The sequence below is a fragment of the Phascolarctos cinereus genome, unplaced genomic scaffold, assembly GCF_003287225.1.
Source record: "Phascolarctos cinereus isolate Bilbo 61053 unplaced genomic scaffold, phaCin_HiC Scaffold_2;HRSCAF=192, whole genome shotgun sequence".
Taxonomy (NCBI): domain Eukaryota; kingdom Metazoa; phylum Chordata; class Mammalia; order Diprotodontia; family Phascolarctidae; genus Phascolarctos; species Phascolarctos cinereus.
Window position 1 is genome coordinate 152,986,103 of NW_027555625.1, and position 125,440 is coordinate 153,111,542.

The window sequence follows — 125,440 nt, forward strand, 5'->3', positions numbered from 1 at the left end:
AGGAAACATTTGTATGGCACTTTGAGATTTCCAAAGCACTTTGCATACATTATCTCATTCAAACACATTTATGGTACTTTAAGGTTTATAGAATCACAGCATCTTAGAGATGGAAGGGACAAAAGAAGTGGCCTAGTCTTTTTAAAGTTTTTTTAAAAATCCCTCTTCTCAAGGAGCTCATGGTCAAATGGAGGAAACAGTATGAAACGACTATGAACAAACAAGTTTTATACTGGATAGATGGGAGATAATCAGAAGGGAAGAATGCTCAGACTAAGGATTACTATGAAAGCCTTCTTGTAGAAAGTTGGAGTTTCACTGAGAATTGAAGGAGGCCAGAAGGAGTAAATGATGAGAGTGTGAAGGTCAGTCCCAGGCATGGCAGCCAGAGAAAATGCCCAGAATTAGCAGATGATGTGTTTTGTGTGAGGAATACCAAGGACGCCAGGGTCATTGGATCGAGGCACATTATGGGGGATTTGGGGGAGCCATCAGGTATAAGAAAACTGGGAAGTTAAGAAGGGACCAGGTTATAAAGAGTCTTAAAAGCCAGAAGATTTATTTTTGGTCCTAGTTGATTAGCAGTAGGGAGCTTTTGAAGTTCAGTTCTGGTGGGGCTGGCAAGATCTGATCTGTGCTTAAGATCAGTTTTTCAGCTGAACTGAGGAGGGGAAGGTAACCTGGAGTGGAGAGAGCTTTGAGTCAAGAGGACCAACCCATAGGTTATTACAAAGTACTTTAGTCACTACAGTCTTGTAAATTAGAAAGTATATCTATTAACCCAATTTAAAGATTAGGGAATGGGCTCTTAGAGATTACGTAATTTGTGCCAGGCCACACAGCTATTAAGTGTTAATCTTGGAATTTAAAGCCAGGCCTCTTGGCCAAGGCCAAAGATTACAGCAATATTTGTAGTGGAAAATCTGTTAGAAGTCGGAGTAGGGATCCCAGCTTTAGATGCTTACCAGCACCGTGACCCTGGGTGAGTCACTTTTCCTTCATGGGCCTTAGTGTTCTCATTGGTATAATGTGGAAATTGAGCCAGGTGATAGTTTCTTCAAACTCTAAATCCTGTGACCCTATAAAACAAAATCTCTAGAAGCTGTGGAGGTTTAGAATAGATTGAGGAACTTGGGGTTCATCTAGCTAAAATTGAGAAATTTCCCACACTTTGGTAATTCATTTTTGTTGGTAGAGGTACTGCTGTGTGTGATTTTAACCACACTTTTAAAGCCCTAGCTATGGAAGGAACTTAGTGATTAGATTTAGTGATTAGATTAGGAACTTTATCTGGGTCTCAGAGTAGAGAATTTAGAAAGAGCCTATACAAACATATATGTCCAGGGCCTCTCCCCCTTAATTATTTCCTATTTATCCTGTATATGGCTTGCTTTATGTATATATTTATTTGCAAGTTGTCTTTCCCCCATTAGATTGTGAGCTACTTAAGGGCAGGGACTTCATTTTGCTTCTTTTTGTATCCCCAGCACTTAGCACAATGCCTGGCACATAGCTGGCCCTTAATAATAGCAAAGTCAAGATCTGAGCCAAGAAAGCCAAAGAAAAACTTTGGTCATCTGGTATTTATCCATTTGAAGTCCAGGACTCCTAAGCTCTTCAAAATAATAACATAGCATATTTTGAAAGTTTTACAAAGTAATATACTTGTATTTTCCCATTTTTGTATACCCCGTGAAGTTAAGAGCCAAAGGTTCCTATCCTCAAACTTTATGTACTTATTTTCATAGGCAAAACCCTCACTTGGAGCCCTGAATTCAAATCTAGCCTTGGACACTTACTAGCAGTGTGACCCTGGGCAAGTTACTTAACCTGTTTGCCTATGTTTCCACTTATGTAAAATGGGGATAATAATAGCACTTCCTCCCAGGGCTGTTGTGGTGATCAAACAAGATAATAATTGTAAAGTGCTTAGCATGATGCCAGGCACTATATGAATATTAGCATTCCATAATTTAAAAGAGCCTTGTCTATTTCCCCATCTCCAATCAGTCAGCAAACATTTATTAAGTGCTTACTGTGTGTCAGGCACCATGCTAAGAGCTGATAACAAGCTGCAGATTCTAAGTTATAAATAAGAGAAAAGTAAGAAATAAGTCTTACAAGTCCGATGAGGGAATAGAAAGGAGAACTTATGAGAAAACAAACACAAAAATTCAAAGCACAGGAGTCCTTGTCCATTAGCTAAATATGGACATAGAACCTGCATATCACAGAACTGTACAAAAATTGATCTTCACCATGATAACCTGATTATCAAAAGTCATCAAAAAAAGGCCAAATTCTATTTTAGCTATGAAATATGTCTGTGACTTAGAAAAATTTGCATAAACAATGATTGAAGTAGTTTAGGCATTGAAAAGGTAAGTTTCAGTTACTTGAAAAATGCCCTGGTCTAGAACGAATTGTTCTCTAATGATACTTGAAAAGATCCATGAGTTCTTCCACTTGGTGGAAGATAGCAACCCCCTCCTTTGCCTTAGTAGACTTTTTTGAGTTGCTGTGGCCAAAATATTTATTACTTGCTGGCCAACTTTCCGCTGATGAGTTCCCTAATAATGTGATATATACATATACATACATACATACACACACACACACACACACACACACACACACACACACACACACACATATATGTATGTACATATGTACATTTAAATACATAAATACATTTAAGCATACAGAACACATGCATGTGTATGTATATGTGAATTGAAAATACTGTGTGTATGCATATATACAGACACACATATATGTATGTGTGTATGTATGCACATACATTTGTATATGTATGTATAAGTTCATATACACACACATGTACATGTGTGTGTGGTTCTGTGTGCTTAACTATATTTTGGTTTACCTCTTTTAGAAAGGCACCATAATTTAGTGGATAGAAGAACAGCCTTAGAACCAGGAAGACCTGGGCTCAAGTCCTGCCTTTGACACATGCTCTGTGACCATGAAGAAGTCATTCAACCACTTAATTTCCCTAAGCCCCCATGCAAGTTTTTAAGTCTAAGAAACGGTTAGTGGCCATTCTGCATTAGTGGAAGGAATTTTCATAGCAGTAACTCTCCATGTTAATCAAATTTCACACTGAAAACAAAACCTGCTTAATTTCTTTAGTATCATTAGGAAGTGAAATGTTCCATAAAAATGAATGTTTTTGGGAATGGAATCTTCTTCCAGGAGAAGGTAAGCTCCTTGACTCGGGGACCGTTTTTGTTCTTCCCTTTGTGCTTTCCCCGGCACCTATCCTAGTTATTGCAGTGCCTTACACATACTTGGGAAGTGTTAAATAAAAGTTGAATTCTTCACAGAAATGATGTTGGTATGAATGTAAAATACGCAAAAATGGCAGAGGACTTTATTTAGTCTACTGGTTCCATTTCCTTGCTAACAGGTTGTGTCTGGTCTAAAATACTATATTGATGCTGAGATTCGTCGAACCACCTGCGACAAGTCTGTGGCTGACCTTTCAAGCTGCCCCTATCACAAGGACCCAGCTCTGAAAAAGGTATGTAACTAAAAGTAACTAATGGGTCCTTCATTTTGGGGGTGAATTTTTTTTTGGGGGGGGCAGGGATTCTTTGAATCCAAAGAGGTTTCATATTTTGCTATCAGATGCTCGGAGTGTGTTTACATGGCATGTCAGAAAAGCCAGGGAGAAACCTCAGTAAAGGATGAGCCTTGGGGTCAGGCAGATCCAAATTCAAACCCTACCTTTGATACATACTGATTGTGTGACCATGGGCAAGTCATCCTCTCATTTCCCAAGGTAACTAACTCTCAGATTAAGTTGTAGGCAAGTCACTGATCTGTATTGCTGAAGAGATTTTCATGAAATTAGAGATTTAGAGCTGATAGAGACCTCCTAGGTAATCTCATCCAACCCATTTATTTTACCCTTGAGGAAACTATGGCCTAGAAAGTTTAAGTAACATGCGCAAGATCACACAAATGTGGTGGGAACTGGTGCCTGAGTTGATGTTTGATGGAAGCTAGAGATCCCAGAAATACTAGGTAAGACAAAAATACAGAAGAAACTAAGGCAATGAACATCAGCAAAGAGGAAGCAAAATTATCCTTCTACAGATGGCTAGGATGGTTTACTTAGAAGATCCTAGAGAATCAGTGAAGAAACTAATCTGGACAAGTAACAGCTTCAGTAAAATAGCTGAATACAAAAGAAATCCGTAAAAGTCATCAGCCTTTTTTTCTCTGTATGACTAGCAAAAATCAAAGAGGAAAAGACAAATTCCATTTAAAATAACTGCATACAGTAGCTGAGAGTTAACCAAGACACCCATAGTACTTATACCCTGCTACAAATCAGTCTTTAAAGAAAGCAAGACCTAAATAAATGGAGAGAGATTCAGCATTCATGCCTGGGGTGTGGCAGTGTAATAAAAAATGATGAAACAGTCTAAGGTGGGGTGACTGGGGCTCTGTCTGGGGGAACAAAAGAATGCTGACAGCGCCTCTAGAGAACCAACTTGGTTCTTTCCTTAGCCACTGCCTATACTCCCCAGGCAAGAATGAGTTGTCCTCTCAGGACAGAACAAATTTTGAACTAGCTCATGTGAACTCTCTTGATCAAGTACATGATTTCAGTCTCAGGCTTATTCTTGGCTAATCAGGAGGCCAACCTCCTGAATTGCTGGTGATTAACCCCTAGTGTTGCTTTATTCTTAACTATTTCAACCTTCACTTCTCCTCCAAAGGAGAAACGTGGGGGAGGCACTTTAGGGTGGTTCTCATCACTTTACAATCTGACCCATCATTTACCGCCTGAGGTCCCAAAAGACACCATTTTCCTTACAGAAATAGAATTTGGTTAAGTTAGTGAGGCTTCCCCTGCAGCTAGTCATGTCTAAGTGCCCACTATGTGCCAGGCGCTGGGCTAAGCCCTAGAGATGCAAAAAAATTTTTTTTATAAAGTCACTTCTCTGAAAGAGCCCACAATCTAACAGGAGAGACAACATATCCAAAAAACTGCATACATGCAAGATAAAGGAAGTAATAAATGGAGGGAACACACCAAGATTAAGGAGGATCTGGAAAGGCTTCCTGCAGAAGGTCACATTTTAGATGAGACTTGAAAGCAGCCAGAAAGTGGAGATGAGGAGAGAGACCTCTCCAGGCTTAGAGGACAGCCAGAGGAAATGTCCAGAATCAGGAGGTAGGATGATCCCCTTCTTGGCCTTCCCTTTTACTTGAGCCTTGAGGTCCTTAGTTTTCTTCTGCTTCGTCAGGGCTCTGGTGAGAGATTTACTTTCTTGTCTTTACATCTTTCCTCTTCCCCACTCATTTTTTTCAGAGGAAGAGTCCTTGGTTAATCAAGTCTGGCATTTAAATGGCACTTTAAAGATTGCAAAGCATTTTATACACATTAACTCTTAAGTCTAACAACTATTCTGGGAATTATAATTATCCACATTTTACAGATGAGGAAGCTAAGGTTTTGAGAGAAGACTTCCTAATAACTTCCACGTCGTTATACAATCAGTCTCATAGTTTTGGAAGAAGGATTTGAACCCAGGTCTTCCCAGCTCTGAACCCAGTACCTCCCCTGAACTAGTGCAACTCTGGCCAGAACAATTTTGTCCTCCCATTACCCTTCCCCAAAAGGATATCCAAAGCCTTTCAGCCCAGAGACTGTGGGAAAGCAGGCTAGAAACAAAGGTTCCTATACTGAGCGTGATACCCTACTATGTAGTAATGTCTTGTTCTAGACATGCAGTTTTGGAAAGGGATCGGGGTGGTGTAGGCTGTGGGTAACACTAGTAAAAACCTCAGTCCGTAGCCATCCCCATCCTCATATCGGCCTTACTAGAGTGTCCTTGTGTACCACACACCTAATTCCTATTGATATGTATACCTGTTTTCTTTCTTTTGACTAAAGAAAAGGAAAATTCTAATGTATGCGTGATTGATTGGAGTAGATAGGAGGTTGGAAAGGATTTCCATAAACTACTAGTCCAAACTCAGTTTCAGTGTCCTTATCTGTAAGATGGAGGTAATTCCTGGAGCAGTTAGCTCATAGGGGAACTATGAGGCTCAATTTAGTTGGTATATGTAAAGCTAAGTCTGGAAACACATTCTGAAATTTAGGTAGTAACGAATTTGGATCATCATCCTATTTCCTGAAAGGGCCGACTTGTGTACCTATTGGAAAAGATAATTCTGGGTCCATTTTTAAAATGTTTTTTCTTCATGCTCATTGTTGGTCTTTCTCTTTCTTCCCCCTCCCAGCACTCCATCTGCGAGTTTCAGGTGTACTCTGTTCCCTGGATGGGCAAAACCTCCCTCTTGAAGAGTGAATGCAAAGATGCATAGGTATATCCTCACACATCTGCGACCAGTCTGAGCTGCAGCTGTTTTCTCTGTTTTGAAAAAAGAGCAATAACACAACCCATTTGATTCATTATTGCTTAACTGTTAGTGCTGTGCAAGGTAATGATGCAATCTCCTCCCTAAGCTGGCAGGAGGAGGAAATAAAGGCTTGTCAAAGTACCTTTTTCATTACTAATTGGTTTCATACTCAGACTTTTTCCTGTGTGTTTTCCAAATACTACAGATTCTTAGAGATTAGAGGTTTTGCAGCTTTTAAATTGTTTTAATAAAAAGCAACTACATTTATTCAGAGGGTGCCAGTTCACTTTTAAAAGGCAGCAGTTAGAACTAGAATAGCTTTGTAGTGTGTCCAGAGTAGTTTCCAGTGGGTAAGGGGCAAGAGAGTGGAGACTTAACTTCGCACATTCGCCCTAATAAGCACTAGGAATCACAAGGATATTTAGGTTTGGGGGCCAGGGAGTTCCTTTTCTGTTTTTGTTAATCCATATTGCCATCCCTGGTTCTTGGCTTGACTCAAGTTTGCAATATTTCAAAATCCTGGTATGAGGGAGATTCAGAAGTCTTCTAATCCAACTCCTTACCTGTGGTAGGAATCCCCTCTACAATATCTCAGATGAGGATTTAAACACATCCCATTACTGAGTGGACTGTCTTGTGTCTTGTCCTAATGTGTGCAATGCTCTGTTATAGTATCATAACTTCCACTGGATCCCTCTGTATTGAGCTTAGTTTTTGCCCTCTACAAAACAAATCTGTCTTTGAGATGACCGCCATTTTCTAATATCTGAAGTGTCATGTCTATTACCCTTTCTACCCTCCCCCTCTTATCCACACTAAACATCTATCCTCCAACCATTACGAATATGACATGATGTCAAAAGTCATCCTAATTATCCTCTTGTGAATGTATGTACTCCATGTTGTCAACATCCCTTATAAGATAATGGTGCCTAAATTGAACAGAATGCCACCTGGATGTGGTCTGAAAGAGGTAATGGAAATATCTCCCTTATATGCTGTGTCCAGCTTAATAACACCCTAGCTTTGACTAATATGTCACTTTCATCCTATACTTTCATCCTGTAAACTGATAAAACTGGAACAGGATAACCCTGTGGCAATTCCCTGGACTCTTTCCGTAGAGTACCTACAGGTACTCATCTAGGGACAGAGGACATCTTTTCAAATCCTATACTGTTCTAAGTTTGTTGGCCTAATTCCAAGGGTTGGAGAAGTGATCAGTCTCCCTCCTCCATTCCCCAACACTTAGCAGCTAATGCTCTCTAAATTAATGGTTCTTTGGTAAATGTTAAAAAATTTTGTCCCCTCTCTGCGATTAACTATCAAAAAAAAATTTCATGCATTTTACACATATCTGTATATACATATAGTTTTGCTTTCACCTTTTAATATGTTAATATACACTATATGTTATATATATATATATATCTACATGTACATGTACATATACACATATATTCCAGTGAAATTCATTGAAGGAGTTAAATTGATATGAATTATAGCTGACCAGATCTCAGAAGGATGATGATTGCAGAGTGTGAAAACTGCTGAGACACTTCAGCTACTTCCAGTTGAAAGTCACACTTCTGGGAATATAGAGTTTCTGGTCCCTTACAGGAATACTCTGCCCTGACACATATACCCAAATCTTCATGAGGGTTACATGATGAGGCTTTGCCATTTGCATTTGAGGCTAGATTGTTTCTGCTTATATAGAGAAAGAGGCTCCACTTCTGACTTCCCATCCTTATTGATAAGGGCCTGTGATCTTCTGTTTTTGAAAAAGTAAGAGTGCTAATTGCCCAGTATGCACGTTCCTGGGCTCATGGATAACCCTTTCTGTGTGTTAATTACCCAGTTGCCAACCTCATGGATAGTCTTTTTCTACACCCATGCTGTCTTTGAGGAAACTTGGCCATGACATACATTCAAGACATATTCAAGCAACTTAATAGATGTAGGTACCTATTGTCTGAATCAAAACCAATAATGAGCCACTTCTAATTAACTTGAAGATGATATAATATTGGGAGGCAGCCATTATCTGAGAATTGGCAGTATGCTTAGTTTGGATACTAATAAATATCCTTAGAATTAGTTTGATAGAATCTACTATTCTAATAGTTGAGGGGAGGTTTGGAGTTTGCAAAACTTTTTGCAAAAGTTAAGAGAAAAGAGAGCAAAAAAAACTTTTACTTTTGACAATCCATAATGAATAATAATAATGATGATAATATTCAACAACAATAATAATAATAATGGTTTGATCCATCGCTTAGCATCACTTCCCACAGGTATAAATTCATTCCTCAGCACCTAGGATCATGAAGTAGGTCAAGTCAACAAACATTAGGAGCCTACTATGTGCTAGGAACTGTGCTAAGTGTATTAAGGATACAAAGAAAGGCAAAAATCAGTCCCTGCCCTTACAAGGACTTCACTTCATAGCAGTTGAGATAAAGCATTAATTGAAGAAAAGTCAGCTAAGAAAAACAGGGCCTTCCTCTTTCAGTCTGGAGCTTTAGTTAGAAAAAGAATTAGTCTTTATGTTGCCTTCTACAGCTTCATGGTCTCTAGATACTTCCAATCATTCATTCTCACACAAATCAGTAGAACTGGATGACTTTTCCAAAAAAAATTACTCATTTTAAATATTTTTAATTTTGAGTCTCAAATTCTTTCCATCACCTCTCACCCATCAGGAAGGCAAGCAGTACCACATCACTTATAGATGTGAAGTCACGCAAAACATACTTCCATATTAGCCATGTTGCCAAAAAAAGAAGAAAATTAAATCACACTTCAATTTATTCTCAAGAGATCATCCGTTCTCTATCTGAAGATAACATTTTTCATCATGAGTCCTTCAGAATTGTTTTGCATCATTGTATTGCTCAGAATTTCTGATTCTTTTCTAATTGATCATTGTTATAATGTTGCTATTACTGTGTACAATGTTCTGGTTCTGTTCACTGTGCATCAAGTCTTCCCAGGTTTTGTTCTGAAACCATCTGCTCATCATTTCTTAAAGCACATTATTCCACCACAATCATATACCATAACTTGTTTAGCCATTCCCCATTTGATAGACATCCCCTCAATTTCCAATTCTTTGCCACCGGAAGTGAATGACTTCAAAAGATGAATAAGTCTTAGTAGGTACTGTCATGCCTTAAATAACATGATGCAGGAAGTCAGATCACCATGGTACAGTCACACCCTTCAGTAAGCAGTCATTAGCCTCCATAATGTGTCTCCCAGTGTTCCCTTGTACTTTTTACTACCTGTACTATTTTAGGGTGTGGGATGAAGCTGCTTTTCCCTCAAGTTCAGTTCTACCCATTATAGGAAGGGATTCAAACTGATTGTGTAACTGGGCATTCAGAATTTCTTCTGCATTCCCTCCCAATGTGTTTTTTGCTATTTACCCACCTCCGCCCTCATTTTGATTTCCCTCTACCTATTTGGAATCTTGCCACAATGGATAGAGCACTGGACCTGGAGTCAGGAAGATCTGAGTTCAAATCTGGTCTCAGAAACGTTGCATGACCTTGGGCAAGTCACTTAATCTCTGTTTACCTTGGCTTTCTCAGTGGTAAAATAGGCATGATAATAGCACCTACCTACCAGAGTTGTTGTGAGGCTCAAATGAGATATTTGTAAAAAGAGTTTAGCACAATGCCTAATTGTAGCAGGCACTACATAAATACTTATTCCCTTCCCCTTCCCCTTATTCATATTGGCTTTCTTGTTTTTAAATCAAATACATTTTATTGATGCCTTTTGTTTTAACATCAAAGTCATTCCCCATGCTCCTCAACTTTGAGACAAAGAAAACAATTAAGCAAAAATATCCAACAAAAAACCTTGTCCAGCAATGTATACAATATTCTATCAAAGTAGTCCCCCACCTCTTCATGGAGTTCCTATTGTTCAGAGCTCAACTTTTTAGTGATTTACTTTATTTACATTTCATGAATTATGTATATTTTTCTCTAGCTGCATATTTTGTACTATATCAGTTTATATCAGTCTTCCTGTGTTGCTCTGAATTCCTTATATTCATCATTTCTTAGGCACAGTAATATAACTTTACATTCATGTATCACAGTTTTTTCCCAGCCATTTTCCAATCAATGAACATTCACTTTGAATCAAAGGATATGGATAGATCAGTCAATTTTCTTTCATCAGTCAATCAAATATTATTATTGTGCACCATACTCTATGCTAGGTGCTAGGCATATAAATACAAAAAATGGAGCAATCTCAACTCTCACTGATCTTACATTCTAAAGTGAAAAATAAGTACATGTAAAATATACGCACACAGACACACACATATGTATTTATATGTGTATATATATATAAAATAAACATATGGTTAGTTATTACAAATATATACAGAGTAGTTAATTATCAGGTAGTTTGGGAAAGAAGGCGCTAGCAGCTGGGGCAGGGGAACAAGAAAGATTTCATACAGAAGATAGTGCATGAGCTGGGGTGTTGCAGGAGGACTAGCCTGTCTGGTGTGAGGGTTGCCAAGCCTTTTCAGGGCTGCTCATTCACCTTTAGTGTCCACCTTCACCCAGCTCTCACCTGTAGCTCCAATAAGCTGTAGCACGCACAGTGGCCGCACCCTGGTAAAACTATCTTGACAAAAGATAGCTAAACCTGGCTAAACCAGGTTAAGGGTAACTGACAGGCCTCAAACCCACTGATGAGTTAGGAGGATGTCGACTCCAAGCATGTGAAGATTGTCTCTGGCAGAATGGATGGATGAGAACAGTTTATTCCAACAGCCATGAAGGTGACTGAAGCAGGTGCTGTGGAGCACTTAGAGCTTAATCAGACAAGGAAGATGCCAAGATCCTCCACTGCATCCTGGGACATCATCAGTCATCCTGACTTTTGTTTTGCCACTGGACTTCAAGAGGGAGTGAGGCTGATGATTTTGCACAACTCTGCCTCACTTAAATCCAATTCACACATGAGTCAAGATGTCACCAGTGTTGTCATTGGTCCTCTTTGGAAATGAAGGATGAATAAAGTCAAAATGGATACACTATTTAGGTATAAAGGCTGATACTACAAGCAAACTGGGAGAGCAAGGAATAGTTTACCTGTCAGATTTGTGGAGAGCAGAAGAATTTATGACCAAAAAAAAAAAGACAGAGAACATTATGAAATGCAAAATGGATAATTTTAATTACATTAAATTGAAAAGTTTTTGCACAAACAAAGCTAATGCAACCAAGATTAGGAGGGAAGCAGAAAACTGGGAAAGAATTTTTACAACCAGTATCTCTGATAAAGGCCTCATTTCTAAAATATATAGAGAACTAATTCAAATGTGTATGAATACAAGTCATTCCCCAATTGATAAATGGTCAAAGCGTATGAACAGGCAGTTTTCACATAAGAAATTAAAGCTATCTATGGTCATATGAAAAAATGCTCTAAATCACTATTGATTAGAGAATGCAAATCAAAACAACTCTGAGGTACCACATCACACTTATCAGATTGGCTAACATGACAAAACAGGACAATAATAAATGTTGGAGAAGATGTGGGAAAATTGGAACACTAATGCATTGTTGGTGGAGTTGTGAATGATCCAACCATTCTGGAGGGCAATTTGGAACTATGCCCAAAGGGTTATAAAAATGTGCATACCCTTTGACCCAGCAATACCACTTCTAGTGCTATCCCAAAAAGATCACAAAAATGGGAAAAGGACCCACATGTACAAAAATATTTATAGCAGCTCTTTCTGTGGTGGCCAAGAATTGGAAACTGAGGGGATGTCCATCAACTGGGGAATGGCTGAACAAGTTGTGGTATATGAATGTAATGGAAAAACTATTGTGCTATAAGAAACGATGAGCAGGACTTCTTCAGAAAAACCTGGAAAGACTTGTATGAACTGATACTGAGTGGAGTGAGCAGACCCAGGAGAACATTGTACATTTTAACAACCACATTATGTGATGACTAACTTTGATAAACTTAGCTCTTCTCAGCAATGCAAGGATCTAAAACATCTCCAAAAAACTCATGATGGAAAATGCTATCCACATCCAGAGAAAGAACTATGGAATCTGACTGCAGATCAAAGCATACTATTTGCTCTTTTCTTTCTTCTGTTTTGTTTCTTCTTTCTATGGTTCTTCCTATTGGTTCTAATTCTTCTTTATAACATTACTAATGTGAAAATATGTTTAATAGGAATGCATATGTAGAGCCTATATCAGATTGCATGCTGTCTTGAAAAGGGAGAAGAGGAGGGAGTGAGCGAAAATTTAAAACTCAAAAGTTTATAGAAGTGAATGTTGAAAATTAAAAATAAATTAATTAGGGGAAAAAAAAGAAAATGAAAGATGAACAACAAAGGAAGAGAAGAATTTCCTATGTGCCCAATATTAGTTTCACTTAGGCAAGGAATGAGAAGCTTTCCTGATTATAATCAGTTTACAAAACTTCATTCAATCCATGAAATGTGAGGTTAACAAATGCTTCTCATCCTTGTCCTTGTGGTGGATAAGGACAGTCAAAGTCTGGACCATCTGCTGATTAACTGCCTGTGATTGACTCCCTCTCCCCCTCAGGCCCATGAATCTGCCAGAGACCCATAGATCTGGGCTCTTGATCAGGATACTCACCCCATTGCATGCCAGAGCCACGGTTCCTTTGTGTTCCCATGGGCCTAAGGAGTGAGGAGGGAATAGGGTAGGGAATAGGGTAGGGCAAGGGAAGAGGAGTTGCTGTTCCCTTGCATGTCTATGCCTGACTTGTGATCCTGTGAGCACATATTTCCTTCTTGGTACCTCCTCTTCCAATATCTCCTCCCAGTTCCACCATCATTGTTTCTGTTTGCTGCCCTGGTTTCTTTTTCTTTCTTTCTTTCTTTCTTTCTTTCTTTCTTTCTTTCTTTCTTTCTTTCTTTCTTTCTTTCTTTCTTTCTTTCTTTCTTTCTTTCTTTCTTTCTTTCTTTCTTTCTTTCTTTCTTTCCACTTCACCATGTAGCTACCCCCCTTGTTTCTTTCTTCTTGGTCTGTTTCTTCTTTTCTGTTTAGGAACTCTTCATCCTCTCTAACAAGCCAGCATCTCCTGCATCCTTTCACAATGAGGGAGGGGGGAGAGGGGGAAGTAAGGGGAGAAACTTATATTGAATATAATAATAATTACCTCAAGCAGAATGACACACAGCATCAGTCTCTATTGATTACTGAAATTAGACCTCCTATGGTGGAATTTTTAGGGTTCTTCAGTGCAACCGTAGTCCCTTACCTCGCCTTGAAAACTCAAGTGGGTAACTGCATGTTTGCTGTGCTGCTGAGTTCCTGTTACATCTTTTTTTTCTTTTTTAAATAAAGCTATAAGGGCCTGGCCAGTCCTGACACCTGCTACCATCCCTTAGGATTGTCCAGGCCTTTCAGGCTTACTTTTAGAAGCAATTAGTATTCAGCCCTAGGCATCTGCCCAGGCTTCTTAATCAATCTGCAAACATAATCAGCAAACACAGAGACTCCTCCCCCAAAAAGCGTAAGTCTGTCATACATTGCCTCTACCCATTGTTTTGTCTCTGGGCTCTGAACCATTCTGGTATTTGTCTTTAATTAGACTTCTTTGGGCTTGTTTGAAATGTTATTTTATTTAAGAGAAACTTAAGGTATGCCAGCTCCTCTCGCACACCCCTCCTATCAGTTTCAAGTGTACCATTTTCAAGGTAAGGATTTCATGTGATCTTCACATCAAGCCTTGAAAAAGAAAAGGCAGAATCAGGAAACTTAGGCTGCTTATTCAAGGTCACACTGCTAGTCCGAGATCCAACTAACCCTAGAGAAGCAGTATTTCAGAGACATAACTAGGGTAGGACCATCATGCCTTTACTACAGAGTACCCACATTTGGAGGTCATTTATAGAACTTACAGTCATTCAGTGGCCTAGAAATAATTGAACTTAGTATCTAGTTAGTACAAATAATTAGTAAAGACTGAAAACTGCCAGATGGTTGGTACTTCTATATCCCAGCTGATCGTTTCCTGACCTCTACCTTATTCCTTTCTTCTTACCTCCAAGTCAATGCTAGAAGAAAGAAACAACTTGGAGCTATCCCTGGGTCTTCACTGCCACCCCTTCCCCTTTAACTGAATTGGGGGAACATTTCCTGCCCTAGACATAACACAAGTTATTTATAGCAGCATGACATCTTGGAAAGACAGCTAGAAGTATAGTTATCTTTTCCATATCATGGGGGTTAGGGAAACAGTGCCCCTCAATCTGGAAAATCCTCATAACATTTTTGGCCCTCCCTTTATATCAGAGAAGTCTGAATTATTATAGTATCAAAAGATAAAATGTGTTGATATTATACAACATTATACATATGTTTTATGCATTTCTGAGTTTCTAAACTTTTTCCATGTCCTCTGCTAGCCTTCATATATCATCTGCAGCTTCTGCAAAACTCCCCCAAAATTCCCATTTAATTTCTTATGCTGACCCACAATATGTCAAACCTTGATGGAGTCTATGAGGGATGACTGCAGAGCCAAGAGAGACCCGAGTTGGAATCCTAATACTGATACTCACAAGCTGTTGAACCATTGTCAATTCATTTAGTACCTCGAGTCTCTGCTTCTTCATCTATAAAGTAGAAATTAGAATACCTGTAATATTATGGGGCACACACATATCATTTTGGATTACATGAGGTTGTTGTGAGGATCAAATGAGATAATACACATGGAGTGCTTTGTATACCTTGAACTGCTTCATAAATATCAGCAATTATTATCATTATTAGAATTCAGAGCCTCTAATGCCTCACCCTGTGCTCTGTCCATCAGACCATGTTGTCTCTTGAGCAATGATACTGCCTTCTCTGGGGACTTGACTCAGATCACTATGGTAGGACATTACCCCTCTAACCTGCCAAGCTGAGTCATACAGTAGCATTTCCAACAGAATTGGAGTTGTAGTCTCAGTGGGATAGGATGGGGCATGGAAAGGTTTGGTTGTCCTTCTCAAAGGGCTTAAAAGAGAAACCAACAATACCTGCTTTAGCTTGGGATGTTACACAATCAGAAGGAGGGCTCTTTCTTCTATGGCCTGTAAGGCTTTCCTCCCTTTATAACACCTAACTTTGACATATTTCTCTTCCTTCTCCCTATAACAGAAAAGGAAAGTGATAACATTGTAAAACCCTACCCCCTCTGTGGATTGCCTCTGCAGCTCACTCCCCCTTACCTCTGAGCACCCAGCAAGCCTGATATACACAGATCATTAAAAATAAAAAGAATCTTGAACTCATATTAGACTCAGTCTGAAGTCTAAACCACACCTTGGTCTCTTTCTTCTACTTCCCCATTTTAGGAGTGGCATGCTAATTCTTACCTCCTCCTCTTTTAATCCTAATGATTCAGTTCCCAGCTGTTCCAGTTCTGAAATCCCAATCCACCTAAACCCTACCCCTCCCAAATCCCTATACTGCTGTGCCTTCATTCTATTAGCAAACTTCACTTTATTACCAAGTGGTCTTCTCCTCTCACTTTTTCCTACTTCTTGTGCTCACAGAAAGCTGGCTTCCCATAGCAGGTACTGCATCCCTGGACACTCTTTCTAGTTTTAAATGACTCTTCTCTCATTCCTCCCCTTACCTCCTAAACACATTGGGCCAAAAGGAAAAGTAGGTACACTTTTTGTTCATCACTGACACTTTCAGATTCTCCTGCCGCTTGTGTCACTCAGCAACTTCTCTTCCTTTGAGTTTTGCTTTATGCATCTTTATCATCCAATCTGGCTTTTTATTTCACATTGACCATCTCCATGTCATTATGTAACCTTTCTCAAGGAATGTAGGTCCCAGCTTACTGTCTTTGGCTCCTCTCCAACCCCTATTCTCATATTTAAATACTGTAATGTATATTGATATTATTTCAAATACACCTGCTTCCCAGTATATCAACCCCCTCAACTCCCATGACCTTTACACCTTCATTCCACTTCATTCCACACATGAATAGTCATAACTTTGATCTCAGTGTCAAACAAAGGAATCAAAAGGAACATAAAAAAAGGTAAATATGAGCAAACAATCACAAAGGACTAAACAAGGATAAAACATTTATATTCTAATATGGGGAGATGATCCATATATCCTTTCAGAACTCAACCACCATCAGGAGTCATAGAGAGAATCTCATAAGACAGAGGGCCTGTGAGTGGTTGTTAATGACATTAAAAGATGAATGGGAAGGGAGAGGAAAAGGAATATGTTGGGGCAGGGGAAAGAGGGAAGGAAGAAGATTAATGAGAAAAATTATCTTACATAATGGAGTAGAAGACTAAGAAAGCAGTGAGGAAAATGGACAACATTTGAACCTCATTCTCATCTGAACTATTTAAAGGAGGGAATATACATGTGAGTGCATATACACACCGTTGGGTTCAGAAATACATTTCATTCAAAAGAAAAATAAGAGGAAAAGGGAGAAAAAAGAGAAGGGAAGAATAAGAAGGTGGATTAAGGAAAGGATTAGTCATAAGCAAAACAAACTCTAACAAAGGAAAATGAATCTTGAAACAGAGTTTAAAAGAAAGGATGAGGACCTGTGACTGGGCTCTGGGTGAGGGAAAGAGAAGAGTGGCAGGGGAGCAGCATATTGCAGAAAAACTAGAGAACTACACTCCTCTTTTAAGACAGAGTGGGAAATAAAGAAAATTAGAATAGGATGGAGGAAAATTTTTTTTAAAAAAAGAATAGGATGGAGGGATATACACAATTAATAATTATAATTGTGAATGCACCAACAAAACCATTACAGCAAAAATTAGAAGAAAATCAGGTAAAGGAAAAAAGATCTTTGCAGCAATTTTCTCTGATAAAAATCTCATTTCTAAGATCTATCTATATATCTATATATCCATGGAATGTATCCAAATTTGTAAAAATAAGAGCCACTCCTTAATTTTTGATAATTGATAAATGATATTTGATATCAACAGTAATTGATAAATGGTCAAAAGATAGAATTAGGTAGTTTCAGAGGGAAAAAAAATCCAATTTATCAATAGCCATATTTTTAAATGCTCTAAATGACTAATCACTAGTAAAACCTGGGAAGACATGTGTGAATTGATTCAAAGTGAAGTGAACACAACCAGAAAAACTTTTTTTTTCAAGGCAGTTGGGGTTAAGTGACTTGCCCAGGGTCACACACCTAGTAATTATCAAGTGTCTGAGGTCACATTTGAACTCAGGTCCTCCTGATTCCAGAGCCAGTGTTCTATTCACTGCACCACCTAGCTGCCCCCAGGAAAACAATTTTTACAACAACAAAAATATTGTAAAGACAAACAGTTTTGAAAGACTTAAAAACTCTGATCAACACAATGACCAGCCGAGCTTCCAGAAGACATGATGAAAAATGTTATCCACCTTCTGATGGAGAGATGATAGATTTAAAATATAAATTCAGATTTTTAAAAAAACATGGCCAATGGAGAAATTTATTTTGCTTGACTTAGGTGTTTACAACAGAGGTTTTGTTTTTCTTTCTCAATGGGATGGGATTGGAGGAAGGAAGAAGAGAAGGCAGATTTTTATTGGTTGAAAAAGTTTATTTTAAACATCCTTTACCAGTCATGTCTTTGAGGAAATTATAATAAACCATATAGACTGATTATACTATGTAGAAATAAAAAGATTTGCAATACACACACACACACACAAAAAAAAACGATGCGCCCAAACAAGAAGGAAAGAAACAGACTGATTTTTCTTGCATTAATATTCCCAAAAGAAGTCTAACCCAAAAGGTATTAATGCGAATTTGTAAGTCTAAGAGCCATACTCCAAGAGATAAGTGGTCAAAGGAAAAGAACGTGCAATTTTCGAAAGAACAAAAATTATCAACAATTACTTACAACACACATCCCACTCGATTCTGTAACCTTATTAGTACTTTGGTTCAACGTGGGAGCTACTATTAGGCTTGTGCTCCGGTCCAAGGAATTCTCCACCAACAGAGCAGGCCTTAAGTCAAACAGCAAAGTATTTCACTGGGCCAGGAATACAATTTAAATAACAGGGGAAAATCAAGCGGTAGAATTGTTCCCCGACCTTCATGTAGAAATGAGCAGAGCCCTAACCAGGGCAGAGGTACTTGGGCACCAAATTTAGGAGGCACTTACATTTGCAGTCCTTCAGATGTATGGAAGTAAATGAGATTAGCAAGTTAGCAAGTTATAGTTAGCAAGAATAATTCATTAAAATAGAAAGCTCCCAGATAAAGGCTTGGGTGTTGAATCCCTCCCTAGTCCTTCTTTGTTCTGCTTCGCAATTCCTCTGCTCCATCTCTGGCAGCTTCAGTATCTGTAGTCTAATACGGGTGACTCTGGGGACACCATAGAAAGCGATTCTTACCCTACTTTTCAATTGATGACGTATTTCACGTGGACCCAGGCAAGTGGCCTCCATAGTCTAGAACTGTGAAATTCCTCCATTTGTTTGCCTTCCTATCCTTTTATCTATCCCTTTGCCTCAAACCTAGAACAATCTGTCATTCTTTTCATGACCTCAAGTTCCTTTACCCCTCCTTGTTCTGCCAGTCCATTCCCCTTGCACTGGTCTCACTTTGATCCTTTTTAGTCTTGACTCCTTATTTAACCGGTTCAACAATCCACAATCCTCCACTCTTGAATCATTTGCCTCTCATGTCTTGCTAGGCCCCAAATCTGGGTACTCCCATCATCTGCCTTTTCCACTCCTACTTAAATGGCTGAGTCCACTACAGATTTATGTGATGAGCTCTTTGACCACAGAGACTGTCTTACTTTTCTATTTGTATCCCCAGAAGTTAGCATGGTACTTTGCACATAGTAAACGTATTATTCATTTGTTTACAAGAATGTAATAAAATACTATCGGTGTAAGAAATGAGGAAATAGATGGTTTCAAAAAGACAACTTTGAAAGCTCTGAGAACTATAATCAATACAATGGCCATCCATGACTCCAAATTGGAAAAAAAAAAATTGATATTAGACACAAAAAAATTCTAAACAATGCATACCCTTTGACTCAGCTGTACTCATGCTAGGTCTAAATCCAAAAGAGATGAAAAATGGGAAAAGTTTTTATTTTGTTGTTTTGTTTTTGTGGTAGAGGAAAACTTAAAACTAAAGGGATGCCCATAAATTAAGGAATGGCTGAATAAGTTGTGATACATTCATTTGATGGAATTTTGTGCTGTAAGAAATGAGGAAATAGATGATTTTTAAAGTATAGAGAGACTTTTATGAATTGATACAGAATAAAGTAAGCAGAACTGGAAGAACAATTTATAGTACAACATTAACATTACAAAAATGAGTAATTTTAAGACTTTCATAAACTTATTAAGAATGAAATGAGCAGAACCAAGAGAACAACTTACAAAATTATATCAGCATTGTAAAGACAAACAATTGTGAAAGCTGTTTAAAAAAAAAACTATGATCAACATAATAACCATCTATGATTTATTTTTCATGACCCAGAGACTTTTCTAGGATTTGATGGGTGTTGTGGAAAATTCATATAAAACCATGTATCATTCCTAAGCTCCTCAGCCTTCATATTCATAGGAAAATGGTTAGAAAAAAAGCAAAAACAAATGGTGAAAAAAGCAACCTGGCTTGACTCTTTCCATACCATTTGGACATTTTGGGACAAGACATATGAGCAGGCTTTTACAAATTTGACCAAACATTTCATGCACGCACCTGTGATGTTTTATGTAGATCCAATTAAACCGTTTGTTCTTTACATTGAGACTACCCTATAAAGTTTGGGAGCAGTAATATCAAAATATTCGTGATCACCAGGTACCTATTACATTTGCCTATAAAAATATTCATTATTCTACACACAAATTGGAGCTCTTGACTTTGAAGTTGACCGAGATTATGTAAGGAAGTTTCAAGTCCGGACTGATAATAATTCACTGACTTGTGTTTTGAGCAGTCTTACTTGCATTTTGTCCCTGTCCTTAGACTGTGAGCTCTTTGAGAGCAGGGGCTGTCTTTTGCCTTTCTTTGTATCCCCAATCCACAGTGCCAAGCAATAGAAGGCTCTTATTAAATGCTATTTAACTGACTGGTAAAGAAGATAACGGCAATCTCTCCACACCTGGCCAAGTCTTCAATTATATTCTACTCCTCTACTAGTTCTGAACAAGCCACAAGGAGCAATCCAAGTCAGTGCAGTCTATAGGTGTCATACCAGAAGACTATTGGAGAGGTAGAAAGAGGCAGAATCCATAATTCTTTTGGCAACCCATGAAGAGGAACAACATGTAATAGCTTGAGTCATCCAAAATCATGAGTTTCCTTGATTAGGCATAGTTTTTCCTAGAAGCCATGAGTAGAACAGATTTGATGGACATTTTCTCACTTCTAATTGGAAGTGACTGGAGGATGATTGAGGCACTTAAACTATGTCTTATCTTCTAGGTTTGGAGATGATTTACATAAGGATCAAGGACTGTCTGCACCTGGGAGGAGCTGCACAGATAACATCAAGGTAATTATTTTAACATATCTGGAATGGAATGAAACAAGCATTTATTAGGTGCTTGCTATGTGTCAACCCACAGGGGTAAGCCTTCATTTGATCTTTGCAACAATCCTGAGAGGTAGGTGCTATTATTAGTCCCATTTTGCAGTTGAGAAAAAAGGCAGATAAATGACTTGCTAAATGACTTGCCCAGGGTTATGCACCTATGAAGTGTGTGAGGCTGGATTTCAACTCAGGTTTTCTTGAATGCAGGCTGCTTCTGATTTTATTCCTTTGGTTGAATCTATGGTTTTTAGTAAAGAAACTACAGCTTCCCAGTGTGTGGGGGCTTGATTTGGTTTCTGATTGGATAGACCTATACTAACCACTTCCTTAGACTAATGAGGCTTTTTGGCACTGGGAAATAGTGAAAGTGGCTCTATTGTGAAGAGATGTGTAAAGAGATGAATAGCCTCCCTGAAACACCCTCTAGAGTTGGGTGGAAAGCATGAATATAATATAAGGATGAGTAGGGAACTATCCAGTGTCTTGTTCTAATTAGGCACAGGACCAAGCTAATGTCTATTAGTGCTCCTCAGAAATGAAGTGGGAGTATATTCCAGATAGGGAGAATGACCTGGACTAAGGCAGGGAAGCAGGAGATGAAATATCTTATATAGAGAGTAGCTAATAGGCAGGTTTGTCTGGAGTTGAGAATGTATAAAAAGGAATAATATGAAATAAGATTAAAAATGTAGGTGGCTACCACCACCCAGATGTGAAAGGCTTTAAAGATCTGACTAAGGATTTTGTATTTTATTGTAGAGGTAATTAGCAAGCATTGAAAATTTGTGAGTGGGGAAAAAGTATTTGAGACATGGCCACATCTATTGGCATATATACATACATATACATACATATGTATTATATATATGTGCAAGTATAGAGAGATGGAGATTTGAGCCAAATCTATGATTTCATTAGTATAAGGAACTCCCAGTGGTTTGCTACCTATACTATAACTTAGTCTCAGAGAATTGCCTGGGGCACTACAAAGTTAAGTGAGTTGTCCAGAGTCTCACAGCCAGTATGTGTCAGAAGTAGGATTTGAATATAATTCTGTTTTATTCCATTTCTGGTTCTCTGTCTAATATAACAAGGTTACCTCTCATACTTCTCATATATACAATTAAATAACATTTAAAAGGTTTGGAAATCACTTATTTATATTAACTCATTTGGCCTCCATAACCCTATAACATAGGTATTAGAAATATTATTAACCCATTTTACAGATAAAGAAGCTAAGCTCAGAGAGAGAGAGAGAGAGAGAAGAGAGAGAGAGTCAATTTGCTCGTGGTCATAAAGCTAATACATAACAAAAGTAGGTTTTGAAGCCAGGTTCTTCCTGACCCCAAGTTCAGTTATGTTTCTACTATACAATATGAGCATTTTAGAAAGATATACTTAATGTGAACATTATCTACTACGGATATGTTTTAAAGAGATCCTTACTGTAAACTTTATACATATATAATGTTACATACATAACTTTCGCAATGATGGTCTTATTGAAAATGGCAACATGGTATAAGAGAAAGTACGGACCTGGAATTAGGGAAGACTTAGATTTATATCCTGTTCATGATACTTCTTAGCTTTGTTTCCATGGGCAAACACCTTCCTCTCTGAGAGTTCATTACCTCATACGTAAAATAGGGCTGGTAATCATAGGCCAGGACGCTATGACATAAGACCTAGCAGACCTTGAGTTAATTTCCCAACAGTAGACAGACCGGAAGGTATGGAATCTTTGGGGCCAGGGTGACCTAACCTTGGTGGTTGGTGTGGGTTTCTCAGTTGTAACAGAGCTTCCTGACAGGCTGCTTTTACCTAGGAGTCACTAAGCACTTCTTTGTGGAAGCAGAGAAACTGTCTTTACTTGTATCTTTGCTTAGTAAAAGCAATTGTTTACCGGTTGGTTTCCTGTCCAGCTCTTCATACCAAATAAGGAATCTCTCCCAGGATGGATAATAATATTTAAAATACTTAACTCCTGGGGTTGTTGTGAAGATCAAATGAGATAATGTATATAAAAGTGCTTTGCAAACCTCAGAGTGTTATGTAGATGTCAGTTATTGTTGCTTTCCTTGTTAAAAAGACATGAAATAGTCAAGCCCTATGAGGAAACATTTGGGGGGCAGGGGAGAAAGAGAAGATCTAAGTGGTTCCTCAAAGTCTCCATTGCTGAAAGCCTGGTAAGGTCATATTCTCCCATAGCTTGCTTCCCTAAAACAAGGTTCCACCTGGAATCATCATAGTTTCTAGAAAATATGCCTTGTACAAAGACCTAACGAAGGCCACTTGGTGTGATGAACTCCTTGGACCTAGAGTCAAAACACTGCTGTTCAGTCATGTCAACTCTTTGCAACCCCACTTGGGATTTTCTTGGCAAAGATATTGGAGTGGTTTACCATTTCCTTCTCGAGCTCATTTTACAGGTGAGGAAACTGAGGCAAACAGGGTTAAGTGACTTGCCCACCACAGCTAGTAAGTGTCTGAGGCTGGATTTGAATTGAAGAAGATGAGTCTTCCTGACTCCAGGCCCAGTATTCTATCCACTTTGCCACCCAGCTTCCCAAAGTCAAGACACCTGGGTTTAAATCCTGGTTCTTACATAAACTGGCTATGTGATCTTGGGCTAGCTATTTAGCTTCTGTATTCCTTGGTTTCTTATTTTGTAAAATAGGAAGAGTAATACTTGCATTAACTTCCTCACAGGGTGGCTATGGAGAACACATTTTGTGAGCTATAATTACCAGCCATCTATTATTTATTGAGTCAGCCTCATATGGGTGTGATACAGAGGAAAGCTAAGGTGTCATCTCATAAATAGCTTAGTTTTGGAGAGAAGATGAAAATAGTTAATGAACAATACAAACTAAGTGCTACATTGGATAACACAGACTGTTCCCTTCATCCCAGTAAGTCAAAAATCTGAGCTCTTTGGAGGAGACTTGGCATAAATAAGTAAAAGTCACTTCTCAACTATCCTTAATAATAAAAAATAAATACTGTGGGAAATCAAAAATAATAAATGAATAATTATCTACTTTTGCAATGGATTATTATTTCTAGCAGAAGATTTGCCCAGATAATAATGCTCTGCTTTGGACAGTTTTTTTTTGTTACAATCCCTTTACATTTCTTCAGCCTACATCAGCTGGTTTCTAAGGGGATGATCTGTCCAGAAAAGCATAGCACAAAAAGGGAAATCCAAACTGAAAGGGATCATGGACATCACCTAGTAAAGGAGCAAACAGAATGAAACCCAAGGCGGTTAAATGACTTACCTAACCTCACACAATGAATTCATTGAGGGGCCAAGGTACAAACCCAGTTCTTTCAACTCTTAAGCCAGTGCTCCTTCTATTTAAAAAACAAATGCATAATCCACCGTATAGAACCATATCTGGAAGAAAGGTGCCAAGGAAGGAAGGAAGAATAGAGGCTAATAAGGGAAGTAGGAAGTGAGCAAAGACACACTGCAATTATTCAGAGTGCTGTACTTTGAGTCAGAGGACCTGGATTTGAATCTTGTGTTTATCATTTAGTATTTGTGTGATCTTGGGTATTCTCAGCCTCTCTAAGCCTCAGTATCTCTAATAGTATGTAGCACCCAGGGCCCCCTTCATGCAGAGATCCTCAGACAGCTAACCAAGTTTAAGGGACATTATGGGTCAACAACCGCTCAAAACCATAGCTCATAAATCCAAATGAATGTGTTTGTTTTTAATGAGTCAACCAAAGGACTCATTTAAAAGATGCGTAACCCAATAATATAGCAAATAAATGACAAGGGAGATTTCCTTCTCAACCCTCTCCCATCCCTACCCCCACCTCACCCGCCCGTCTACCAACAAGCAGAGTTCCCTTGCGGTGAGACAGGAGGCAGCATGTGCTGGTCAATCCACCAGTGACAATCTGACTGCCATCTCCTGTCAGAACCTGGTGGACCTAGCCCAGGACTCCAAACCGAAAAGCCACTGGAAGATCAATGCCTCCATCCCAGAGTCTGCATCATCATCCCGGGAGGCAACCTCTGCAGAGATGTAGCCTGGCAGCTGCTCATGCATCTGCCGCAACCATCTCTACTGAAGACCCGGAAAAGAAAGTTCTTATCACCAAAGTTCTTAGCATTGTCAAATGATTCCACATCAGAACCAGCAACTGAAATCACTCTTCAAAATAAAATCAGATCACTCTTCTCTATATATGTAAAAGGAGGCTTTGGGACGGAATGATATCAGTAGTCCCTTTTAACATGAAATCCATTGATTCTCAATTTTACATAGGGACCTATTATAGCCAAAGAAATAAAAATCAGGTGGCTGTTGTCTCTGTCATGAGTTTCATAGGATGCCAATGTCTTGGTCTATACCATAATACAAGGCAGAGCAAAGCTGACTAAGAGATGCTGAGGATAATTCAGAATTGACTGTAAAGTATATATAAATGCCATGTCTCTAAATTTTCAGTATAGTTTTAAGCTTTCATAACTTAAAACCTTTATTATATTATTAAAGTTCTACTAAAGATTTAATACCTTAAGACTTCACTACAATATTTGGGACATCCTGTATGCACAGGGCCATAGAGTCGTGGGCATTCTCCCAGCACCTAGTTCATTGCTTTGCTTTATCTTCCACCTCCCTTCCCAACCCCCAAATAATCCTAGAAAGGGAGTGTAATTACAGACAGTCAGCTGTCAGATACCTGACACCTGAGAGAGAAGCCAGCAGCTTTTTCTTCTTTAAACTAAGTTGGTGTTTCAGAATACTTTAGTAAGATACATCTGCATTGATGTAGGAGAGATATGGGGATAGTTTTAAAGCATTCCATCTGAAGTATGTTTAGTGGCGAAGGATAACCCTTCTACCAAAAAAAAAAAAATTCTTCCTAATCCCCAGGTCTCCTGATTGACTAATATCCTACCCATAATGAACTATAACAAACATTTCTATCCTAAGGTGGCTAGATTGGTTAAGTGAAAAAACACCCATAAAAAAGCCATTTTCAGGATTATAATTTGTTGGGGAAAAGGCTATAAGAAGTTGTACCACTATTCCTTCTTCAAGTAATACATGTTTAAACCAGATCTACAGCATTTTTTCAGAGAGTCATGGGAAGGAAATTCTACCCCATGTAGACATACCCAAGCCTAATCAAAATTTGATACAATTATGAAACTGCTTGGCTCTCATCACCGAGTTCAGAAAACAGACAATAAACCTTCTACCACCTTTCTCACCCTGGTTTCAATGAAATAGGAAGTGGAGGATGGAGAAGACAGTCTTTTTTCTTGTATAAATCACTTGCAGCTGCCACAGGATCCTAATGTGCCTTTCAGATCCCACTGCCAAGATCTTGTGGCTCTTAGGAAGGCAATGAGGACATTTGTTTATATATAAACTTACTGGAGCTGTTTCGGTGCCTGTCCCTTAGATCCCCAATAGAGTAATAATTTATCTAGGAGGACAGAGCTGGGAGCAGCCTCTGCCACCTGACCAGCGTCTGCTGAAGTGGCCATTGCAAACCAAAAACCCTGAACACCTTCTCTTCATTCACTTAATGATTACTCCCAATTCAGGGCTTTTATCACATTGTACTGGGACCATGTCACAATAGTCTCCTAATGGAACCCTCCCCCTCCCCTCCCCTCCTCCCTCCCCACTGCATCCAGCTACTTCATAGCTGCCAAATTGCACAATTCTGACCATTTCACTCCCCTGCTCAAGAAATTCCTCTACAGAATGTGATATCTAAAGCTTTCCACAGTCCTGCTCTAACCTCTTTCCAGGCTAATTGCATGTAGGTGAAATTCCATTTCCTATCTCTGTGTATTTGCACAGCCATGCCTAAAGGGCCTCTCTTCTATCCTCCATCTCTTAGAAGCTGTAGCTCCTTTCAAGGCTTAGCTCAGGTGCCACTTCCTACAGGAAACCTTTCCTAGTTTGCCTCTTCTAGTTTCCCTTTGCTAGTTCCCCTCCACAACCTTCACCCAGACATTGTTGTATATCTTTTGTATTATTTTTTGACGTTATTTTCCCCTGGCAGAATATCGTTCCTTAAAGGAAGAGATGCTTCCTTGGTATTCCTTTGCCTTCTCATTCCCAGCCACTTAGTACAGCGCCTAGCACATAGTAGGAACTTATTAAACTGGTTTGGAAGCACAACCAAGATGAAGTAAAGATTCACAAAGTTGTGGTTCTCTAGGAGGGCTAGGAGACTGGAGAAATAGTAAACACAGGCAGCTTCTCAGCTAGTCCCTCTCTCTTGAATGCACTAAACAGAGGCCAATGATGCCTAGACGAAAGGGAAAAAGCAGTGCAATGAATAAAATAGGAGGAAAGATGAGCAAAAGAGAGGAGAAGATCAGGGAACTAGGATGGAAGTGGGCAGACTATCCAGCCAGTGAGTATCCCAGGTGGGGAACCTGCAGCTTTGAGGCCACATGTGTGGCCTCACAGGTCCTGGGGTGTGGCCTTTTGACTAAGTCCAAGTTTTACAGAACAAATCCTTTTATTAAGGAGATTTGTTCTGTGAAGTTTGGATTCAGTCAAAGGGCCTCACTTGAGGACCTAAAGGGCCACAAGTGGCCTAGAGGCTGCAGGGTCCCCACCCCTGCTCTAGAATATGACTCTTTCCAACTCAAGTCGGTATAATTATCTCATTTTACCCTTTCCAGGAGAGCATTTTGGTCCTGTCATTCACAACTTTGGAAACATCTTGAGGGAGAATTTGAGAGAGATTTCCACAGCCCTATTCATAGTTTTTATATTTTGATTCAAGTACCTTATATTGCTAGCCTGGGAATTACAAAGGCCTTAGCTTTATCAAGAATAGCCTCAGTGTTCAGGAAATTAAAAGGGGGTAAGAGAAAGTGAAGAAAAACATGCTAAGCCAACTCATTAGAATTCCCAGAGGGGAATGTTACCTTGGTAATGGATTTTCCAGCCTGAGATTTTCAAAATATCTGACAGCATTGCACATTTGAAGTTAATCTCAAAATAACACTCAGTGAAGAAGTGGACATTTGGCTGAGCTCGTGAAACTTGGCTCCCAGGTTGCCACCAAGAAACTTGCCATAAATGAAGCCCTTTCAAGAGGAAGATAGTTGTTGTCCAGACCCAAGACAACCACAGAGTGACTTACTAATTAATATTCAGGGATGTAACTTGATTGGTGGCATGAAAGACGCAGTTACCGAGGCAGCCAAGCCTGCATATCTTAATTTAATAAGGAAAAAAAATATAAACATTTTGTCCAATTTTTAAAAAAAATAATTCTACTTCACATTTACCTAGCAACTAGAAGCTTGCAAAGTGCTTTGAGTTCTCTTATTTGATCCTCAGACAACTCTGTGCTACCTTTGAAGTATGTTAGACGAGGAACCCATCACACATCTGCCAGCCTAAGAGAAGAAAAATCCAGGGCTATGTTGTTTCTAGACAGTTTAAAAAACTGTGATCTATTGTTTTTAAATCCTTATGCAATACACCAGAAGTTCTCAAACCTTTTGGTTTCGAGATCTCTTTACATTCTCAAAATTATTGAGTGTCCTAAAGAGGTCTTGTTTATGTGAGGCATAGCTCTCTATATTTATCGTATTAGAAATTCAAATGGACAAATTGTTAAAATGTGCATTTACTAATTCATTTTAAAATAGCAACAATAAATCCATTATGTGTTGCATAAATAACATTTTTTTTGAAAAATAACTATATTTTTCTAAAACAAAAAAAGTTAATGAGGATGATGTAGTTTTACATATTTTTGCAAATCTCCTTAATTTCTGTCTTAATAAAAAACAGCTGGATCCTCATATCTGCTTCTGTGTTTAATCTGTGGTGATATGTTCTTTTCTTTGAAGTATATGAAGAAAATCCAGCCTCACACAGTTATGTAGTTAGAAAAAGGAGTATTTTAACAGGCAAACAACATCTTAGTATTATTATGAAAATAATTTTGACCGCACTGTCAAATGTCCTTGAGCCATACTTTGAGAACTGCTTCAATAAACTAAAAGCAGAAACCTGTTGGGCCTAGAGTAATCTTTCAAAATCAGTTAGAGGGGAAAACATCACCTGAAATTGATAGTCAAATATGTATTTGGAATTTTTCTTTCTTTTGCAGCCAGTTCATTTATTGTGTGGTGAATGAATAAATGTTTACTGGATGGCAAACACTATGCTAAATGCTGAAGATACCAAAATTTTAAAAAAGCAAAGGCTCAGAAAATTGTAAGAAGGATAATTGGGTCTTATGAGAGAGTAAATTGGCATACCTGTCCAGGAACAATAGTGCCCTTTAAATGGTCTAAATAATGAAATGTCAAACTTCTAGAGCACATCTAAAAGCAGTCTCGTGACATTTCTGGAGTCTATGAACTTCTACGGGAGGCAGCTAGGTGACTCAGTGGATAGAGCGCTGGACCCAGAGTCAGGAAGATCTGAGTTCAAATCCAGCCTCAGACACTTACTAGCTATGTGACCCTGTGCAAGTCACTTAATCTCTGTTTGCCTTGTTATTGTTTTTTCCTTCATTCTTGGGAGAGGACCATGACTTCAGGGAGGTGATACCATGACATGCAAGTGAATTGGATTTAAGTAAGGGAGGGCTGTGCAAAGTTACCAGCCTCACTTTCTCCTCTGGAGCCATCTGGCTCTGATGGCAAGATCTAGATCAGCACAACTGAAGATGGCCTTCAGCTTGAGTGCTAGAAGGAATCTCAAGTGATCTTTTTACAAATTCAGAATTTTACTGATAAGGAAACTGAGGCCAAGAAAGGTTAAGTCACCTAGCCAAGGTCATACAGGCATTAAATGGTAGAGCCAAGATTCAAACCAAATTCAGCACTCTTTGGGAGGTGGTCAGGGTGGGGAGCAAGGAACAGTACAATGTGATTTTGAGAATATTGTTGTAACGAGGACATGTGTTCAGAATATCTCTGATGTGTCTCACCCTGTGGGAGAGGCTGTGATGACATGTAATCAAAAGGTTTTGGAGAGATTTTGGCAGGTGCAGACATTCTGCAACTCATTCTGGTCTGCTAACCATGCTGTTAGGAGAAGCCTTTTCCATTGATTGGGAACTAAGTGTATTCAAAATGGACTAGTGGCCAGAGCCATACAGATTGGCTCCTCACTCTTTTGATACCTTTATTGATGACATCCAGTGAAAAATCAGGCCTTCTTCCCTCTGAGACTGAAATATGGCCCCATAAAAAATGGGACTCAGTCTTTCTGCCTTGACATTTGTTCTTTTTCATTTTAGGGGAAGAAATTAGAGATTCTGACCCTGTGAGTTTCAAAAGGTCATGAGGGCCCATCTCTGCCATCCTGGCATCCTGGCATGTCCTGAAGACCTGGAATTGGGGCCTCATAGATAACTCATCATTGATGCCCCAAGAAACAAGAAGTGCTTTTTGGAACCCAGGTTAGTGGCAGGAGAGTTGAGGACCTAAAGGGTAGTCACGCTGCATCTGAACGTGAAATTGGTGGAACCAATGTTATGTAGAAACTGTACCATGTGGGAAGCCACTCTCCTCAGAAACCAAGTTGATATAGGAAAGATTATCCCTTCAAGATTTTGGGAGAAAATATTTGTATAGTTGTCCTCTTTATACCTTCAAGATAAATGCCACTTTGTAAAAGCTAATTGTTTAAATAGAACTGAGGTGCTAGTTGCTGGTACCGAAGGTAGGGGTTGGGCACAACCGGTCAGAGCTCAGGCTAATAACATTAGAAAGGAAACTCTCTCAAACTCCTCTGGATACTCCAAGCAAATAAAAAATTCAATGAGAATGACTTGAGCATGAATATGTAACATTTTGGTGTGAATTTCATCAAAGGAGTTATTAGGAACTGCCACATTTCCATTCCATTTGCCACAGTCTCCTGACACCCTATATGATTAAACTTTTCCCTCCCCATCAGATTCTGAGACTCAGCCCTGTCTAAGGTTTATAGTCCCCTTTAATCTACTATACTTCACATTTTTATAGTTTGTTCTCTTTTTTTCAGAAGGAAACAGAATCCAAATTCTTTATTCTTTCCTTCTACCTCCTTTCAGTTCAATGGCAGCAGTGGTTAGACTTCAGAATGCAGTAACTTAGGTGTCAGTGTATATCAGATCTCTTCAGTGTATAATCAGAGTGAATTTATTTACTTAGATTTCTTACAATGACCAAAGACCTGAGTTCAAATCTAGCCTCACATACTTACTGGCTGTGTGACCCTGGGCAAGTCACTTAGCCTCTGTTTGACTCAGTTTGCTTAACAGTAAAATGGAAATAATAATAGCATCTACTATTAGACTCTAGATTGAGAAACAAACAAAAACAAAATAAGAGGAGTTTATGCTCTACTTGGAAGACAGAGCATGAACACAGGTAATTATACACAAGGTTATTTAGAGAGGAAGAGAGACCAAACATTAGTTTGAAGCAGGGAAAGCTTCCAATCAAAGCTGGCACAGGAGCTAAGCTTTGAAGGAAGTGAATGAGCCTATAAGTTACAGAAAAGTTGCAGAGGTGAAAAAGGAGTCCATTCTAGGAATGGAGGTAAGAAATGGAATGTGGATTTTAGCTAGTAGCACAGTTGAGCTGGGCAGTGTAATAGATAAAGGGAGTAACATGAAATGAAGCTGGGAAGCTAGGTTGGAGCCAGATTGTAGAGGGTTTTTACTAACAGACGTGGAGTTTATATTTTATCCTAAAGGCCATAGATAATCTCTGCTCAGGCTCACCATGTGGCATCTCCTGCTCTGCTTTCCCAGATCCTAGCCCTGTAGAAGGGGCACTAGTTAAAACTGATGCTTTAATAAGCTTTTTCTGTTTGTCTTTTGCTGATTTCATCAGTTTGAGGAACTCTGTGTGTATGTGTGATCTCTCTGCAGGGATGCAAATACAACTCTTCTGGAACTTAAAGGCTTAGCATTGCCTGGAATATAAAAAGTAAGACTTACCTTGTCATTGCCATGTGGGCAGCTGGGTAGTGAAGTACAAAGAGTGCCAGGCCTGGGGTCAGGAAGACTCTTCTTAGTGAATTCAAATCTGGCCTCAGATAATTCCTAGCTGTGTGATCCTGAGAAAGTCACTTAAACTTTTTTGTTTTACCTCAGTTTCCTCATCTGTAAAATGAGCTGGAGAAGGAAATGTCAAAACACTCCAGGATCTCTGCCAAGAAAGCCCCAAATGGGGTCACAAAGAGTTGAATATGACTAAACTATTGAACAACAACTTCCTTATGGAGGCCCTATATCCTCAAGGACTCTATCAGTATAGCTGTTGGCCCAGAAATGTAGGTAGCTACTTCCCAGACTCCCTGGCCCCCACCGCTGCAACTCCCTTGCCCTGATACACACACCACTAGACACATCTGACAGATCCCCAAAGGCAGCACAATGCTGAGAGCCAGGAAAACTGGATTTCAGTCCTAGGACTGCCACTAACTAACTTTTAGATAATGAGTTAATATAGCTGAGCCTCAGTTACAGAGGCATGCTTGTTAGCTTTTCAGTATGACCATTTACATCTCTGAAGTTAGTTAGCAGATGCTAGAAATCCGGCTTGATTTCTTGTTTTCTTGATTGTCTAGACTTTTAAAAGTGAAGGAGAAAATGTTAATTATTCAGATTAAACTTAAAATGGCGGCATGATACATTTCTTTTTTTGGAGAGTTAATTGTAAAAATAATTTACCAGCCCATCACTGCTCACTTGCCTATCAAATGATAGGAAATGTCAAATACAAATTTGACCTGCCTTACCCACTGCATATGGTTGTAAAATGAGGTCAGAAGAGAGAATAGAACAGATTCTTTAATTAGCTTTTTTCTGTTTGCTTTTTGGTGATTTAATTAGTGTGATAATCTATGTATGTGTGAGCACTCTTCATGGATGCAAACGCAACTCTTCTGTAACTTATAGGCTTAGCATTATTGGTGTATTGAAAGGTTAAATGACTTAACTAGGGTCATGTAAGCAGGTAGCTGGTGCAGTGGATAGAGCCAGGAAGACATCTTCATGAGTTCAAATCTGGCCTCAGACACTTACTAGCTGTGCAACTCTGGGCAAGTCACTTAACTGTGTTTGCCTCAGTTTCCTCATCTGTAAAATGAGCTGCAGAAGGAAGTGGCAAACCACTCCAATATCTTTGCCAAGAAAACCCCAAATGGGGTCACAAAGAGTCAGACATGACTAGAAATGACTGAAAAACAACAGAGCCACACATGTAGTATGTGTTGGAGCCAGGATGGATGCCATGTCTTTCTGACTTCAAGGCAGACCCTCTCCGCTGCAGCTGAATTTTTAAAACACGAACCACAAATGACCTGTGAGGCAGAAAGGAGAAAAGTTTGCCTTGTGGGCTCTCTTCCTACAAAAAGCAGCCTAACAACTTTCGCTCCCGGCAGCATCCTATCACACTGACCTCACCCCCATCCCTCACATTGGCATAATGTATTTTCACTCCTGGATTCAGGGAAGCCATGTTTGGTGCCCTCTCAGTTCAAAACCTAAATTTTCTTATGCAAAAGTGTTTTTTTAAATTTACACTCAAGTCCCTCCACAGGGAACCATTCCTCATTACTAAAAAAAAAAAGTACTTCAACAACAACAACAGTCAGACTAGTCAGTGCTGGCTTTACAATCTCAAACCTTTGAAACAGCAATAAGGGCCCCCAGGGCTCAGGTCCAGGTGGAGAGTGGGGGAGCCCAGTGGGAGGAGGAGAGAAAAGACCTGGAATCACAGTGTGGGAAAATCCTAAAAAAATACTGTAAAACTACAACTCAGAATGAGATGGGGGATAAGGAAAGCCAAGGACTGCAAAATGGCAGGGCAGGAGATTGTTTGTTTGTTTTAGTAATAATAGGAAACAGAGGAGGACAAAAAAAGGGATAGGACTCACTGCTCCTGGGTGGACAGGACAATGATAACACAAGAAAGAGAGAGAAGGCAGGGCTTCTCAATTTATATTTTGCTTCTGTTTTCCCAGCAAAGGAGAATGACCTTTGGACTAGGAAATAAGCACCCCAAATTGGCTAATAGGAAGTTGAAGCCCAAGGAAGGGAAGGGGGAGCCAGTGAGTGGGAACATATCTGCCTTTGATGTACTCAGGTCACCTTGCTCAGATAAACTGTGCTCCAGGGATTTCAACACTTGCCAGATGTGGTTAAACAATCTCTGAAAGATCATAGAGAACAGGAGAGGTACCACTAAAATGGAGAGTGGCATAATCTTCAAAAAAAAAGAAAAGGACAGAAGCTTCAGTCTTTAGATCAGTGATTTGAACTGAGTTTTAAAGAGAGCCAGGGAAGCCAGTAGGTAGAAATGAGGAAGGACAGCATTCCAGGCAGACAAGATAGCAAGTGAAAAGGCAGAGAGTCCGGAGATGCTGAGAGACAACCAAAAAAACAATATTGATGGATCATAGTGTACACTGGGTGGGGGGTAAAGTGTTAGAAGGTTGGAAAGGTAGGAAGGAGCCAGGTTGTCAGGGTCTTTAAATGGCAAACAGGGCATTTTCTATTTGATCCTGGAGGTAATAGGGAGCTATTGGAGTTTATTGAGTAGTGGGATTACATGGTAAAATCTGCTTTAGGGAAATCACTCTGGCAGTGGCATGGAGGACGAATTGTAGTAGTGAGAGATTTGAGGCTGGAAGACCAACAAAATAAAGTTATTTTAACTTTTTAAAACTTTTTTTATTACTTATTTTAATGGGAATGAGTCACTGAGGGTCTGCACCAGGGTAATGAGTGGAAAGAAGACATATACAAGAGATATGAAAGAAGAAAGGATAAGACTTGGTTAACAGATTGGCTATGGATGTTCAGTATGACAGAGGAGTCAAAGGTGACACTGAGGTTGAGATTCTAGGTAACTGGTAGGATGGAGCTGCCCTTGACAGTAATAGAAAAGTCTAGAAGAAGGGAGAGTTTAGGGACATGGTTTTATCAAGGATAGGTCTTGTTAGACCAGCTTTTTTTTTTCCTTTTTTAAATGAGATTACTAAATTGACATCATAGTTTACTTGGGTTTTAGGGAAGTTTTACAAAATATCTCTTGTCCAAAAGTTGAATAGATGGCGGCTAGATAATAGGATAATTACAGGGATTGGAACTGGTTGAATGGCTAGCAGGGGGTTGAGAACTTGTGGCCTCGAGGCTACATGTGGCCTTCTAGTCCTTGGGTGTGGCCTTAACTGAGTCTGTTTTACAGAACAAATCCTTTTATTAAGGAGATTTATTCTGTAATGTTTGGATTCAGTCAAAGGGCCACACTTGAGGACCTGGAGGGTCACAGTTTTCCTACCCCTGGGCTAGACTCAAAGTGTAGTCATTAATAGTTCCATGTAAACTTGAAAGGTGGGCCCCAGTGGAGTGCTGTTGAGGATCTGTATTTGTCTTCATGCTGTTCAACATTATCAATGACTTGGATAAAGACATAGAGGACGCCCATATCTAATTTGAAGTTGAAATGAAATTTGGAGGGATGAGAGTAAGGATTCAAAAAGAACTTCATAGGCCAGAAGAGTGGGATGAATTCAATAAGAGGAAATCTAATAGGGAAAATGTGAAGTTTTATACATGAGCACCATAAGTCAACTTCACAAATACAAAATGGAGAATTATGGTGAGACAGCAGTTTATCTGAAAAAGATCTAAGGGTTTTAGCATCCTGCAAATTCAGTTTTAGCCAAAAGTATGATATGGCTACCAAAAATCTAATGTGATTTTGGGCTATATTATGAAAGAAATATAGCTTCCTAGAACAGGAAGGAAATAGTCCTACTATAATGTGCCTTGGTCAAACCACATCTAAGTATTCTGTTCAGCTTTGGGCACCACAGTTTATGAAAGGCATTTTGGGTAGCAGCCAGAGGGAGGGCCATCAAAATAGTCAAGGGCCTTGAGTCTATGCCATATGAGGATCAGTTAAGGAACTGGAGGTGCTTACCTTGCAGAAGAGAAGGCTAAAGGGGAATTTTATGAGTATGTTCAGGTACCCAAAAGGCTGTTATTCAAAAGAGGGATTAGATCTGTTTTCTTTGGCCATGAGAAGTCAGAATGAGGCATTTATATTTGAACTCAATGTAAACTTCCTAAAAGACCTAACCAAAAGTGAAATGGTATGCCTCTGGTGATGGTGGGTTCTCTCTCATGGGAAGTCATCAAGCAGAGGCTGAATAACTAGTTTGGGTGCATATTTTAATTAGAATTCTTTTTTGAGTATCAGTTGGGTTAGGCCAGCCACAAAAGTCCTTTCCAATTATGAGATTTTACGAATCTTTAAACATGCCTATCTGAGATGTTACAGGAGGGTCAAGAATTTTAACTAGGTAGTTGAGTAAACAAAAATGTCCTTCCAGTTCTCTGTCATGACTAGGTCTTACCTTTGTAAAATTTTACCTCCCCTCTACTATCTTCTCTTTCAAAAGCTGAAAGGCTAGGTGATATAGTGTATAGAGCACTGGACCTGGAGTTGGGAGACACCCGAATTGAAATCTTGCCTTGCAAAATTACTAGCTGTGCAGCCCTGGGCAAGTCACTTAATCTTTGTCTGACTCAGTTTTTTCATCTGTAAAGTGACAGCACCTACCTCCCAGGGTTGTTTGAAAGATCAAAGATTTTCCAAGAACTTTGTAACTCTTGAAGTATTGTATAAACTCTATTATCAATTTATATGAGTTTCTTACAACCGGGAATTTATAAGCTCTGATCAAGTATGTGGTCAGTTATTATTGCTTTTATTATGATTTGTTTAAAGATTGTAAATTCTTATCACCATGAACTGAGATGATAGGCAGCTCACAAAGAAAAGGCAGAGTCAATTGGTGTTCTCAAAAGTGTATTGAGAAGATTTTTTTTTTCCTCTTATGCTTGCTTAACAATGAATTTCTGCTCTCCTTCCTTTTTAAGGAGATAGTAGAAGCTGGGAAGAAAACTTGTAACTGCAGCGCCCCATAGGAACCCAGCTAAATGTTAGTACAGTTACTGCTCCTCAGCTCGTATTGTCTATCCCAAGGCACAGCAAAAATAAAAAAAGTACAGTTGATTACCTGGGGAAGAAAAAAAAAGAAGAGAAAACTTAGAAGCAGGAAAAAAAAGCTAATATAAAGACACCTGCCTTAGCAGATGTAATGGCTCAGGGAGGATTTGAATAATGCCCCTCATTCAGATAGTTTAACTTAGGTACCATTACCCATTATCACAGTAAGTACCACATCTGGGGAATTGGTTTGGAACCATCAGTTGCTTCAGAAACTTTGTCAAATAATGCCCCCATCGCAAGCAGTTTCTGATCTTGAGATTTTCCTTTAATTGAGTCAAAAGAAGAGCATTAGATTTGGAGTTAGGAGACCTCTGTTCAAATCCTGACTGTCTCAATATTGGACAAGCCATTTAACTTTTCTGGGCCTCAGTTTCCTCATCTGTAAAATGAGAGGGTTAGACTAAATGACCTCTAAGATCCCTTCTAGCTCTATACCGGTGATCCTATGCCCTCTTCTAAGCCGCAAGCTAAAAATATTCTCCTTCAAAAACATTTTTGCATAATGCCTAGCACCTACTAGGTGCTTAATAAATGCTGGTTGACTGACTAAGAATTTTTAATTATTCAAAGTAGATTTTAGTCTCTTACCTTATACAATTCTGGATCCTTTTGAAGGCCACAGTCATCAGGATCAAATCCTACATCTTTTGTACACATGGTCCGGCTGAGTTCCATGTTTACGAGGTACTCAAATCCCCTTGACAGCTGTTAGTGAACAATTGCACAGAGTTATTATCATTATTATTATTTCTTATATATGTAAATCTCATGCACCAAACTCTGGGCTTTTATAGATTAGATTGGAGGATTCTCCAAAAATTGCATTTTTTTCTCCATTTTTGCCACAATTAAGGGTTTTCTTTGGGAACCTCAGAATATAGCTGTGTTTGCATCTGCTAGGGAGTAGCTAAATGGTACCGTGGATAGAGCACCAGGCCTGGAGTCAAGAAGACCTGAGTTCAAAACCTCAGATACTCACTAGGTGTATGACCCTGGGCAAGTCACTTAACTCTGTCTGCCTCAGTTTCCTCATTTGTAAAATGATCTGGAGAAGGAAATGGCAAACTACTCTAGTATCTTTGCCAAGAAAGCTCCAAATGGGGTCACAAAGAGATGGACATGAATGAAAAGACTGAACAACAACAGAACAATAGGGTCTGCATGGTTGTAAAAGAGTCACCAGGTCCTGTGTAAGCACTCAAAAAAGTAATACATATCGGAAATAAGACAGACTTTATTTTACTCCACAGACAAAAAGCAAAAAAAATACAAAAGATTCACAGTAAACTATACTCAACATAATCTCCTTTTCCCTAGTGAGTCTCACCAATTGTAAACATGTAGTTTTAAAGACACCAAGGCCACAAAATACCTAAGATCTCTTGGTAAAAGGCTAGGTTGGAGTGGTAGAGGAGATGATTATTAGGAGCTTGGAGGCTCCCTTCTTCCCATGACCTACTCTTCTGGAACAGATTTCCACACATCTCTATTACCCATTGGAAGTCATTTATTGGGCTCAGCCAAGGTCTTTCATAGGTCAGCCAACCAATAATTATTAATACCTAGCATATAATAGTGCTTTTAGGTGTTTTGGCCAAGACCATATCTTGTAGATGGGAAATTGAGATGACTGGACCCTTCACCTTGAGAGACCACAAACTACATCCAAAACAGTCCTGGAGCTAATACTCATAGAAGCAGTAGGCAGGCAGAAGAAAAGGACTCCATACTCTTACCTGTTACTATTGTAAAGGGAGTGATTGGTAAAGTGACCAAGTGATCAGAAGAATTCCTCAATCAACCTGATATTACAGGGTGTGAACCATTGCCTGAAAACAACTAAGAGGTACCTTTTCATGACATGTGAACATACCCAATAGTACCATACTGGTTAGGTTTGAGAGACTAGGACCATATCCTAATGACTAAGGCTGACGAAAAATCAGTCATGCCTCCCAGTGACCTAGGAAATGTAGATGATGTCTTATTTAACTCTTCCCCTGGCACAGTAGCTAGAGCTCTGGGCTTGGAGGCAGCATTTAAATTTAAATTCTGCTTCAGACACTTAATCTTTTGTAAAAATTATATGTATTATTCAATGATCCAAGACAATTCTAAAGGACTCATGATGGAAAATGCTATCCACATCCAGAGTCTGAATGCAGATGGAAACATACTATTTTTCACTTCCTTTATTTTTTTGTGTTTTTTTTCCCTGTTTTCTTTCACAACGTGACTAATAGGGAAATGTTTTTCATGATTACACATATATAACCTGTATCAAATTGCTTACCATCTCAGGGACAGGAGAAGGGAAGGAAAGAATTTGGAACTCAAAATTTTTAAAAATGAATGTTCAAAATTGTTTTTACATGCAATTGGGCCAAATAATTATTAAAAAATTAAAATACATAGAAAAAAATGTGTCTTTTCCAATCAGTAAAAATCCATCTTTTTATCTTCCCACTCCAAACCCCTCTCCTCAAATGAGAACAAGAGAAGAAAAATACTGATTACATACATGCAACTATGTATAGTCAAGCAAAACAAGTTTCTACTTTGGGCATATCCAAAAAAAAGAAAGAAAGAAAGAAAGAAAGAAAGAAAGAAGAAAGAAAGAAAGAAAGAAAGAAAGAAAGAAAGAAAGAAAGAAAGAAAGAAAGAAAGAAAGAAAGAAAGAAAGAAAGAAAGAAAGAAAGAAAGAAAGGAAAGATTCATTTCTGCACTCCGAGTCCTTCACCTATCAGGAAGTAGTTAGTGTATTTCATTAGTCCTCTAGAATCTTAGTTGATCATTATGCTGATCAGAGTTCTTAATTCTTTCAAAGTTGTTTTTACCATATTTGAGATTTCTGGGAAAAGGGACTTCCTGCTCCAGAGAGTGAAGTCAGTGAGTTACTCAGATACCCACCAAGCCAGTGAGAAGGCGATTGCTTACTCAGCAGCCTCCAAAATATGTTTACTTTCTGAGAATAGCCTAAACTATGGAGTGGGACTATAAATGGATGTCTATTGGGAGAGATGTATTGCTCTGTGAGAAAGAGGGACTCAAAGTATTGCCCTAATAAAGTGGAGAGAGTAGTGGTCCTGGCATCAGTGAGACCAGTGACCTTGGGCAAGCCATTTAACCTCTATTTTAATCTGCTAGAGAAAGAAATGGCAGACCACTCCAGTAACCTTTTCAAGAAAAACTCATGAACAGGATGGTCCATGAGGTCATAAAGAGTAGGACATGACTGAACAACTGAACAACAATAAAAATCTTGTTCTTCTGTGGGGAACTAATGATACTTGAGAGCTTCATATATTTCAGGTTCTATTCATGGACTCCTATGATTCTTTTGTATCTTAGGCATTTTCTGATGGGATTTTTTTTAAAAAGGCTGATCCATATCCAATAAGCATTTAATACCTTAAGTGTGATGTGGTATTTAAGGGATCCCTTTCTCCACATTTGGGGAAACCTAAACATGAGTCATATCATGAGTACATTAAATATTTTCCTGTAGTGGTCTGTGTGGGACCATAAACCAAAGAGATACTGATCCTCTTGGGGTCATCTCACAGTATCAGACCTTCTCCTAGGGAGTGAGCCCAGAAGTCACTGGGGAGCCTTGTGTTATGGGTTACCCCAAAAATAAAATAGGCTTATATAGAATTGACATAAAATACCTTTTCTCTCTTCCAGTACTGTCATCATGGCAACAAGCATGAAACTGGGACTAGATTTCTGGTAACAACTGATAATCATTCAAGATCATTCAGCCCCAATAAGGGCCAAAGTTTGAACTAATCAACCAGAAGAATTATACTGGCCTAACAAACATGCTTTTCTTTGTTCTCTGAGTAAACTTAAAAAGCCCTTTCCTGTGTAAACAACACAAGGCCAGATGAAGCTGACCAAGAACATTTTTCTGTTTAAGGCCACTAAGGCTGGATGCCTAGGACCAGACATTGTCTTGAATAATGGGATTTTTCTTAGCTTAATATTTTATGGACATATACTATGTTATATTATGTTAGTGATAGAAGAAACACAGATGTCCTAGATTGTAATTTCAACTGATACTTTGTCAATTCTCTTAACCTGTTGTATTTACAAGCTATTCAACTAAGAAAATTCCTTTCTCGTGCTATGGTTAACCATATATCAAGACCATAAATTTGAGTGACATAGACATCCTGAATTGGAATTGCTCTAAGAATATAAATTGCTGAAGTAAGAATTAAAGCTTGACTCCATGTACATGTATATGTTCACTAGCTTAAGGGAATAAACAATATAATTATATATCACCTAGATTGTTGCCTCTTTAACCAAGCTTCCAGGTTGACATAACTCTAATCACCACCCCACCTTCACCTGCTCCTGCTTTTCCTTCCATGACTGCTTTGTTTCTCTGGCAACACTGCTACCACTTTTTCTAATGGCTATGACATATTTTTTGTTGATAGAATTGCCTTTAATATTCATCTTCACTAGAGTTCACTTATATGGAAATGTTACCGGGAGCTCAAAGGGTGCCCGCATAATTGGATCAGCTTCAGATATGAATTTCCAATGGGCACTCTAAGGAATACAAAAGAAATATTAGATATTGAGATTTACCCTTGATAGATTTAGAGTCTAACTGGTTAAATAAGACTAGTCCACCTGAAGTAATTCAACAAACATTTACTGATTTCCTGCTGAATGCAAAGAAATGTGCTAGATACTAGGAGAAATTCAAAAAGGAAACAGAACAGATTGCTTCAAGAAGCCATCTCTAGGGAGTAGGGAAAAAAGGGAAAAAAAGAAAGTTACACGATAACTTTATTATAGTTATATATTATATATTATAGATGATATATCAAAAGGAAGAGCAAGTTGTACATAATAGAGCTGCAGTTTTATATGCAATCATCTTTTTTTTCTATTCTACTATGTTGTGGAAAATGCTTGTTTTACTTCTTAAGTTCAGAATAAAATAAATACAATTTTTAAAAAAGAAGCTTGGTCTTTAATAGCATAATTATATGTCATATATGATGTACCAATATAACATAATATATTAATATGTCATATATTCATATAATGCTATTAATATTACATTAATGTCATCTATCCTATACATAACATATACGTATATATGCATCAGTATGCTGGTGAATGTTTAACAACTCACTTTCTTTAAAAAAAAAAGTCCCCACAAAAACACTTTTAAGTTTAATCTGCATTATTAACATTTTCTCCATAATTTTCTTAAGTCTACCGGGGTAGGGCACCTGTGGCCTTAAGGCCATGTATAGCATTAGAAACAATAATTTTAGAGGATTTGGCAGGGGATTCAGTCAAAGTTTTGTTTAAATTGGAGGGTTGTATCACTATAGAAAAGTTTGAGAACCATTGGTACAGTGACTACATCATTGTTTGTGAATTCAGGAAGACTTGGGTTCACAACTTTCCTCTAACATTTTATAACCCCAGTAAGTCACTTTGTATTTCTGTGTCTCAATTTCCTGGACTTGATGATTGCTAAGGTCCCTTCTAGTCCTCAAATCCTAGGATTTTCTTCCTTGAGATACCTTACAGTCTAATGGTTAGTCCTAACTTGGTTTCCCCCTTCCATCCAGTGTCCTTCTGGTTCATTTATCTCAGGCATTAGTTGGTGAGGATTTAAAAAATTCAAAGAGATCTTATTGTGGAAATTGTTCAGAACAAGCCATAATTAGCAGGATAAGTCTGCTGCTAAAAAAACAATGCTGCTGCAAAATCCAACAGACATTTTTTAAAAAAAAATTTGGACCACATACAACATTGCTCTTCATTAGAGTGGGTGACTGACAGTGTACTTAGATTTATTTGTTTTCATGGAGAGGTCCAAACCTTTGAATTACTTCTCAATTGAAGATAAGTTTCAACTTAGTACTTAATACTTAATTATATTATCTCTTTTCTCTCTCATCTTAAGTTGTACTGTTTTGACTGGGCCTTTCTCTATTGCCTATGAACGTGTTGAGATCTTCCCTAATCTTAAAAATTTGAATTTTCTATAACTACCACAGACCATATGCCCCCAAATTGTATAGTAGTGGGACCTGCTGAACAATTAGAGGGTTTTTTGTTTTTTATTTTTGTTTTACTATGGAACAAAATAATAGTGATAATGAGCATTTATATAGTTTTAAGATTTTGCTTTAAGGTTTACAAAGCTCTTGACACATATCTTATTTTGTCTTCACAACCTTAGGAGGTAAGGGATGTTATTATCCCCATTTTATAGATGGGGAAACAGGCAGACGGGTTAAGTCTTCCCAGGATCACCTAGCTAGTAAGTGTCTGAAGCTGGATATGAATTTAGGTCTTCGTATCTTCAGGCCCAGCATTCTATCCATTAGGCCACCTACCTATTCCTTAAATAAATCTTCAAACATCCTTCACTTGATCTTAGAAAACGGGATTTTTATTCTAAAAGTCCCTTTTCTATTAACTTTGAGAAATGATTTTCTTCAAATGGATTCTGGACATATCACCTAATCCTGCTTCTATCATTTTCAGCTATTATTCTATAATTCTCCTTCCCCTTTTTGCTGAACTTATTAAAATACTTCATTTTCCTCCACCCACTTATTTTTCACTTCCCAGAATCTGGTGTCCATCCCCATCACTCTTCAGAAACTGCTACTTCAAAGTCACCAATGACCTATTTTAAAAAATACATATTTTAAGTTCCAAATTCTCTCCCTCCCTCCACCCCCTCCCCTCCCACCAATCTGGTGTCCATCCCCATCACTCTACTGAAACTGTTACTTCAAAGTCACTAATGACCTCTTTTAAAAAATATTTTCTGTTCTAAATTCTTTCCTTCCCTCCCCTTCCTCCCCACCCACCATTCTTTCCACAAACATTGGAATCATCCTACTTGAGTTCATCATGAACCTTTTGTCTGTAATATTTTAATAGTTTTATGACTGGTCTCCCTTTTGTCAGTCTGATTCCTTCTCCAATCCATTTTTCACATAGTTGCCAAAATAATCTTGTTAATGTCTGAAAATATTTAAGCTGGAGATGAGAAAATTTAGAGGGGAAATTATAGCTGTCTTCATTTATTTGAAGGGCTGTCATAGTCTGTTTGACCCTAGAGAGCAGAACCAGAAACAAAAAGGGTGGAAATGGCCAAAAAGAAAAAAAAATAATACTTGATGTCAGGAAAAACCTTCCTAACAATAATAGCTGTCCCAAAGTAGAATGCAGAGGTGTTAAGTGTTCCCTCCTTGGAGGTCTTCAAGCAGAGACTGATAATCACTTGTTGAGTATGTCATGGGGAAGCTTCCTGATATGAATGAGTTATTATTCTCTATGCTGATGTAGCCCCTCCTAACTCTCAAATCCTGTGATTCTATGAAATAAATGGCTATTTAATTTGGTGTTTAAGATCTTCCACAATCTTGCTTCAGTATTTCTCTCCCACATTCCTTCACCCAACTCCTCCTTCAGGCACCCAACATTCCAAGGAAATGACTACTGGTTTTTCTTGAACTTATCCTGAACTCTCTTGCCCTCATGCTGCCTCACAGACTGACCCTTAAGCATGGAATATATATACTTATTATCCATATCTTTCAGCATCTTTCTTTTCTTTCAAAGTTCAGATCCAGCATCATTTCTTCCATGAAGTCTTCTCTGATCTCCTGCCTCCAACTTTTCCTGACTCAAAGCCTGGCACTCATAACTGCTGCACCACATAGGTGACCTATAATATATAAATTATGTGTGTGTGTATATATACACACACACACACACACACACACACACACACACACATATGTATATGATTACACCAATTCCATAGAAATATTTTTATCAAAATTTTTAAAATGAATTCATGGACCCCACGTTAAGAACTCCTCCTTGAAGACATTAGTAAGCAGTAAAGTTTTCATATACACCAAAATATTTATGGCAGCACTTTTTGTGACAGCAAAAAAATTAGTAACATAGTAGATGCCCATCAACTGGGGCTAAGAAAATTGTGATGTATGAATGTAATGGAATATTACTGTGCTATAAGAAATGATATATGTGATGAATACAGAGGAGTATGGGGGAAATCCAAATGAACTGAGGCAAAGTGAAGTATGTAGAGCCAAGGAAACAATATACACAATACTTACAACAATGAAAATGGAAAGAACTCCACACAAATAAAACAAAAGTAATTATAGCAACATTATAAAAATCAAGATGACTCAAATGAAAAGATATGAGGACAACCCTCTCTCCTATGCCCACCCCTTCATGGAAATAGGATCTCCATAGATGTTGTACATTGTGCATATTTTCAGACTTTTTTGATGTATTGATCAGTTGTGATGATTTTTTTTCCTCTTATTTTTTCTTTCTAACATTTTTTTGTCTTTAAAAATACTATTTGTTATATGGCATGGCTCCCTGGGAGCAGGAAGAGAAAGGGGTATTGAGGAAAATGATGATATGAAAAACAAAAGACATCAATAAAAATTTATTTTTAGAAAGCCCACCTAGTAGGAGGTCCCACACATAGCAAAGTGGTAGAGCCAAGCTTCTAGAGGCTTCAAGTTCCAGAACTGAGCATGGGAATTGCGATAGCAAATGCAATCTACCTTTAAGTTAACCTCTCACCACAGGAGAGGCAGCAACCCTGCAGTAAAGGCCGATATGGGGAGATGGGGTTAAAGGAAGGAGGAAAGACAAAAGGGAGGGAGGATAATGATGGTGGTGGTAGTGGTGGTGGTGGTGCAACAGAACAAAGAGGACCAGGAAGCTGATTCAGGATTTTTCTCCAACCTCCTACATTCTCTTCTAGTGCTTCTGATTGGAAATGCATCCAGCCTGGCCCACAACTTTGCCCTTCGTGGGCAATATTGCTGTGGTTACTGATTACATCCTGCAGAACAATTCTTCCTGCCTCTTGTCTCTTTCCCCCCCGCCCCTTCAAAACCTCACCATTAGCCTTGCTATCCCATTTCAAGAAGACCTCTAAAAGATTAAGAATTAAGAGAAATAGAAGCACTGAAAACAGGGACTATTTTCTGAAAAAAATTCTGAAAATAACCTGAAAACAGAGAAAGCTCAAAGTGGTGAGGAGAGGGAGAGGGAAGGCCACTGACTGAGGAGGCTACGTTCCACTCTGCCATTTACCAGCTGTATGACTTGAGGCAAATCACTTTACCTTTCTGGATCTCAGTTTCCTTATCTGTAAAATGAAAAGGTTGGATTAAGTGGCATCTGAAGTCCCTTCTGGCTCTTACAGTATGATCCCAGGATTCTACAAGAAAAAGCTTAAGTGAACATCTGGGTGTGAAATGAGTGATCTGTGTCACTAAAGCTCACCTCATGAACACCACTGAACACTTCTTGGAGCAATTCTTTTCCTTTACCCTCTGTCTGGTTTTCTGCCTCCACCTTACTCATCCTTTCTAGATTTCTCCCTTTTCTCTTCTCTGTTTAATATTGTCTCTCCCAGTGCTATAATGTGCAATTGTAATATATTTTTTTAAGAAAACACTTATTGGTTGTTTTTCTTTGATAACATCCTCCGTTCCTGAATAAACATCTGATAAAATAAAAACTTTTCTTTTCTCAAAAAGGTTTAACAATTTCTTTTTACTTGAAGAAGACTGGAAAATGACCCTTTCTGAGTGGGTCACCTTCAATATCAGGGAAGGCTTCTCACCCTAACTTCGTAGAAGCAGTGGGGGTACTGGGACACAGAGAGTGACTGACCTGCTCCTGGGCTCGAATCAGCTGGGTCATCTGGTAGAGGTACTCGTCATTGCTGTCCTTGTTGTACTGCTGTATGGCAAATTGAAGGGTCTCTGGGAAAAACGCATGGTCCTGCTCAATATCAATGAATTTTCTCCATACCTCCTGATTTTCCTGGGCCTGTGTCACCAAGGACAGGGTAGTTAGCAGGAGCAGGGGAATCTGCAAGAGCCTGGCCATTGGTTCTTGCCTTGGAGGATAACGGTATTGGCTTGGTAGGTGAAGTCAGTCCTCTTTGACACTCTCTCAAATACTAGTTTCCACTAATTCCTGGCAAGTTGTATCAAAATGTTTATCTCTTGTGTGGGCTCCTCCCCCTTCCTTCTCCTCCTCTGTACCTTTTTTGCCTCTTTCCCAAAACAAAATAAAACCAAAAAAAAAAAAACAACAGAAGCAGATAAGGATTGAAGATACACTGTAAAGAAAGAACCAATCCCTGATGTCAAGAAATTTAAATTCTTTCCTTCCAATAAACTTAAGCAAGTAAGAAAGCCCTGCTTTTTTTTTTCTGGTGGATCCAACCTATCTTTCAACCTTATACTTTTTTTCCCCTGAAAAGAGCTACAGAGTCTCCAGAGTTGGAAGCGTCATCCTTGAACAAGAGTCTCCTCTACATCTCAAAAAAAAGGATCATCCAATTGCCTTAAAGACCACTATCCACCCTGGGGAAGCCCATGCTGTTTTGGGATAGCTCTAATTCTTAGATTTCTTATATGATGCTCGAATCTGCTTAGAGCTGGAAGGGACCTTAAGGGTCATCTGTCCCAACCTCCTCATTTAGCAGACAAGGCAACTGAGGTTTATAAAGGTTGAATAATTTGTGATATGGGCAGTTAGGTGGCAAAATGGATAGGGTACTGGGCCTAGAGTCAGAAAGACCAGAGTTCAAATCTGGCCTCAGACGCTTACTAGCTGTGTGATCCTGGGCAAATCACTTAAGCCTGTTTGCCTCAGTTTTCTTCATCTGTAAAATGAGAAGGAAATGGCAAACCACTCCAGTATCTTTGCCAAGAAAACCCCAAATGGGATCACAAAGAGTAGGATATGACTGAACAACAACAACAAACCTGTGATAGTCATAGATCTAGCATCTGAGGCAGAATGTAAACCCAGGACATCCTAAGTCAAAGTTCAGTGTTCTCTATCCACAACACCATGTGGCATGAGGACTCCAATCTCTTTTTCAGGATTGGTCCCTGTTTCAACAGTCCCACCTTCTACCTTAATAGGGCCTAGGATCATGAGAGAAGGAAAAGAAGAAACATTAACTTAGAAGCACTAAAACAACAAAGACCATACTCAACCAGGTGCTTCCATTGTAAAATATATCCAGTCCTGCAGAAGATGGGGGGGTAGTAAGACAATTGCTTTACCAACTGTTAATCAGTCAGTCAATAATGTGCCAGGCACCGTGCTAAGCACATTTACAAATATCCGAAGTAGGTGCTATTATTATCTCCATTTTACAGTTGAGGAAACTTAAAGCAGACAGAGGTAAAGTGACTTGTCCAGGATCACCCAAATAAATAGTATCTGAGGAAATATTTGAACTTAGGTCTTTCTGTTTCTATGGCTAGTGCTCAAGCCACTGAGCTACCAGTTCATCCTTGTTAGTACTTGTAAGGGCAGAATAGTAGCTTTAAAGAGCACAGAGTAGCACAGTGGGAAAAACATTGAACTTATAATTAGGAAGACCCAGGTCTGAACACCACTTTAGAAATTTATGAGCAGTGTGATATTGGGCACCTTGGGCACGCTAGGACTCTGTTTCCGCATCTATAAAATAAGGAAGCTGAATTCAATGACCTTTGAGGTCCCCCTCTAGGTTCTGATCATAAAACTATAAGACTGTGCATCAGAGGAGATGAAACAAACACGGAAACTGTATGTGTCTTTTACTCTAACCTATCCTGTTCCCTAAAACCCCTCCCCCCAAGACCCCAGGACTACCGTGTTCAGATGTTGTCTGTCAAGGAATGATTTGGATGGTGTTCCAGTGAAGAAAATTGTCTTTCCTCACCAGCCCTTCCCTAATTCTCTCTGGTTCATAGCGGCCACTTTCAAGTGACCAAAGTGGCTTTCAAATCACCCCCATCCAAAGGCCTAGTTCTGTTTAGCAGTTTGAGAAGTCGAGTAACTTTGCCTAGGACTGAGTTGAGACTACATGGACAAAACTAGCAATAATGACAACATACATTTATATAGCCTTCAGGGTTCACAAAGCACTTTACAAACATTATCTCATCTGTGCCTTTCAACAAAGCGATGAAGTAGGTATTATGATTCCATTTTATAGTGAGGAAACTGAGCTCAGAAAGGTGAAGTTACTTGCCAAGTTAGCAAGTATCTGAGGTAAAATTCAAACCTAGGTTTTCCTGACTCCATGTCCAGTGTTCTGCCCACAACATCCTGCTGGCTCTGAGGCCAAGGCCAGATGCCAAGCACCAGGGAAGAATAAGGGACCAAGGCAGGAAACCAGATAGGGAATTGGGCATCTGGGAACCACAAGTATGCTGGCAACACCCAACAAAGGCTGCTTCCTTATCTCTGGCATGTGTACTTTTAGAAACAAGGATGAATAATAAATGACCTTAACATTCGGATAGCATGGAAAATTTTAAATTTTTTGACCTGAAAATGTTTCACAATTCTTAAAAGACTTTTATTTTCCTGTCTACTGACATTTTCTACTTAAAAAAAAAAAATTTTGCCCATGAGGGAAAAATAATACCTATCACCCTTTAAGCCCCTGCTACACTGGCCAATTGCATGTATATTCTTTCTTAGAAGTTGTAAGGTATTCTCAGACCCCACAAATAGGTCTCTACAGCTTTGAAGAGTACTAAATGTTGTATCTTATATCCTTAATGATAATGTTGGGGTTATCAGCCTTTGACTGGACCGTAAAATACATTGTCACAAGGGAAACCTTATGCAGGGTGTGGTAATCCAACTCATAGCATCAATAGATTTAGAACTGAAAAGGATCTTAGAGAATATATAGTCTAATGGCACAGGAGTGAGGAACCTGAGGCCTCAAGGCCACATGTGGCCCTCTAGGTCCTCAAGTGCGGCCCTTTGACTGAATCCAAACTTCACAGAACAAATCCCCTTAATAAAAGGATTTGTTCTGTAAAACATATGGCCTTGAGGCCTCAGGTTCCCCACCCCTGGGACTCTAACCCCTCACTTTATCCGTGATGAAACTAGTGCCCAAAGATGGTAAACGAATTGCTCGCAATCATATAGGTCATAAGAAGCAGAGTTAGTGTTCGACCCCAGGCCCTATGTTTCCCAAAAACAAATGGCCCTTGATGCCTTTATTGTCATAAGTGGGTCTTAGGTTGTAATAAGAAAGGCCCAGCCAAAATCAATACTTTAAAGACAGACAAATTCTGAAGGTCAGAACATGAAAACAAAGCCAGGCATTGATTTTTTGAGAGATTAACACATAGGGACTTGAGTCTAAAGGTAGATTTGAGGCTAGGAAATCAATTATTAAAGGGGGAAGGGTAGGGTTGAGGAAGCAGGTTCCATTATTAGCCCAAGTTCAGACTGATTCCAAGATTCAGAGTATCAGTTAACTTTTTTCTGCCTAAAATTGTCCACATTAGGATTTCAAAATTCACTGGTGTTTGAAGCACTAGGTTGAAGAGAATAGAGGCCCTGTCTGGTAAGGAACATATACATGATTCTCTGGGGCCAACACTTATTTGGTCCCTGGCCAAGTCCCACACTTAGTCTCATCCTGACCCCAGGGGCCTGACCTGGAGAGACAATGGCATTAATAAGCATTATACCTGAAGAGTTGGCAAATCACCTTTCTATTGGTAGAAATGGAGCCCAATATTATTGTTTTCTACTTCTGCTCATCTGTCTGACTTTGTAAATATCCTAAGGTCTCCTCCAATTATTTTTCCCGTGCTTTCTCTACCACCCCACCTTGTTTTTCCTCCCTCTTGTCTCTCCTCTATAAATTCTCCTTTTTTTCTTCTCCTGATCGCTGGTGTGCATTATCTTTACCTTTATTCATCTGTCTTTTCAAGCACAGTTTGGGTGCCATTTTCTAAATGAGGTCTCAGGTGTTGCTACTCTCTCTTGAAGTTACTTTGCATTACTTTGTACTTTGCATGTACTTATCTGCATACATGTTGTTTCCTTTAGCAGAAGAGTGTATGTCCCGTGAGGACAGAGACTATTTCATTTTTGTCTGTTGTACCTGGGAAACCTAGCACAGTGCTTTGCATAGAGAAGATGCTTGAAAAATGCTTGTTGAATTTAATTGAATTAAATTGAATTTCTCTCCAGGTTAGAGCTAGGTAATTTGTAAGGAGCCTTCTAGCTTTAAGATCCTATGAATCAAGGGCAGTTAGGTGGTGCAATGGATAGCATTTTGACACTGGAGTCAGGAGGACCTGTGTTCAAATCTGGCCTCAGACACTAACTAGCTGTGTGACCCTGAGCAAGTCACTTGACCCTGACTGCATCAAAAAAAAAAGATCCTATGAGTCTATGTGATCAAATTAAGACTTATGATTTTAAGTGTCACCTCTGTATCAATGACATCCAAATATACTGTGTCCATTAGCCTTAATTTCTGTGAAGTTTGCTATCACCACTTAGAAAATTCACAAATTTTGATTAGTTTCAGGTCCCAGTTTCTTAGTCCATGTAATGAGAATGATGATTAATTTGTTCCTGTAGAGTGGCTAAATTTGGTGGATATTTTAGAGGGGTTTTTTAATATTTCAGTTCAAAGATATGGATCTAGTGAGGGTAAGGGGTTCAGGTATGGGAGCTACTCTCCCCATAAGTGATGGTGTTGCCCATATGAGAACAATCCTGAAAATTTCCCCTGTGTAAGAAAGGAGGATGAAGATTCCCCAGGAAGCCCCATCTATGAAGAAGCACATGAAATTTGGGGGATGAAAACAGGTTTAAGCCTTAGGTAAGCCCTAGACACAAGGTCAGGCTCGCTCTTGGAGTGACCTGAGAGGGGCTGTTCTTAAAAGACAACTGCAATATCTAAGAGCATTAAGCAATATGATTAGCAAAACATCTTTCTCTTGGCAGAAATGTTAGTGTATCATTGGTGAATTCTTATTTTGCATATCAGCCTGACCTTTTAAATATAGATATACACATATATGTATGCATATAAAAATACATGTATGTTATATAAATGAATATATAAAATCTCCAATAAGAAGGCACCGCTCTCCACATTCTCTCAGAATGCCTTAGATAAGACCTATCCTATCTTTAGTTCCTCCTTCACCTTAAACAAGCATAAGAAAAGGCCTATTAAGTAACTTGGTATGCTTAATAAACTTAGTCTTTTGGTGCAGTTCCTTTCCTTCCTCAACAATAGCAACAAAGAAATATTTTTCTTGGCTAAGAAACCAGGCTAGTGTCCTACTGTGACAAGAAAGGGTGGAGGTAACAGGTGGTTGGATATAAACAATAACCAAATATGCTGATCCCTAGCCTGATGAAGATAGTCTTCATACCATCACAAAGTTTTTAGAGATGGAAGGACCTCAGCAGCTATTAAGTCCAACCCGTATTCCCCAAATGAAACCTCACTATAACACAAATGATAGCCTTTGCTAAAAGACCTCCAGTGGGGAGTAATCCATTACCTTCTCAACCATACCATCCTATTTTTGGACAACTTGAGTTTATTATGAAGCTTTTCCTTACATCAAACCTAAATTTTTCTCCTTGTAATTTCTACTCACTGCTCTTTATTCTGCTCTTTGGAGTCAACCTGAACAATTCTAATCTCTTTTCCGTATGCCAAGCTTTCAGATACTTAACAGCTAATATGCTTCCCTCTGCTATCCCTAGGCTAAACATACCAAGTTCCTTGAACCAATCCTTTTATGGAAATTTTTTAATGCTTACCTCTTTCCATGGCCCTACGTGGCAATCTCTTTACTATTCAAGCTTTACCTCTGCATGAGGTCCCCAAATGGAGAGAAGGATTTCCAGAGCAGGTGTGGTGAATTAAATCTTTGTCACACATATTTCTTATACATGTGCCTCCTTACTATTATGTTCAAAGTTTAAGCTTACTCCTCCCATGGATGCTGTATCTGTGGGAAGGAGTGAACCAGGTTTTAGGAGAACGTTTTTTATTAAATGTCTTTAACATGTTATCTGAGAGTAGTAGTAGCTATCCTCTGGGGACCCAACCTACCAATTGCATTAGAAGTTTGGGAATGCTACTATTACTCCTTCCTCTCCTCCTCCTCCTCCTCCTCCTCCTCTTCCTTCTCTTCATCTTCCTTCTCCTCCTCCTCCTTCATCATCATCATCATCATCATCATCTCTTCTTCTTCTTCTTCTTCTTCTTCTTCTTCTTCTTCTTCTTCTTCTTCTTCTTCTTCTTCTTCTTCTTCCCTCACCACATATGGTCCAACTCTCCACTTGGGGCACCTTACCCTTGCATGTGGGTGCTCTGTCCACAGGAATATAATTTTTGGTCACTTATATTTTCTAAGATATTTTGGGGATTGAGGATTATAGTTTTCATTTACTGTTGTTATTATTATTATTGTTGTTTTCAAAAAGCTGGGACAATTTACTTTTTGTCCTGCACAGTTTTCATTTATGATTCTTGAAATATAACTCTGGGAAAAGAGGCTTTTAGAAACAAAGCTCATTTTCTTTCAGATAGAACTACTTGACCACCCTTTAAACCCAAATCACTTTGGCTTTCATTGAATGGCCAATAATAGCCCTCTGCCCAAGCCTCTGTGCCTCATTGTTTAGGTTTTGATGGCTTAGAACGAATGTAAATAACATCTGTTCTCTGTTCTGGCCAGAAACTCTGAGGGTCTTTCCTTTCCAGACTGATATTTTTGTGATGGTAAGCTAAGCCATCTTTTGTCTGAATTTTCACATAGGTCTTAGTCATTGAATGGGTATTGCCTCAGACAATCTAAGAACTTGGAAAAATCTAATTTATTAAGGCAAGGTCACCCAGTGCAAACTGTGCCATTGCCAGTTATCTTGATATTTGTCTTGCTACTGGACTTTGATGAATCTGAAGGAGAGAATGAGGCTGATGACTTTGCTCAGCTCTACCTCACTTAAATCTAATTCACCCAGAAGTCAAGACATCATCTTCATGGTGCCATTGGTCCCCTTCAAGAATGAAAGATGAACAGCAACCCAAGTCTTATCTATACAAGCAGTGAGATCAGGGATTTCTCCTGTACCACTAGTCCTAGGATCTGCAATTTCAAATCATTCTAGACTAAAACTCTAGTGAAAGTTCTGAAATATGACTTCTAAGTCAGATTCCTGTTCCTCAAGGATACTTTGTACCATCTTTACCTTCACCTTTCCAGAGATCAAAAATAAAGGAGCTCAAAAGTAAGGGCACTTTAGCTGGGAACTTCACTCTGTGTCCCAGCTCTCTCCTCCCAACAGGGATTCTTACTCCAGGCCAACATTCTGGAAAGACTTCAGCTCTGGACTCAGTAACAGATTGTATGTCTGTCATCCGATAATCAGTTTAGCTAAGAGTGAAGAAGCTCATCTCATCACCAGAACGTTGATCATCAGGTGGCAGATTTTTTCAGCCATTGTATTTTGGCCGCATGAGTACTCACAGTTGTGCAATCATAGATGATTCTTAGAATCAAAGGAAGTGACATGAATGAATGAATTTTCATCATGTGTGTATTATGTATTTCATATGGGCCAAGCAATGGGATAGAAAAACAAAATCAAAGGAAGATCTTGTCCTCAAAGAGTTTACATTCTAATAGGGGGAGACAACACATATAGAGGAGTGGTGGCTAAAGAAAGGGATTTTGGTTTGGTATGTTAGTTATGGTATGGTAGTATGGTAGTTAGAGCTAGTGGGGACTTGAATGACAGACCCTTTCCAGGAGATTTGATTATGGTTCCAAAACTAGAGGGGAAGGAGTAACATACATGTAGGGCAAGGGCAGCTGATGGGTAGGGACTACAATAAAGTATTGATGGAGTCTGCCTAAAATAGTGGACCCTGGTAAGATCTCACCAATCAGAATAAAAGAGAAGTTCTGGAAATAAAAGAATTAAGATTCTGGGCACAGGTTCTTGTCCCTTCCACATGGCAGCCAGGAATATGAGTGGGGAACAGAGCATATACATGTGTATATACATACACAAAGAATTATTTTACTAATATTATATGATGGAGCTCAGTGCCAAGGACTTGAAGAAGAAATGCAAAATAGAGGAGGAGGCTAGCTGGCAAGAAGAAAAAAAAAATAGGGGACGAATGAGTACAGAGCTTAGGAAGAAAAGTCCAAAAGGATGGATAGGTAAAAGATAAGAACAAGGAGGAGATGAATGAGAAAACTTAGTCGACAAGTGGTTTTTTTAAAAAAGTATTTACTATGTGCCAGGCACTAAGCACTGCAGATATACAGAAAAGTAAAAATGTCATCCCTGTCCTCAAGGAACTTACATTCTTATGGGAAGACAACATGCAAAAAAAAAAATTGCACATGCAAGATATATGCACTGTAAATAAGGAGTTCTTAATCTGGAGTTCATGGATTGATTACCAAATAGATCATATCATATTTGAAAGTGGAGTTAATAGGTAGCCAATGGAGTTTTTTTTTTCTTTAATTTTGTTTTTTTGGTTTTTTGTTTGTTTGTTTTAGGCAGTTGGGGTTAAGTGACTTGCCCAGGGTCACACAGCTAGTAAGTGTCAAGTGTTTGGTCTGAGGCCAGATTTGAACTCAGGTCCTCCTGACTTCAGGGCCAGTGCTCTATCCACTGAGCCACCTAGCTGCCCCCTGCCAATGGAGTTTATTGAGTGACATGGTCAAGTCTACACTTTAGAAAGATCACTTTGACAGTACTGGAGTAGAGGAGAACTGAGCCAGGGAGACCACCTTGCAGACTCCCACTGCAATAGTCCAGATGTGAGATAATGAGGACTTGTACCTGGGTGGCAGTGTGTGAACAGAGTGAAAGGAGTACATAGGAAAGATGTCATGAAGGTAGAAACAACAAGACTTAGCAACAGATTGTACCTGCTCAAAACAAAGATGGAAGTAGATTCCAAAGAAACAAAAGAGAAAAACAGAGCATGTCATGGAATCCAGTCTTCTGAGCTGGTAGGTTGGGGCTCCAGTGAGGCCTGAGGGGTTAAGGGGATGAATACTGGCAACTACTTTTGCCCTGGCTCCCTGCTCTGGTCTCTGCAAACCACTGCACTCTCCTGTTCTCCCCAAGTCCCTCACTGTCCCCTCCTGGCAATCTCCCACACCCTCTTCCCTCCTTATCCATTTCCACTCCTAATTTTCTCCCATCTCACCCCCAGTCCTGAGTTTCTCCATCATTCCTCTCTCCATGGCTGAACATGTAGCCTTGCTTGGTGATAAGCCTGGTCATTTGAAATTTGAGGTCAAGGTTGTTCCAGGACTTCCAGTTCCCACAGGATGTGGGTTGGTTTTTTTTTGTTGTTGTTGTTTTCTTTTTGGGTTTTTTTTTTTGTCAAATGCTTGGAAGAAAAACCATACCATTTCCTAGCTAAAGAAAATAGCCCTGAGATTTTATTCTGGTTCTGACAATTATGCCTAACTAGGGGTAAGATAATTTCCTTTAGCATCGGTTCCCATAACCAGTGGTTGCCACACACTCCTGCTCTTAGAAAGAACCATCTGTTAAAAATGCCAAATGATCTTGGGCACTATTCTGCTGTCTTAACTATTCCATGGTAATAAATGGCCCTTAATGGAGAGGCAGTGTGGTGTGGTGAGAGGCAATGGATTTGAAGTCAGGAAGACCTGTATTTGAATCCGCTTTTTGATATTCATTGCTGTGTAATCATGAATAGATCACTCAGTTTCTTCATCTATAAAATGGGGGTGAAAATGCCTTCAGTATATTTCTCACAGAATTATTGTAAAAACAAATTAGAAATATTATGTATGCAAAATGCTTTACAAAAGCTAACATTGTCAATGTCAACTACTATTTAACAGTTGCAATAGCTTTCTTTTCAAGTAAATATCAGGATGGTACAAAGTGAGATCTGTATCAGTCCCTCCAGCCTTGATTTGGGGAAAGACTGCCTCCCAGTTGCTAGACAAATCACTCACATTGTTGCTCTTTCAGGATCCAACGAAAATCACATGCCCCTTTCATCTGATTCCAGGTTTATCATAGTAACTTTTGATAACTTGTTCCACATTCTGCCTTCTCTTTCAGTATTTTTAAATGAAAATGCTCCTGCATAGGCATTAATTCCTAGCTCCCTTGGGAGAAATTAATTTATTAGAAGCTCTTCTCCCTGCCAATCAGTCAACGAGCATCTACTGTGTGCTAGGCTGAGGGCAGCTAGGTGGCCCAGTGGCTAGAGTGTCAGGCCTGGAGGTAGGAAAACTCATCTGCAAGAGTTCAAATCCAGCCTCAGTCACTTACTATCTGTGTGACTCTGAGCAAGTCACTTCACGCTGTTTGCCTCAGTTCCTCATCTGTAAAATGAACTGGAGAGGGAAAGGGCAAACCACTCTAGTATCTTTGCCAAGAAAACCCGAAATGGAATCATGAAGAGTTGATCACTACTGAAAATGACTTAACAGCAAAATCACAAACATACTAGACACCATGATAAGTGTTGAGATTACAAAGAATGGCAGAAGACAATCCCTGCTCTCAAGTAGCTCCCAGGAGTTAAGGAGGCATCTCAAGAGCTCGTACACCAGGAGTAACATCAGGGATATGGGTATGGGGGAGGGTTGCAGAAAGGACAGTTTGGACCATTTCATCATAGATGGAGAATTAGAAAGGACTTCAGAGGATATCTAGTCCAACCCACTCATTTTACAGAAACAGAAACTGCAACCCATGGATGTTAAATAAGTTTGCTAAGGTCATTTAGGTAATAAGCATTAGAGCAGAATTTGAATTTAATTTCTCTGATTCCAAAGTCAATGCTGTTTCCATTATGCCATATTTTTTTTCCTATATAAGGGTGTAATGAAAATTAAAAACTGTTGCTTGAATAATGTTCAAAAGCAGAAAATGCTCAATTTCCTTTAAAAGCCTGTGTCGGCAAGAAATTTAAAAGAAAAGAAAACATAAATAGGTTGGCCTGAGGCAAAGACAATTTTTTTAAGTGCTAGAGGATCTACTTCAGGAAAAAAAATATTTCATTATTTATGAATCATCTGTTAGAAATTAGTGGGTCTTAAGATCACATGAGTCCTAGGCACAGAGGTTGCCTATGGTAACTAAGACACTATGTAGGTCTATTTGGTGAAAAATAGTAACAGGGACAGTTCTAATCCAGGTCTCTCTCAAAGTCAGTGGTGCCAAAATCAAATAAAAATGGGCACCACCAAACTATATATAAGGATCTCTGTGAGACACATATAGACTTAGAAAACACATGTTAATATTATCTATGTTTTATTGAGTTTTTATTTATTTTCTTAAATATTTCCCAGGTATTTTTTAATCTGATTCAAGATGCACCATGTGGCGTGTTTGACACCTCTGTTCTAAGCCATCTGGTTCCTTCATGGGAAATCAGAAAGGCTGGGTGACTTGTCCTGTGTTATATGGGTAGTGAAAATAAAAGATAGAGAGTTCAACCCAAATCTTTTAATTCCATATCTAGCATACTCTCCACTATAACATATTTGATTTCCTTTGTTTCTTTGGGATTTCCTCCAATAAATCATAAAGAGAAGGGGCAGGGAGCAGAGAAGGAAGAATATGAGACAGAATGGTCCATGATCAAATATTACGTTGGAAGGCAGGAAATGGGGAGGTTGATGTTTTCCATACTTATGAGACCAGGAGCTAAATAAAAAAACAACTAACAAAGTAGTTCTTCTTTTCTTTCTTTGTAAAGAAAGATCCTCACAACAATCCTGGGAGGTAAGTGCTCTTATTCCCATTTGACAGATGAGAAATCTGAGGCAAACAGAGGTAAAATGACTTGCCCAGGATCACACAACTAGTAAGTGTCAGAGGCTGGATCAGAATTCAGGTCTTCCTGACTCTAGGCCAGGTGTTCTATCCGCTATGCCACCTAACTGCCTGTACTGTTATACAAATTCAATTCACCAAATATTTATTAACCACCTAAAGGTTCAAAGCACTGATGTATTTGATTAATGCTAGCATTACATTAATGCTAGGAGACACAAAGATAAACACTAATGTAATCCCTGCCCTCAAGGAGCTTACATTTTACTGGAGAGAAAGGCTTCATGTGGGTTTTTTGTTTTGTTTTGTTCTTTTGTCAAATGCTTGGAAGAAAAACCATACCATTCCCTAGCTAAAGAAAATAGCCCTGAGATTTTATTCTGGTTCTGACAGTTATGCTTTCTAGGGATAATTTTCTTACATTCTACCAACCTATCCATCAGAGTTGCCTATTACATAGCTTAGAGAATTTTTAGCCTGAAGTGCATATTATGTAGAGAGAGAGACTCTGAATTAACTTCAGGACACTCATTTTACATAATTTTACAACACACAGAGAGGACTGAAGATACTTTGAAAAGACCTCTGACTTCATGTGTTGATGTAACTGAATATTTTTGAGGTTATGCTGCCCTCTAGAAGTCACCGTGTGCAACTGAAGATTACAGGCCCCAAAGAAGGAGGTTACTTACCTCCACAGGTGGTGTGTTATGCCTCATATTAGAAGGTGGCATTGCTGACCGCTGCCCTCAGCAGGACATGTACCGTTGTGTTATTTTCCTAGTCGTGATTAATGACAAATCATTGTTTTGTCAGCTTTCCACATTTTTTTCTGTTGCTATTTTTAAAAATTGCTATGTATCCACAATTTTTGCTGTCTTCTTTTAGACAGCTGGCTGGTCAGAAGACAACTGGGAGATAGGAGGCATGTTCAGCACTACCCCACTCCAGGACAGAAAATTGATACAGCTCATCAAAAATCTGTGCCCCAAGACAAGGAGCCAGAAACTGGAGAGCTGCCTTGGGAGAGGAGGATGCAGCAAAAGGAAAAAAAGGCTTGACAGGATAGGAGTTGGGAAGACTGTGGCATATGCCTAGGAAGTGGTCTTGAATGATCAGGAGAAAGCCTTGAAAGTACACTGTGAAATGGAAAGGTATTTCCAAATAAGCATTACAGTCTTCCCTAGGTCTGGCAGAGAGCTGGGCTGACATAAGGATCAGAATTAGTTGATGATTTTTCAATTTATATTATTACTCACCTAGTCACTGAAGCTTGAAATCTTGGAATCATCCTTAATTTCAACCTCATATTTTTCTTGAAAAATATTATTTAAAATATCACTAAGCAAATTTGAACGAATAGAGAAAAATTATTAATAATAATCAACCTATTGCATGCCCAATAAAACAGAAGGGAGAAGCAAAGAGTGGAGAGCTGTGTTTCCAAGTTAGCATGATTCAATTACTCCCTTCTATATTCTCTTCATCACCTGAGACAAAGAATGCAAAAGGCTTCAAGCACTCCACAGCTTAGAGTCAGTTCTCGTGGTGAGCATCCTCTATCTGTGGCTGTGGTAGTGGTCACTGTCTGTCCCCTTCTCTTCCTCAACCCTCTCTGCAGAGCCATTTTATATCAAAGTCATGCATCACCATTATTAAAACCTTTCCTTTAAAGAAAGAAGTCATAACAGACAAAATAAATATCAGGGAGAGGAGAAGGGGGGAGAAGTGAGTAATTCTACCAATACTGGCCCTGACTTTGTGAGCTGAAGTCCTGATTGAGCACATATGATGATATATCTAGATTGTCCATAACTTAGACTTTTAGAGACCTTGTGACTCTTTACCTGTCCAATCTTTGAAAGTAACAGCCGCAGAAGGAGTATGTATGGGAACCTAGTTATTTGTGTATATATAATCTCTCCAACTGGACTATAGTATCTTTGAGGAGAAGGAACATATTCAACTTACATTTCCATCTCCCCCAGCACCTAACGTAGGGCCTTGCCCATAATAGGCAATTAATAAATGTTTGTTAAATGAATGAATTGATGAACAAGACCTCCAATCCCACGCAGTTAGTATTTGTTCCCTGCCTTGTTTAATATACTCTCTTGGGCTCATGCAGCTGTGGATCTATAAGTGTTATTTATAGTCTGAAGGAGGTCAGTGTCAGAGGTAGGGATATCCCTGTCCTGGATGGAGGCAAGGACACAAATGGCTGAGATTACTTCACAAAGGTACTCTTAATGGGGATGGGGCGGGGGGGGGGGATGTAGTAACCAGACAACCAGTAGTAGTCACAGACACACTACCAGTCAAGGCAATCAAAGTCCTATGAGACCAAGTGGAAAAGTGGACTAAAGCAATCAATACTTCACAAAAAGAACAGAAAATCAAGAGCACAGGTAGGCAATCCAAAAAAAAGGAGAATATTATTACGAAAGATCAGAATGAATCGGTAGTTCAAAATTCCATTAAAAAACCATAAAAAGAAACCAGAAGACTGAAGGGACCCTGTTACCAAGGCCAGGTTCTGACCATGTTTAAATATGCTTCCTGTTAGAGTAGATAAGTGTTGAATTTTGTCAAGGATTTTTCTGCTTCTACTGATATAATTATGTGATTTTTATTGATTTTATCATTAATATGGTCTATTTATGTTTAAAGTTTCCTAATATTGAACCATTACTGCTTATATATATATATATATATATATATATATATATGGAGAGAGAGAGAGAGAGAGAGAGAGGCTAACAAAGCAAAGATGAATCAGAGGTAGTAGACAGAAAATTAATATAGTTGGACAACTGGGTAACATTACTGCTCAGGGCATTTCAAATCGGTTATTTGAGAGGTCCATTCATTATGAATTGTAATTAATCCCAAGACATTTCGACCTCCCTTCCCAGATGCTGTGAATATGTATACTATATTCTATGACTCCATCCTGATGACCACACATATTTAGGAATAGAACTATACAATACCCTGTTCTGACATCAGAATTCTAAGCACAAAATATTCTAGACACCCTCCACCCTCCACCCCCCACCCCCCCCACACACAAAATGCCAGTAACTCTAGTACCTGGTTGACCAGAAGGAAATCTATTATGGACCTACAACTACTCTTGGAAACCCATTGGCTTCTTATATGTGTCCTGACTATTCCACCTCAAGCACTCTGCTAATATGAACTTTGGGTGGAGAGAAATGGTATCACAAGGGTACCTGTGACATGACTCAAAGCTAAAACAATGGCAACAGCAGTAAGGGGGAAAAGGAAAAGGGGAGCCTGGGTTTCATGACCCCTGATCCCTAATACCTAGCACTAACAAACCCTCCTTGGAGGTCATCTCCTATCTTAGTTGCCTCTGATATATGATGTTAATAAAGGCGAACTGGCCAGACTCACAAAGGAAAAACCTGAATGTGTACTAGCATTTCTTTGAGGACTTGCCACATTTTGTTGTAATCAACATAGTCAGTGGCTTTAGTGTAGTCAATGAAGTAGAAGTAGATTTTTTTTTTCCTTGAGCTTCCTTGCTTTCTCTATAATCCAGAGAATGCTGGCAATTTGGGTGGTAGTTCCTCTTCTTAGAAAACTTCTGGTAATGCTCAATTCACATGTTACTGAAGCCTAGCTTGCAGAATCTTAAGAATAACCTTAAACATTCTTTGTCATTGCCCTTCTTCAGGACTGGGACATAAATTGATCTTTTCCAATCCAATGACCACTGTTGAATTTTCTAAATTTGCTGGCATATTGAGTACAGCATTTTAGCAGCAGCATCTTTTTGGGATTTTAAATAGCTCAGCTATAATTCCATCACATCCATTAGCCTTATCGTTAGCAACGCTTCCTAAGGCCCACTTGACTTCAATCTCTAGGATGTCAGGCTCTAGATCAGTAACCACACCATTCTGGTAATCAGTGATGTTAAGATCTTTCTTGTTACTTCTTTTTTTTTAATTTTTAGGCAATTGGGGTTAAATGACTTGCCCAGGGTCACACAGCTAGTAAGTGTCAAGTGTTTGGTCTGAGGCCGCATTTGAACTCAGGTCCTCCTGACTTCAGGGCTGGTGCTCTATCCACTGTGCCACCTAGCTGCCCCTTTTGTATACTTCTTCTGCATAGTCTTACTATTTCTTCTTCTTCTCCACCATTTTTGTCTTTTACCATGCCTATATCCTTCAATATCTTTAATTTTCTTGAAGAGAACTCTTGTCTTTCCTATTCTATTGTTTTCTTCTGTTTCTTTGCACTGTTCATTTAAGAACACCTTTTTATCTGTCCTTGATATTCACTGAATTCTGCGTTCAGTTAGGTTTATCTTTCCCTTTCTCCTTTATCTTTTGCTCTCCTTCTTACCTCAACTATTTGTAAAGCTTTATCAACAGCCATTTTCCTTTCTTGTCCTTTTCCTTTGGATGGTTTTTGTTTTTGCCTCCTATACAATATTGTGAATTTTTGTCCATGGTTCTTCAGGTACTCTATCTACCAGATCTAATCCTTCAAATCTATTCATCACTTCCACTTCATATGCATAAGGGATATTATTTAGATCATACCTATTTTGTCACAGAGTTTTCCCTCCTATCTTCAATTAAAGTCTAAATTTTCCAATAAAATGTTCATGATCTGAGCCACAGTCAGCTCCAGGTTGATTGTTACTTCTCCGCCTTTGGCTCCGAAGTATATAATCAATCTGATTTCGATATCGACCATCTGGTGATGTCTATGTATAAAGTTGCCTTTTGGATTGTTGAAAAAAGAATGCTTGCAGTGACTAGTGAGTTATCTTGAAAAAATTCTTTATTAGTTTCTGCCCTGCTCATTTTGTATATTAAGGCCAAATTTGCCTGTTATTCCAGTTATATTTTGGTTTCCTACTTAAGCATTTCAATCCCTTATGATGAATGACATCTTTTTTGTGTGTGTTATTTCTAGAAGATGTAATGGGTCCTCATAGAGTTGATCAACTTGGGCCTCTTTGGCATCAGCATAGACTCATATTACTGCGCTGTTAAATGGTTTGCCTTGGATTCAAACAGATGTCATTCAGTCATTTTTGAGATTATATCCCAGTACTGCTTTCCTCACTCTTTTACTGACTATGAGGGCTACTCCATTTCTTCTAAAAGATTCTTGCTCCCAGTAGTAGATGTAATGATCACCTGAATTAAATTCCTCCATTCTCATCCATTTATGTTCACTGACACCCAATACATCAATGTTTAATCTTTCAGTATCCTGTTTGACAACATCCATCTTACCTGGGTTCATAGATCTTACATTCCAGATTCCTATGCAGTATTGATTTTTTTTCTTTACCTTGGAAATCAGACCTTGATGAGAGAAGTTTCCTACAAAGATTTTTTAATTAACATTTTCCCTTTTCATTTTACTTGCACTGATTTTTTTTCTCCAAAAAGCTTTCCCATTTTATATAATCAAAATTCTGCTTATCTTCTATAATCCTTGAAATCCTTTGGTCAAGAGTTCTTCGTTTCCCCATTTTTTAAATATTCATTTTCTGAATTTTAAAAAATATTTTATTTTTTACCCAATTACGTGTAAAAATAATTTTAATATTCATTTAAAAAAATTTGAGTTCCAAATTCTTTTTCCCTCTCTACCCTTCCCCCTCGTTGAGAAGGAATATAGGTTATATATTTGTCATCATGCAAAACACATTTCCCGATTAGTCATGTGAAATAACAGACACCCCCTCCAAAAAAAAAGGAAAGTTTTTAAAAAGTATGTTTTTATCTTCTTTCTCTGGAGATGGATAGCATTTTTCATTATAAGTCTTTCAGATTTGTCTTGGATCATTGTACTGATGAGAATAGCTAAGTCATTCACAATTCATCATCATACAATATTGCTGTTACTATGTATACTATTCTCCTGGTTCTGCTTATTTTACATTGGTTAATGTAAGTCCAGGTTTTTCTGAGAGTATTCTGTTCATCATTTCTTATAATAGCAAATACTATTCCATCACAAAAATATGCTGTAACTTGGTCAGTCATTCCCCAATTTATGTCCATTTCCTCAATTTCCAATTCTTTGACATTGCTAAAGAACTTGCTAAATATTTTTGTGTATATAGGTCTTTTTCCTTTTCCTTTTTTTTTAATTTCTTTGGGATACAGACATAGTAGTGATACTGCTGAGTAAAAGGATATATACATGATTTTAAAGCCCTTTGGGCATAGTTCCAAATTGCTCTACAAAATGTTTGAATCAGTTCACAACTCCACCAACACTGCATTAATGTCTCAGTTTCCCCACATTCCCTACAACATTTGTCATTTTCCTTTTCTGTCATAGTAGTCAATCTTATAGGTGATGTGTGGTACCTCAGAGTTATTTTAATTTGCATTTCTCTAATCAGTAGTGATTTAGAGCAATTTTTCATATGACTATAGATAGCTTTGATTACTTTGAAAACCGCCTGTTCATATATTTTGACCATTTATCAATTGTGGAATGGCTCTTAATTTTATAAATTTGACTAAGTTCTCTATATATTTGAGTAATGAGGCCTTGAACAGAGATATTCCTATAATTTTTTCACATTTATGGTTATTGTCTATTTACTTCCATCCTATTTTCTCCCTTTTATCCTACTCTCTCCTTTCACCCTGTCCATCCTCAAAAGTGTTTTGCAGCTAACTACTGCCTCCCCCAATCTGCCTTCTCTTTTATCACCCCCCTCTTCTTATCCTTCTCTTATCCTCTTCTGCTCCTATTTTGCGAGCCAAGCTTCTTTTTGACATTGACCTTACTTCTTCATTCGTTCTGGAGCTACTTGTAGTTGTCTTCCACTCTTTCCCAGAATACACTGGACACCTTCTGACCCAAGAGTCTCATCTTCCAGATAAAACCTTTTATCACTTGAATACTGTCCATGGGATTTTCTTGGCAAAGATAGTAGAGTGGTTTGCCATTTCTTTCTCTAGTGGATCACCTTTGTCAGAACTCTCTATTATAACATGTCTGCCTTGGCATAGTTCATAGTTTCATTGAGTTACACAAGCTCCTCTGCATGACAAGGCAGTGATCCAGGAAGGGATAGAAATGTTACCCAAATAATTAAGTCTCTCTTTGCTAAAATTGCTTAGTATGGTGGAGCTACATGGAGTGATAACCTGGTCTGCATTCAGATTCTACATGGGTTTTATGTCCTCATGCCCTGGTATTCTCTTTAATCCACTTATCATCTGTCTGCTGCTTTTCAACCTCCCATAGGACTGAGCTGAGCAAACTGCTCAATGAACATGTAGCCAAGTTTTTATCAGGATAGCATTTAGATAGAGCCTAAGAGAGATCATATAATTCAAACACCTGACTTTATAGATGAGGAGACTGAGGTGAAGAGAGAGAAAACTAGTACTGTACGGTACCAGTAGAGTGCTAGATTTGGGGTTGGAAGACCTATCCTTGAATCGTGGCCCCTACTTCATATCAGTGTGCCCTTGGACAAATCGCTTAACTTCTCTTAAAGATGTTAACTTTTATGCTCCTATATCTGCAGAATAAGGACTTGGAACTAGATCAGACCCTAGAGATCCAATATTCTTAATCAATAATTTTATGATCCTACAGGTATCATAGAAATGAGAAAACTTTTTTCTTAATTTTTTTTTATAAAAAGAATGACAGCAAATTTGGAAAGTAAGCTGAAGAGTTATTACAAAATCCTCTTATTCTTTCTTTGGTCAGGTTGCTTTGGAAGAAGGTGAATGAAATGAAAAAGAAGCAAACATAAAAGAGATCTTTTAAACTATACTGGAACAGACAGAAGGAATCTCATATTTGTAACAGTTTCAAAGGGCAAAGATACAACCAACTACTCCTTGTCTCCTTTGCCTTCTCACCCCCAAATCCCAGAGGAGGAGGAAGTGAATGCACTCTATAGTTTCTTGACTGCGACACTATGGCCAGACCTTGGCATATGCCACTGATTCTGCTGCTCATTGTAACTCCATTGACCAGCCCCATACAAGACCAAAGCAGATATCCATCAATGAGAATTTACCAAGATATCCCAAAAACCCAAAGTTATATGCCACAGGCCCTGAGATTTGCCGTGAAGGAATATAACCAAGCCAGTGAAGACACAAACATCTATAAAGTTGTACAAGTGATCCAAGCCCAAGAGAAGGTGAGTGTGCTGCTTCCTTTTCGCTCTCTCCACTTATAAATCCCACTGTTGCTAATCAAACGTGGATGAGGAGCAATTTTACTATTGAAGACCATTGCTATACACACACACACACACACACACATATCAATTGAGAGGTATATTAATTTTTTAAACCAACAATTTAATCAGTTTGGGGATTAGAGGATAGGGAGAAAAAAGTCAACTCATTTCAAAATTAAGAACAAGCAGAGGAAATCAAGTAGAGTTCATCAGTATCTAGTCCAGGGAGATGGGGAGGGAAACAGGAGGGGAAGGAATGTTCCACATCTTTTACTAAAGGCTGTGATGTTACATATTTAATATATATAATTCTACTATAGGTTTTCTGAAGGATTTTTCTGCTCACTATAGAAAAAAATACAGGAGCAGAATAATTCTGAACCATCTGTTGCCTCTTTTACACTCTTTTCCCTGGTCCTCTCTTTTCTCCTGCTTTGTATTGCTACCCTTCCCATGCAGCCTTTGTGGTCATTCACCTGCCACCTCTCATGTTCCATTGAGAAAGAAGCTGGTTGTGTTTGTTATATCCTTAGCCTTCCAAAGCCTGAAGCTTGACAACAACTTACGAACCCCAATTGTCTTCCTGAACTTTCAGCTCTGATGTTTGGAGTTCAAATGATTATTTTCACTGATGAATACCTTTTCTATCTGTACTGAAGAAAAGAAAATTTATTTGTTTAAAAAAATTTCCTGAGTGCCTCCTCTGTTGCACCAGGCATTGTGAGAGATATAAGGAATTATAAGACCTATTTCTTAGCCCTTAAGGAGTTTACAATCTAATAGGGATGCCAAGAAAGGGCAAGGTAGGTGGTGCAGTGGATAGAGTGCTGGTCCTGGAGTCAGAAAGATTCATCTTATTAGCTGCACGACCTTGGGCAAGTCACTTAACCCAGTTTGCCTCAGTTCTTCATCTGTAAAATGAGATGGGGAAGAAAATGGCAAACCTTCCAGTATCTTTGCCAAGAATACTCCAAATAGGGTCAGAAAGAGTTGGACACAACTGACAACTTAACAAGAAGGGGTGGAATAATTACGATACAAGGCACTAATTATAATTTATATGTGAATGGTAAAAAGTATGATCCGAGGAGGGAAAGATAACATCTAGCTAGAGTAAGGCTTTATGGAAAAGATAAAGGTTTAACAAGATTTTGAAGGATGGACAAGATAGGTGGAAATGTCAGGAAAGGCATTCCAAAGCAGGAAGGCAAAACCCTCAATTAGGAAAGAATGAGTAGGGGCAGCTAGGTGGTGCAGTGGATAGAGCACTGGCCTTGGATTCAGGAGGACCTGAGTTCAAATCCGGCCTCAGACATATAACACATACTAGCTATGTGACCCTGGGCAAGTCACTTAACCCTATTGCCTAGCCAAAAAAAGAAAAAGGAAAAAAAAAAAGGAAAGAATGAGTAGTTCAGAGTGGCTGGAAAGTTTTTCTAGGACCTTAAAAAAAAAACAGCTCTTTGACTTCGTTTGGACAGGTCATTCCTGTTGAGGACACTTTCTCTACCATTGCAGATAGACACTTTTTCTACAACTCGTAGCTCTAGAGAGTTGCCTGGAGCACTAAGGGAATTAAATCACTTGCCCAGGATCATACAACCAGTATGTGTCAGAGGCAGAACTTGAACCCAGGTCTTCCTGGACTTGGAGACCAGCTTTTTATTCACTATACCACACTGCCTAACTCTGGGGAATCAGTAGAAAATAATATATACAAGTATCATAGAAGTATCACCTAAAAGGAAAGAGTTCAGTTTGAATCCCACTTCTAATGCTTACTAATTTTATTAACATGAGCAAGTCACTTATCCCCTTTAATGTTAGTGCTTCCCCTTTCTTGATTATTTCCAATTTAACCTGTAAATATCTTGTTTGTACACAGTTGTTGTTGTTGTTGTTGTTTTTGTTATCTCCCCCATTAGACTATGAGATCCTTAGGAAAAGAGACCCTTTTTTTGTTCTTTCTTTCTATCCCCAGCACTTAGCACAATGCCTGGACCCTAGATGTTTAATTGACCAACTGACTAACCTCTCTGACCTTCTGTTTCCCCATTGCAATATGAGGCTAATAACAATGGGATAATAATACCCACGGTACTCAACCTCACATTGGTCATGAAAATCAAATGAGATAATGTATATAAAGTGCTTGGTACACCTCAAAGAGCTATTCATAGTAGTAGCTGGAAGGAACCTGAGAGATCATTTTGACCAAGATCTATCAGAAACATGAATGCACCCTTCAGTATCTCTGATAAGTGCTCATTCAACCCTCTTCTTGAATAACTCCAGAAAGAGAGTCTCACTACCTGATTACAACATACCATTTTATTTTTGTACAGCTTTAATTGTTAGGAAAGGGCTGCCAGGTGGCACAGTGGATAGAGTTCTAACCCTGGAGTCAGAAGCACCTGAGTTCAAATACAACCTCAAACACTTACTATGTGTGGCCCTGGGCAAGTCACTTAACCCTTCTTGGCTCAGTTCCTCCTCTATAAAATGAGCTGGAGAAGGAAATGGCAAAGTGTTCAGTATATATGCCAAGAAAACCCCAAATGGGGTCACAAAGTCAGATACAACTGAAAAGACACAAAAACAATGACAAATTGTTAGAAAGTTCTTTGTTGTATTAAGTTAGTCTGTATCCCTGGAATTTCCATTCATTAATAGTAGTTTACATCCTAGCACCAAGAAAAATAATTCCAGTCTCCAAATTCTTTGAAGAAGCAATCATGTCCAATCATGTTCAAGCCTTCTCTGCTCCAGGATAAACATTCCCAATTTATTTAACTGATCCTTATGTGACATTCACCATTCTGGTTTCATTCTTCTGGGCATTTTCCAATTTTATAGAATTAAAAATTTAGGAATTGGAAGACGTCTTGAATGTGACCTTCTCCAACCTATTAAAAAAAAAAGCTTCTACATATCCCATCTAAAAATATAGTGGTCACAATAGAATACAATATTTGAAATATGTTCAAACCAGACAGAGCACACACTGGGATTATTATCTCCATTGTTGTAGATGCCATGACTTCTGTAAATACAGCTCCAGATGATATTAAATATTTTTTTAGCTGTCATAAAAAACTGTTGATTTGAAGTTGACCCAAACTCTCAGGGCATTTTCCAAGAACTATATTGTAACTATGTCTTCCCCTCCTGTGCTTCTACAAATGGTCTTTTGAATTTCAGTGTTTGAATTTGCTATTGGTCATTGCAACCACAAACAGCTTAAGACACAGAATAATCTGAGATCCCTTGTAGTTACTTCTGCTATTTGAACAGCTTGAATTAGGTCAGGGAGTTGAAATCATCTAGGGTTTGGCATGTCAGGCCACTGAGGACGTGCACATTCAATGTTGCTCCCAGGTGTGTAGATAATCTGCAGTCATAAGCACTGAATAAAAGGTTTCATATGTAGGAACATAAAAATAGAGGGGTATAGCCTTAACCTTAGGAGAGAGTCTCACAAAAGATTCCTCCTGATCAGTAGAAATGATAAATGAAATAATATTTGTAAAGAGCTTGACTCAGTATCTGGCACATAGTAGGCACTATAAAAATGCTAGCTATCATTTTTGTTATTTATTATTTTTATTGGGAAGTCTCACAACTGTGCTGACTGTGTTTGCATGACAAATGCATGTTTTCCAACTTCTATCAGGGCTTCATTTCAGCAAGACAGTCTTTTTATTCCAGGGCAGTGCCTGACATATTATATGTGCTTAGTAAGTGCTGATTGATTATTTCTCCCTAATTGATTCCCTATTTCATGCCCCACAAAAGCTATTCCAAACCCTTTCTCTTCCCACCTCAAACCTCCATACCTCCCCGTCCTCACCTCCTCTCTCAGCTGAAGGCTGAGTCTATTTGATGTGAACTCTCTCTTCTCCCACTCTCTTCTCAAAATACTTTGACATCATCTCCCACTCTCCCCTCCTTCCTCCCAGTCTCTAACAAAGAAGTGGTACCTCTCCTTGCAATGGCCAAGTGTGCTTGATCTCATCCCTTCCTGTTACACCTTTTATAATATTGTTAAAATATTTTTGAACTTAAATACCAAAAAAGTACCTGCGTGTACACAGCAGAATACAAAAAGAGGATTCTATATTAAACTGTGATTCTCCATTTCATATACCTCACTTCAAAAACATCATATAACAAATCTACATGTTGCATGGGGAACTTTCTATAATACCTTGAAAACTGTTCAGCTTGTCTAATACTTCCTTCTGAATTATCTTCTTTTCTCTTCTGTGTATTTTTAAAAATGTTTTGATAGTCCCCTTATTTGGTATTAGTAATATTAAACCCTTCTCTATCCCCCACCTCTACCCTTCAATTAAAAAAGGGAAAGAAAAAAATAACAACCTTGTAACACATAAGCAAAGTTAAGCAAAATGAATCCACACAGTGGCCGTGTCCAAAGATGTGTGCCTCTGCATCTTATCCTCCATCACCTCTCTGTCAGGAGATGGGGAACATGCTTCATTATAGGTTCTCTGGAGACATGGTTGGTCAGTGCTTTGATCAGAGTTCTCAAGTCTTTCAAAGTTCTTTTTTCTGAACATTGTTGTTGCCTTTGTAGAAAATGTTGTTCTAGTTCAGTCAGCTCATTCCACATCAATTCATATTACCCAGGATTGTCTAAAATCATATCTTTCTTTGAATTTATGGCACAATAAGATTCTATTACCTTTATGTATGACAACTTGTTCAGCTATTGCACAATTATCTAAGAGATAATCTAACACACTCCTTTAAATTCTAGTTATCCATTGTGGAGTTCTTTTCTCCCTCTTCATCCTCTCCTCAGGATCAAGAAATTTGCTTTTTCTTCCTCAGTATCATCCTCCCTCTTGATCACATAATTCCTCCTCACCAATAATCCTATCAGTTGAATTTATATATATATATATATATATATATATATATATATATATATATATATATATAATTATATAAATTTTATGGCGTTTAATCCTTCTTTTTGTTTCAGATAAAAGTGATGTTCATTTGATGCTCACTTCCCCTACCCTCCCTTCCATGTTTGTACATTCTTCCCACATACTACATTTTAAGAAATAGAAAGTTCTACCCCCTTCCTTCTTTCTACAAAAGGGTATTCCTATTATCTTCCCTTCCCTTTCACCTCTTCAAATCTCCAGAAAAAAAAAAACCAGGATACTCTCCAGGACCTCTGTTTTCCTTATTTAACTTCTTCAATGTCCTTTGAAGACATTAAGGTTCTGTTAGAAGACATTAATGGACACTGGTTTCTTATCTCACTTTAGAGTGAAAAATTGCATCATTATATGGTTCCTTCCAATAGCTCAAGTAAATTTCCTTTCTTATGTTTCTTTGGATTCTTGTCTTTGTATCATCAGCTCTGATCTTTTTATCAGAAATGCTTGAAAATCCTTTATTGTTTAAAGATAAAATTTTTCCCCTCTAGGATGATACTCAGCTTTGCATGATAAGTTATTTTTTACTATATTCCTACATATCTTGCCCTTTAGAATGTTGTAGTCCAAGATCTCTTGTTTTTAGCAGAACCTACCAAATCTTGTGTGATTTTGATTATATAGATTATATAAGTATTTGAATTGCTTCATTTTATATGATTATAGTATTTTTATCTTTGAGCTGAGAACCCTGGATCTTGGGTGTGACATTCCTGGGACTTTTCCTTTTGAAGTTCATTTCAGGAGATGATTAGTGGATTCTTTATATCTTTACCTTGGGCTTTTATTCTAATAGATCTGAGCAATTTTCATTTTTAATTTTAAAAATCTAGTGTCCAGATTATTTTTATCATTTTCAGGGAGCCTAAACTATCTCTCCTTGACCTATTTTTCAGCTTAGTTTTTTTCATATGTCAGATATTTTACTTTTTTCTATTTGTTCTATCTTTTGATTTCATAGGATCATTGATTTGTATTTAGGGAGTCCATTACTTAGGTAAGATTTACCATCCTCTTTTCTAAACTATTTATTCTCCTTCATGGGGATAAGCTTGAAGAGTCTCCCATACCTCACTCCCTACTCACCTCATTGAGAAGGCAAGAAATTTTATGTAGGTAATACACATGAAAACATGCAAAACATATTTCTATATTGGTCATGTTGCAAAAAATACAGGTAAAAATATGAAGAAAGTGAAAATTAGTATGCTTCGATCTGCATTCAGACTCCATTAGTTCTTCCTCTGGAAATGGATGACATTTTTCATCATGAGTTCTTCAGAATTGTCTTAGATTATTTATTGCTTATATTGCTGAGAAAAGCTAAGTCATTCATGATTGATTATCATACAATATTGCTGTTACTATGTACGTTGTTCTCCTGGTTCTGCTCATTTCACTTTGCTTCAGTTCATGTAAGTCTTTTCAAGATTTTCTGAGAGTATTCTGCTCATCATGTCTTGTAGTACAATAGTATTCCATCACAATCACATACCACAACTTGTTTAGCCATTCCCCAATTGATAGGCATCCTCTTAATTTCCAATTCTTTGTCACCACAAAAGAGCCGCTATATGTTCGTACATATAAGTTCTTTTCCTTTGTGCTTTTTATCCACAGTATTCTTCATAAAGTCTTCATGATTCTCCCAACAGCTAGAGCCTTCCCTCCTGACCTACCATGTACTTAGCTACTTTGTATATATTTGTATTTGTGTTGTATATAGCTATGTATGTACCTGTTGTCTCTGCCATCAGAACATAAGCTCCTTGTGAACAGGTATTGCTTCATCCTTTAAACTCCTATCTCAGTGACTAGCAAAGTGCCTGGCATATAGCAGGTGCTTAACAAATGCTTGTTAATTGATTGATATTAGCCCTCTGAATATTATGCCACTTTAGGGCTTTATTATCATGTGAATAATCAAGGTTACCTGAAGTCGGGTAATGTGAAAAGCCACATATGACAATCCCTGAATTCTATCTAAAGGATTGTTAAAATGTGCTCACTACAAGTGGCTTTTTTCCTTCTCGAAATGTATGCTCTGTATCCTTGAGCACATATCACCACAAAAGTCAATAAACATTTATTAAGTACCAGGAATGTGCTAAACACTGTGCCAAGAAGTGGTGATACAAAGGTTAAAAAAAATTAGTCCCTGCTCTCAAGTAGCTTAAAATTTAATGGGGAAACAATGTGCAAACCACTATATACAGAAAGCTTGGGTCTACAAAAGGTAAGATTTTGCTTTGGATTTGAGTGCCAGAGTGCATGCTGTGGGATCTGTGATATTTTCTAAGTTCCTTACACTGTCCTATTGGGGAGCCTGGATGGGGCATTCTGATGGATGTTCTATTACACAAGATTAATTGGAAAAAGCAACAGAGAAAAAGCACTAGAATTAAAAGGTACTAGGATAGTCTTCCTTTAGAAGGTGGGATTTTAGAGGGATCTGAAGGAAATTGGGGAGCCCAGAAGGTAGCGATGAGAAGGGAAAGCCTTTCATGCATGGGGTATAGCTAGTGAAAATGTCCAGAGTTGGGAGGTAGAGTGTCTTATTTGATAACAGAAAGGAGATTGTCACTATATCACACTACAGGGGGTAGGGAGACAATATGAAGTATGAGATGATTGGAAAAATGGGCTTGGGTCACAGGTTATAAAGAGCTTTGAATGCCCAACAGAGAATTTGATATTTGATCTTGGAGGTGCTAGGGAGCCATTGGAGTTTCTTGAGTATGGATGGGTGGGGGGTGGCAGGGCACAGTGTGACATGGTTCAGGTCTGTGCTTTAGAAAGATAACTTTGTTTACTAAGTAGAGGATGGGCTGCAGTGGAGAGAGACTTCCACAGTTTGAGCAGGAGTTGGGAAAACTGAACAGATGACCTGATACTATGAAACAGACATTCCCTGTGTTCTACTGACCCTACCATCAAAGAGCTTTATGGACAGCATGAATTTGAAAAGAAAACTCCTTTCATTTCTGTGGCAAGCCATGATGCATCTTTTTATTGGACTATTGTAAATGTAAAATTTGTATCAGCGAGGAGGCCTCATTGCTATGCCAAGAGTCTGGGGATACCTGGGTGAGAAGGCAGAACCCGTGTGCCCCAGAAACTTTGCTGAGCTTTACCTTTTAATGGCTTTGCAAGCCTACTGAGGTGTCAGGTTGTACTCTCAAGTTTGGTGTTAGGTGTTATGAAGGAAATTAGTCTCTTGGGTATGTGGAAGTGGGCAATATGTGTGTTGTTGATAGGTGAGTTTGTACTATGATTGAATGCAGTCACAGTATGATCATGAGAAGCAATGCTTCCGTGAAAATTGATGTTTGTGAAGGTGCTGGGAGTTTGAAGCTCCAGAGGATTTGTGTAAGAGAAAAGTAAAAGAAAAGTAAGAGAAACAGTATGTTTTCTTGAAAATTGGTGTATGAGAGGGACCAGTGGATCTTGAAACCCCATTAGAGAATGGATATGTGTTAAGTTGGATTTTGCTTTAGATTGAGTGCCAGTTAGAGTGCATGCTGTGTGATATTCTAGGTTCTACTGGCTCTCCCTTACAGCATCCTATCAGGGAGCTGGGTTGGAATACTCTGTCAGGTGATCACACAGCATACCTGAATTAATAAATTAAGTTTCTGAGTTACTTGCAGTCCACAAATAGATAAATAATATGTTAGGAGAAAGTAGAGAGGGAGGGTACATAGGGTGGCAAGGAAATTTAGAACATGATGCGTTAATGAAAGCAAGAATAGATGACGGGCAAGGATAGATCCCTAATGATTAGAGGGTTCAGTTATGAATTCCATGTACAAGGCAATATTACAACATAACATCAAAGAAATTTTTAAAATCTTATGTTGAGACAGATAGCACAGTCTAGTCTACTGTATAAAAATAAATGCCCTCACAGGTGCTTCATTCTTTGTGTTAAATTTAAATTATTGAACAATAACTAATGAAACTAATGAGAAATTGACTTTCCCTAATCCTAGAGGTTCATCCAATTTCCTAGCTGGAGGTCAAATCAGGAGGGTGACGAATCTTACCATGGCCTATTTTTGGGTTGTAGAATGATAGGATCATAGATTTAGAGCTGGCAGAAGTCTTAGAAGTCATTGATTTCAGTCCTCACATTTTACAAATAAGGAAACTGAGGCTCAGAGAGGTGAATGTATTTACTTAGGGTCACAAAGCTAGTACCTAAGGCAAAATATGAACAAAGATCTTTCTGACTCTCAAGTCTTATCTATGGATAGCACTTTATCAGTGGTTTGCAAATAGGTGCTTTACAATTTATTTTATTTTATTATTGAATTGAATCACCCAGTTTTGATAGGACCCAAAAAGGTTTAATTCACTGGAATTCAATGATAGCTGTTGGGTAGCCAATCAGTTGGCTAGTGTAAAGATCCCAATAGCACTTCTGATGAAATGAAGAACATTTATACAGCTTAGCCAATAAATGATGTACACCTGGTCTCATCTCCAAGAGAAATTACAGTTTATCTTTGAGATACTGCTCTTAGCCCTTTTCATACCTTACAATTTTTTTAATCTTATTTCTATAGGATCTTTGTTTTGAATATGTATGTGTATATGTTTAGATAGATAGATACAGATACTCTTCCTCTATCCATTGAGCTGTTCCTTGTAACACAGAATCAAAACAGGGAGAGAAGTAGTTAGTAAATCTAAATACCCTGAACCATTAATAACTATACTCTTTAGATCTAACCATTTAATCATTTCTGAATTCATCTAATTGTATATTGACTAAACTATATCTCTCCATTTTTTCCCCAAGAATAGCATTAGGTATTTTATCGAATATTGGACTAAAATCTTGGAAAACTATACCTACAATTGTCTCTTGATATACCAGAAGTAAGACTAATCTGGCATGGCCTGTTTTTAGTGAAGTTGTCGAGACTCTTTGTAATTACTGGGGTTTTTTCTCATTGTTGACTAACTTTCCCTTTAATAAGATATTTTTAGAATTTTCCCAGCAATCAACATCAAAGGCATTGGACTACAGTTTAGAGACTCAATTTTCTTCCTTTTTTTTGAAAAATCAGAACAATATTTGTCTATTCCTAAGTCCTGTGGTATTTCTGACATTTTCTATAGTCTTTCCAAAACCACTGACAGTGGCTCAGTTATATCTGCCAGTTTTTTCAATACTTAAAGATGTAGTTTATCTGGGTCCGGTGACCTGAATTCAGTAGAGAACCAGGTATTTTCTTATATCTAATATTAACTTTTTTTCATTATTTTCATTGTATCTTTTCTGGTCCAAAGACCAGGTTCCTTGGTAGAGAAAGAGAAGCAAGATAAGATTTGAGCTGTTCTGTCTTCTCTGTATCATAAGTTGGCATCATCTCATTCTTCCAAATAGCAATCCTACCCTTTCTTTCATTGTTTTCATTTCATCTTTCTCATGTGTATGTGTGTATATATAAATATACATGCACATATATACATATATTTAAAATATTTTTGTTGTCTTTAACTTTCCTTGCAAGCTTCAGTTCATTCTGAGTTTTGGCACTATTATCACTATTCTTATGAGACACTCCCAGACTTTATATTCTTCCTCTGTTACATGCCCTTGCTGCTATACATACCTTTTAAAAAACCAAAGTTGATTGTTGAATTCCCCATGCATCCAGATAAATCTCTTTAAATCATTCTTCCCCCTCCCCACCCCTTCATTGGAATACTTTCTTTTTTGTGTCTTGGAACTTAACTCTTGAGCATTCCACTGCTCTTTGGATGATTTTTACGTGGACAATTTTAATCCATGTGCTCTTTCGTATCCTTCCTCTAAAGCCTTTGACATATTTTCTCCAAAAATATTGGATGTTGCATAAGACACCATGAGTGAATTTCCTCTCATCTGTGACAAACTCTAAGAAAGAGTAGTTCTTTACTCCCAATGGTTCATATCATTTCAATCCCCCAAATCAGTTCCTGCTTCTTGAGGAGAATTCAGATAAGATAGAATTTTCCCTTTTTGCTTCTTCCATCTTGATTTATCAAAGTTTCAAGAGTAACAGAACATAACCTTAAATCTAACTTTTTTTCCTTAATTATTATCAGGTTACAAGTAGTCTGCGTTACCATATGACTATCAAGCTTGGTCGTACCATCTGTAGAAAGTCTCTAACTGATCATGTTCATTGCCCCATTGAAGAAAACTCAAGTTGGAGAAAGGTATGTGATTGAAATTTGGTTTTGAAAGGAACACTTTTGACTCTTTGGATTCAAAGAGCCTTCTGCTCTAAGTAGAGATGTTCTTTAATGTTAAATTGTATGACAATATGGGGGAGTTCTCATGAAGAGAGAAAAAAAAAGATATTTTATTCTGACAGTCCTGGGCATACATGTGGCCATATTGAAAATCATAATCCACAAGCAGGTTGGACACACAGGAGAACAACTAGTAGTAGACACTTAGTCTAGTCAACTCTTCTTTGGTTATTTGCAGTACTGACAACAATTTGGGGAGTGGAAGATAGCTCAGTAGGGAGTCCTTCTCTGCAGCTACCACTCCTGGCCTCTAGGGTCCCTATGTTGCTTTTGTTTTTCCTTAGGATGCCTAGTTGATTTTCCTCTCATTCTACATGGTTCTGGAAAGAAGTTTCCTTTCCTCTTGTGTTAAATCATGTCCCAACCCTTGCCCCTATTTTCAGAGGATTCTTCCCTGATAAGTTACAACCATCTCCTGAACTGGTACAACATTGACTTCAGGTGAATGTTTCTCTCTTTAATATGACCAGAATAATTTTCTTGTCTTGTTGCCAGGGACATAAGAGCTAAATAGAACATTTTTCTACGTCCCCAGCCCAAGAGGTATAAGAGAAGAAAGGACAGAACACCTCCTACCTCCTACACAGTGCCCCCTGATGTGCAATAATGCAATGATCTACATAAAAGGGGCTATGCTGGTAGTAAGGGTAGAAACCCCAAGTGGGAAGTTGACCCTACCCTCTCAATCATCATCCAGGTTGAAGCCACAAGGCCCAAAAAGATAAGAGTTTATAGAGCCTCTGGTAAGATATTCAACAGCTGAATGAACCCTTGTGTGCAAGGGGCTACTCCTTTTGACCTCCCCTCACTGAGGACAACTCCAACATAACAGTAATTTATTATAGTGGATGGTTGTTTTAATAAATGAATCTCTCAGGGTAGCTAAGTGGTACAGTGGATAGAGCACTGGCCCTGGACTCAGGAGGACCTGAGTTCAAATCTGACCTCTGGTGCTTATTAGCTGTGTGACCCTGGGCAAGTCACTTAATCCCAGTTCCCTCAAAAAAAAAAAGAAAAGAAAAGAAAAGAAGAACCTCTCTAAGGGAACTGTGAGGATTTGAAAGAGAAGTCTCTGGCTCAGAAGCCCATTGCGCCACAGGTTGCTGGTGAAGAAACTGAATCATCTGATGGTTTATCCTCCCACATGTGCCTGGGTTGCTCATTCTGATATTCACTAAAAAGCCTTTTGGCTCCTAGAGGTAGCTAGCTCAGTGGAGCAGTGAATAGAGAGTTGAAATTGTAGTTAGCAGAACTGAGTTCAAATCCAGCCTCAGACTGGATTTAGCTGTATGACCCTGAGCAAATCACTTAATCCCTCTGTCTCAGTTTCCTCCTATGTAAAATGGACAATCATCCCTACTATGCATGGTTATTGTGAGGACCCAGTGAGATAATATCTAGAAAATGCTTGGCGAGCCTTAAAGAGCTATAAAATTGCCATCTATTCCTATTCTTCACTTCTTTTCACATAAGGCAATTGTTTTGTTTTCTTCCATAGTACATCAACTGCTCTTTAGAGGTGTTCGCTCTACCTTGGTTAAACCGATACAGTCTCATGAACTGGAACTGCAGTGATACCTAGGTGTGTTCCAGCACACATCTACAGCTACAACAATGCCACCTCTTTTTTAAAACAAGAGAGACAGAGCAATAATGAATTTGAAATTAACAACCATTTTGGCTCAACTTTTTTTTTTTACTTTGTGGCTTGTAATCATAGTGCTCTAACAGGTAACCCACTCTAATGGATGCCAAATGGCCCTTTTTCCAACAAAGAGAATATGCTACAGACTCTGTTTGATCAACCTCCCGTCTCTCACTGAGTTAAAGCCTTGTCTCCTCTTAAGACGGATCATTAGCTAAGGAAGGATATCAGGACAGATCCCTGCCCTACTACCAGTGTTTGCAACACATTCTTAACCCCTTGCGTTTGTTGATGGCATCTTCTGAATCAACCCTCCTAACCAGATTTGACTCAGTGAACACTACCCAGACATCTAGGCTATCCAGAATACAAAACAAAATGTTGTATTATCCCAAATTGCCTGTGAACAACAATGATAACAAACTAGAGTTTGTGTAGTCTAATAACAGAATGAACAAGGGAAAATAACAGAATGAAACAGGGACGATAACAGAACGAAAGCTGAGAGATATTCCTGAGAGGGAGATGACTGGCTGGAGGTGCAAATTAGCTTGTCTCCTGAGAGGAAGAGAAAGAATACAATGGCTATTGCTTGGAAAGAAAGCATGAGAGAGTGGGATAAAGTGAGGATTTTATTCACTAGACAATAGGGAACATTAAAAAAAAAATCACATTGCCAGTTAAAACAAAACTCTGGTTCAGAGACAATAATAGAATGAAAGGAAGCCTTCCCACTCACCCTATACTTTCTGTTCTCATGCCCAAATTCACTCGGTCACATGCACTGTCTTCTCATCCTATGCTGTAGTAGTCTCATCACCCAGCTCAGCTCTAACTAGCTCTTACTGTAAGTAACAGTTACCTACTTCTGAAATATTCCCCATGGTATCATAATCCCTTTTCCTTTAACCCTCTTCCCTTTATTACAAAGGTAATTGGTAGTGTGTGGAGGAGGGGTAGGATCTTCCCTCAGACAGCAGCGCCTGCATTACTCTCACTCTCCTCCCCACAGAAGCCCCATCTCCCAAGCAGGGATTGGCTTTTTTGTTTCTCTGTTTTTTGTTCATTTGTTTGTTTGTCTTTACCTTTCTTTCCATTTCCAAAGCTTAGCAGAAAGCCTGGTACATAGTTGATGCTGAATAAATGCTAGTTAAACAAGTGCACAGGATAACAATACTTCTCTTTTTTCCATAAATACTGTTCCTTCCTATTCTTCCCTGTCACTGAGAGTAGACAAACTGAGGACTATAGGAGAGAGAGTGATCTGCTCTGGAGAATTTATATATTTTACTCATCTTTGATATAGTTTGTCTTGGCAAACACTGTCTTTGATGGCCAAATTGTCAAACTTTCTTATTTAAAGTAGGGAGAGGAGAGATAACACACTGGTAATATGCCATATTTCTTGATAGGCTCCTACTCTCTCATGATTGTTTTAGGATGATGCAGAAATCAAGATAAGATGTCTACCTCAAAGTCTTAGCTAAGAATGTAAGGGAATCTTGAGGATCAGGGCTTATAATTGCAGGAGGAATTAGGAGGTACACAAGTCAGTTTGATGAGTAAAAGCAGAAAAACAACCATGCAACACATATATTTCTGTCAAGGAAATTTAGCTTGCTAATTATTATGCAATAATATATGCATGCTGCAGTGTTCTCCTATGAACACACCCTGATGAGATTACCTGCTTACCTATCCTTAGCAATACTGTGATTTTTCAATCAACACCTTGTTATCTTCTACATTTCTCCCTCCATATCCAATCTGTTACCAAATCTTGTCTATTTTGCTTACACAGCATCCCTCACATCCGCTTCCTCTCTATTCACTCCAGTTGAAAACTTCATCACCTCCACTTTTCTCTTGGAACTACTTCAATACCTTTCTACTTGGTCTAACTGCCTTCAGGGTGTCCCTCACCCACCAATCATTGTCCACACCATAGCAAAATTGGTATTCCAAACCTGCAGGGCTGACTGTTATTTTCCTGCTCCAGAAGTTTGGGTAGCTTTCTATTGCCTCTGGAATAAAACACAGACTCCCTTGTTTGGCATTCAAAGCAGCCAGTCAGTCAAAAAGAATTTGTTAAGTACCTGCTATCTGCCAGACATGGGTTAACCACTGGGGGTATAAATAAAAAAAAAAAAAATAAAAAACCAAGGAGCTCACAGTCCTCATAGTCTAACGGGGAAGACAACAGGCAAACAACTATATACACACTCCATCTCTGTCTCTCTCACGTGTATATATGTACATATATACAATTATATATGTATATATACACAGTTACACACATTTGTGTGTGCATGTTATATATGTACAGTTATATATACACATATATAAGTTATATACATGTGTGTGTATATACACACACATATACACAATATAAATTGATCACAGAGGGAGGACTGGAAGAGGCTTCTTGCAGAAGATGGGACTTTAGCTGACACTTGAGGAAGCCAGGGAAGCATAAGTGATGAGGGAGAGAATTCCAGACATGGAGGACAGCTAGAGAAAATAGTCAGCGTGGAGTTGGAGAAGAACAGCAAAGAAACCAGCCATTGGATGGAGGAGTATGTAGAAGGGAGTGAAGTATAAGAAGACTGGAAAGATTTGGGGGGAGATAGGCTATGAAGGGCTTTAAAAATCAAACAGAGGATTTTATATTTGACCCTGAAGGTACTAGGTAATCACTGAATATATTGAGTAGTAGCAGAGTTGGGGAGTGAGGTGTGTGTGACATGATCAGATCTGTAATTAAGGAAGGCCAATTTGGCAGCTGAGTGGAGACTTGAGGTAGGGAGACCAACCAGCTGGCCATTATAATAGTCTAGGTAAAAGGTAATTGTAAAGGTAAAGGTAATGAGGACCTGCACCAGGTGATGACAGTTGTAGAGAAGAGAATATATATGATAGCAAGTCTTGGCAACTGATTGGATGTGGGGGAAAGAGGGTAAAGAGTTGAGGGTAACACCTAGATTTCAAACCTACATGACTGGGTGCTTGGTGGTGCCCTCAATAAGTAACAGGGACTTTAGGAAGAAGGTGGGGGAAGGTATGAGGGTGGGGGGAGAGGAGCCGGGGAGGTGGAGGAGGATGAAGCACTTCACAATCTGGCTCAAATTTATCTTTCCAGACTGATTGCACATCCCAGCTCACACATTCTATATTTCGGCCAAACTGGCCTACGTGCAGTTCCCCGTAATGTCATTCTGGCTCCTGAAACCTTGCCATTATATAGGCTGTACTCATGCTAAAATATTCTCCTTCCTCACCTCTACCTTTTGAAATATATATACACATACACACACACACACGTATATATGTATATATACGTATATATATATGTATATATACGTATACACACACACACGTGTGTGTGTGTGTGTGTGTGTGTGTGTGTGTGTATCTACTTAAGGCTCAGTTCAAGTGCCACCTCCAACATAGGGTCTTTCCTAATCCTCATCTGCTCCATTGCTATGTCTTCCTTCTCCATACTTACTTGGTTTATATTTTACATTTCCTTGTTATTCAGTCATTTTTTAGTTATGTCCAACTCTTCCTGACCCCATTTGGGGTTTTCTTGGCAAAGATACTGGAGTGGTTTGCCATTTCCATCTCCAGATCATTTTACAGATGAGGAAACTGAGGCAAATGGGGTTAAGTGACTTGCTCTCAGGGTCACATAACTAGTAAGAGTCTGAGGCCACATTTAAATTTGTGAAGTTGAGTCTTCTTGATTCCAAGCCCAGTGTTCTATCCACTGTGACACCTAGCCCTAGCTGCATTTACTTATCTGTAACATTTTATCCCCTCCAGCTTCAATCTCCAATCTAATGGAAGCTTCTTGAGGGCAGGAATGGCTCATATTTTGTTATTGCATGCCTAGCACCTAGCTCCCCAGAACCTGCCTGGGTCATGATAAGCATATCTCATATGTTCTTATTGACTTGAATTAAATTCTAGATAGTTGGAGTGGGAGTTTAATGAGGTACCCTTACTCATTCAGTTCCATCTAGAACAACAAATGTCAGGAAAGGGAACACCAATGTACAATATGGTATAGAGTTCTGGACTTTAATTCAGCAAGGCCTGAATTAAAATTCTTCTTTAGATACTTACTAACTAGTGACCCAGAGCGAGTCACTTATTTCGCCTCTCTAGGCAGTATCCTCAATCTACAAAAGGGGATAATAATAGCACCTCCTTCAGGTTTGTAATAAGGACATAATGAGACTACGTATATAAAGTACTTTGCAAATGTTAGCTATTATTGAATAAGGAATTAGTTTCCTGTGGTTATAGAGTTGGACCTATTATCTCAACAAACTGACTTGCTCCTTAAAAGGAGACCAGACCCCCAAAGACAGTCAAGTCCAGTATCTGGCATAGTTCTTAAATTCCTAAAGTGTGGTTTTGCCTCTAACCCTAAGAGGAAGCCAAGGGGCAGACTACAGGTAGATTCTAATGACTGGAAAAGTTCTTTTGTGACCTGACTAAACAAGAAATAGAAGGAAGGACACAAGACATATGCTTTTTCCTTTGACGCTCCTCTTTCTTCAAGTAGACTGAGTAGTAGTTTACAATAATGTTCCTCTGCTTTTCCCCCTTTAGCTTTTCTCCCTTTGCTCTGGGGCTTTCATTAGCAATAACAGTTTTGTTGTTCTTCTTATTTTCTCTTCTGTGGTTAGAACAGCAAATGCTACTTCCCATCCTCCCTCCCTGGGATCTAGAGGGTCATATGCCCAGATCCATCCAAAAGACGCCTAGGAGGTATTGATTTGTAACTTAATTCAGTCTTATTTGCAAGAATATCTGTGTGCCTGTAGCCTTTCAGGTTATTTTAAGAATTACATCCACAATTCATAGAAGTCATTTTTGATTGGTTTTCATATTTGTACCAAACTAAAAATTCCCCTAATGTCCTTGTGTTCATAATCCTTTATTAAATAGTTTTTTTTCTCCCTCTAAGGCAGTAATTCTTAACCTTTCTTTTGTGTGATGGGTCCCTCTGGTAGCTTGATGAAGCCTATGGACCACTGCTCAGGATATTATCTTTAAGTGTATAGAGTAAAATACATAGGATTACAAACAAAACCAATTATATTGAAATACAGTTATCAAAACATTTTTTAAAACATTTTTAACCCCAGGTTAAGAAAGCCTGCTCTAAGGCAGACTTCAGAAAAACCTGGAAAGACTTATATGAACTGATGCTGAGTGAAATGAGCAGAACCAGAACATCATATTAATGGGGTAGTACCCAGACAACAGTAATAGCCACACTATGCATGACTAACTTTGATGGACTTGGGTCTTCTTAGCAATGCAAGGATCTAAGACAACTCCAAAAGACTCATGATGGAAAATGCTATCTACATCCAGAGAAAGAACTTTGGAGTCTGAATGAAGATTGCCTGTCGTCTTGGGGAGGGGGGAAGAGAGAGAGGAGGAGAAAATTTAAAACTCAGTATCTTATGGAAGTGAATGTTGAAAACTAAAAATAAATTAATTAATTATAAAAAAGACTACTCTAAAGTAGAGTTTCTTGGTTAGGTTTTAGCCCATCACATCCCATCCCTCTCTGCTTAAAAGGCCTCAAGAATTATTGATTAGGAAGGGGGTGGGGGCATCAGTTTTACTCCCAAATTCCTTCCTAGATCGGTATTGCTAACAATCCCTTGAGGTCACTCCAAAACTGAGACTTTACCAGAGATAAAAATGATGTTGGCCTTAGAGACCTACGTGCCTCTTAGAAGACAGGCCTTCCTGTGAAACCAGAGGTATTCAGCATCTCAGGGCCCAAGCCTAGGCTTTGTCCCCACTCTCCAGCCAATGAGGAGAGCCAGAAAGATCCCTTGCCAGGCTACTCAATCAACTTAGTGAATTTGTCCTGAGGCATTGGGAGGTAGCTGAGAGAGGCCAGATGGTATTTGTTCTCTTTCTTCTTTAACATGTCCTCCTACATGTATATGGTCCTGAATCTATTAGAGTTATTTGCAGCCAGAAGCAGGTCATCGTACTGTCCCTGAAAGAGTCAAGGACAGAGATGTTGGGATTATTTCACAAAGTTATTAATGGGGTAGTACCCAGAGAACAGTCATAGTCTCAGGACATGATGATAACAGAAGACAGAGCAAGCAGAGGTCTGTGAGCAGGTGGGGGGGAAATTATCTAAAGCCCCTGGTTAAAAGGAAGCATATTGTTACCAGGAGACAAAGTGAAGCAATTGGTGAGAATTTCGTGTAGTTTGGCAAGAAAATCCGTGGAAGCCACCCTTTATGCTAAAGCCAGATTCTTTGCTTGTGGTCAGTCCAGAGCTTGCAGATGAAAACAGGTAAGGGAATGCACCTGAGTGGGAAATGTGAGTGAGAAAGCAGCAAGTTAAAGACTCTCCATATCTGCCTTGTAATTGTCACTGTGAGTATGGGTGTAAGTGGAGTGAAGACAGGGAAAGAACACAACAAAAGAACAGGAAACAGACTGCTGGTGAAGTAAGGGGATAGGACAAGGATTGGAGCTGTGATTTCACCTACTGTTGTTGGGTGGACACTTCCTCTCCAAATTATTGCCTAAGGGAGTGGCCTCGAGCTCTGAGAAATGTAGTGCCTTACCTAGGGTCACACTTGACAGTATGTGTCACAGGCAGGCCTTGAATACAGGTCTTTAGGTACAATGTGCCACAGCTGGCAAAAAGGGGAGGAATTGTGGGTAGAAGAGTATGCCACTCTATTAAACATAAACTCAGCCACAAGAAAGGAGGAGGAAAACCCTATGGTCCTGTTGGTTGTTAGCATAGCATAGAACTGGTTAGAGTTCTAGGATGTGGCAGGCCTTTTGGTTTGTTAATCTGCATTAACTCATTGGTGAATTATAGGTAAAGCATGACTACTCAAGAGGGGAAAAGATTTTGCCAGAAGTGAGTTATAAAAATAGCTAGCATTTATATAACACTTAAAGGTTTGCAAAGTGTTTTATAAATATTATCTCACTTGATCTTTGTAATAACCCTGGTGGGAGTAAGTGCGAGTATTATCTCCATTTTACAAATAGGGAAGCTGAGGCACAGAGCTGTTAAGTGACTTGCTTAGGGTATGACAGCTAATGTCTGAGGCTGGATTTGAACTCGTCTTTCAGGTCCAGCACTCTATCCGGTGCTTTATCTTGTTCCATCTAGCTGCTTGACTTTGTTTGTAGCTTAAGAATAAATTCTAAGACATGATATCTCAGCAATAAATCATTAGGAAAGAAATTATTCCAATTATGAGAATTGTACATATAACTGAACACAATGTTGTTTTTAAAAAATAAAAGTACTTTAATAGAAATCTTTCTGGAATGCATTTTAATGAAGTATGTTGATAAGAATGTAACCTTTTCCATATAGTTCAATGTCACCATTGTAAACAACAGTTAATAGCGCCATATGTTGTGCTATCCCCCATCAGAAACAGTCCAGTCCAGGAGCCAAACAGTCTATCACCACGCTTGAGATAGTGAGAGGAGACGGTCTTCCTCCATAACACGTGAATCAAACTGGGACAACTGAGGGGAGACACGAGTGGCTACAAACTTAACAAGACAGTTACTCATGGTTCATTGTGTAATGATGCAACAATCACAGATAATGTCTGACTACAATTGCAAAAGCCGAAGAACACTGATAGCAACAGTATAAGAGGAGAAAAAGAATTCTAGAGGGTGAAAAAAATTCTTTGGGCTATGATTACTTAGTTTTACCAAGAGGCAGCCATCCAACACTGCCCATAAAGTCAAGCAGTTTCACGCACTTCACTTCATTTTTATGAATACTCACTCTCCCTCTGAAGGTTTATGTATTTTTAGGATGGTGTTCCCTAATTTCATGAGAAGAATGTTCTATTGAGATTTTTTTTTACTATGCTATTTCACTAAATGCATTTTCTTTGACAAATCTGTGCCCTCGGGGTAAATAAAGAAAAAGTCAACACTTTAGTGAGGGCTTGTGAGCTTAAGTTCTGAGTGAATTCAGACCCAAAGACTGCATTAAACATGTGAAAACTACAATGAGACCCCCACAGATGGGAGAAGAGAAATGCCCCAGGTGCCAGATGAGAAAGACTCAAATGACCAAAAGGCAAGCAGATATTGGACATTTTCCAAGAAAATCCAAGCCATCTCTTCTGTTCAGTCAGTTCTCATTATACCCGACACTACCCATATACTCGTATCAGTACCCAATGCAAGTTCTCAGATAATCTATAACTATAAGCTACTTCCACAGGACAACATAGAATATGGCATAATAATGGTTGTTCACAATGATGATATGGAAAAATAATGAAGAGGTTACATCATCATTAATATACTTCATTAAAATATATTCTAGAAAGATTTCTATTAAACTAGTTTTAATTTTTAAAAAGCAGATGTGTTCAATTATATCTACAATTCTCATCATGAGAATATTTTCTTTCCTAATGTTTTCTTATCACTGATACATTCACACACACACACACACACACACACACACACAAATCCTTTGAGTTCAAGTACGTGTCTAAGAATCAGTTCTCAATGCAGTCAGATCTCTAAGAGGGATGGGCTTATTTTTCAGAATAAAGACTTGCTGTCAAGCTAAAAGTGGGAAGAAAAAAGGAAAAGATAGTATTCTGTTTAGAAAGCTTGGTAAATTTGCTGTCCTCCTGTAGCTAAAGTGGCTGAGCTTGGTCCCATTTCATTTAGGCTTCATCTTCCCATGATCCAGTGCCATCTTTGGTCCATACTTCTATCACCTGTTCTTCCAATGTCAAATTAGACATGCTAGTAATCAGCTATATTAGTGGGAAGAAAATTAAGATAAACTATCAATGGACCCAATTTTCAAAGATTTATTTGTCACAAAGTTTCCATCTCCCATGACTCACACTCTTTATATGATGCACTCCTAATTCTTCTCACCTAGGTGAGTGCCCTGATGAAAGGGAGGTGGCCAATGGTTGCCCATGTCTACAGTCTTAGTTTCAATGGGATTCCTCAAAAAGCCACACCAAGGACAATCCATAAATTATATATCCTTACAATTGCCAGGCAGTTCAAGCAGTTGGACATAGACACCATTATAATTGATATCTGTGGTAGTAAATGGAAATCTTACACCCCAATATTTGACTGGTGCTTTGCTCACTCCTTTGTAAGCATGATCTCAACCCAATTTCATTAATTTCACACACATTTCACACACACAGAACCCAGTTACCTCCTTGAGTGTTCAAATGGGCATCTCCACTAACTCCTAGACTCCTGCGAATTTTTTAAGTTGCTTTGAAGTTGTATGCTGAGTTAATGTTCAGAAGAATTAGCGTGAGGCTTAAATAGCATTTTAAGGTTTGACAAGTAATTTACATATACTGCCTCATGAGGTATGTGCCGCAGTTATTACCTCCACTTGACAAATGAGGAAACAGAAATTAAAAAAATTAAATGGTAGTTCAGTTAGAAAGTGTGAGAATAAAGATTTGGACACATGTGCATTGACCTATCATGGTGATCTGGGTTATGGGACCCAGGAGAATAGAACCAGTGAAAAAGGTGATTCGTCTTAGGTATGAGGTTGGTGTATTTTGATGTGTTTGAGATTTCTGCTTCTGAGATTCATTAGCATAGGGTACCTTCTGATTCCAATTCCAGCTCATACTAGCCTTATATCATATACATTATATATAAGTACTATGTAAGTATACATTGCTTTCATTTTTGGTCATTTCAGTTGTGTCTGACTCTTCATGACCCTATTTGGGGTATTCTTTTTTTTTCAGGCAATTGGAGTTAAGTAATTTGCCCAGGGTCACACAGCTAGTAAGTGTCAAGTGTTTTGTTCTGAGGCCACATTTGAACTCAGGTCCTCCTGGTGTTCTATCCACTGTGCCACCTAGCTGCCCCAAAATCTGCCATTTTAGCTTATGATATCTGAATCTTGCCCAGGGTCACACAACTAGTAAGTGACAAGTGTCTGAGGCCGCACTTGAACCCAGGTCCTCTCAACTCCAAGGCCAGTGCTCTATCCACTGTGCCACCTAGCTGCCCCTTCTATTTGGGGTATTCTTGGCAAAGGTACTGGAGTGGTTTGCTGTTTCCTTCTCTAGCTCATTTTGTAGATGAAGAACTGAGGCAAACAGGGTTAAGTGACTTGCCCAGGGTCACGTGGCTAGTAAATGTCTGAGCCCAGATTTGAACTCAGGAAGAAGAGTCTTCCTGACTTCAGGCCCAGTGCTCTATCCACCGTACCAACCAGCTGCAACAACAAAGCAACAAAAACATCTATTATAATATGTTATTATTAATACACATAATACATTAATTAAAACACATCACAGTGTTACACAATATGTTCATTTTTTGTTGTAACAGTGTATAAGTATGTTTGTGTGTATATATGCATACTTGTGAATATCATACTGATAGTTTTTAGAGAGGGAGCTAGAGCCAGCTTTGGAGTGAAGATATCAGTTCAAGTCCTATCTCTGATAAACGAATTTTTAAAAAATTATTAATTGCTTACTATGTGCCAGGCTTGGTCACATATTGCTATGTGACCCTTAGCAAATTATGGGCCATCTAGGTGACACAGTGGATAGAGTGCCAGACTTAAAAGGCAGGAAGACCTGAATTCAAATCCATTCTCAGACATCTCTTATTTCTGTAATCCTAGGCTAGTCACTTAACCTCTGTTTGCCTCAGTTTCCTCATCTATAAAAATGGAAATAATACTACCACCTACCTCCCTGGGTTGTTTTGAGGATCAAGTGAAATAACTGTAAAGTGTTTAGCACAATACATGGCATGTAGACATGCTGTAAAAGTGTTAGCTATTATAGTTAATGTTATTATACTTCTCAATGCCCTGAGAAAGCTCACCAGAACAGAATGTGCAGAACAGTTGTTGATTTGCATCAAGAATGAAAGTTTCTTCATTGGAAGCATTCCTCATATCAATAAAATACCAAAAGGGGAATGCTTAAACACCAAAGTTTACCAATCTCATATTTAAGAGATTCAGTCATTTCCCTGGGTCTAGTCTACTGTGCCTCCATGCTAGAGCACCATGATAGCTTGATGCACTTGTCCAAGTCTTCATGAGGAAGGTGATCATGTTGACAAACAGACCAGTTCTAAAAATGAAATGAGGGAAAAGGACTATGTGTGTATGTATATGTGTATGCGTATGAGCACATTTTATAAAATATTAGTAATGACAGGGGCTCCTAATATTCTTTTCTTTTGAATAGTTTTTGTTTAGGTAAGAAAAGAGACTGGAGAATTACCCACAAAAGAGATGATATCACAGTAAAAAGAGCTTCTAAAATACAGTCATAAGGAAAGTGTTGAAGGGCTGGGGACAGCAGCAACCTACCACTCCAACACTTTCTCCCATCCCCCAGGGTTCCAGAATAAGAGACGAGTTCTCCATGCTTCCTTATCTGAGGGTCTATGGACAGACCTTTCTGCTTCTTCTATTCATCCTTTCCCTGGTGGCCAGTAAAGAAGTTGGGAGAAGAAGCAAAGCATGATGGCTGACCCTGAGATGATGGAAAAAGACATCTAGATGAAACAAGCCCTGAGGTTTGCTATGAAGAAGTATAACTAGGCCAGTCAAGACCAGCATAGCTTCAGCAAATAATGGTCAGTGGGTTGGCTCCTCTTTAACCAGGCACACCAATTTTTGCTTTTAAAGCAGATATAAGAAACATTTCTCTAGTGAAGGGACAGTGGCTCACAAAAAAATCAACTAATGGTCACACTCAAGTGAAAACCAAGGTAAGGTACTTCATGGGAGAAGATGGAGGGTGGAGTGGGGGGAATCTTTCTGTGTTTAGCCACATCATAGTTGGGAAAGCACAGAGAGATCCTACTGCCCTGAAAGCCATTTTGGCCCAAATCAGAGATGTCAAATACATGGACAATGTGGCACAAGTCAGATTACAATGTAACTGTGAAATATTTAACAAAATAAAACTATAATAGAACATCAATAACGTATTTTAAAACTGTCAATATTCAGCCCTCAGGGATCTTTATATATGGATTAAAGGGCCCCACTTCTATGAGTTTAATACCACTGGCCTAAAAGAAAACTTCATTCCTCCTTTCTTTCCAAAGAAGATTCAACTTATCTGACTTTGAAACCAAGAATAGACAGAATTATGCTCATGAAGGTAGGGTAGCATAGTGGTTAGAAGGATGGACTTCAAGCCAGGAAGACTTGAGGTTCAAATCCTGCCTCAGATACTTTCTAGTTGAGCACAAGGGGTGGACAAGTCATTGAACTTCTCTTAATTGGTTCATCTGTAAAAATAGGAGTAATTATACCTTGACACCCACCCCATAGGGTCATTGTGAGGCTCAAATAAAATGTATATAAAGAGACTGCAAATGTTAAGGTACTATATAAATGAGCTTTGCAAACTTTAAGACATTATATAAATGCTAACTCTTAGTGTTGCTGTTATTAACTCTGGCTAGGGTGGGAAAGAAAGTTTCACACTCTTTTACTAACCAATTAACCAAGTAGAAATGCCACATGGAACTTCCTCCTTCCATTGGAGAAGTCTCTTCTCCCCAGTAAGTTAGAATCTATGTCTCGTTTTCTTCTCTCCCTCAACTTGGTCTACCTGTCGCTTTGGTTCAATGTCAACAGCTGGTTTCCCATCTGCATTTATCCCTGCAGGAAAAAAGTGGAGGTGGAGGTTTCTATTTCTCCTTTCCTTTGTTGTATATGAACAAGTATTTTCCTTATTTTTAGGTTTTCTGAGGAAATAGGGCCATTGCCATTTTGCTAGATCTTTACTGGACAGAACCTTAAAGTTGTTGGGACCAAGGCCCCCTTCTCGATCAAATCCCAGGCTTAAGGGACTGAAAAAAAGGTTGTGTGATTACAACAAATGCAAAATACAAATATAGGATCTACTATGTAAAGAACTGTGGTAGGCCAAAGGGAAGATGGTAAGTTTAGGCCACTGGCGCCTGTGTCATCTATAGTTCTCTTCTGTAAGACTACAAGAGATGATCTCCATCTGAATGGAGTTGGGAAGTGAATGTTGGCATATAGTTGGTATTTAATAAATGTTGACTGATTGACTGTATGTATTTCCTCAGGCACTTGCTTGCCCTGAAGCAAAAGGGTGGGAAAAAAAAGAAGACCACCCACAGAGAGCAACAATTGGCAAGCCCTACCCTGCTCCAGCCTTACTTATATTTGCATTTTCTTAAATATATTTTGTTAAAAAAATACATTTGCTAGATAATAATAGGTAACACTTATGTAGCACTGACTCTGTGTCAGGTACTAAGTGCTTTACAATTTGTATCTCATTTGATTTAATACTGTTTCTCATAAACATCTATGATCAACCATGTCCTTATGTTGCTTCCTGGGTGCCCAAATGAAGACACACTGGGAGCCACACAGGACAGAGAGACCTTTCCTAAAGTAGGGCTGGGGGTGAAAATTCTAGCCCGTTTTTAGAGAGTTTTGCTTTCGAGCTAGGGGAATAAGCTTGAGCCATTTCTTAACTACCTTTCTAAGTGGGGAATCACTATGAATTTGGGCCATATTGCATGAACATGCCTCAAAGACATGAGTCAGGTCACATTGTTAATATGAGCTACTATTACTTGAAAAGTATACAAGATGCCCCAGCAAACTTACACAGAACATGAAACACATATGGTCTCCCTCTGAGAATGAATGGAAGCCCAAGGAAACATACCAACACATACATGATAGGAAATACACTCCCAAAATGCTTCCAGTCTGACTCCTTTCCTTTTCTTCTCTCTATGCTAATTTGCTTTTTCTATAGAATTATGTGACACTCACCAGCAAATACTAACAATGGTTAATACTATCTCTACTTAAACACACACAAGCAGCACACAGCTCTGGCTTCATGGGTACCTAAGTTCTCTCCCTACACAGTGGCATTTTCTCCTCACACATGGCCCTTCCTGCCATAGTGGTTCAACTATAATTGTCTTCCTCATAGGAATTATAAGGATAACTGATGGACCCAGGTCCACTTTCCTCATCAGGATGACTCTACTTTCTGATTTATTTCCTGCAGTCCATTCATTATGCCAATGAGAAATGCTGTTGAATGACTCATACATTTCTGATCTTAGAAAAATTAGTTCATGAGAATGAAAACACTGACTTAGCTATTTCTCTAAAAGCCAAATTTTCACAAAGTGGTATAAGTGGACAGAACCTTAGACTTAGAGTCAAGGAGACTTGAGTTCAGATACCACCTCAGATACTTACTAGCTGTATGACCTGCACTATTCATGTAATCTCTCTCAGTTTCAGTTTTCTCACCTGTAAAATGGAGATAATAGTAGTACCTCTTGCACAGAATTGTTGTGAGGTAAAAATGAGATTATATATGCAAAGTGCCTCACAAACATTAAACACTATATGCATGTTAGCTCTTAGTGGATAGACAGCCAGTCTTAGAACCAGTAAGAGCTGGTTGAAGTGAAACTTTAGCTCATATTGACTGCATGATGCTGGCAAGTCCCTTAACCTTTAAATGCTCTATACAACTCTCTTAAGACAGTAAGTTGCAGTAAGGTATAGAGCTGAATTAGTAGATGGCATTCCCTCATCTGGGAGTTCCCTATGCTAATGAATTCATAATCTTATCCCTATTGAATTGCTAATTAATTTACAAAATTATGAAATGGAGATTGTCTTACCTGATTCTTTGGGTACTCTTTGGGAAACACCATGATGGAAGGAAGGAGTAAGGCTTTCACCACACAGAGTACTGGTGGTACAAACAGCACAAAAAGTACAGATACTTTTTGGGAGGGGAAGCAGATGCCCCAAGGACAGGGATGGGATGGTAAAGACAGGCAGGCAACATATAGAAGAAAATGAGGGGAGGGAAAGGCACAGAAAATCACTCACATAACCATGGAGTTGAGTTGGGAGCACTCGGTAGCATGGACCCATTGGAGATGGAAGTGTTTGGAGGGCAGGTGTTTGGGGTCTCATTTTTCATAGGCTTTTGGTGGGGGACAGAATAACTCTTATCTGTGCCACCCTGGGGTTAGTTCACTACCATCTTGAAGTCATCAGTAATACTTTAAAGTTATATTTCATTAACACATCCACATCAAGTTATCAGCCCCATTTGGTGTTCTGTTGGTCTTACTATAGATGTATGGGGGTTATCTGATGTTTAAAGATCATAGGACCAAATGGCTCTGACAGCAATGCCTAGATGGATTTCCCTGATTTAGCACATAGTCTCAGCACATGATTTTTAGTTTATATAGGATACAGTTTGCAAATTATGCTCCTGTGATCCATGGGACAGTCTACAAGTGACTTCTAGGTTCCCCTTTGCAATCTTACTTCCTGTTCTTGTTAAGTTATGCTGGCTACTTACATTACTTACTATACTAGCTAGAAGGGGAGAGGAAGTAGTCAGGAGAACCAGAACAAGATACAATCTTAACAAATCTTTCCTTCTAATCAGGATGTGCTGGTAAATGCTTAACAACTGGCTCTCTGGGGAAAAAATATCTAGGACACCCTTTTAAGTTTCATTTGCATTATTCCCATTTTTCCCATTACTTTCTTAAGTCTAGATAATTAACAAAAGAATAAATCAGGCCCTGATTTCCAATGCTCCCACTAAAAATTTAACAACTGACTCTCAAGTGAGTTCTGCCTCAAGCAGACCCTGCATAATGATGCAGCATGGTGGAGTGGAAAGAGTATTGACTCTGTAATTGGGATCTAGGCACAAATCTCCCCTCTGCCCCTACCTATGTAACCTTTAGTCACTAAACTACCAGAGCATTGGCTTATTCATCAATAAAATTATGGGGTTTGATTAGATGACTTGTAAGACCCCATCCAGCTCTAGCATATGATCCCATGAGTAGAGCAGAACTATCAACTACTTTGTTCTGGATACTCTTCATTTAGGGAGAATCAGCACAGTATGGTAGAAAGAACACTGGACTTGGGAGCTGTGAGAGCTAAATTCAAATAAGGATAAAAATACCTCTACTCTCTGGGAGAGAAGGGGAGAGAGAATAGAGGGGGACTCCAGATGACTAAGGGACACTGTGAAAGATCTTTAAAAGGTTATTGAAAACTATATTGTAAGGCAGTAATTATCAAAATTATCTGGTACTGGCTAAGAAATAGGAAGGTAGATCAATAAAACAGAATAGATATACAATTTACAACAACTAATAAATAGAAAAACATTGTATTTGACAAATATAAAAACTTAAGATTTTGGGATAAGAATTCATTATTTGGTAAGAAAAATTGTTGGAAAAATTAGAAAAGCAGTATGGCAGAAATTGGGCATAGACCAATATCTTATACCATTTACCAATATAAGGTCAAAATGGATATATGATCTAGATAGAAAGAGAGATATTACAAGAAAATTTGAAGAACATAAAACATATCGCTTATCAGATATATGGATAGGTTAGCAATTTATGAATAAACAAGAGACAGAGAGCAGAGTGAGGTGTAAAATGGATAATTCTGATTACATTAAATTAAAAGGCTTTTATACAAATAAAACACTAAAAAATTAGCCAAGATCAAAAATAAAGCAGAAAATTGAGGAAGGGAAAGTTTTATAGAGAGTTTCTTAGATAAAGGTCTCTTATCTCTTACAGATTTGTCAAATCTGTAAGAAGATGAGTCATTCCCCAATTGATAAATGGTCAAAGGATATGAATAGGCAGTTTTCCAATGAAGAAATCGAAACAATTTATAGTCATATGAAAAAATGCTCTAAATTATTATTGATTAGAGAAATGCAAATTAAACCAATCTTGAGGTATCATTTTATAACTATCAGGTTGGCTAAAATGATTGAAGAGAAAAGCAACAAATATTAGGAGGTGGAAAAATTTGGACACTAATTCATTATTAGTGATCCAACCATTTTAGAGAGCAATCTGGAATTATAACCAGAGAGTTATTAAACTGCCTATACACTTTGATTTAGCAATACCACTACTAGGTTTATTTCTAAAGATGATTAGGAAAAAAGGAAAAGAACCTATGTATTCTAAAATATTTATAGCAGCTCTCTTTGTGGTGGCAAAGAACTAGAAGTTACAGGGATTCTCATCAATTGGGGAATGGCTGCACAAAATGTGGTATATGATTAAGATGGAATACTACTGTGCTATAAGAAATGATGAGCTCAATGATCTTAGAAAACTATGGACACACTTGCACAAAATAATGAAAATTGAAATGAGCAGAGCCAAGAGAACATTGTATATAGTAACAATACTCTTTTAAGAACAACTTTGAACAAATAAGTCATTTTGACTATGATAAATACCCGAATTAACTACAAAGGACATATGAAGGAAGATGCTATCTGCATCCAGAGAAAGAACTGATAAATAGAAGTATATGTATGCATGCATGTATGTATGTATATATACACACACATATATATGTGTATGTATATGTATATATGTATATATATATACATATATGTATTTGTATATACATATTTATGTCTAATGCAGCCATCCCTACAGTGGGGGAGGAATGAGGGAAAAAGGGGGGAAAAAAAGAAATTTACTTGGTGACTTTATTATACATTTAAAAGGAATAGCAAGTTGCAGTTTCATATTCAATCATCTTTTTTTTTTTAGTTATACAATGTTATGGGAATGCTTGCTTTATTCCATAAATTAAAAATAAATAAAAATATTAAAAAGGAAAAAGAAAAGAAAGGAAAACAGGAGAGATTTTGGAAAATTGTCAAAAGAAAAGATGGGAGGGGCAGAAATAAAGTCAAACAACTACAGACAAAGCTACTTGATGTCAGTAAACATTTATTAGGCATTTACAACTTGCCAAGCACTGTTCCAAGCACTGGAATTTCAGGCAAAGTTGTGGAATGGATTATTAAAGATACAGTTAGTGAACATCTAGAGAAAGAAATCATGACCACCAAGAGCCAGATGGATTTAATCAAGCACAGGTTATAACAATTTAATCTTAACTCCTCTTTTGAAAGGATTTGAATGATACAAGTAATTTGATGGGATTTAGACTTGTGTGAAGAAGGCCAGAGATTGAATTTGGAGGGGAGGAATTTGGAGGACTGTGAAAGAACTTGAGGAAACATTGAATTATGACAATGATAACTGATAACAAAGAGAAGACAAAGCTAGTCAAATCATTCTTTACCAAAGAGAATGCTTTTTGAACTGGAAAGGCCAAAATACAAATGGCTAATAGAGAATTGATAGCCAAGATAAAGTATGGAAGATGGTAAGAGAATGCTTACTCATCCTTGATAAAGTCATGCCACCAAGCACAAATGAGCTATATCCTCAGGTACTCAAAAAACTGGTGGATGTCATTACTGAGACACTATGAATTTTTTTTAACTTAAAAAAAATACATGTTCATTGTTGTTCAATCATGTCCAACTCTTTGTGACTCCATTTGGGGTTTTCTTGGCAAAGATAATGGAGTGGTTTGCCATTTCCCTCTCCAGGTCATTTACAGATGAGAAACTGAGGCAAATAGGGTGAAGTGACTTGATCAAGGTTACACAGCTAGTAGGTATCTGAGGCAAGATTTGAACTCAGGTCCCCCTAACTTCAGTCCCAGCACTCCACCCACTGCTCATATGTATGCATATATACATACAAATATTAATATATAGTAAATGGAAAGTAATCTCAAAGGGAAGGCACTGGAGGAGGGAAGAGAAGACTGGGAGTTTTTATTTGAAAAGGCATCGTGTAAAAATCTTATTCTATTTAACTCTCGAAGACAGAACCTGGAGCAATGGGCAAAAGTTGCAAAAAAGGCAAATTTAGGCTTTATGTTCAGCAGCTAGAGCTATCTGTAAGAGGAATGGTCTGCCTCAAGGGGTGGTGGATCCCTATACATTGGAGGTCTTTGAACAGAAGATGGATGACTACTTGTCAGATATGTTATACTTGAAACTTGTTGGGTGGCCAGGGATGGGGAGAGATATGGGCTGAGCTAAATGCCTACTGAGATTCTCTCTGACTCTAAAATTCTATGATGTTGTGACTTGTACTATCTATCTTGGTTGTTGGGAGAAAATCAGTTTGTAACCCTTAAAGCACTAGGTCAGTGTGTGCTGTCATCATCATTATTATTATGGTTTTTATTGAAGTAACTGATCACATTAGGGTTTTTTTTTAATTTCTTCAGCTGCTGCCATTTCACACTGCTGACTCATGTTGATATTTCAGTGTGTTAAAAAAAATGCTAACTTTTTCACAGGAACTGTTGTCTAGCAACACCTCCCCCAACTTGTATTTGGAAAGTTGGTTTTTTTTTAAAATATGGGACTTTACATTTATCTCTATTAAATTTTATCTTATGAGATTCTGCCTGTTCTAGCCTGTAGAAATCTCTTAGCATTAGCAATCTATTATCCAATATGTTCTCTATTCTTTCTATCTTTTTTCCATCTTAAATTTGCTAATTATGTTATCTGTAATTTCAGGTCACTGATAAAAGAATAGAATAGAACCAAGGAAAGATACCTGGAGAAATTTCACTAGGGATCTCCCTCTGAGCCAACATAGATTTTTAAGACCACTTTTTGGGGGTTTATTCATTCATTCATTCATTCATTCAACCAGTTCTGTCTGTATCTGCTTAATTTGTGCTATCATCTAGCCCCCATATCATGTCTATAAGAATATCTGTCAAATGACAGGCCAAAATCTAGGTGTAACTAATTCTTGATGGACTTGCCCTCATTTGCCAATCTACAGATCCTCTGAAATTAAAAAAAGAAAAAGAAAATAAGAAAAATGGTCAGTTTGTTTATTAAGCCATTTGTACTCTTAATGCTCACCATTTTCCTTTATACGTATAGTTTACAAACAATCCTTCTAAAAATATGTTCTGGAATTTTGCCATGAATGAAAATCAAATTCATCAGTTTTTCATATTCAGACTGTTGTTGTCAAGTCATTTCAGTCATATCTGACTCTGTATGACTCCACTTGGGGTTTTCTTATCAGAGATACTGGAGTGATTTGCCATTTCCTTCTCCAGCTCATTTTACAGATGAGGAAACTGAGGCAAATAGGGTTAAGTGATTTGCCCAAGGTCACACTAACGTGTAAAGACACACTAATGTCTCAGGCTGGATTTAACCCAGGTCTTCCTGACTCTAGGCCTGCAACTCTGTCTACTCACCATCTAACTGCCCATACACTCCTTTAAAAAAAAAATCAGAAAAATTATGTTCTCCAGACCTGTATCTCTCTTGTTCTCCATGATTGTTCAAAGATTACCAGAAGCCATTACTGGAAGCCATTCTGCAATCATACCTACCCTGGGATGTTATATGGACCTAATGATGTAAAATTAGCATGTCAGTGGAGCACTCTGTTCCTTCCAGGATAACAGATAGACCCCTCAGCTTGGCAATGGAAGCCTCCAACAATTCAAGAATAGGCAATCTTTCCTGGCTTATTTCATGCTACTTCCTTTCCTGGGCTCAACATTTCAGCTACACTGGTCTACTTGCTATTCCTCAAACGTTCTACTCCCACTACTTTGCCTTTGCATTATTCCCAATATCTAGAATATACTTCTAGTGCACCTCACCTTGTTAAAAGTTGACCTTCCTTCAAAGTTCCATTCCTGTGCCTTCTACTATACAGTTTTTCAAGATCCTCCTCCCATTCTTGTCAGTCTCCTCCCCCTCCTAAAATGATCACGTACATACTTACCTGTTTATATGCTGAATATCCCAAGAAGAATGTAAACTTCTTGAAAGAAAGGGCTGTTTATCATTTTCTGAGTCAATAAGCATTCATTAGGCCCCTAGTATGCTCCAGGCACTTGTGCTCAGCACTATGAATACAAAAAGAGATAATAGATAGACCCTGCTCTCAAGGAACTCACAATCTAATGAGAGAGACAATAAGCAATTAAATATGTAAAAACAAGTCATATATAGATAAAACAGAAAATAATTAACAGAAGGAACACACTAAGATTAAGTGGGGTTGAGAAAGATTTCCTATGGAAGATGAGATTTACTTAAGACTTAAGGGAAACTTGGAAAGGCAGCAAGCAGAAATGAGGAAAAAGAACATTCCAAGCATAGAAGACTGCCAGAGAAAATAACTGGAGCTGAGAAATGGAGTATTTATGGACCAGCCAGGAGGACAATGTCACTGGACTGAAGACTACTTGTCAGGGAGTAAGTAATAAGAAGGCTGGAAAGGCTGGAAGGAGGGGGCTATGTTATTAAGAGCTTTGAATGATACAGGATTTTATATTTGATCTTGGAGGTGACAAGGACTCACTGGAGTTTACTGAGTAGTGGAGTGATGTGGTCAGACCTGCATTTTAGGAAAATCGCTTTGGTTCCTAAATGAAAGATGGACTGGAATGGGGAGAGACTTGAGGCAGAGACCAAAAGTACAGTACAAGCATGAGGTGATGCAGACCTACACCAGGGTGGTGGAAGTGAAAGAGAAGGGGAGAGAGGTATTTGAGAGATGTTGCAAAGGTGAAATCAACAGGCATTGGCAATAGATTTGATTTGGGGAAGGCGTATGAGAGAGAGCAAGGAACGGAAAAATAAAATCTAGATTGAGATCCTAAGCAACTAGAAAGATAGTGTTGCCCTAGACCACAGGTTCCCAAAGTGGGTGATACCACCCCCTGGGGGGGCACAGAACCAATCCAGGGCGATGGCAATAGCTCAGGTGCAATTAGGGGCCACTGAATAAAAATAAGGGGGTAGTGAAAGCATAAGGAAAGAAGGGAAGAAAATTTTAAAAAACAATTCATACATGTTTCATCTGTTGTGTAACAGAGTTAAAGTTGCAATGTTTACATTATTTTCCAAATAAACAACAAAATGCAAATTATAACCAATCAGTGGTTAAGTCCGCTAACAGGTCTTAACAAGAAAGTGTTGGTAAGCGATCATGTTGTATATTGTCAGGAAGTCCAGAATGCATAGGCAGGAATATGTGCCATATGTAATGACTTGTTTATAATACATTACATGACACAATATTGCATCATCAAAATTTCAATGCAGGAAAAAACCCACAAATTCACAATAAATTATCAAATTTAAGATGCATCATCTTTTTAAAAAAATTTTATATTTTTTTGAAATGATACAAATTTCCAAGTAAACCATTAAAGGGTTAAAGAAAGTAGATTTCCAGGGGAAACTGAGTAATTTTTTTTGAAAAGGGGGTAGTAGGCTACATAAGTTTGGGAACCTTTGCTCTAGACACTGATAAGGAAGTTTGGAAAGAGGGAGGCTTTAGGGGGAAAGATACTGAATTCTGTATTGGATGTGTTGAGGTTAAGATGTCTAATTGATATCTAGTTTGAGGGGTCTGAAAGGCACTTGGAGAGATGAGACTGGAGGGGAACAGTATAGGGCAAGATAGGTAGATAAGGCAGTGACTTGCATAGAGGAGGTACTTAGTAAATGTTTGTTAGATGTATTAGATTGAGGGTAGATTTTTTTTTAACTGACTCCTTGCTTATATTGAGTTTCATCTAATTGTTAATCATCTGGTCCTTTCCGTTTTAAAGATTATTCATTTGATGGAGGAAACAAAAAAAAGTGATTATATCTTTGCCATTTTGTCACAACTCATCTAAACACACTTCACTTCTAAGCCATTTAAATACACTTCACCTACACATGGCAAATAGGGGCAAGTCCATCAACAATTGGTTACACCTAGATTTTAGCCTGCTATTTGACAAGTACTCTTGTAGACATAATATGTGGGCTAGCTGATAGCACAATTTAGGTAGATTCCAAACCAGATGGCTCTGGAGGAAAAAGAGAGGCTGGTGATTTTGCACAGCCCTCCCTCACTTAAATCCAATTCATTTGCATGATGGCATCACCTCCATGATATCATGATCACCTTTGAGAACAAAGGACAAACAATAACAATGAAGACTGAATAAATGAATGAACCCCCAAAAAAGTCTCAATACACCCTAGAGTGGAACGGAACTGGTGGGCATGGTCCTTGCTTTGAAAGAATGATGTCTAGAAGTTTATGCAATGGAACACACAAGTCCAGGACAAATCAAATATTCTGGGGTGAGCTGGGCCACTCAGAATGAAGGAGGCATTTTAAGAAGGAAAACAAGCATTAATTCTGCTAAGTTCTTTGCAAATATCTCATTTGATCTTCACATCCCTGGGAGACGTTATTATTATCACCATTTAACTGTTGAGGAAACTGAGTTAGAGGAAACAGGTAAAGTAACCTGCTCAAACTTAGGCAAAGTAACCTGTTCTTTCAAAGTCTTTGGTTGGAATGAGCCTTGGGATTTCTGAAGTAGAATAAAATCATAAAATTTTAGAATTTTAAGAGCCTTTAGAGGTATTTAGTCCAACCCCCTCATTTATGTATTAGTGGCTTATCTAAAGTAATATAGTTAGCTGAAAGAGCTAAAATTAGAATATAAATATCTCAGCTTCTAATCTGATATTCTTTCCACTACCCCAGGTAGCTGTCACAGAACTGCATATACTCCTCAATATTTTGCCTATATGAGTACCATGAGAAGGTTCAGGTCACCAGTGAGAAGGTATTTTTGGAATCTCTGGGATCCTGCTGTGGTTGTGACTTGGATGAGGTATTAGAGTATTTCTTCTGTTTTGAAAAATTAAGAATCCTTACTGGGATAGAATTTGAAGAGACCTAGACCTTGCCCTTGAAAGTCAGACAGATTTCCTGTAGCAGAATTAGCTCGTAATAAATGTCCCTCAATCAAATAAAAAGTGTGTATTAAACATCTACTATGTACATATAAAGACAAAAATGAAATAGGTTCAAATGGGCTTGCAATCTATCAAGGGGAACAACCATATATTAGAATGTGTTAAAGTACAAAATAAATATATAAATACAATGTAATGGGGAGGGGGAAGAGGGAGAGAGAGGATGATAGTTAGCACCTGGGTGGGTAGATCAAGAAAAACCTTATTTAGAGAAGGTGGAGCTTAAGGCGGGCCTTGAAGGCAATTAAGGTTTCTAGAAGGTGGAGATGAGGAAAAGAGTACCTTCCAGACATAGAAGATTGCCTGGGCAACAGGAGATGGCAGATGGAGTATCATGCCTGAGGAAAAGTAGGAAGGTCAGTATGTCTGGAGTGTAAAGTTATGGCAGTATTGCTTAAAGTATATTAAGCAATAAGCATTTTAAAGCTCCTACTATGTGCCAACCACTGCTCTATGAGATGGGGCTATAAACACAATAAGATAATCCCTACCCTCAAGGAGTGTATGGGGGAAGCAACAAAGACATACATAAGTATATAAATAATAAATATAAGAAGTATTATGTATACAAATGTATACAAAATGTATACAAATGTTTGAGAATATAATAAATCTGGAAGGGTGAATTGATTGGAGCAAAGCTGTGAAAAGTTAGAAATGCCCATAAGAGAAGTAGATCCTAGAGGTAAACCACTAGTGTTTATTGAGTAAGGCAAGTGACATAATCAGACTTAAAATTTAAGGAAAACCACTTTGGCAGCTGTGAAGAATAGGTTGGAAAATATTTATTTTATCATTTTTAAAATAAACATTTTCAAAAAGTCTAATTGGACATGTATGTGGCCCCTGGATATGTGTATCTGTAGTAAGAACCTAGATTATGTACAGTTAACTTTTTATCACATTACTGCACAGGTGTCCATTTTTAACATTATGCATGGTACTTTTAGATCACATGAAGTTTGATTTGCAGAGATCTCTATAGGTTAACTTGTATATGTGGTTGTCTCCTTGATGAACAGCCTGACCATAAAAAAAAATAGATCAGAGAGTAAATAGCCTGGACACAAAAAGACCAATTAGGAAGCTATTGCAATAGTCCAAATGAGAGGTGATAAGAATTAAGGTGGTGGACACATGAGTAGAGAACAAGGTACGAATAAGAGGGATGTGGGGATAGAATGGATAAGACTTGGCAGCAGATGGAATGTGTGGGCTGAGAGAGGACCAGGTTGTGAACCTGAGTGACTTTAAGGATGCTGTTATCCTTAATAGAAATAGGGAAGTTTAGAAGAGAGGTGGGTTTAAGGGAAAGCGTGATATGTTCTATTTCAGACACATTAAGTTCGAGATGCTATAGGACATCCAGGTTGAAATGTACAATTAGCAGTCAGGGATGTGAGACTAGAGATCAGGAGAGAGATTACACTAGATTTGGGAGTTATGTAGGGAAGGTAATTAAATTTAGGTCACTGATGAGGTCAGCAAGAGACAAAAGAAGAGGACCCAGATTAGATACTTGGGATACACCTAATATGTTCTCTGAGTTCTGATGTTCACAAATATAAGCTTAGATGCTAAGACAAATGTCATATGCTATCTAGGCCATTTATTGCTGCCTATTTTTTGAATGAATGCCTCCCATCCTGAGTCCACAAGCGTTAAGTATTTATAAAAGGAAGTCAGATATATGCAGGCAAATGCTGCCCCTCTCGAAACAGAGAAAGAGAGGTTGGGATCACTTCACAAAGGCTCTATTGGGGTGATAACCAGGCAGTAGGCACAAGAAGGCAACAAGGATTAAAGAAACCAATGTCAGGGCAATCACAGGGCTGTAACCAGATGGGAAGGTATGATCTGAGAATAATAAGCCAAGGGAATAGTTCACAGACTAGATCGATAATCAAAGGAAACGGTAGGCAAGCAGAAGAAAGAGGTCATACTGTTTGTTATCAGAAGTCAGGAGAAAGTTGTAGGATTTCGCATAGTCAGAAAAAAATCTAAAGAAGGCACCTGAAACCAGAAGACTGAGAAGACCTTGACACTGAAATGAAACTCTACTCCAGTGAGGATCCTGACAAGTGCTTCCTATTAGGGGGTAGTCAATTCAGAGTTTCCAGCTAAGAGCAGGCAAGTGAATGTACCTAACCAGCATCTGACTTTTAGGGTGTTCTAATAAAATTAACTAAAGGATCCTCTGACCCCAATTCATCATCCAGCATGGAGCTGAGCGCCTCTAACATGCCTATGGAAGCAGTCATGCTTATTTTTCTCAGAAGCTAAACTTGGCCAAGTATAAATGTGCCACCTGGGAAAAGGAGTTCCTAAAATGGCAAATGTGCCTGTGGGAAAACAGACACATGAATGTATTGTTGGTGGAGCTGTGAATTGGTTTGTCATTTTTCTTTTTTTTTGGTGAGGCAATCAGGGTTAAGTGACTTGTCCAGAGTCACACAGCTAGTAAGTGTTATGTGTCTGAGGCTGGATTTGAACTCAGGTTCTCCTGACTCTAAGGCCAGAGCTCTATTCACTGCACCACCTAGCTGCCCCTGGTTTGTCATTTTGAAAAACAATTGAGAACTATGCACCCAAAGTTAATAAATTATGCATACCTTCCTTTGACCATTACTAGGCCTATGCTCCTGAGGAAAAAGAATTTACATGTGCAAAATATTTCTTATTTTGTGGTTACAAATAACTGTTTACTAAAGAAGTATCCATTAATTGGGGGATGGATGTATAAATTATGGTAGCTATATGAATGTAATAGAACACTATTATGCTATAAGAAATGATGAAAGAGTTGATTTCAGAGAAACCTGGAAAAACTCTTATAAACTTGTATGAGTTGAATGAAGTGACCAGAACCAGGAAAATCATTAATGCAATAATATCAACTTTATAAAAACAACTAATTTGGAAAGAATTAAGAACTCTCATCAGTACAATGAACAACTCTTGATTCCAGAGTATGCATGATGAAGCATGCTATCTATTTCCTAGTAGGTGATAAACTAAATAAGCAGAAGGAGATATGTTTTTACCTGGAGAGATTTATATGAACTGATGATGCAAAGTGAAATGAGCGGAACCAAGGGAACACTGTACACAGTAACAGCAACATTGTACCATGATCAACTATGAATGACTTTGTTCTTCTCAGCAATACAGTGATCCAAGACAATTCCAAAGGACTCATGATGGAAAATGCTATCCACCTCCAGAGAAACAATTGATGGAGTCTGATTGCAGATCAAAGCATACTATTTTCACTATTTTTTATGTGTTTTTTCCCCTTTTGGTCTGTTTCTTGGCCATCTCTATTAAATTACCAAAAAAGAAATTATGAATACTCAAGTAACACCTCTGCTACTATTCTACAGTCCATTAAGATAAATAGACAACCTTCTTAAATATAAATTGGTTCCCTTACGATGCAATCCACACCTCCACCAAGCAAACTATATTATTTGTGAACTACAGATACATTACTAGATTCTCTATTGCTGTGCCCTGCTGACTTCTGTAGCAGCCACAGATGAAAAACTATCTCATAGAGCTCTGGATCATGGTAATAAAAATTACTAGCATTTATGTGGTGCCTTAAGGTTTGCAAAAGACTTTAACAGGTGTTATCCACTTTGATTGTAACAAAAATACACTGAGGTAGGTGCTATTATTATCTCCATTATACAGGTGAGGAAACTGAGGCTGAAAAGGTTACATGACCTGCCTATGGTCACATAGCTAGTAAGTGCCTGAGACAAGATTTGAACTCAGGTCTTTCTAACTCCAAGTCCCTCTTTATATCTATTATACCATCCATGTAGATGCCTCTAAGTCTCAAAATTATTCTCAACTGGACAAAAAAAAATAGCTATGAGGAACAATTAGACCAATGACCAAATAACAATTAGACTGAAGAGATGATGAATAGATGGCCAATTAAGGGAACATACGAAAAAAAAAAACCAGCAGACTTTCTTGATGAGTGTGAGTCCATGCATGTGATTATCCCTATAATGTGGTCCTGACACCTTTGTCTCTTGCTTCTAACTTAGAGTTGGCGTCCCCATCATCCAATACACGTGGTAACAGCTAAATTAACCAGAAGTAAGTCTTCGGGGGGCAGCTAGGTGGCACCATAGTGCATGGAGTTCAGAGTCAGAAAGACTTATCTTCTGAGTTCAAATCTGAACAAAGAGTTCTATTCAAATTCCACTCATGTTTCATTTCCTTATGATCCACAGTTTTCCTTAGCCCACGTTTCTTCTATTGCTTCTCATCCTGGCACCTAGCAGGCACTTAATAAATGTTTATTGACTGATCCCCTTATGGATTGGAAATTCAATATATATTCCGCCAAGTTTTTACTGCCGTGTGTGTGTGTGTGTGTGTGTGTGTGTGTGTGTGTGCACATGCAAAATTTGTTGAAGGAAAGAATGAAAGGTGAGAATATAGTCCAGAGAATGTCAGGAGGTTCTTATTCCTCCTCTCTCTCTGCACTGACTATGTTTAGGAGAAAACAAAGAAGATACGTTAGAAAAGTTGTCACAAAAGAGTTGACTTTAAGATTAAAAAAAGTCTGCTTAAATACTAGACCATTGTTTATGGGAGCACTTGTTTTTAAAAAACTTAAAGGGGCAGTAGTGTAGTAGCCATGATCTCTTGCCTCCTCAATCCCTTGCATCATCACCACTTCACCCTACACCCAGCTCCTATGAACAGAAGAGGCCAGTTCTCTGTCTTTCCTTGACTACAGAATGATGGTCACATACTGGCATCTAGCTCTGTTCCTGCTGGTCCTGGCCCTGGAGGGCAGCCTAGTCAAAGCCAAGAATAAAATAAGATCGAGGAAACATTACCAGGCCATCCTGGAGACAAAGGACTATGTTCCCCAGTCACTGAGGTTTGCTATGAAAGAATACAACAATGCCAACAAGGACAATTATATCTACAATGTCACTCATATACTACAAGTCCAAGAGAAGGTCAGTCTACTGTCCTTATAACATTAATAGAGTGATTACAGAAAGGATAGGGAGGTATCTTCATCAACTAACAGCCATTGGCTCACAGAAAGGTTCAAATTATGACTGTACACAAGGAAAAAACAATTTGATGTACTTAGCTTAGGGAAGCAGGATCTATTTTTTTTCTTGTTTTATTTTGGTTTGGTTTGGGGTTTTTTGTTTGGTTTGTTTTGGTTTGGATGTTATTTTTTGTTTGTTTATTTGTTTTATGCAGACTGGAAAATTGAAGGTTTAAAATAAATGATCAGGCAGAAGAAACCAAATTGGAGGGCCCAAGATAGATCAGGCCCTAGGACGGAGAAAGATTCCCAACCTTTGTATTTCATTTGGCATCAGATCAGATAAGTATTTCCATACTTCTCTATAGTCATATTTGTCATTTCTTACAGTGAAGTAATATGACTTTACAGTCATACAGCACAATTTGTTTAGTCATTCCACCATGACTGGTGGACATCTATGTTGTTTCTAGTTGTTCGCTACCACAAAAAGTGAAGCTAAATATTTTGGTTTGTATGGGACCTTTCTTTTTATCAATTATCTCCTTTGGGGGGTACATGCCTAATAATTCAATCTCCAGTTCAAAGGATATGAACCTAGTCACTTTATTTGAATAATTCCAAATTGCTTTCTAAAAATGGTTGTACTAATTCACAAGTTCCACCAACAATGAAATAGTATGCCTGCCCACACTGTTTTACTAACAGGCTATGTTGGATTGTCGTGGAGGTCCTCCAAGAAGATCATTCTTATCCCAAATCAGCTCCCTCGACTTCTCATTTTTTCCTGTCATGAATTCCTTCCTTTGTTGTCAACCCTTTTTCACCTGAGTTCTGAAGTCATAGATTCAAACTATAACTAGACATTGTATTTGGGGAATATTAAGTTGGGAGAGGGTGCAAAGAGTAGTGCAAAGAAAAGTTCACATGAAAATTCAGGTGCACTAGAAAAAGGGTATATAGAGAATATAGCCTCTGCACCTGCATGGGTTGGGGGTAAACACAGGCATTCAGAGAATGGAGTCAAGATGACTAAACACTAGAAGAGATGGTCTGAAGGTAGTTACACTGTGCGGTGTAGACCAGAGGAAGACTACAAGGTGAGGTTCTTGGGTGATATTCATTATATGAGGAATCATGTTGCTCTCACCTTTGCCTCTCCCCAGCCCCAGATGTTAACACCTTAGGGTAATGCCCTAGTCACCCGATGCTAGTTACAGCTTTACACAGAATCATAGGATGCAGAACTAAAAGGGAATCTTAGAGATCCTCTAGTTCTACCCTCTCATTCTACAGAAGAAGAAAATGCAGTCCAGAATGATTAGTTAGGTACTTTGCCTAAGGTCACATAAGAGATCATTAGCAGATTATGAATCTGAATCCAAGTCCTTTGATGCCAAATGCTCTCTACTCTACCACCCTATGTATGGAAAAGGACAGAAGTTTCCATCTTTCCCCCTTTTCTGAAATAAGCACATAACTTTCCCCAATGTTTTCTAAGTATTTTTTCTAATAGAAACAATAGCTATCAGATGAGGAAAATTCAAGTTCAAGCCACCCTACCTATTTGCTGAGGTTCAATGGGAGTAGAGTAATTCAGTAATAATCCTTGTACCTGTTTAGACTAAAACTCTGGCCACACCTACTTGTATTGTATTCTTCTGTTAGAATATAAACTTCTTGAAGTCAGAAACTATCACCCTGTCCTCAGCAAGTAGTGCATAGTAAGTGCTTAAAAGATTCAAGTTAATTGATCAGCTTTCAATTTCAGTGAAACAATGGCTTACAGAGTTAAGAATCGGAACTTCTTTCCACTTAGCAGATCAAAAGGGTGAGGTGGCAGGTGTTCAAATTTTCTAGGAGGAAATAGATACAGATCAAGTACCAGGGGTAGCTAGGTGGTAGATAGAGTGCCAGGCCTGGAGTCAGGAAAGCCTGAAGTCAAATCTGGCCTGTCTGTGTGACCCTGGGCAAGTCACTTAACCTCTGTTCACCTCAGTTTCCTCATCTGTGAAATGGGATAATAACACCTACCTTCCAAGGTTGTTGTGTGGGTAAAGTGACATATAGTAAGTGCTACATAAATGTTATTTTTATTACTACTATTGCTATTATACATTCAATCAATACACAAAACATTCATAACAATGCAAAGCTATTTTTTTTTGGTAGGATATACATTGACTCCAGGCTTCTCAGCAAATGAGTACTTAGGCTTCCATGAGAATTACTCAAGTTTTTCCTACAGGTCTTACCAATTCTGCAGCTTTACTATAAAATATGCTCTGCATTTTGTGTTCATCTAAAACTATAGGGGGAGTGAAATTATTTTAAATTATTTAAATATCTGATTTGCAAACTACTATTTACAGATCACAAGAGGTATGTATTACCTCATTACTGCTGAGATTGGACAGACCATTTGCAAAAATCCTCGTACTGATCCTTTACAATGTCTCCTTCAAAAAAATCCAAAGGAGAAAAAGGTATGTGATCAGAACCATCTAGGAAATGACTCGAGTTTGGAAAAAGGTCATTGTTGTGGTTGGGTTGTTTTTAAATGGCTAGTTCATTTTTGAAGGGGAATTTGTATTGTTGTTTGATTTCAGTTTTAAATCGTCCTTCAAAATACTTCATCATGGCAGAGGAATGGCTTGGGTCTCAAAGACTATCTCAGAGGAGATCAAGCTCTGGAAGGTCTGGTCAAAGCTCCGGCTTATTGGCCCAGAGTCTGTTGTCCAAGGACTAGCCCAGCTAAGCTCAGAAAGCTTCATTGTGTGGTTGGCTCCAGGCTGATAATATTTGTAGCCCTAGTAATTTTCCTAGACCATCTACTAAGGTATAGGGGGAGATACGGAGGGGCTGAAACCTGTTTCAGTGAACAAAAGACTCACATATTGATAAACTGAAAATCTTTGATATGAAGCAAAATAATGGGTTCCAGAACTGAACACAGTACCCCAGATGAATGAGGCCTAAAAGGGAAGACTCCAGAGGAATAATTTTCTTTTTTTAATCGCTTTTTTAGCAGCCCAGGATCACATTTGCCTTGCTGAGTGTGGCAACACATGGCTGACTCATACTGAGCTTGCAGTCCATTAAAACCCTCAAAACTCTTTTAGACAATCTTCCAGCTAACCGTGCTTCCTCATCTTAATCTTGGGAAGTTGATTTTTTTGAACCCATGTATAGAACTCTACATTTATCTCCTGAATATCATCTAACTAGATTTGTCCCAGTGCTCTAATGGCCTCTCAGGATACGTTTGAATCCTAACTCTGTCATCCAATGTGTTGAGCATCCCTCCAAGCTTAGTGTCTCTGCTTAGGTACAACCAACTGATGAATCAACATTCCCTGCTTCCCTGATCTACTTTTCCTAACAATTGCCAAAGGTGCTTTTTTCTTTTCTCTCCCTGCCTTCCCCAACTCCTTTTTTCTTTTTTTTTTCTTTTGTAGTTGCAGACACACTCCTTTGAAGTGTTCACTATCCCTTGATTAAATCAGCACAGCCTTCTGGAGTCTATCTGCAACAAAAGCAAGATGTGTTCTTTCCTCCACATATCTGGAGCCACAGCACGATGGCTGCTTTACAAAAAGGGAATCAATAATAAAGAAGACACCAACAATCCATTTGGCTCATTACTTCTCAACTGAGTATCCAGGTGGTAAAGGAAAAAAGGCTAGATTTAGAGTCACAGGACACGCAGTGTAGGGATATCTCAATACCTATGTCAATGGTTGCGCGGTGAGCTGTAGCCCTGACAATGAGGGGTAACAGCAAGTGTGACAAGTTTGATTCATGGCAGGGCTTCATGACTAGAACATGGGTATTTGTCTATGCTTGTCAAAGCTCAGAGAACACCTGGTGCTGATCAAAGCGATATAGTAATTATGTGATTTTGCCAGAGGTTGAGATTATGTGAGATCATTCAGAGGGTAAGTGCAAAGGATTGTTGTTATGCTAAGCTCAGGGCACTGCTTATTTGCTTGCCCTTAGCTCTGGAAAACCGGGTGTCTCCTAATATCTTAACACTGGCTTAAATGCCCAGTTGGTCCATCCACCAGCCCACCAACGCCTTTCTGCCTTGGCCATTAATAAACTCCGTTTTAACTTTCTCTTGCTGAGTTTTAGCTCTTAAATCAAGGCAAAGGCCTGACCATAAAATGTTCCTTTTAACAATAGCTTCTGGTACTTCCTCCTAAATCTAGAGTACTGGGCCTATTAGACATAATCCCTAGCATTTATATAGTGCTTTGGGGCTGCTAAGTAGGGCAGTGGATACTGCACTAGGGCTGGAGTCAGGAAAACCTGAGTTCAAATCCAGCCTTAGATACTTACTAGCTATGTGACCCTGGGCAAGTCACTTAACTCTGTTTGGCTGAGTTTCTTCATCTGTAAAATAAGCTGGAGAAGGAAATGGCAGACCACTCCAATATTTGTGCCAAGAAAACCCCAAATAGGGTCAAGAAGAGTTGGAAACACTGAATGACAACAATAAGTCTTGATTCTAATATTCTGTTCTGGTTCTAGGGGCATGGATTTGTATGGTCAGAGCTGCCTTTTTCAGCTCTCTAGAATCTGCTTATTCCTTTGGCCATAGAGTTCAGGAGTCTGGAGTTTAGGCAGTCTTTTCACTTACCCCAACTCTCACCCCCCACAAATTCTTTCTGTGACATTTCTTATCCTGACTTGGCTAAGACCAGAGAAGGATCAAATGCCCTATAAAAGTACCATTAGGAGAGGAGCCTTCCTTTCCTTCAGTGGTGATGGAGTCCACAGCACAGGCAAGTAAGTACTTCTTGCCCACATTTCCAACATCCTCACCCCAATCTTACTTTTATATGGGATTCTTTGACCAAATTAAGTAGTTTGGAGGCTTTCAGAGATATATTTGTTGAGTTATCATCATTTTCCAGGTGAAGGTTTTCCACGTTGGTCCCTTCAAAAACCTTTCTCCATTGCTTAAACCAGCCTTTTCTTATCTCAAGTTACCTCTTTACTGAACTCTCTGAAACACACTTTGCTAACTGGACCTTTCTAGCCAGGGCTGCCCTTGTTAAGGATGGGCCTGCTTCAGGATGGTAGTTGTTAATTCAAGTTCAATGTTGAAAAGAAATAAGGCAAGGGGGCAGCTAGGTGGTGCAGTGGATAGAGCACTGGCCCTGAAGTCAGGAGGACCTGAGAGTTCAAATCCGCCCTCAGACCAAACACTTGACACTTACTAGCTGTGTGACCCTAGGCAAGTCACTTAACCGCAATTGCCAAAAAAAAAAAGAGAAAAGAAATAAGGCACTCATAGGTCTTTAAACAGTCAATGAAAGGAGGTTTACTTAGAAATGGAATTTTTAAAAAGGATATTCAACAAGGATGCTCCATCACTTAGCTTAGATGGTTCAGACCTTCTTTTACCCACCTTGTCTCTATATGAAAATGCACTGGTCAGCAGGACAGGGTGTGGATCTCCAGTGGTCCTGGGATATTTGCCAAGTCTGAAATTCCCAGACTCTAAATAGGTGGGTCTTTTTATGCCCTTAGATGACCAGGAAGCTATAGTCAATACAGTCAGAGGCTACTAGGAAGCTAAATCAAGAGAGGTCCTAGTCCAGTGAAGTACTGGGGATAGCTTTTCAGGGGAAAACTAGCCCAACTATGTTGTGGGGGGAGTACTAGCTCCTAGTGAGTGTGCTAGGGAGCAATTAGAATGGCTAACCCTTAGTGGTTGGCCAGGTGTGGCTGTTACTGCACCTTTGATATAGAATCTACCTGTTAGTGCATTCTGATGAATAGGGGTACGTCAACCAGTATTCAATACGACCCTAGGACTGGGTATTATCCCTCTCATGTTCCTGGAGAGGAAAATGCCTATTTCCAAATAGACTTTCTCTCAACTTCTACCCTATTCACAATCACTCCTAAAGTAATCCCTTTTGGCCTCTTCGGCCATGCCTGTGGGATTGCTTTCCCTTTTAATCCCCACCCCACCCCCAAATATCTCTCCTGCCTGGGTGAGTAAATACAAAATAAAGATAACTTATTTTTTTGTGGGGGGAGGAACCACCTGCTGGGGAGGAGTGGGGAGTCCTCATGTTGATTTTTGGAGAAAAATAGAAATCCTACAAGGCAGAGATGAGGACAGAGTACAGCGACACTGAGAGGGAAGAGATGGGATGTTGCATGTGGTGGGGTGACCAGCAACCAGGCTTGATGTAGAGCATACAAAGGGGAATTACCTCTGTGAGTCAGCTTTAAAGTTAAGTGGAAGCCAGATTGCAAAGGCCAAATGAATGAGAGGCCTGAATTTAGGACAGCTGATTTTTGCTCTCCATCCTGTTCACAAAGGCTTGCTCTCTGCATGCAGCCTTCGGCCCATCTGTGTTAACTGTAACCAGAGGGAAGCAAGAACCTGCCTTTGACTCATGCAAAGACAGAGATGCTGGGATTACTTCACAAAGATTCTGGTAACTTGATAATAGGCAATACCCACAAGGGCATAAAAACACCAGATGTTAGTGAAAGCAGACAACTGTAACCAGATGGGAAGGAATGACCTGAGACTACTGGGCAAGGGAATAGCTAGTAAGAAGTATGTGTAAGTCACAGAAGAAAGGGTCATGCTGTTACTAGAGTTCAGGGGAAAGTAACAACATTTCATAAAAATGGGCAGCAAAGGGAGCACCAGTAAGCAGGAGGCTGAGGTCACCTTCATCAACACTGAGGCCAGGTTCTAGCCCAAGGATGATCTTTGTATGTGCTTCCCTTGGATGTAGTCTGTCATAACAGCATGGATTTAGAGGCCATCTAATCCAAGGGGTTCTTAATGTTATACATATATGATTATTATATTATATTATTATTATTATTATTATTATCATTAATATAACATATATATGAGAGAGAGATGTATTCCAATATAATAGAGTATCAGGCCTGGAGTCAGGAAGACCTGAGTTCAAATCCAATCTCAGACACTTACCAGCTCTATGACCCTGGGCAAGTCACTTAACCTCTGTTTGCCTCAGTATACTTATCTATAAAATGGGGATAATAACAACATGTACCTTCCAGGGTTGTTATAAGGACCAAGTAAGATAATAATCATAAAGTTCTTAGCATAGTGCTTGGCACATAGTAAGCACTATATAAATGTTAGCTATTGTTATTGTTATTCCTTTATAATGCTATGTATTTTATTTTGTGCATTTTAAAGCCTTAGTCTGAGAAGAGGTCCATAGACTTACTGGAGTGCCAAAGGGGTCTGTGACACAAAAAAAAGGCTGATAATCCTTGATCTAGTGCAAACTCCTCATTTTACAGTTAGGGGGCTCAGAGAAGTTAAGGAATGACCTTACTCAATATTAGCCAGGTCCTAAGTGACAGAGGCAGAATATGAACCCCTATCTCCACCAGGACTGCAAAGCTAGGGCCCTTTCCACTGTTCCACTCTGTCTACAGAGTCTCCAGGTGAGAGCAAGAAGGTAAGTGAATCTGCCTGGAAAATGAGAGCAAGGAGGTTAAAAACTGAAGGCCTTACTCATTCTGCTCTGGGGGACAGTTGTCCACCGTGGGTGTGGATAGAAAGTCAAAGGAAAGAACACTGGAGAAACAAACATAGCTGGTGGAAAAAGGAGGATTTGGAGTAGAGGGAAAGCACCATTTAATCATTATATTCAAAACCTGCTGCAGTTAGAGAACACAACCTGATTATCTTATTGGTTATTAGCATCATACTGCTGGTGTTATTTGAGGATTTTATTAATGCTTTGAATAATCCATACATTATTCTTTATATATTCTCATTTGTAAAGTACAACCTTAAAGAACTATATAAATGCTAGCTATTAGTAGCAGTTAACAGTAATAATAAGGGAAAACTGGAAAAGACCTTAGCTTAAAAGGCCAAGATCTCCCACTGCGTCCTGGGCGAGAAGGCCCAGAAGGCCCAGAAGGCCCACAGTAGTCCTGATCTACATCTGGCCTCCAGATGGCTCTGGAGGAGAAAGTGAGGCTGGTGACTGCACAACTCTCCCTCACTCAAATCCAATGCAATTGTAAGTCATGTCATCATTTTCCTGATGTCATGGTCCTCATTGAGGACAAAGGACAAACCATAACATTATTCTTTATATATTCTCATATGTAAAATACAAACCTTCAAAATTATATAAATGCTAGCTATTAGTAGCAGTAATACTAATAATAATTAAGTAGTGGGCAGATTGTAGCAGAATCCTGACTTCCAAAGAGGAGAAAAGGGTTTTGGGGGGGTTTTTTTGGTTTGATTTGTTTTGTTTTGTTTTGTTTTTGCCAGACTGGGATATAATTTGGAACAAAGGGTATGGTGGGTTCTTGGCACAAAATAGAACATGCCATTTTTATTAGCCCAGTCACCATAACAAAAATAATAGTAAACCTTCGATGGAGTGGGAAAGAAAATGCCAGTTAATAACAATAACAGCTGGCTTTATTAAAATGCTTTAAAGTTGGCAATATTAGTTGAGCTGTGAACCCCCCAAAATTTGCAAACCTCAATTTTGAAATAGAGTCAGCTCTAAGAAAGACACAACAAAATTGAGGTGTGTGTATCCAGTATTTTAGTTCTCTCAAGCTGGCTTGACATGCATTGCATGGGAGTTGAGTCCAAAATGAGGTATCCCTAAGGGAACCAGTTCAGAACCGGCTTAAATTGGGATTTTAGGGGTATGGCCTTATATGCCCTTTGAAGAGGAGGTGGTCCCCAGAGATGCCAATCAACTCTGGGAGGCTCCCCATGTTAAAATGAGGGTCTTTCAGTGCTTGACCCAGGTCACTCAATCCTGGTCAAAGAGACATCAATTTCCATATCACCTGTCTTGACAATAGGGAAAAATCAACATTCTCCCAGACCTGTCTAGGCAACATAATGAGCAGGAACAGACCCATTTAGATTATATCTTAACATCCTTTTTCAGAAGGACTGAACTTTGAAAGAAAGGGGGATGGGAAAGCTCTGAGTTTCCAAGGTAATAATTACTAAGAAAAATCATTTTTTCACAGAACCTTACAATAGCCCTATGAAATAGATAGTATTGTTATTTCCATTTTACAGATAAGAACCATGGGTTGAGAGCTATGAAGTGACTTGCCAGTCATAAATATGTGAGGTTACATTCAAATCCAGTTTTTCCTGAATCAAATCTATTGCTTCATCTAAGCAACATGATGCCCCTGTTGATAATGCAGAGCTACTGAGCTTAGCTTCTTATTGACTGCAATTCAACATGTAAGAGGGGAAAGATGCTTTTAAATTGATTGTGTCATCTTACTGCAGCTTCACTAAAAAAAAAAATCATTCCAGTTTCATAGGCTTAACTGAGGATAACAGAGTACTTTCCTAGACAATTATAGATTTTTTCTGAGGAAGCAGAATTAGTGTCATAATGAGTCTTCCTTCCTGTTTCCTTTTGGGTTCAAACCATAAACCAGGCTATTTTTCAGAACAGATAAACAATATTGCTAAAGAGATTTTTTTTAAAAAAGGTGTACCATCACCAAGAAATTATACATAATCTTGCCATGACAGTCATGATGCAATTTTTAATTTTACTTCTGCCTGGAATTGTATTCAAAAGTAACTTTTAAGGAGCATTTGGACAAATTGTGGCCTGGTGTCTTATCTGAAGAAGTATCATCTTTTTGTGGTGAAGAATATGGAGGTTTTAGAATAGTCTCAAAATCCCAGCAACAGAATAGTGAGACTGAAGAGTGGGTGCCAGTTAACAAAGACTATTGATCCCTTTCTAGTGAGGTAGAAATAATAGATGTTAATTTTTGTATCCCCCACATTTAGCATGGTAGCTGGCCCATACTAGGCACTTAATAAATGTTTACTGATTGATGTGCAGCTGACAAATCATAAGATTTAGAAATTGAAAGGATCTTGGAGATCATCTAGGACAAACCCTTCATTTTACAGAGGTTTAGAAGAAGTGAGGTGACTTACCAAGTGGTCACACATGTAGTAAGTAGGATATTGATAGCAACAGAGAAGAAAATAATTTTCTGAAAGATGAGAGAATAATTTGGCTTTTTTGTTTGTTGTTCAGGCATTTCCAACTCTTCTTGACCCCATTTGGGGTTTTCTTGGCCTAGACACTGGAGTGGTTTACCATTTCCTTTTCCAGCTCATTTTACAGATGAAGAAACTGAGGCAGAGTTAAGTGACTTACCCAGAATCACTCAGCTGGTATCTGAGACTGAATTTGAACTCAGGGAGATAAGTTTTCCTGACTCCAGGCCCTATGCTCTATCCACTGTCCCGCCACCCCCAGCTGCCTCCTATGATTATTCATTTCACTGTGAGGTCACAATGCACACTTTGAGGAGTTCCTAAAACTGTATGTATTTTTACTTCACCATTATGAGAAAATGTTAAGTGATCAAAAGACAAGTAGACATTGAGGATATTTTTCAAGAAAGTGAGTTTTAGGGTATTTTCTGTGGTTGTTAGAGGGTATAGGCCCTATAAACCCCCTCCCCCCTGAACTTCCACTGAATTCTTCCACATGGCCCTGGCATTTGCCTGAGGCTCATTTCAGTATAATCCTTTCCATTGTCCTGGCACTGTGGCTTTGACCCAGCCCCAATCTCCGATTCTCTTTTACCTCTAACCTAGCCCAGCCCTCATTGTCTGCACCTGGCCCCATCCTAGACCACCACTCCTTGATTCCATCTAGACCCTTCCCAAGTGGCCCAGGTCCCTGGTATTCTCCTGGGGCATCTGGCCCTTCCAAATCCTTCTCTGTTACCTGCCAGTCACCCCAGACTACTTGGCCACTCCTAGGTCACATCCAGATCTTCCCAAAGTCTTTCTGTATATGTGTCCATCTTGCCCCCATTAAATCACTCAGATTTCCATAAAAGTCTGGTCCACTTCTGTTGGCGATATAATAAACCTTGTCTCCACACAGACTATTTAAGAGTCTTGCCCAGTTGTATTCTCATTACAAAGCTCAGATTCTTAAAATCCGGCCAATAGCGTGGATTCTTAAAATCTTGCCCACTTCCACCAGTGTTTTAATAAATCTTGTCTCTGACTGAAAGAAGGCTTGAGTCAAATTCATTCGAAGCAGGACTTCTGTCTTCTGCCCTTGAATTTTGGGATTCCCAGGATCTATACCCCCATCAATTAGTATCCATTGTGAACCCCCAAGAACACCACCAACCCCCCCATGAACTCCAATTTGAAGACAGTTTGCTCTAAGAAAAAGACAAAATCAGGGTACATGTGTCTGTTGAGGTATAGGTGCTAGAGGTGCTGGGACCCCAAAATCACAATACGTGGGTCCTGCCCGAATGAATTCGACCCAAGTCTTCCTTCAGCCAAAGACTAGGTTTATTAGAGATGAATTATACAGTCTGGACTCTTAAGGAATCTGAACATTTGTGATGTTGCTAAGGACAAGAGGGCACAAGAAAGTCTCAGCCCTTAAATGCAGGCCAAGATAGATCTTAAATACAGCCAAATAATTTGAGGTGAATAGAGGAGGGACTGGGAGGAGAATCTTGAAGCTGGGGTGACTGGGGGAGGAGTTTAGGGAGAATCCTGATGGGAGTGTCTGCAAGGTTGAATAGAGTGGAATAGACATTGGAGGGCTAGGCTTTTTTAGAGTAACAAAGGACTGGAAGATGGGGAAAGAAGAGGTTGAATGGGGTCTGGACAAGATCCAGGATGAGAAATATAACCAGAGCTATAGACAAAAAGGATGAGGGTTTATTAGGGTATCAAAGGGAGATAGGGCCTAGGATATCCCTAGATAAGGGAGAGACAGTTGATTAGGAATAACAATCAGGAGACTGCTAGACTTCCTTGACCAGGTAAACGAGTTCAAGGAAAGTTTAAGAGTTTTCTGGGGCTGTAGACAAATGTGATTCAAATTCTTTTGGGGTAAGGGGCAAAGGTCTTGGCTTGGGCCCCTACCCCATCATATCCACAGTTTAATTTCTCTCAAACTGCTTTGACATGCATTGTGTGGGAGTTCAGCCCCAAAGTGGGCCCCCTAAGGGAGCCACTTCAGAAATGGCTCAAATTGGGATTTGGGGGGTACAGCCCTTATATGTCCTTCAAAGAGTAGGTGTTTCCAAGGGATGCCAATCAACTCTGGGAGGTGGGCTATATTAAAATGAGGGTCCTTAACTTCTTGACCCGGGTCACTCAATCCTGGTCAAAGAGACATCAATTTCCATATCACCTGTCTTGACAATAGGGAGAAATTAAAATTCTCCCAGACCTATCTAGGCAAAATAATGAGCAGGAATAGATCCATTTAGATTATATTTAAATGTCCTTCTGAAGAAGGACTGAACTTTGAAAGAAAAAAAGAAAAAGAAAGAAAGCTTTGAGTTTCCAAGATAATGATTACTAAGAAAAATCATTTTTCACACCATTCATTCACAAAGTCTTTTATAGCCACATCCACAGAACAATATTGTAAATACATTTCATAAAGATGACTTTGAATCATTCAGAAAAGATTTATCTATGATATGCTGCATTCAAGTATCAAAATATATTTTGGAAAGGAAAAACATTTACAATAAATGAACAGCAAGCAGAATGACAGTGAAAATATTACTAGGTATGGAGTTAGAGGATTTGGGTTCGAATCCCACTTCTGAAGAGTATTATCTATATGACCTTGGGCAAATCATTTCACCTCCTTTGACCTTAGTTTCTTCATCCATAAATATTTGGGGTTGTATTAGATGACCTCTAAGGTCCCTTCTAGCTCTAGATCTGTGATCCTATTCTAACTACTGGGAGGACCTTGTAAAAGTCATTTAACTTCCCACAGCCTGTGTTTCCTCATCTGTACAATAATGATGTCGGCCTCAATGGCCTCTGAGATTTCTTTCAGCTGAAAGAGTTCTGAAAAGTTCCCTTAACCTGAACACCTCCTTTCTCAATGTTTTCTGATAACTAATACTGTGCTTGGCAAAGTTACTTCTGTTCTCTATCTGCTCAACATAATCAGGTCTTTAAGTATCAATTATAGCTCTATGAGGATAAGGTCACAAAGGAAAACTAGTTATAGAGGAAGGAGGAGAAAGGTCACTCATATTTCTATTCTTCTCTGGGATTGAAATGGCTGAGCCCTGTCCTGACACCCTGGCCAATAATCAATGCATATGCATATTTGCTCTCATTTTTCATTTCCCCATGATCCCAATATCTTCCTTGGTCAACATTTTTTTTTCTTGTCCTCCCCTATCACAGGTTTTATGAGAGCTCAAAATATGATTAAAATCTTCACCAAGGTTGTGTCTGGTGGCCCAGGCATGTGAAATCTTCCTGGAACACTCTCCCTCCTCAACTCTACTTTTATTGATTTCTCTGGCTTTCTTTAGGTCCTAACTAAAACCTATATTTTTTCGGGAAGCATTTCTCAACCTCTCTTAATTCTAGTGCCCTCCCTCCCTTGTTAATTATTTCCTATTTATCCTAATATATAACTTGGTTTGTATATATTTATTTGTATGTTGTCTTCCTCCTTTAGAAGGTTAAGATCCTTAAGAGTGGGGACTGTCTTTGTCAATTTTTGTAATTCCAGTACAGGGTAATACCTGGCATATAGTAGATGCTTAATACATGTTGACTGAAGTCTGAGGTTGGCAGATTGCTTGAGTTTGAAATACTCTGAGGTGGGTGGGATTTGGTGCTCAGCACTAATTGAAATGATTCTTACTCTTCTTTCTCCTTGATTTGATTGTGTTTTAGGAAAGAAAGAAGAGGAGCTGGAGGAATTTAAATGATTCTAAAGTACAAGAGCTATTTTACTATGTTTCAACTAGCATTCAGGGAAGTTCGTGAGAGATTTGAAGGGGCTAGGACAGCAGCAGCCATCCATCTCCATAGTACCTTATTCCCACTTGCCAATATTTCCACTTTGGCCAAATTCCAGAAGACTAGACAGGCTCTAGGTCTGTGTTTCTTTAGCTATGGGACTATGAAATTCTGGCAGACAGCACTGTTTCTGGCTACAGTGACAATTGCAGTGAAAGCCAAGAATATCTTGACAAATTATCAGGATATCTTAAAGGCAAAGAACCACAGGCATTAAATTTTGCCATGAATAAATACAACCAGGCAAATAACCAAGAAAACCTCTTCAAGGTGGTAAAGGTCATAAAAGCTCAGGAGAAGGCCCATCGATAGTTCCTTCCTCTATATTCACTTCTGCTACCAAAGTAAAGATGGGAGGAATTTTTTCTATTGATAGTCATTTACCCTCCCCACTCCCGTATCCCCAAATCTTCCCATACACTCAACAAATTAATTGAGAGTTATATTCAAATAAAAAGCAACTTGGTGGACTTGGTTTGAGAATAAAAATACAAAGTTCAATTCATTTGATTTTAAAATTAAGAACTAGCAAAAGAAATCGAGCTGAAGTTAGATCTGTCCCTAGCAGGAAAGTTTTCTACTCTTTTACTAAAGGGAAGTTATAGGACTATGTGGGCTCCCTTAGAGATACTTCTGGACTAGATTCCTTAACCCATATTTCTTCCAAGAGCCTCAAAGCTTGGACCTACCATTCCCCTTAGTCCATTTACTCTTTCTTCCTTTCCTTCTTAGTTATTTTCTATGCACCTCCCTTATGGAAAGAAATATCAGTTTCCAGATGTACCATTTCCTTGTTGTATCTAAAACCATTTAGTCAACAGTCATTTGTTAAATATCCATTATGCCAGTCACTGTGCTAAGTACTAAGGATACAAAGGTTAAAATGAAACACTTCTCCTTCTTTATATTAGTGTTTTTACTTTTAGAAACTATAGGGAAGCTGTTATGAAACTATGAAGTATATCAATAAGATGCATTTTTATTTCAAAGAAATGGTAGGGCAATAGGCAGGAAGCAATAGAGTAACCCTAAACTCTCCCTTTAAGTGGTTAACTCAAGGATCAAATACATATTCCTCTGTTTGGCATTCAAAACTCTTCACAATAATTCAGAGTAAATGAATTCTCTCATTGGGAGAAAGATAACTTTGCTTAACTAAAAGAGTCTCACATCTTACCCAAGGGAAAATTCCCCCAAGTCTCTAGTAGAGTATGTTGGGGATAGAAATTGCAAGCTCCTTTACATGTTGGCTTTTTCCCATTGTTTCTCCCTCCAGAGTGCTGAAGAAATGTTGGAAAGGCACATCTTCTCTTGATGCTAAAAGCCAGAAGGGCTTGGATCTCTCTCTTTTTCTGCCCTCACCGACTCTGCATGTTCTTGACTCAGGCTCAGGGTATTGAGTAATCAATTTCTGTCCATGAGGAAAGAGTCCCATATAATTGGCCCTTTGAGCCAAGTGCTACAAATTTACATATATTTTGTAGATATATATGTATGTGTTATATTTCCCCCTATAGAATATAAGCTCCTTGAAGGTAAGGAATTTTCATTTTTGTCTTATATCTACAATGCTTGGTGCATAGGAGGTACTTAATAAATGCCTATTGATTTATTCTTCTCCTACAACACCCAACTCATTGCTTTCCTTCACTTGGAGCACATACCCTCAAGTTCCCTTGAAATTTCCTCACTAGGAGGCATGAAAGGTAAAAAAAAAGATGAAAGGTATTGAAGCCCTGCTAAGGGGAATTCCAAGGATGAAAAGCTTTAAGCCTCTCTCAAAGAGGCATCAAGCAGAGCACCCTAAATTGAACTCCATTTTAGACTAAAATATTACTTGCTTCAACCTGGGTATCAGATAAATGCACCTCATTTGGTTTGTACTTTCTATCACAACTCAGCTAGCACCTTCTAAAGTCATCTAAACTATTTGTAACAGGGTAGTAGACCAGAAATGACACATAACTTCCCTTCCTGAGTGCTCAAAATGATCTATTAAATAATCCATTTGGGAATTTGTTCCTGAGAATATCAACTTCATTAATCTGTTTCTAAAATCTAAATTTTCCCCCTTATTTCTCTTAAATAGTATTTTTTTCTAATTACATGTAAAGACAATTTTTAATATTCATTTTTTAATGAAATTTTGAGTTCCAAATTTTTTCCTTCCCTCCCTCCACTCATCCCTTTCTAAGATAGTAAGCAATTTGATACAGGTTACATATGTGCAGTCACGTAAAACACATTTCTATATTAGTCATGTTGTGAAAGAAGAAACAGAAGAAAAGGTAAAATTTATGAAAAAATGAAGTGAAAATAGTATGCTTTGATCTGCATTCAGACTCCATCAGGTGTTTCTCTGGATGTTTTTTTCCCCTTTTTTTGAAAACATAGATATTTGCCTGCCTCAAGTATTTCAACATTTCTCCCATTCTTTGTAGTTGACATATCAGTGACAGTGGTCTGATAATTACACTGGAAAGTTCTTTAAATACCTTGATATGAAATTTGCCTAAGCCAAGAGACTTGAATTCTTTTAAGGCAGGTTCTCCCTTATAATCTTTTCACCTGTCTTGGGTTTAAATTCCATACTAAACAAAGTTATGAGAAGCAGTTTGGCATAATGGATGGAAAGAGCTGACCTCAGAGTTGAGAAAACTTGAACTCAACTCCTTTCTATGATACACACAGGCTATATGACCCTGGGCAAATCACTTAACCACTAGGCAAGTCTAAGAT

The 125,440-nt window shown here is 38.6% G+C and overlaps 3 protein-coding genes across 10 annotated transcripts in view; 2 read left to right on the forward strand and 1 right to left on the reverse strand.

The window, feature by feature from the left end:
- CST3 (cystatin C) overlaps positions 1–6,552 on the forward strand; it is a 9,435-nt gene extending 2,883 nt beyond the window's left edge. The window contains exons 2-3 of the mRNA XM_020987147.2: positions 3,428–3,541; positions 6,280–6,552. Of these exons, the coding sequence (XP_020842806.1) occupies positions 3,428–3,541; positions 6,280–6,363 (198 nt within the window). The 3' untranslated portion in view covers positions 6,364–6,552. The remainder of the gene's footprint in view (positions 1–3,427; positions 3,542–6,279) is intronic.
- A 14,197-nt stretch (positions 6,553–20,749) lies between these two features.
- Positions 20,750–112,449, forward strand: LOC110208883 (cystatin-like). Of its 7 annotated transcripts, XR_013484621.1 has the most exons (6): positions 61,097–61,210; positions 66,540–66,981; positions 78,096–78,209; positions 103,513–103,642; positions 109,035–111,305; positions 112,278–112,449. XR_013484621.1 is itself a non-coding variant. In XM_078149695.1 (5 exons), the coding sequence occupies exons 3-5, from the start codon at positions 66,754–66,756 to the stop codon at positions 91,500–91,502; spliced, it is 471 nt and encodes a 156-aa protein (XP_078005821.1). In that variant the 5' UTR covers positions 20,750–20,974; positions 30,284–30,445; positions 66,540–66,753; the 3' UTR covers positions 91,503–92,335. The 7 variants fall into 7 exon arrangements, 5 of the variants coding, with proteins under 5 accessions (XP_078005821.1, XP_078005822.1, XP_078005820.1 ...); XM_078149695.1 differs by lacking the exons at positions 61,097–61,210; positions 103,513–103,642; positions 109,035–111,305; positions 112,278–112,449 and adding exons at positions 20,750–20,974; positions 30,284–30,445; positions 91,374–92,335; XR_013484622.1 differs by lacking the exon at positions 103,513–103,642.
- On the reverse strand, positions 36,844–47,121 carry LOC110208910 (cystatin-like). 2 transcript variants are annotated; one of them, XM_020987126.2, is made up of 3 exons: positions 46,809–47,120; positions 37,653–37,769; positions 36,844–37,071 (listed from the first exon to the last, which is right to left on the reverse strand). In XM_020987126.2, the coding sequence occupies exons 1-3, from the start codon at positions 47,025–47,027 to the stop codon at positions 36,988–36,990; spliced, it is 420 nt and encodes a 139-aa protein (XP_020842785.1). In that variant the 5' UTR covers positions 47,028–47,120; the 3' UTR covers positions 36,844–36,987. The 2 variants fall into 2 exon arrangements, with proteins under 2 accessions (XP_020842785.1, XP_020842777.1); XM_020987118.2 differs by lacking the exon at positions 36,844–37,071 and adding an exon at positions 37,112–37,327 and having other exon boundaries at positions 46,809–47,121.
- Positions 112,450–125,440: the final 12,991 nt, after the last annotated feature.

What these genes read in the sequence shown, in the direction of transcription:
- LOC110208910 (XM_020987118.2), bottom strand. Translation starts at nt 47,027, where the DNA reads ATGGCCAGGCTCTTGCAGATTCCCCTGCTCCTGCTAACTACCCTGTCC. An exon ending in TGATTCGAGCCCAGGAGCAG is followed by an intron (nt 37,770 to 46,808) that starts GTCAGTCACTCT and finishes GTTCACTAACAG; the next exon opens with CTGTCAAGGGGATTTGAGTA. An exon ending in AGGATCCAGAATTGTATAAG is followed by an intron (nt 37,328 to 37,652) that starts GTAAGAGACTAA and finishes ACTCAATTAAAG; the next exon opens with GAAAATCTCAAGATCAGAAA.
- LOC110208883 (XM_078149693.1), top strand. Translation starts at nt 103,062, where the DNA reads ATGGAACACACAAGTCCAGGACAAATCAAATATTCTGGGGTGAGCTGG. An exon ending in AACTGAGTTAGAGGAAACAG is followed by an intron (nt 103,261 to 103,512) that starts GTAAAGTAACCT and finishes CCACTACCCCAG; the next exon opens with GTAGCTGTCACAGAACTGCA. An exon ending in GTGGTTGTGACTTGGATGAG is followed by an intron (nt 103,643 to 111,191) that starts GTATTAGAGTAT and finishes TACTATTTACAG; the next exon opens with ATCACAAGAGGTATGTATTA.